This window comes from Hyla sarda, chromosome 7 (assembly GCF_029499605.1).
Source record: "Hyla sarda isolate aHylSar1 chromosome 7, aHylSar1.hap1, whole genome shotgun sequence".
In the NCBI taxonomy this organism is placed as follows: Eukaryota; Metazoa; Chordata; class Amphibia; order Anura; family Hylidae; genus Hyla; species Hyla sarda.
Window position 1 is genome coordinate 179341748 of NC_079195.1, and position 144179 is coordinate 179485926.

At 43.5% G+C, this 144179-nt stretch overlaps 4 protein-coding genes and 1 non-coding gene across 15 annotated transcripts in view; 2 read left to right on the forward strand and 3 right to left on the reverse strand.

Annotated features, from left to right (window-relative positions):
• Window positions 1-14117: 14117 nt before the first annotated feature.
• Window positions 14118-22305, reverse strand: TMEM69 (transmembrane protein 69). Of its 3 annotated transcripts, none has more exons than XM_056531697.1 (3): window positions 18083-18977; window positions 17776-17838; window positions 14118-15332 (listed from the first exon to the last, which is right to left on the reverse strand). In XM_056531697.1, the coding sequence occupies exons 2-3, from the start codon at window positions 17821-17823 to the stop codon at window positions 14634-14636; spliced, it is 747 nt and encodes a 248-aa protein (XP_056387672.1). In that variant the 5' UTR covers window positions 17824-17838; window positions 18083-18977; the 3' UTR covers window positions 14118-14633. The 3 variants fall into 3 exon arrangements, with proteins under 3 accessions (XP_056387672.1, XP_056387671.1, XP_056387670.1); XM_056531696.1 differs by lacking the exon at window positions 18083-18977 and adding an exon at window positions 22258-22305 and having other exon boundaries at window positions 14119-15332; XM_056531695.1 differs by having other exon boundaries at window positions 14119-15332; window positions 18115-18976.
• A 54-nt stretch (window positions 22306-22359) lies between these two features.
• Window positions 22360-93733, forward strand: LOC130283196 (uncharacterized). Its single transcript, XM_056532401.1, has 17 exons — window positions 22360-22412; window positions 30105-30216; window positions 32538-32699; window positions 36640-36754; window positions 36871-36968; window positions 41747-41858; window positions 43147-43209; window positions 44934-45743; window positions 52261-52764; window positions 54164-54786; window positions 78284-78445; window positions 81915-82038; window positions 82269-82327; window positions 82499-82586; window positions 85858-86514; window positions 90384-90599; window positions 92407-93733. The coding sequence occupies exons 2-17, from the start codon at window positions 30139-30141 to the stop codon at window positions 93237-93239; spliced, it is 4704 nt and encodes a 1567-aa protein (XP_056388376.1). The 5' UTR covers window positions 22360-22412; window positions 30105-30138; the 3' UTR covers window positions 93240-93733.
• A 14099-nt stretch (window positions 93734-107832) lies between these two features.
• On the reverse strand, window positions 107833-126441 carry LOC130282803 (gastrula zinc finger protein XlCGF57.1-like). Of its 6 annotated transcripts, none has more exons than XM_056531567.1 (8): window positions 126388-126441; window positions 124682-124781; window positions 122290-122397; window positions 121228-121389; window positions 119439-119562; window positions 112583-112680; window positions 112211-112319; window positions 107833-109069 (listed from the first exon to the last, which is right to left on the reverse strand). In XM_056531567.1, exons 3-8 carry the CDS (start codon window positions 122365-122367, stop codon window positions 107886-107888), a joined length of 1755 nt encoding a protein of 584 aa, XP_056387542.1. In that variant the 5' UTR covers window positions 122368-122397; window positions 124682-124781; window positions 126388-126441; the 3' UTR covers window positions 107833-107885. The 6 variants fall into 6 exon arrangements, with proteins under 6 accessions (XP_056387542.1, XP_056387544.1, XP_056387545.1 ...); XM_056531569.1 differs by having other exon boundaries at window positions 126401-126422; XM_056531570.1 differs by lacking the exon at window positions 124682-124781 and having other exon boundaries at window positions 126388-126435.
• LOC130283713 (U6atac minor spliceosomal RNA) lies at window positions 114177-114305 on the forward strand. Its single transcript, XR_008846824.1, has one exon. It is a non-coding gene; the product is annotated as a U6atac minor spliceosomal RNA (small nuclear RNA).
• Window positions 126442-134085: 7644 nt separating the features above from the next.
• The window catches only part of LOC130282792 (uncharacterized), an 83058-nt gene continuing 72964 nt past the window's right edge, over window positions 134086-144179 (reverse strand). For 2 of the 4 annotated variants that reach the window (XM_056531530.1, XM_056531529.1), the window contains exons 11-13: window positions 140957-141179; window positions 140710-140869; window positions 137947-139285 (exon numbers count right to left, since the gene is read on the reverse strand). In XM_056531530.1, coding sequence (XP_056387505.1) covers window positions 138571-139285; window positions 140710-140869; window positions 140957-141179 — 1098 coding nt within the window. In that variant the 3' untranslated portion in view covers window positions 137947-138570. Of the gene's footprint in view, window positions 135485-137945; window positions 139286-140709; window positions 140870-140956; window positions 141180-144179 lie in introns of those variants that run through there. The other 2 variants (XM_056531532.1, XM_056531533.1) reach the window with 2 other exon arrangements.

Below are 144179 nucleotides of genomic sequence, written 5' to 3' on the forward strand. Positions count from 1 at the left end.
GAACATGCAATATATTCTGTGCAGAGTCTGCAGAAAGAATAGACATGACACCGGAATATGAATCTCCGCACCAGATCATTCTGGTGTGGAAATTCTGCTATGTGAGCAGCGCAACAGAATCCCGTTGAAATGGGAAGCATGGGAATTCTGCCATGTGAACATAGCCCCAGTCACATGACCAGGGTGCCTTCAGCTGTTGCAAAACTACAACTCCCAGCATGCCTGGACAGCCTTGGCTGTGATATTGTCAATGACATAAGACATTCTTCATAATATGCTCTTTAGTACAGGAAACATGCTGCACTTCAAGGTGTTCTCAGCAATGCTTTTGATTTTATAACATTTTTCCTTTCCAATTCCTATAGAAAAAATTCAAAAACACTGTGTGGAAATTTGCTTTAAATAGGCTTTAAAGGGGTACTCCGGTGAAAACCTTTTCTTTTTTTTTTTTTTTTTAAATCAACTGGTGCCAGAAAGTTAAACAGATTTGTAAATTAGACAAAGCAAAGGTGTGATATTCGGCACTGCTATGACTGGCTAAACCGGACTATTGGACGAACACTTAAAGGGGTATTCCAGGCAAAAACTTTTTTTTATATATCAACTGGCTCCGGAAAGTTAAACAGATTTGTAAATTACTTCTATTAAAAAATCTTAATCCTTCCAATAGTTATTAGCTTCTGAAGTTTTCTGTCTAACTGCTCAATGATGATGTCACGTCCCGGGAGCTGTGCATGATGGGAAAATATCCCCATAGGAACTGCACAGCTCCTGGGACGTGAGTCATTAGAAAGCAGTTAGACAGAAAACAGCAACTCAACTTCAGAAGCTAATAACTATTGGAAGGATTAAGATTTTTTAATAGAAGTAATTTACAAATCTGCTTAACTTTCCGGAGCCAGTTGATATATAAAAAAAAGTTTTGGCCTGGAATACCCCTTTAACTAGGAAAATCCATAGCGATGTGGTGGTGCTCTGATAGAACAACAAAGTTCAAATCTTCAGTGCAATGAAGGAATAGAAATAATCGTCACTCACCGGTCTTCTCTAAAATCAGCTTCTTTATTGAAAAATACTCACAACATGAAATGCAGTCAGGGAGAGGGATCGGTGCAGGGGGGGGTAAGTAGTTGGCGGTAGTTGCCAACTACTTACCCCCCCTGCACCAATCCCTCTCCCTGACTGGATTTCATGTTGTGAGTATTTTTCAATAAAGAAGCTGATTTTAGAGAAGACCGGTGAGTGACGATTATTTCTATTCCTTCATTGCACTGAAGATTTGTAAATTACTTCTATTAAAAAATCTTAGTCCTTCCTGTACTTATTAGCTGCTGAATACTACAGAGGAAATTCTTTTCTTTTTGGAACACAGAGCTGTCTGCTGACATCACGAGCACAGTGCTCTCTGCTGACATCTCTGTCCATTTTATGAACTGTCCAGAACAGCATATGTTTGCTATGGGGATGTCAGCAGAGAGCACTGTGCTCATGATGTCAGCAGACAGCTCTGTGTTTCAAACGGAAAAGAATTTCCACTGTAGTATTCAGCGGCTAATAAGTACAGGAAGGATTAAGATTTTTTAATAGAAGTAATTTACAAATCTGTTTAACTTTCTGGCACCAGTTGATTTAAAAAAAATAAAGTTTTTCACCGGAGTACCCCTTTAACTATCCCGCTTTCCTTTGCTATCCGGAGTTCTCCTTTAATTGCAACTTAATTGCTATTTTTTATAAGAACAAATAAATGACACACAAATATATTTTTTATATGTATTTGTAGGAAAATGTTTGATTTAGTTGCGATTAAGTTAAAAAGCATGTGATCAAATATTTAAAGGGGTTCTCCACTGCCCTGTCTTCCCGAGCTCAGCTCGCAGCGTCCGGAAGTCTATTACTTCCGTGTTCGAGGCCACCCCTTGTGATGTCACGCCTGCTCCCTCAACGAAAGTCTATGGGAAGGGGGCACGACCGCATAGACTTTCGTTGAGGGGGCAGGCGTGACGTCACGAGGGGGTGGCCTCGAACACGGAAGCCCGCACACAGCGTCCGGAGTAATAAACTTCCGGACGCTGCGAGCTGAGCTCCGGAAGACAGGGCAGTGGAGAACCCCTTTAAATACAGCACAGTGGAGAACCCCTTTAAATAGAGTGACAGCCTTAATATATATAAATACAAACACACAAACACTGTAATTTTCCTAGTATTTCTATAGAATTAACTATGAATCCCTTTATACAACTCTGTGTGTGGAGATATATATATATATATATATATATATATTTCTTAGCAAGTGAATATTTCAACATTTGTAGCTTCTTTATACATCAAAAAGTGAGCAGTTCATCTTCCGTAACTTCTTTTTGCAATTTAGTACCAAGAACACAAAAGCAACACATTTTGGTTTGCAAGAGAGTCATTTCCCTTGCATGGGTGTTAAAAGTGTACTGACACCTGGTGGTAGTGGTAAGCATTGCAGCCCATCATCCCAATATGCAGTAGAGAGTAAACATACATACAAAACAGAGAATATACATATAAAAACAATATACACGGTACAATAGGGACCAAGGAAAAATGAGGGGCGGGACTTGGCTGCCATGGGTAACTACTCCACTTCTCAGCTGCATCAGTTTTGATCTAGTCTCCCCTATAGGGTTAATGCCAGAAGTCAGACAAGTATAAAGCGTTGAGCCACTTTTTCAGCCACAATATGCATCATAATAGGCAAATCCTCCCCGAGAATCCCAGCACATTATAACAATGAACACAAGACACACATACCCTGCCCAATAACTCTGCAGATGTTTCTGTAGGACCTTTGATGATGTCACAAGCACGTGATCAATCCCATTCCATGTAATGGCTCACATGACCATGACGTAATCAAAGGTCCTCAACCCCTTGATACTGCGGAATAATTCTACATTATTGCAGTTTCCCAACCAGGGTGCCTCCAGCTGTTGCAAAACTACAACTCCCAGCATGCCCGGACAGCCTTTGGCAGTCCGGGGATGCTGGGAGTTGTAGTTTTGCAACAGCTGGAGACACCCTGGTTGGGAAACACTGCACTATTGAATGTTCACCATTCTGTCTGGTGTATTATAAAAGAAAATCACCCTCTATGTGTTTTGAGTAGATTTCCCATGGATTTTTTTTTTTTAAAGGGAAGACTTTCCCTCTCTGTCATATATATTTATAAGTAACATTTTTGATTGTTTACTTATAATCATGGAAATATATAGGAAAAATGTGATTTTTAACATTTGTAATAGTTTTAATATAAAGGTATCTTTTCATACATGGCTTGATTAACTCCTTTAAAGGGGTACTCCCCTGGAAAACTGATTTTTATTTTATTTTATTTTTTATCAACTGGTGCCAGAAAGTTAAACAGATTTGTAAATGAGAAAAAAGTGGGTGGTGCAGCTCACAATTATATACTGACCGAGGTGAAGTAGGCTAGAAAACACCTATGCCCTAGGTGTGGGAGTGAAATAAAATATTTGATACAAAAATTGCCTACACCTCAAGGGCAGTATTCGGGGTGCTTAAAGGACAACTGCAGCGCAATATACACTTGTCCCCTATCTACAAGATAGGGGACAAGTGTTTGATCGCGGGAGGTCCGACCGCTGGGACCCCCCCGCGCGCGATCTCTCTAACGGGGCACCGCCATTAGTGCTCTTAGTGAGCACTAAGGCGTGTAGCGTCGACCTAGAGGTCGACGGTGACGCCCCGTCTCCTCCCCGTCCCAATACAGTTCTATTGGGGGAGGCACGAACGCTGCCTCCCCACCTCTTCCATAGAGATGTATGGAGGAGGCGTGCCAGCTGCAACGTCATGCTGCGGCTGGCACGCCCCCTGCACGGGACAGCCGCGGCCCCGTACAGGAGATCACAGGGGGTCCCAGCGGTCGGACCCCCCCGCGATCAAACACTTATCCCCTATCCTGTGGGGATAAGCTATTTAGGAAGGGGTCATTTACTTTGCTCTTAAGCACCCCGAAACGCGTTTAGCCTTTGTGTAGAGTGACCGCTCTATGGACTTTTATACCAACTAGCACTAAAGATTGTTTTTAATCAAAAAACCGTCTGCCACCGGTATTTCTCACCATTATCGAGGTCCGCCTGCTATGGGAGAGCTGCTGATCCTGTGATCTGTTTCCGTCCACTGCTGACGTCACACGCTATCACCACGAGATAACCCAGCAGGAACCATCTACATCGGATACCTCCGATTTACCGCAGACGAGCACGTCATACACCGGGTTCGAGTGCCATCAGAACCAGACGTGCCGGCGAATGCAAGCGCTCACAAAGCAGCCCACCAGAGCGGGACCTCCAATTATCCGGTAATATTAATTTCATGTTACATTAATCCACCATCTGGAAATACTATTCTTATTTTCTGGACTATTCCATCTTCTTATTTTCTGGTCTATTCCATCTTCTTATTTGCTGGACTATTCCATCTGGTTTTCCGGACTATCAGATTTTCCAAATTGCCGGACTATTGGTCACAACACAATTTTACTGTCTATTAATTTTTGTTTTATGCTCTCCACACTTATTCTTATTGCAACTGTTATTTTCCCCACAAGGGCCCTGTGTGGGAAATATTTTATGCACTATATTTTATGCAACATAAGCTGTACTTTTAATAAAATTTGGTTCATAATTGAAGCACGGTCTCAGTCAACCACTTTATTAATGTGAATACTGCCCTTGAGGTGTAGGCAATTTTTGTATCAAAGATTTGTAAATGACTTCTATTTAAAAATCTTAATCCTTCTAGTACTTATCAGCTTCTATTTGCTCCACAGGAAGTTGTTTTTTTTAATTTCCTTTTCAGTATGACCACAGTGCTCTCTGCTGACACCTCTGTCCATTTTAGGAACTGTCTGGAGCAGGAGAGGTTTTCTATGGGAATTTGCTCCTACTCTGGACAGTTCCTAAAATGATCAGACTTGTCAGCAGAGAGCAAGAACTTCCTGTGGAGCAAATAGAAGCTGATAAGTACTAGAAGGATTAATATTTTTAAATAGAAGTCATTTACAAATCTGTTTAACTTTCCGGCACCAGTTGATTAAAAAATTTTTTTTCCAGGGGAGTACCCTTTTAACCCCTTAAGGACGGACCCAATTTTTACCTCAATGACCAGGCTCTTTTTTTTTATTTGACATGTATCTCTTTAAATGGTAATAACTTTAGAACGCTTTTTCTGAGCAGAGCGATTCTGAGATTGTATTTTCGTGACATATACTTTAGTGGTGCATTTTTGTTGACACATGCAGCATTTTTTGTGAAAAACATCAAAATATTTTGAAAAACTGGAAAATTTGTGGTTTAAAAAAAAAAAAAATTATGATTCACACTGTGCGGTAAAAGTGATGTTATATTTATTCTGTGGGTCAGTACGATTATGGCGATACCCATTTTATATAGCTTTCTATGTTCTTTTTCATTTTCTGAGCAAAATTTTTTTTGCGGGATGAGCTGTACTTTTTATTAGTATCATTTTTGTGCTACGTGCTACCTTTTGATTTTTATTCTGCTATTTGTACCATAATTGGTGAATTTTGCGCTTTTTTGATGTTTTTTTATGGCGTTGACCGTGCGGGATAATTTACATTATAGTTTTTTGATCTTTTTTGGTGATAATAAAGGGCTTTTATTGGGAAAGGGGCATTTTATTTTATTTTACACTTCATACTTTTATTGAAGAACTTTTTATTTAATTTTTTACACTTTTTACAGGTTATACTATGCTGCAATACATTTGTACTGCAGCACAGTATGACCTGATGAGCTGCACACACTACAGCATGTGCGATCCAGCCTCTGGCTGGATCTCACAGGCTTCCGTAGCAGGCAGACAGGAGGTCATGACCTGACCTCCTGCTGCCATAGCAACCAACAGCGACCCACGATCGTATCGCAGCGTCCCCCCTGTCAACACCATAGATGCCGTGATCAGGATTGATAACGGCATCTAGGGGGTTAATGCTGCCGGGACCGGCGCGATCACGGCTCAGACAGCTGCGGCGGGACTGGAGATCGCTAGGACGTATGCATATGTCCAAATGCGCGAACGTGTCGGATGCTCGGACGTATCCATACGTCCTATAGCGGGAAGGGGTTAAGGACATAAGGGCTTGTTTTGCAACACCAATTAGTGATGTCTTGTACTCTGTAATGACATCACTAATTTTACTGCATATTCTACGGAGAAACCAAAACAAGAGCTTCCATTTCTAGTGCACTTTTCTGTAAAAATGAAACATTGGCCCTCATTTACTATTCTAAACCCGACTTGTTTTGTCGGGTTTTCTTGGCGCATCTTTGTCTGCGCCATGTCGCAGACATTGTGCGCCAGTCTGCGACATGATGCGACATTTTTTCCCAACGGACCCGATGTGGATTCTCCCAAACCCGAAACAGGGGCGTAACCCGACATTTCTGAGCTTTCCCACGTATTTATAAAGGTTTCCAACCCGAATTTGTTGAATTGTTGTGGATTTTTCCCGACAACTCAGAGGATGCGACATAATAATAAATATCAGGGGAAAAAAGCAGTTGGGTAAGAAAGCAACATAGACTTACAACCCGATTTTCTAAGTAAATGAGGGCCATTATCTTTATTCTGTAGGTCCATACGATCAAAAGGTTACCCATATAGCTCTTATTGGCAGAAAAGAGGGTTCCCTGTCTTTTCAGCCTTTGGCTGTCTTGGAATGTTGGGGGCAGTGGCGTATTAAGGGGGGGGGGGGGCGGCCCGTCCCGGGTGCCGCTCACAAGGGGGGTGCCAGGGGCGGACTGACCCGCCGCCGCTGCTGAGGTCCGGGACACTCATCCCAGATCCCCAGCAGACAGCGGTACATTCTCCTGTATGCGCGATACACGCACATACAGGAGAAGGCATCTCCTCTGTGTGAGCCGCATCTGCAGCTACACAGAGGAGACGTGACCTCCGCCCCCACGCAGTACAGGCGCCGGTGACATCACTCATCGGCGCCTGTACTGTGAAGGGGAGAAGACGCGGGCCCTGCAGCTGAGGAGGTCGCCGCGTGGGATATCAGGTGAGCATCCTTTTTTTATTTTTTTTCTCAACTCTGCATAAACCTATGGGGAAAGGGGAGGGGGTTACTCTACATATACCTATGGGGAAGGGGGGTTACTCTACATATACCTATGGGGAAGGGGGGTTACTCTACATATACCTATGGGGAAGGGGGGGTTACTCTACACATACCTATGGGAAAGGGGAGGGGGGGGTTACTCTACATATACCTATGGGGAAGGGGGGTTACTCTACACATACCTATGGGAAAGGGGAGGGGGGGGTTACTCTACATATACCTATGGGGAAGGGGAGGGGGGGTACTCTATATATACATATGGGGAAGGGGGGGGTTACTCTACATATACCTATGGGGAGGGGGGGGGGTTACTCTACATATACCTATGGGGAAGGGGAGGGGGGTTACGCTACATATACCTATGGGGAAGGGGAGGGGTTACTCTACATATACCTATGGGGAAGGGGGGGGGTTGTTACTCTACATATACCTATGGGGAAGGGGAGGGGTTACTCTACATATACCTATGGGGAAGGGGAGGGGGGGTTGTTACTCTACATATACCTATGGGGAAGGGGAGGAGTTACTCTACATATACCTATGGGGAGGGGGGGTTACTCTACATATACCTATGGGGAAGAGGGGGGTGTAGCTGCATATACCTATGGGAAAGGGGGGGGGGTGTAACTGCATATACCTATGGGAAAGGGGGGGGAGTGTAACTGCATATACCTATGGGAAAGAGGGGGGTGCAACTGCATATACCGATGATAAAAGGGGTCTACCCACCAAAATGTAGGTCAAGCTCCGTGCAAGTGAATGATAATACAATGGGGGGGGGGGGGGGGTTGAAATAAGATAAAAGTAAAATTACACATAGAGTGAATGAGATGCAGGAAACACTGATGGTGGTTCCCTGCCAAAGCAAACTACATCACAAATACAGTAGAATAAGATGCTTAGAAGCACTCTGCACCATACAAGCGACACTATCTGTCACACCAATACCTCTCCTGGCACTACGCGTTTCTGACACTTTGCAGCCGGCAGTATAGCACGGTTCCCCCGCGACTGCGGGTTGCACCCAGAAGATCTTCTAGACGCTGTAACTGACTTAAAGGTGTATTCCAGGAAAAAAACTTTTTTATATTTATCAACTGGCTCTAGAAATTAAACAGATTTGTAAATTACTTCTATTAAAAAATCTTAATCCTTTCAGTACTTATGTTCTTTTCTGTCTAAATCCTCTCTGATGACACCTGTCTCGGGAAGCGCCCAGTTTAGAAGAGGTTTGCTATGGGGATTTGCTTCTAAACTGGGCGTTTCCCGAGACAGGTGTCATCAGAGAGGATTTAGTCAGAAAAGAACAACCTTAACTTCAGAAGCTCATAAATACTGAAAGGATTAAGATTTTTTTAATAGAAGTAATTTACAAATCTGTTTAACTTTCTGGAGCCAGCTGATATATAAAAAAAAGTTTTTCCCTGGAATACCCCTTTAACATGGTCGGAATGGTGATCTACTCTGTATTATGAAATGTCTGTTCTAGGCTCCCGCTCCCTATCAGGTGTAGCCTAGGTGGCATGTTGGCCACATCATATGTTTGGGGGCTGGGTCTGTATCGGCAGCCCTCTACATATTATTTACATTATCTGATGCCTTCATAATAGAACTGTATTGTGACTAACAGCCCTCTGTATACTGGCTCATGTTATACTATCTGATACCTGTCTATACACACCCTATCTAGCCCCTGATGAGGTCACAGACACTTGTGTTCAGAAACGCGTAGGGCCAGGAGAGGTATTGGTGTGACAGATAGTGTCCCTTGTATGGTGCAGAGTGCTTCTAAGCATCTTATTCTATTTGTATTTAACTGTGAGTGATGTGGTTTGCGTTTACTTTGGCAGGGAACCACCATCAGTGTTTCCTGCATCTCATTCACTCTTTATGTGTGATTTTACTTTTATCTGACTAGAATAAAAGTTACGTTTTATTTCACTTCCCCCATTGTATTAGCATCCCTTCTTCCCTCTGATGCTGAACATATGGGGTTTCGATTATAAAAATGCCATAGTCTCTGCAAAACGCTAGGGTCAGGGAAAAAATGGCAAAACCAAAAACGCAAAGTGGGTTTGGCATTTTTTATTTTTCTACTGAATCCCTGCTAACATCCTAGCTGCTGTGTTTTTCCAGAGGTAACAAAATGCAGTCATTTGGGCATTTTTTTTTGGGGGGGGGGGGCAAAACGCCCAAAAAATCCTAGTGGAAACTTAGCCTAATGTCTTAGGTATCGTGGAAGGAGCTATATTCCTGTTAGTCAATATTTTGCACAGCCAGTTGTTAAAGGGAAACTGACAGCAGGGTCACCCGCACTAACCTGAATACCCAGGTAGATTTAAATTAGGCTGGGTGAAAATTGGTTCAGTTGTTCAGGAGATATTTATCTTGTTGTAGTACAGTGGTCCCTCAACATACGATGATAATCCGTTCCAAATGAACCATCGTTTGTTGAAACCATCGCATGTTGAGGGATTCGTGCAATGTAAAGTATAGGACAGTGGCCTACAACCTGCGGACCTCCAGATGTTGCAAAACTACAACACCCAGCATGCCCGGACAGCTGTCTGGGCATGCTGGGAGTTGTAGTTTTGCAACATCTGGAGGTCCACAGGTTGAAGACCACTGGTATTGAAGGTTATACTCACATGTCCCCGCCGCTCCGGACCGTCACCGCTGCCCTGGATGTCGCCTTCCATCAATGTCGCTGCGTCCCCGACGCTCCGGCAAGGCCTCTGCTTCCCCGGCATCCTCGCTCTCCGTTGCCGCCATCATGTCGCTACGCACGCCGCTCCTATTGGATGACGGGACGGCGTGCGCAGCGACGTGATGACGATGATGGAGAGCGCCGACTATGCAGGGATCCAGAAGAGGACGCACCGGAGCCCCAAGGACAGGTAAGTGATCGTCAGCGGACCACACGGGGGACCGTAAACGGCTATCCGGTGGCAGCTGAAGCAGTCTGCGCTGCCGGATAGCCGTTTATGCGATTGCCCCGACATACAAAAGCATCGTATGTTGATGCTGCCTTCAACATGCGATGGCCTCTGAGAGGCCATCGTATGCTGAAATGATGGTATGTCGTGGCCATCGTAGGTCGGGGGGGGGGGGGGTCACTGTATTAAGTTACTTTATTAAAACAAATATATACCCCCAGGGTGCGGATGGCTAAGTAGTGATTGATTTTTATCAGCAGCCGCTAGTGCCAGAACATACATGTCACTGTGCATCTTGAATCAAGAGAAATTCAATATATCTATGGTGGGATTTGGGGGTCAACCCTAAAGTTGTTGACTATAAAGTTTTGATTGGTCTGAGTTGGGGTGTTCAGACTCCGACTGATCATTTGAAGCCAGGAACACAACTTGTCTAAGAAGACACAGCAACAGAAGGGATTGTTTTTTGCGGGACTAATTGTATTTTCAATTAATGTACAGCAAGACTGAATTTTTTAAATATATTTGCGGAATAAAAATGAAAGAAAAAAAAAAATGCAATTTTTTTCCCTTACATTTTTTGTATATATTTTCTTCTATCTTTTCATGTGACAGCACTGAAGAAATGTCCCTCTGCTACAATGTAGAGTAGTGCACAGCCTGTATGAGGGTTTCATTTTTTGTTCCCTCAAAATAACACAGTCATTAATGTCTAAAACTTCGAACAAAAGGGATTACCCCCTTAGTAAAAATGTCCAAAATTGGGCCCAAAGTGTCAATATTTTATGTAGTCACCATTATTTTCCAGCACTGCCTTAAGCCTCTTGGGCATGGAGTACACCAGAGCTTTACAGGTTGTCACTGGAGTTCTCCTCCTCGATGACATCACGGAGCTGGTGGATGTTAGAGACCTTGTGCTCCCCCACATTCTATTTGAGGATGCCCCACAGATGCTCAATAGGGTTCAGGTCTGGAGGTATGATTGACCAGTCCATCATCTTTCCCCTCAACTTCTTTAGCTAGGCAGTGGTTGTCTTGGAGATGTGTTTGGGGTCAGGTTGGAATACTGCCCTGCGGCCCAGTCTCTGAAGGGAGGGGATCATGCTCTGCTTCAGTATGTCACAGTACATGTTGGCATTCATGGTTCCCTCAATGAACTGTAGCTCCCAGTGCCAGCAGCACTCATGCAGGCTCAGACATGATATCCCCACCACCATGCTTGACTGTATACAACAAATACTTGTGTTTGTCCTCCTCACCTGGTTGCCGCCACACACACTTGACACCAAAAAAGTTTATCTTGGTGTCATCAGACCACAGAACATGGAGCCAGTAACCCATGTCCTTAGTCTGCTTGTCTTTAGCAAACTGTTTGCAGGCTTTCTTGTGAATCAACTTTTTCCTTCTGGGGCGACAGCCATGCAGACCAGATGATTGCAGTGTGCGGAGTATGGTCAGAGCACTAACAGGCTGACCCCTTGCACAACTGCAGCAATGCTAGCAGCACTCATACATCTATTTTCCAAAGAAAACCTAAGGATATGGCGCTGAGCATGGGGACACAGCTTCTTTGGTCAAACATAGCAAGGCCTGCTCTGAGTGGAACCTGAACCTGTCCTATGAAACCGCTTTATGGTCCTGCAGCTTATTTTTAGGGTCCTGGCAATCTTCTGCTCTTTTATGCTTAGTTCATCTTTATGTAGAGCAACCACTTTTTTTCTAGATCCGAACAGTTCTTTGCCATGAGATGCAATGCTGAACTTACAGTGACCAGTAGAGAGTGTGAGAGCGATAACACCAAATTTAGGACATCTGCTCCCCATTCACACCTGAGATTTTGTAACACTAACAACTCACATGACACGGAGGAAAAAGGCTAATTAGGCCCAATTTGAACATTTCGACTTCGGAAAATCCTTATATTTGTTCCCAAGTTTTAGACATTAAGGGGAAGATTCATCAAAACCTGCACAAAGGGAAAGTTACCCAGTTGCCCATAGCAACCAATCAGATCGCTTCTTTAATTTTGCAGAGGCCTTGTTAAATATGAAAGAAGCAAGATGATTGGTTGTTATGGGCAACTGGGCAACTTTTCCTCTGCACAGGTTTTGATAAATCTCCCCCTTATGGCTGTGTGTTCAGTTATTTTGAGGAGACACAACATTAAACACTGTTATACAGGTTGTGCACTCACTACTTTACATTGCAGCAGAGGGTCATTTCTTCAGTGCTGGAACATGAAAAGTTAGCATAAAATATATACAAAAAATGTGAGGGGTGTAGTCACTAATGTGCGATACTCTATGTACACAGTAACCCAACTAGAATAGTCAGTGCAGCTCTAGAGTATAATTCAGGATGTGACTCAGGATCAATAAAACAAAATTTTACAGCAAAATCTTACAATTTGTGGAGTAAAGGGGTATTCCGCCTATAGACATCTCACCCCTTTAATTAGACATAAGATGCAGTACCCGGAATTCTGTGCTGATCCAGTATAAAAAACGCTGGATTTCCAGAACTGGAGACACGACGTCATGCGATGCCCCCTTGTGATGTCACGCCACACCCCTCCATTCATGTCTATGGGAGGGGGCGTGACAGCCTTTGGATAGGGGATAAGATGTCTATGGGTGGAATTCCCCTTTAAATCTGTAGTTAATTCTGACCATTAGAAGTTAATTTATTCTACCCTCAGTATCAGAGCTGCCCTGATAAGGCCAGGTTCAAATGGCATTCTGCACATTTGACTAATCCAGCGGGCGCTAGGAACACTTGGAAATGCAGCATCTCCTAGACGGCAGTGTATTTCTTTGCAGAATCTGCAGAAAGAACAGACATGTCTATTCATTCTACAGATGACAGAATCGGAATTTCTGCGGCAGAAACATCTGGATTGGAAATTCTACTGTGTGAATAGTGTAGCAAAATCCTATTGAAAGAAATGGGACTATGCAGAAGAATTCTGCATGGAAATTCCACCATGTTAACGTATCCTAAAAGGTATCAGAATAACGTGTAGTTGCCCAGCACTGCTGTACCAGCTCCTATGCTAAACCTGTTCAGGTTGCTGTAGTCTTGGTTTGCCGGACAGTCAAATACATGTCTAAAGTGATGAGGCCAATATTTCCTTACATTGCAGATGTATTTTCTGTGGTAAACAAACATACACTGAATCTTTTGTTAGGTGTTAAAAAATTGCTTCCGCAAAAATCTATTTCAGTGTTTATAGTAGTAATAGTATATAGTCACATGTCCACTTCTGTCTAATAATTGTTCTGCTTTACCCTCTATCCCCAGAATATAAGGTGGAAACCTTTTTCTCTACTTTATGATATGGCTAGACCAGAGTATAGTGAGCGCATATTCTCTGCAGTTATGAGGTGTTTTGCACAGCGAGCGTGAGGTGTAGCTAGAGTCAGGAACACTTCTTAGGCTATGTTCACATGACAGAATTTCCGAGGCAGATGTTTCAGCCGCAGAAATCCCTATTCCAATGTCTGCAAAAAGAACAGAAGTCTATTCTTTCTGCTGATTCCGCTCGGAAATGCACATTTCAGAGCAGACTTGGTGCCCGCCAGAACGTTAAAAGGTGTGGAACGTCCACCTGTGTTTTCCTGGGCGAACATTCCACACATTTTCGGCTGTATGATCATAGCCTTACAAGTATTCTACCTAGTCCTGTCTACAGTTGGGTACATCTGCCCAAACATCGTCCCACTGCACGGAGGTCTCTACAAAAAGGAGGAGTAACAGGTCAAGGATAGCATGAAAGAAAATCTGTCATCAGTGTCACCTGCACTAACCTGTTGGTACAGACAGGTAGTGCAGGTGACACTGATGACAATGGTACTAACCTTGTCCCGTTCCGCGCTGCCGTTCTCACACTATCCTCTTCGGTATCTTCCAGCTGCGGGCCCGATTTGGAGCATGGGCGGAGCTTAGTGACATCACCGTTGCTGTTCTCTCCTGGGTCCTGCTACTGGAGAACAGCAGCGGAAACATCCCTAAGCTCCGCCCATGCTCCAAGTCGGGCCCTGAGCTGAAGATACCGAAGAGGATTACCAGAGAACGACTGCACGGAATGGGACAAGGTAAGTACCGTTATAATCAGTGTCACCTGACAGGTTAGTGCAGGTGACAGGGATGACAGATTTCCTTTAGGAACAAATGTGGAGCCAAAGTGCACAAGACAACTAGCAAGCGCTTAGTCTGGTAGTTCCTTCTGGATACGCCAAAGGAGTTGTGTCTCAGCAAAGCCCATAGAAGTGTTGGGGAATTCTGCACATTAACCCCAGTCCAACCCTGTAAAAATCCTTGTCAGTTAATTCACTTAAATAGAACACAATCTAGGAACATTCTCAAGTCATGTGATATATCAGGGACTACTACCCTCATCATCAACCCACTACAGTCACTAATAAATTCTATAACCACTACACGCTTTTTCTGGTGTCACAACCTTAACCATTAGATCACCACAAATGTCATCCTTAGAACATGGACACAGCTGATCTGAGCTAATTGTTCAGCATGATGATCCCTCCTATAAATAGTTTTTATTTGGGACTTTGATTTTTCAATGATTTTTCTGGATAAACAACTGAAAGATACAAAGTGATCGCAATGGAACACAAAGTCACCAAGAAAGATATCGCTCTGAGAAAACTGAGCCAGAAAGGAAAAGGATGGAGCATCCCAACCCCTCCAAACACCCCCAGGACCATCCCACTGATCACGGTAAGAGCTGAAACCAAAATATCATCTGAGGTGAGTAATGCAGTCCATGCAACAAATGGAAGAAGTGCACCCAGCAGGAAGTTCAGCGAGTCGGGTCCCCATGGGCTGTTTTCAGGAACTGAAATCCCCCAACGGATCCCACCATAAAACGACAGCAGGCAGCTGGCGGTGGCGATCTGGAGATATGCCATTTCTGGGTAATAATAACCCCCAATACTCATGGTGAGAGGAGCCACAACCATGGGGGCCAGTCCGGCCAGGCTCAGATACACGGCCGACCGCGGCGTCTTCTTCAGCTCCTGGCGGTGATTCTCCAGCATCTGGTTAAACTCGTCATCTTGTTCGTTTCGTCTTCTCTTGTGCAAAGAGGAGGAGGAGTGAAATCCACGGCTGAGAGGAGGAGGTGGGCACCGCAGGGTAGTGAGGGCGGCCATCGCTGGGAATTGTGTCATATAGGACTTCCAAGTAATCACTGCATGTGACTTCTGTCTGCAAACTGGGGCGGCCATCTTACAAAGCTGAAAAGAAAAACATCAGTATTATGTCCGGCTTGGTTACAGCAGAGCTATACTGGCGCCCAGCTTGTCAGGCATAGTGCAACTTATGTTCAGCCAGGTGTAATATGGTCACATTTTTGTCTCCACATTTCACCCACAAGTCCCAACCCAACTACTTTACCTCTTAAGCTGGCAGCTTCAAAGGTCCCTACAGATCCCTATGATAAATCACTAACTTAAGGTCACGGTGCAAAAAAATTAGCCCTCCCAAAATGAGTGGAAAAATAAAAAATAGGCGTCAGAAGATGACAATTTTAAAGGGGTACTCCGGTTGGATTTTTTTTTAAATCAACTGGTGCCAGAAAGTTAAACAGATTTGTAAATTACTTCTATTTAAAATCTTAATCCTTCCAGTACTTTTCAGCAGCTGTATGCTACAGAGGAAATTTCTTTTTTGTCTTGTTCACAGTGCTCTCTGCTGACACCTCTGTCCATGTCAGGAACTGTCTACAGCAGCAGAGGTTTGCAATGGGGATTTTCTCCTGCTCTGGACAGTTCCTGATACGGCATTAGGTGTCAGCAGAGAGCACTGTGGACAAGACAAAAAAGAAATTTAAAAAGAAAAGAATTTCCTCTGTAGCATACAGCTGCTAAAAAGTAGTGGAAGGATTAAGATTTTTTAATAGAAGTCATTTACAAATCTGTTTAACTTTCTGGCACCAGTTGATTTAAAAAAAAATGGTTTTCCACCGGAGTACCCCTTTAAGAGTGGTCAAGTCTCCCTTGCATTGACACATTTACTATCATTCACTTCAGATAACTGGTGTAAATTATAGCAAAAATCTTGGCACTGGTGTCGCTTGTGGTGCACGGAAAGTCAAAGGGTCACCAAATACCAACACCGATACACTGTGACAAACCTTTAGCAGTGTGAGAAGCATTAGAAGTGTCTCAGTGCACATATACTCAGATCATTCAATGTAAATCTTCACTCTGCCACAGTTCTGGACACTGATTCGCCCCACACACTGGGCGTCCTGCCGACCCAATATGGTTTTCAGGTCAATACGTGATTTTCACTGAAGATACCGGAATGCGAGCAGGAGAGGGAATGGAAAACACACACACCAAGAGGTGGGTAACCATAGAGGTAGTCATTACAGCTGTTGCTTTGGGTAACCACAATGCTTCATAAAGGGTTGCCACCTTTCTTGCAAAAAAAATATACCGGCAATGCTAACATCACAGGATACACACGTAACATCACAGGATACACACGTAACATCACGGGATACACACGAAACATCACGGGATACACACGTAACATCACGGGATACACACGTAACATCACGGGATACACACGTAACATCACGGGATACACACGAAACATCACAGGATACACACGAAACATCACAGGATACACACGTAACATCACGGGATACACACGAAACATCACGGGATACACACGAAACATCACGGGATACACACGTAACATCACGGGATACACACGTAACATCACGGGATACACACGTAACATCACGGGATACACACGTAACATCACGGGATACACACGTAACATCACGGGATACACACGTAACATCACAGGATACACACGAAACATCACAGGATACACACGAAACATCACAGGATACACACGAAACATCACAGGATACACACGTAACATCACAGGATACACACGTAACATCACAGGATACACACGTAACATCACAGGATACACACGTAACATCACAGGATACACACGTAACATCACAGGATACACACGTAACATCACAGGATACACACGTAACATCACAGGATACACACGTAACATCACAGGATACACACGTAACATCACAGGATACACACGTAACATCACAGGATACACATGTGGGGGTAATATTGTCCTATTCTGACCCCTATAACCTTTTTTAATCTCTCCTTATATGGGCCTGTATGAGGGCTCTTTTTTTGCACCCTGATCTGTAGTTTTGAACAGTAGAATTTTTGTTTTTATGTGACTTTTTGATCTTTTTTTATTTTTATTTTTAAATAAATTAGGGAGTTGCAGTTAGTTACTAACTACAAACACCCAGCATGCCCTGATACAGTGCTCAGCAGCTGCCCCAAAGGAAAACTGCAACTCCCAGCATGTTGGAATATATAGTAGTATATGCCAATGTTTCCCAACCAGAGAGCTTTCAGCTGTTGCAAAACTACAACTCCCAGCATGCCCGGACAGCCGTTGGCTGTCCGGGCATGCTGGGAGTTGTAGTTTTGCAACAGCTGGAGGCTCGCTGGTTGGGAAATACTGGTATGGTATGGTGCAACATTCCAGGAGCTGGAGGATTGGTTGGATAATTACCAGCCTTTGCATTGCCAGTATGTTTAATATAAAAATACTGGCAGGGTGGCCAAAATACCAGCCAGGTGGCAACCCTACCCCCTCCCCTGTGCTCCACTATACCTGCAGGGCTGATGGCCAACACTTTCCACCCAGACGCAGCAGCAGCATCCTGGAGACTGGCACCTGAGGAGACAAGAGGTAGATAGTCAGCTCCAGCTCTAATGCACAGATGTCATCTTCTTATAATCTACTGGAGCCCCTCACTATACAGAGGTATACAACCTAAGGCAGAACTACAACTCCCAGCATCCCCTGACTGCTTTCAGCTGTCAGGGGATGCTGGGAGTTTTGGTTTTGTAACAGCTGGTGAGACCCAGGTTGTGTGACATTGCTAGGGCTTAAATGCACAGAGAAGCCCCTGCCCTACACTGTGGGGGGTCTCTTCTACGTCGCAATCACCTCCTCCGCCTGCTGTGCAGCTCTAGGTCACTGACAGGAAGTCACCGGGTTCACTTCCGGTTTTGGCAAAGAAGCCTAAACGAGTGTGGGCAAACGGAGCTGAGCATGCGCACAATAAGCCTTGCGACCCCGGAGCTAAGGAGTCACTAGAAGTTATGTTGAGTCTTATGTAGTGTGTTATAATCTCTTGTATCGTTCAGGGATCCCAGCTTTGTATCTAAACCTGTCATCTGTGATACTGCCCGCAGAGCTGTGTATCTAAGCCTATTCTCTGATGCTGTCTACTAAACCACTGTATCTCAGCCTGTTCTGTCTAAAACTGCCTACTAATTGTATATCTAAGCCTATCCTGTGTGATACTTTCTACTAAGATGTGTATTTAAGCCTATTGTGTGAGACTGACTGCTTAACCACAGTATCTAAACCTATTGTGTGATACTCTCTGCTGAGCTGTGTATAAAATACTATCAAGTGTGATTCTTTTATGCTGACATGTGTATCTAAGCCTATCATGTGATACTAGCCACTGTACCAAAAACTATGTAGCTTGATATTGTCCGCTGTGCTTATCATGTGTGATACTGCCTGCTCAGCTGCAGTATCTAATTTTTCAATGTGTCTGTTGAACCACTGTATCTAAGTCTGTGTGTTAGTATAGTTGTTACTGTCAGTATAAGGCTATCTTCACATGGCAGAAATTCAGCATTTATATTCCACATAGACATTCCGCAGCAGCAGAGTCTCTTTGATTTCAATGGGATTCTGCTGCTCTGTTTACACAGCAGAAATCCAAAAACATTGAACCTGTTCAGTGTTTTTGTGGATTCTGCTCGGATATGCATTTCCAAGCAGTCCCAGCGCTGGCATGTTCTGCCGACACTGTGTGCAAATAGCCTTAACCCCTTAAGGACGCAGGACGTAAATGTACGTCCTGGTGAGGTGGTACTTAACGCACCAGGACGTACATTTACGTCCTAAGCATAACCGCGGGCATCGGAGCGATGCCCGTGTCATGCGCGGCTGATCCCGGCTGCTAATCGCAGCCAGGGACCCACCGGCAATGGCCGACGCCCGCGATCTCGCGGGCGTCCGCCATTAACCCCTCAGGTGCCGGGATCAATACAGATCCCGGCATCTGCGGCGGTTCGCGATTTAAATGAACGATCGGATCGCCCGCAGCGCTGCTGCGGGGATCCGATCATTCATAACGCCGCACGGAGGTCCCCTCTCCTTCCTCCGTGCGGCTCCCGGCGTCTCCTGCTCTGGTCTGTGATCGAGCAGACCAGAGCAGGAGATGACCGATAATACTGATCTGTTCTATGTCCTATACATAGAACAGATCAGTATTAGCAATCATGGTATTGCTATGAATAGTCCCCTATGGGGACTATTCAAGTGTAAAAAAAAAATGTAAAAAAATGTAAAAGTAAAAAAAAAGTGAAAAATCCCCTCCCCCAATAAAAAAGTAAAACGTCCGTATTTTCCTATTTTACCCCCAAAAAGCGTAAAAAACATTTTTTATAGACATATTTGGTATCGCCGCATGCGTAAATGTCCGAACTATTAAAATAAAATGTTAATGATCCCGTATGGTGAACGGCGTGAACGAAAAAAAATAAAAAAAGTCCCAAATTCCTACTTTTTTAATACATTTTATTAAAAAATTTTTTATAAAAAATGTATTAAAAGTTTTTTATATGCAAATGTGGTATCAAAAAAAAGTACAGATCATGGCGCAAAAAATGAGCCCCCATACCGCCACTTATACGGAAAAATAAAAAAGTTAGAGGTCATCAAAATAAAGGGATTATAAACGTACTAATTTGGTTAAAAAGTTTGTGATTTTTTTTAAGCGCAACAATAATATAAAAGTATGTAATAATGGGTATCATTTTAATCGTATTGACCCTCAGAATAAAGAACACACGTCACTTTTACCATAAATTGTACGGCGTGAAAACAAAACCTTCCAAAATTAGCAAAATTGCGTTTTTCGTTTTAATTTCCCCACAAAAATAGTGTTTTTTGGTTGCGCCATACATTTTATGATATAATGAGTGATGTCATTACAAAGGACAACTGGTCGCGCAAAAAACAAGCCCTCAAACTAGTCTGTGGATGAAAATATAAAAGAGTTATGATTTTTAGAAGGCGAGGAGGAAAAAATGAAAACGTAAAAATTAAATTGTCTGAGTCCTTAAGGCCAAAATGGGCTGAGTCCTTAAGGGGTTAAAGGGGTACTCCTGTGGAAAACTTTTTATTTTTTTTTATCAACTGGTGACAGAAAGTTAAACAGATTTGTAAATCACTTCTATTAAAAAATCTTAATCATTCCAGTACTTTTTAGGGGCTGTATACTAAAGAGAAATTAAAAAAAGAAATGCATTTCCTCTGATGTCATGACCACAGTGCTCTCTGCTGACCTCTGCTGTCCATTTTAGGAACTGTCCAGAGCAGCATATGTTTGCTATGGGGATTTCCTCCAGCTCTGGACAGTTCCTAAAATGGACAGCAGAGGTCAGCAGAGAGCACTGTGGTCATGACATCAGAGGAAATGCATTTCTTTTTTGGATTTCTCTTTAGTATACAGCCCCTAAAAAGTACTGGAAGGATTAAGATTTTTTAATAGAAGTGATTTACAAAGAACATCTGCAGCAGAAAACACTTATCCCCTATTCACAGGATAGGGGATAAGTGTTTGATCGTGGGTGGTCTGAATGCTGGGGCTCTGCAGCAGCTCTCCCGTGCAGGGGGCGTGCCGACCACAGCGTGATGTCACGGCCGACACGTCTCCTCCATGTAACTCTATGGGAGAGTCAGGGAGGCAGCGTTCGTGCTTCCCCACCTCTCCCATAGAACTGTATGGGGACGGGACAGGGAGGGGGCGTAACCGTCGACCTCTCAGGTCGACGCTAAGCACATTAGCACTCACACTCAGCGCTAATGCCGGCGCATGTGATATTGTTAGTTTAAGTGGTGTATCTAATCCTATGCGTAGTACTGTCAGTATAACTGGTGTATCTAATCCTATGTGTGATTCTGTCAGTATAGCTGGTTTATCTACTCCTATCATGTGGGATAATGTCAGTATAACTGGTGTATCTAATTCTATTGTGTGATATTGTTAGTTTAAGTGGTGTATCTAATCCTATGCGTAGTACTGTCAGTATAACTGGTGTATCTAATCCTATGTGTGATTCTGTCAGTTTTGCTGGTGTATCTACTCCTATCATGTGGGATACTGTCAGTATAACAGGTGTATCTAATTCTATCGTGATACTGTCAGTATAGCTGGTGTATCTAATCCCATCATACATGGTACTGTCGGTATTGCTGGGGTATCTAATCCTATTATGTGTGGTACTGTCAGTATAGTTTGGATATTTCATTCTATCATTTATGGTACTCTTGATTATAGCTGGGGTATTTAATTTTATCATGTGTGATACTGTTAGGATTAGATACAACAGCTATACTAACAGTATCACCCATGATAGGATTAGATACCCCAGCTATACCTATAGTACCACACGAGATAGGATTAGATACACCAGCTATACTATCTTGTGTGGTACTATCGGTATAGCTGGGATATCTAATCCTATCATGTGTGATACTGTTAGTATAGCTGTTGTATCTAATCCTATCCTGTTTGGTACTGTCTAAAGCTGGGGTATCTAATCCTATCTTGTATGGTACTGTCTACAGCTGGGGTATCTATTCCTATCTTGTGTGGTACTATCGGTATAGCTGAGATATCCAATCCTATCATGTGGGATACTGTTAGTATAGCTGTTGTATCTAATCCTATCCTGTTTGGTACTGTCTAAAGCTGGGGTATCTAATCCTATCTTGTATGGTACTGTCTACAGCTGGGGTATCTATTCCTATCTTGTGTGGTACTATCGGTATAGCTGAGATATCCAATCCTATCATGTGGGATACTGTTAGTATAGCTGTTGTATCTAATCCTATTCTGTTTGGTACTGTCTACAGCTGGGGTATCTAATCCTATTCTGTTTGGTACTGTCTACAGCTGGGGTATCTAATCCTATCTTGTGTGTTTCTGTCAGTATAGCTGGAGTATCTAATCCTATTACGTGTGATACTCTCAGCTAGCTATGGTATCTAAGCACACGTTACAGTTGCGTGAATGTTACGTCCCAAACGGTTAAAGGACCTTTCGTGATGTCACAGTCACGTGATCTATCACATTCTTATGCATGTTACTGATCACATGACCATTACATACCCGCCCATAGTAAAAGGTCCTTTCCCTTCTGGAAGCGAACATTAGGGTATTTGATTTGTATTCTTATTTTTGTGCCTTAGTAGAAGTAGATGCAGTAGTGCTCGTGTATGTGTGTATAGTATATATTGTATAGTGTACTAGTTGTCTATAAAGTTAGTATTTCATATAGATGTGTATCTACAGAATTGCATTATGGTTGTCTATACCTAGATTATTGATTAGATACAGTGAATATCTATAGTGTATGTGTGGATCAGGGTTGTATATACAGTTAGTATTATATGTATATGATAAATGTTTTGTGTGTACAGTGGTCCCTCAAGTTACAATATTAATTGGTTCCAGGACGACCATTGTATGTTGAGACCATTGTATGTTGAGACCAGAACTCTATGGAAATCTGGTAATTGGTTCTAAAGGCACCAAAATGTCATCCAAAAATAGGAAAAAGTGAGGATTAAAGATAAATAAGTAGATAACTAATATAGATAAAGCAAGTCCTTACATATATAAGTAGTAAAGATCTGCTGGGGGCTATAAATCACTGTCTATGTCAGTGTTTCCCAAGCAGGGTGCCTCCAGCTGTTGCAAAACTACAACTCCCAGCATGCCCGGACAGCCAAAGGCTGTCCGGGCATGCTGGGAGTTGTAGTTTTGCAACAGCTGGGGCCACCCTGCTTGGGAAACACTGGTCTATGTAGAAGACAGGAGCTTCTTCAGGGTCCTGTAAGTAAAAAAGTAATGGAGTCGCCCTCACCTGGAGCAGCTAACCCTGGTACAGGTAAAGTGTACAGAACATGTAATACCTCCCTGTACTGTAGGGGGCACTACCAGACACCAGTCAGTGCATACGCTTCAGTAATACAGGTAAAGAGTACAGAACGTGTAATACCTCCCTGTACTGTAGGGGGCGCTACCAGACACCAGTCAGTAAATACACTTCAGTAATACAGGTAAAGAGTACAGAACATGTAATACCTCCCTGTACTGTAGGGGGCGCTACCAGACACCAGTCAGTGCATACACTTCAGTAATACAGGGGTTTTACCAGTGAAATGTCCATTCTGATTGGTCAGTTCTTCCAGCCATTGACATGTTTCGCAGATCTGGACTGTCCGTACATTGTATGTTGAGTCTGGTTTCAACTTACGATGGTCCAGAAAAGACCATTGTATGTTGAAACTAATGTATGTTGAGGCCATTGTAAGTTGAGTGATCACTGTATTTATATTATATACATGAGCAGTGATAACATGTAGATTGTTTGTTTATAATATTAGTATGTTTTATCAGAGTGTTTTTACAATCTTCCTTTGTTCTGCCAGTTGTATTTCTAGACCTTTTAACCCCATTAATACTATTACATCATGGCGGCGTATAGAAAGTATGGCGCAGGGTCAGGAGGTATCCCTGCTCAATAGCCAGCGTCTACCAACAGCTATCGTCAGTCTTTATTGGCGCCAAACCAGAGATCAGTTATTATAGCAGCCAGGAGCTTCGTCAGGATGTAATAGAAGATCAGTAATAGCAAAGTTAGAGATGAGCGAACTTACAGTAAATTTGATTCGTCACGAACCTCTCGGCTCGGCAGTTGATGTCTTATCCTGCATAAATTAGTTCAGCTTTCAGGTGCTCCGGTTGGCTGGAAAAGCTGGATACAGTCCTAGAAGACTTTCCTAGGACTGTGTCCACCTTTTCCAGCCCACCGGAACACCTGAAAGCTGAACTAATTTACGCAGGATAAGTCATCAACTGCCGAGCCGAGAAGTTCGTGACGAATCAAATTTACTGTAAGTTCGCTCATCTCTAAGCAAAGTATACATGTACCCCTTTTTACGCTGCGTATTGTGTTTACATTTTATATTTTTTTGTATACAAAAAAAAATTATATATACGTTGCAATTAGAGATGAGCGAACTTACAGTAAATTCGATTCGTCACGAACTTCTCCGCTCAGCAGTTGATGACTTTTCCTGCATAAATTAGTTCAGCTTTCCGGTGCTCCAGTGGGCTGGAAAAGGTGGATACAGTCCTAGGAGACTTTTTTCCTAGGAATGTATCCACCTTTTCCAGCCCACGGGAGCACCTGAAGGCTGAACTAATTTACGCAGGAAAAGTCATCAACTGCCGAGCCGAGAAGTTCGTGACGCATCGTATTTACTGTAAGTTCGCTCATCTCTAGTTGCAATGCTTTTTTTTTATTTTTATTCAGTTAAACGTATTTTATTTATCCTTTTTTCTATATGTTATTTTATGTTTATTTCTTTTTTCTATATGCAAACAACAACGCAGTCTAAACCCAGCCTTAAAAATAAATAAAAAATAGTTGGTATTTCCACATGCAGAAATTGCTTTACTACAGTGGTCTCAAACTGTGGCCCTCCAGATGTTGCAAAACTTCAACTCCCAGCATGCCCGGACAGCCAACGGCTGTCCGGGCATGCTGGGAGTTGAAGTTTTGCAATATCTGGAGGGCCACAGTTTGAGACCACTGCTTTACAATGAAGATAAGAGTTTCTATTGTGTTCAACAGGGATTCCCCTGCGTAGTGCACACTGTAGCATTTCCGCTAACTTGCCGGTAAAAATTAAATGTTACGGGGTCACGTCACATCCCCAAAAAATGGTTATAAGAATTATCCAAACAGTTCCATCTACCCCAAAATGCTAGCAATAAAAACTACGGATCACCCCACAAAAACTGACCCCTCCTACAGCTTCATAGATAGAAAAGGTATATGGGTCAATAGGGTAATGTAAATAATTAAAAGGTTTAATCCCCTTAAAGGGGTACTCCGCTGGAAATCATATTTTTTTTTAAATCAAGTGGTGCCAGAAAGTTAATCAGATTTGTAAATGACTTCTATTTAAAAATCTTAATCCTTCCAGTACTTATCATCTGCTGTATGATCCACAGGAAGTTATTTTCTTTTTGAATTTCCTCTCTGTCTGACCACAGTGCTCTCTGCTGACACCTCTGTCCATTTTAGGAACTGTCCAGAGTAGGAGCAAATCCCCATAGCAAACCTATCCTGCTCTGGACAGTTCCTAAAATGGACAGAGGTGTGAGCAGAGAGCACTGTGGTCAGACAGAGAGGAAATTCAAAAAGAAAAGAACTTCCTGTGGAACATACAGCAGCTGATAAGTAATGGAAGGATTAAGATTTTTTTTTTTTAATAGAAGTAATTTACATATCTGTGTAACTTTCTGGCACCAGTTGATTTAAAAAAAAAAAAAAAAAAATTTCGGTGGAGTACCCCTTTAAGGAAAGGGCAAGTTTTTGTTCTTGTGCTTTGTTTTTTTTTCCTCCTCAGCTTTTTTTATTTTTAATTTTTCATCCACAGACTCATATCGGGGCTTGTTTTTTTTTTTTTTTTTTTTTTTTTTTTTTTTCAGGGTCAATTGTACTTTGTAATGAATTCCTTCATTTTTCCATAACGTGAGGTAAAATTGAAAAAAGAAAAAAAAAAGCAACTTTGCAAATTTTGGTGGAAGGGGAGAGTGGTCTTTAGAGATGAGCGAACTTACAGTAAATTCGATTCGTCACAAACTTCTCGGCTCGGCAGTTGATGACTTTTCCTGCATAAATTAGTTCAGCTTTTAGGTGCTCCCGTGGGCTGGAAAAGGTGGATACAGTCCTAGGAAAGAGTCTCCTAGGACTGTATCCACCTTTTCCAGCCCACCGGAGCACCGGAAATCTGAACTAATTTATGCAGGAAAAGTCATCAACTGCCGAGCCGAGAAGTTCGTGACGAATCGAATTTACTGTAAGTTCGCTCATCTCTAGTGGTCTTCTTTTTTACGCCGTTCACCTTGCAGGTAAACTGACATGTTATCTTTATTCTTTAGGTCGGTCTGATTCCAACAATATCCAATTTGTATAGTTCCCTCCTATAGTTTCAAAAAATTCTGAACAGCCATTTCTGACCCCTCTAACTTTTTTTTTTATTTTTCCATATACGGGGCTGTTTGGGGGCTCATTTTGTGGCGTTGATACCATATTGGTATTGATCAGAATTGATTTTTTTTTTTTATTGATTATTTTCTTCTGGGATTTATTCCCAGAATTTTTTTTCCTTTTTTCTGGGATGTGTTGTGATAAAAATGTGCAATTCTGGTATTTGGTATATTTTTGCATTCATGCCATTCAGTGCGGGGGTTTTCGATAATGTAAAATATAAATAGTTCGGACATTTCTGCACATGGCGATATCAAATATGTTTTATTATGGAAAAGGTTAATTTATATTAGGGTTAGGCTAGGTTCACACTGCTGCTATGCTCTGTCCCGTTAAAGGGGTACTCCTCCCCTAGACATCTTATCCCCTATCCAAAGGATAGGGGATAAGATGTCAGATCGCCGCGGTCCCGCTGCTGGGGAGCCCCGGGATCCCCACTGCGGCACTGCGCTATCATTACAGCACAGAGCGAGTTCGCTCTTCACGTAATGACGCGCAATACAGGGGCCGGAGCATTGTTACGTCATGGCTCCGCCCCTCGTGACGTCACGGCCCGCCCCTTTCAATACAAGTCTATGGGAGGGGGGCGCGGCGGTCGCCACGCCCCCTGCCATAGACTTGCATTAAGGGGACGGGCCGTGATGTCACGAGGGGCGGAGCCATGACATCACGCGGCTCCGGCCCCTGTATTGCCCGTCATTACGCACAGAGCGATCTCGCTCTGTGCTGTAATGATAGCGCGGTGCCGCAGCGGGGGTCCCCAGCAGCGGCACCGCGGCGATCTGACAACTTATCCCCTATCCTTTGGATAGGGGATAAGATGTCTAGGGGCGGAGTACCCCTTTAAGGGTCTGGTAGACTCTTTTTTTTTATTAAAAAGTTTTTGTGTGTTTGCTTAACAGACCCTGAACAGGTTGAAGCACAGCAGGCACTAACAGGTCCTGACGGATCCCATTGACTTTGCATGGGATCCATTGGGTGTCTGTTATTTTGGGGGAGTTTAGCGGAGAAAAATACCGGTCATGCAGTAATTTTTCTCACGCTAAACCCCCGTCATTTAACAACAGAACTACCTCTGATGGTGCCCAGCGGTAGTGTGAGAGAAGCCTTAACATTATTAGTTCTTTTTTTTTTTTTTTTACACTTTACAAGTCCCCATAGAAGACTTTTATAAGGCCCCTTCACACTACAGGTATCATCCTGTAAAAGCCCTGAAAAAAGTCCTGAAAACGGCCGTCAAAAAATCCCATTCATGTCAATGGGATTTTTTGTAATGGCAGGTATAGTAGAAAAATTGGACTAATTTTGGCGCTGGAACTCTGGATATTAAGAAGATCAGGAACACATCTGCATTCCTTAAAAAGGCTTTATTTGTGAATACATAGGCTACGCGTTTCTGGTCCGAAACGGACCCTTCATCAGGCAAAGTATATGTGACAGGCGTATAACACAGTGTGGTTAAAATACACTCAGTACGTACCGTATTTTTCGCCCTATAGGACGCACCGGCGTATAAGACGCACCCAATTTACAGGTGCAAAATCTAAAAAAATAAAGATTTTGAACCCAATAGTGGTCTTCAACCTGCGGACGTCCAGATGTTGCAAAACTACAACTCCCAGCATGCCCGGATAGCCGTTGGCTGTCCGGGCATGCTGGGAGTTGTAGTTTTGCAACATCTGGAGGTCCGCAGATAGAAGACCACTGCATAGGAGGTAATACTCACGTGTCCCCGCCGCTCCGGACCCGTCACCGCTGCCCTGGATGTCGCTCCATCGCTGTCGCCGTGTCCCCGTCGCTCCGGAACGTCTCTGCTGCCGGCCGGGTATCCTCGCTCTCCATCGCCGCCATCACGTCATTACGCACGCCGACGCACTTGCGCGACAACGTGATGACGAGGAAGGAGAGCGCCGGCCATACAGGGGATCCCTGAACGGAGAAGACACCGAGGAGGCAGGTAAGGTCCCTCCCGGTGTCCTGTAAGCAGTAACCCGGCTATTCAATTGGGCTGTTCGGGACCACCGCGGTGAAATCGTGGCGGTCCCGAACAGCCCGACTGAACAGCCGGGTTAGTGTCACTTTCCCTTCAGACGCGGCGGTCAGCTTTGATCGCCGCGTCTGAAGGGTTAATACAGGTCATCACCGCGATCGGTGATGTCCTGTATTAGCCGCTGGTCCCGGCTGTTGATGGCCGCAGGGACCGCCAAGATAGGGGAGTATTCGCCGTATAAGACGCACCGACTTTTTTTGGGGAAGAAAAAGTGCGTCTTATACGGCGAAAAATACGGTAGTTAGAAAGATTACGTTAATTAGGACATTCTGCAATACTCAACGTAACCACCGCAATCAGACCGGTTCTCAAGCTGTCCCACCGGAACCAGTACGGACAGGTTAAAATCAAAGGCACAGAGTTTTTTTTAATAAAAACGCGCTTATTTACATTCATATAAGAGAGAAGAGGCCCCCGTATTATAGAAGGCAACTGGGGCTAGAACGATAATAAAAGTGAAAGCTTCATATCATGTGCAATGTTTTTGATACAATGTAGACGCTGTATTTTTGACCCAATATAGACATCTCTGTTACTATGAACAATGATCTGAAACATTGTTTCGCAGTTTGATAGCTGTATTATGCAATGCAGACTATTTGACACGGCTTATCAAAACGCTACGGAGCGTTGCTCAGAGCGCTATACAGCAGTAACGGTGTTTGGATGGAGCGCAGCTGTTTCCAAAGCTCAGTTCTTTTTTTTGTGAATGTGCGCTTGTAATCCGACGCTACTCAGAGCGCTATACAGTGGTAGCAATATTAAAGGGGGCGGAGCTATTTCCAAAGCTCAGTTCCTCTTTATGAATATTGCTTGTAGCCCAGCCAAACAGTTTTCCCAGAGCGGGTCCCTGTATCAGGTTGGTGGTTTTCCTTAGAGCGCTACATGGCCGTAGCGGTGTTTGATGTGGGCGGAGCTAGTTCCTGAATGAACTAGCAATGTTAGCCCAAAGTCTATACGACAGTCATGATATTAGGAGGAACGAGGCCAGTTGCCAAGTGAGATTAGTAATATTAGTGATGTAATTCTGAGGCGCTACGTGATAGAAGCGGTATTTTAAGTGGGCGGACTTACATGCTCCCTACGTCTCGGGCGCTACATAGCAGTAGCGGTGTTTAGAGTAGGCGGAGCTATTTGTTAGGCTCACAAGTGTTCTTGCTCCAAAGTCTGTAGGGCAATTTTGAAATTTGGGAGATGCGGAGGTAGGAAGTTTATACCATAGGCCGACTAGTAGGTTACGTACTATCCAAAGGGTAGTTAAAGGGGTACTCTGGTGCTTACACATCTTAGCCCCTCTCCAAAGGAATAAAAAGGGTTAGAAACCTGGTTAAAAGGGTTAAAAATAAAAAGGGTCCAAAAAAAAAGGGTTAAAAACCTGATAAAAAAAAAAAATATAAAAACAAATGTAATTGATGAACAACATCAGGTTTTTTAATAAAGAAAACCATTAAAAATAACGGATGATGGTCGTCAGTTATCATCCGCTATTACCAGTTATTGCATCCGTTTTTTTGTTTTGTTTTTTTTTCCATCCGTTATTGAAAAATAATGGCAGTAAAAAAGCAGGATGATACCTGTAGTGTGAAAGGGGCCTAAGCCATCATTAGGGGCTAATACAGATAAATGCAGAAAACTGGGGAAGTAGAGGCTTTATCAGAGAAAATATAGAAACTCTGTAGAGTCCTTGAAGATTGTAAGGTCAGATGTTTTTTGTTTTTTCTCCCCTCTAGGTTGTCGAAATAGAGGATCCTAACATAACCAAGTATGGACAAGGACAGGAAACGCATGGCTGAGAGGATATTAAACATCACCTTAGATATAATCTACCTGCTGACCGGAGAGGTGAGAGGCGTAGTGTGCCTTCTTTTCCCTCTTTTTCACAAGCAGACAGTAAGAATGCTGGTGCTGGCTCTTTTTGTTTTATATTTCCCAAAATAATAATATCAACAATGTTAAAGGGGTTATCCAGGAAAAAACTTTCTTTTTTGTATATCAACTGGCTCCAGAATTAAACAGATTTGTAAATTAGCAAAATGGAAAGTAGTCAGCTCACCCGGCCACCGCACGGCAAAATAGTCCTCCAATTATATGAAGAAAGCAGGTAGATGCCAGCGATTAAGAAACTTCACCTTTATTAGAACCATGTTAAGATCATCGACATGCAGAGACTTCAATAAGACAAACTATTAAAATTCCAGGAATCAGCACCAAGCATGACGCGTTTCAGGTCATGTGACCTTTCATCAGATGCAGATTTGTAAATTACTTCTATTAAAAATCTCAATCCTTTCAGTACTTATGAGCTGCTGAAGTTAAGTTGTTCTTTTCTGTCTCTCTGATGCTCTCTGATGATACCTGTCTTGGGAACTGTCCAGAGTAGAAGCAAATCCCCATAGTAGAAGGCAAGGATGGTCAGCTCTCAGGATTCCCAACATGGCTGTGCACTCCAATAGTTTAAGACAACAAGACAGAAAGGGTAGCCAGTGGTATCGATGAATTCTGTTTATTCGGGTCCCATAAAAACCGCATACAAGCGGGACATGAGCCAGCAAACAATAATCAGTAGGTGTGGACGCGTTTCGGGTATACACCCTTCGTTTTAGCACGAAGTGCTAAGACGAAGGGTGTATACCCGAAACGCGTTCACGCCTACTGATTGTTGTTTGCTGGCTGATGTCCCGCTTGTATGCGGTTTTTATGGGATCCGAATAAACAGAATTCATCGATACCACTGGCTACCCTTTCTGTCTTCAAATCCCCATAGTAAACCTCTTCTACTCTGTGCAGTTGCAGAGATGTCAGCAGATTGCACTGTGGTCAGATAGAAAAGAACAACTCAACTTCAGCAGCTGATAATTATTGGAAGGATTAAGATTTTTTTAATAGAAGTAATTTACAAATCTGTTTAACTTTCTGGAGCCAGTTGATATATAAAAAGAACATTTTTCATGGAATACCCCTTTAACTAATCTGAGATACAAATCTTGGGAAAAAGGCCTTCGATGTGCCCAAAGAATAATGCAGTCATGAAAAAATCTGATTTGAAAAACCTTTATTAATAAGTTTTTTTATTTTTTTTATTTAAAATCACCCTGACCCTCTTCTGAATCCCAACTTTTCATTATTATGATCATTATTGCAAGTTGTGGAGTCCGCTTCACATTGAACATCCAAATGGCTCACCTGTGCCACGGACCGGCCGGTTCCGCCCTCGGCCCACAATCCAATTGAGAAAAGAAGAAGGTCCGGCACTTCAGGTGAAGGATTAAAACCAGCTTTCTTTTATTCAAACCTTGACACAGTTCACATACAGAACAACATCTGACGCGTTTCGCCCGCGTTGGGGCTTAATCGTTAAATGTTTGTTAGTCTACGATTAAGCCCCAACGTGGGCGAAACGCGTCAGATGTTGTTCTGTATGAGAACTGTGTCAAGGTTTGAATAAAAGAAAGCTGGTTTTAATCCTTCACCGGAAGTGCCGGACCTTCTTCTTTTCTCAATATGATCATTATTATGACCATTCGCGCATAAAGGCGCTTCCCCTGGCTCGTACGGGCCAGAGGGAGTGCCTTTGTGCACGAAACTTGTTGCCGCCCCTTTGTATGCCCCCTGCCTCACCTGTCCATCGCTGCTCGTACGGACCAGAGAAAGCGCCATTGTGTGCGAAACTTGTTGCCGCCCCTTTGTATGCCCCCTGCCTCACCTGTCCATCGCTGCTCTTACGGACCAGAGAAAGCGCCATTGTGCGCGAAACTTGTTGCCGCCCCTGCCTCACCTGTCCATCGCTGCTCCCTGTGTGTCTGTCCCTTTGGATGTGTATCTATGTTCATGTTGCATAAAGCCTGGATTTTCTACTGACAAGGGGTGGTGAGTGCATTATCCTTATACTGTGCCTGCAATTCTAGTGATTAGTTAAGGTCTGAACACCCAGACCCTGACTGATCAAAACTTTTGACATGTCTCAGGGACATGCCACATGCTAAGTGTCTGGAAATGGTCCGGAGAGAGACAGGGGTGTGTATTGAAGGTAGAAAAGGAAACTTTAAGCTGCTTGTGCACCCAACCCTTCGTGAAAATGATGACAGGTTCCTGTTTAAAGGAAAGCGAACCTGACAAATGGGACGTGCAAAGATAAATGACTGTGTCTCATTCTCCATCTTTAGGATTACATAGCGGTGAAGACAGTATCCGATGAGGAAGAAGGATGGAGCAGCACCCAGATTCCCATCACAAAGACCACATCTCACTCACTGAGAAAAGAGAGAATCAATGAGAAAAAGATCCTAGAACTCACCAACAAGATCATAGAGTTGTTAACTGGAGAGGTACCTTATATAGTAATAACAAGGGAGGTGTCTGCTTAGTGACTGAATCATTGTATGTCTGCTCAAAAAGTTAAAGGGGTTATCCACCATTAGGTGATTTTAACACCTACTTGTCAGACAGTAATGGACATACTGCGCTTGTTTTTGGATTAAATGGCTATGTTGTGAGATTACCATACAAATGTAGCTAGCTTTTTTTTTTTTTGCTTTCCTGTTGAAGTTTTCTTTTTTACTACAAATCCCAGAATTCCACTTTCCTCCCTCCCACACATCAGCCATCCCACCCAACAACAACAAAAAACAAGCTAGATTCAATGAAAAAGGTCAGTGCTTTCTAATCAGGGTGCTTCCAGCTGTTGCTAATTCCCTGTGGTCATTCCACCCATTGAAGCAGAAAAGGCTCCCTGTCATCACTTGACTAGTGATGTCAGGTCTCGGCCGCACTGCATCCTGGGAAATACCTGAGACAGGATTAATTTCGTATGCTGTTAAAAATGAACATCCAGAGCAAAGATCACATAAGAATGCAAGACCAGCCATCAGAGACCGGTACGGACACTATATTATGAACTACACTAACTTTACAGCCCCTGTAGCATAGTCAGATAAAAAAATTCCTGGAATACCCCTTTAAGTAAGTTCTTAGACACTGGTGCCAGTCAAAAGGTGAATCTCTACCTTTATCAACATAGTTTAAACTTATTTTTTTTGTGATATATGGCTTTAAATCTATTAAATAATTATGCATTTTTAAAGATACAAAACTTGTTGGGGGGAATTTATCAAGGGATTTAAATGGTTTTATTTGCAGTGTTTGGCGCAAAAAAGGTACACGCACGTTGCGTGCGGGTATTTGTGCCTTTTTGCCGCACAGCCAATTTGCTATTGACGTGTGTGGAAATGTCCGAAGTACTAAAATAAAATGTTGTTGGTCCCGTGTGGTTAACGTTGTAAATTTAAAATAATACCAAAGTACTAAATTGCAGATATTTGGTCACCTGACATGCCAAAAAGACACAAAAAATGTGAGCTAAATGTCATATATATGCAAAAGTGGTACCGCTAAAAAATAAGCCCTCATACAGCCTCGTATATTGAAAAATAAGAAAGTTAAAAGGGTTCAGCAGAGGATTAGCGATGCAATACAGCAACACACAGCACTTATCACAGACACTTTTTCTTACAGTGTAAAATTGACGGTGCTGAGGAAATTTCTCCTAGCTGTCTATTGCTCAGACAAATTTATCATAATGTCTGCACTATTTTGTTAATTTGACGTACGTCAGCACTTTCACAGCTTAAAATTAAATTTTTGACTGTTAAACACGTCTACCACAGACCATTATGGGAACCCCGCCGCCCCCTTTTTACAGAGCTTTACTGTGTTTTTATCGTATTGTAGTAATATAGGTGGCTGTAAATACTGAGTGTGTTCTTTTTTTTAACCTAGGTTAGTGCAGAAACTTTGGAGATCTTTTTCCAAAAACAAAACTCAGATTGCTATAAGGCAGGGTTTAACAAATTTGTTATAATTCTAGGAGACAGCAAAAAAAGTTGAGAGCCAGGATGCTGTTGTTTGTCACAAAATGTTTCATAACGCAACATGACGTTATGTGACATCATATCATCTGTCATTAGTGTGTCCTCATCTCCACTGTGTCACATTTATTAGTGTGAATTCGGGTAGAAAACAGACATGGTGCACATCTACAATATTGTATAATGATCTGATTACTTCTCAGCATAATATCAAAAACTAACAGGTTGTTAGTAAACATTTTTGATCAAAAAGTACAAGCCCACTCGCCACGTCAAGGCCACCTATTCAGAGTGGGTCCCTAACGTCCCTAGCATAAAATGGCGTAGCACTGGGCGGCGACCACCACCACCAGTGCCCACGGGGGGGAAACGACCCACTGGCAAAGCGGCCCCAATGCCACTCAAACCAGTCTATGGGTCGCACCTCCCCGCAGACACGGCGCCACGGCAGCAACGGACCCAGCACAGCACCACACCAGTGTGAACAGGGTGCTACAGCTCACTTACCATGCTCTCCCAGTCAGACTGGGCGGCTGCTAGGAAAGAAATGGCCCTTGTGTAGCTAACTACTACTTATATAGGGTTGGGCTGAGGGGGTGGGGAAGAGTGCAGCACATGTTCAAACAAAAAAAAGGAGGGGATAGAAAACACAGTGTGAATTCGGGTAGAAAAACAGACATGGTGCACATCTACAATCTTGTATAATGATCTGATTGCTGACTGGGAGAGCATGGTAAGTGAGCTATTACACCTTGTTCACACTGGTGTGGTGCTGTGCGGCGTCCGTTGCTGCCGTGGCGCCGTGTCTGCAGGGAGGTGCGACCCATAGACTGCTTTGAGTGGCATTGGGGCCGCCATGCCAGTGGGTCGTTTCCATCACCAGCGAACCCCCCCCCCCCCGTGGGCACTGGTGTCGCGGCGGTGGTGGTCGCCGCCCAGTGCTACGCCATTTTATGCTAGGGACGTTAGGGACCCACTCTAAATAGGTGGCCTTGACGTGGCGAGTGGGCTTGTACTTTTTGATCAAAAATGTATACTAACAACCTGTTAGTTTTTGATATTATGCTGAGAAGCAATCGGATCATTGTGCAAGATTGTAGCTGTGCACCATGTCTGTTTTCTACCCGAATTCACATTTATTAGTGCCCCCTCGTCTCTTCTTGTGTCACAGTCATTAGTGTCCCCTCATCTCCCCTATGTCACAGCTATTAGTGTCCCCTCGTCTCTTCCTGTGTCACAGTCATTAGTGTCCCCTCATCTCTTCCTGTGTCAGTCATTAGTGTCCCCTCATCCCTTCCTGTGTCACAGTCATTAGTGTCCCCTCATCTTTCTGTGTCACAGTAATTAGTGTCCCCTCATCTCTTCCTGTGTCAGTCATTAGTGTCCCTTCATCTCTTTCTGTGTCACAGTCATTAGTGTCCCCTCATCTCTTCCTGTGTCACAGCTATTAGTGTCCCCTCATCTCTCGCTGTGTCACAGTCATTAGTATCCCCTCATCTCTTCCTGTGTCACAGTCATTAGTGTCCCCTCATCTCTTCCTGTGTCACAGTCATTAGTGTCCCCTCATCTCTCGCTGTGTCAGTCATTAGTGTCCCCTCATCTCTTCCTGTGTCACAGCTATTAGTGTCCCCTCATCTCTCGCTGTGTCACAGTCATTAGTATCCCCTCATCTCTTCCTGTGTCACAGTCATTAGTATCCCCTCATCTCTTCCTGTGTCACAGTCATTAGTGTCCCCTCATCTCTTTCTGTGTCACAGTCATTAGTGTTCCTCTCATGGGGCATTTTCGCATGCGGTGATACTAGTTATGTTTTCTTAGTTTTTTTTTGGTTTTTTGTAAATACATTTTATCAGACTTTTCCAACAAAGAAAACAAGAAACACAAATGAAACAAAACCGTCATGCTAGGCACAGCACAGCACGTTGTGGGCTAAATGTGCATTTGTACGTGATAAACTGTGGCAAAGTAGAGAGAAAATAAATAATTGTCCATAGAAAATCTGCTTGAGAAAAGAAATCCGAAAACGGTAACACCCTAAAATCCTCATAGTTTGTTTCTTTAATAAAAAAAGTTGGAAAAGGGTGTGATTTAAATAGGCACTGTCCCACATCTGGGGTAATGCCATGAAGTTACATACCGTACCTATACCATTAACTACAAAATACATGTGTTATAAAATATACATATATCTATTAAAAAGAGGCAAATTGGTCTGAAAACACAGTGGCCACATTTGCCTCTTTTTATTGGAAATCTGTACTTTATATGATCTATGTTATGACTAAGTCGGAGGTACTACTCTATAAGCAATTCTACCATTCTTTCAGTTTTTGTGCCTTCTTTGAACTTTTATATTAAATGTGATTTTAGCTTTTTTCACTGAATCTTTTGTGTGTATCAGGTTCCTATAAGGTGTCAGGATGTCGCTGTCTATTTCTCCATGGAGGAGTGGGAGTATTTAGAAGATCACAAGGATCTGTACGAGGATGTCATGGTGGAGACCCACAGATCACTGTGTAAGCATAACCTTTTATTGACTGGATGGAGTAGATCACTTTTGAAATATCCATAATCTGATAATCTAATTTTAGAGAAACAATGTTTTTCTCCATTGGCCTTGCTTCTTTTATAGATGAACCCAGTATAAGGAACAACCCCGATGGGTTCTCCAGTCCTCTTCATGCACACAACTGTCCAGAGGAAAATGACAATGTCCTACAGGATTGTAAGGTAGATGAGAGATCACAGGAAATGCTGGATATGATCTTATTCAGTCTTATTTTATTGTTTACATTTATATATATATATATATATATATATTTTTTTTTTGTAATTAATACAGTAGCTGTAAATGTTTCTAAATTCATAAAATGTCTGTTAAAGTCAATGAACAACTATTATGTATGGGGGGAAAATGGTTAATTTAGGTTTAAAGGGGTTGTCCCCATTCTGCAGAGGTTTGTGACAAGAACATAATTTTTCCTCTGTATAAATCATAAGTCAGACTGCACATGGAGTATTGTGTCCAATTTTGGGCACCTGTATATAAGAAGGACATGGTTGAATTGGAAAAGGTGTAGAGGAGGGCGACAAAGGTAATTAACGTTTCACCATTATCACAGATGGGGATTCTTTACTGTAGGAGCAGTGAGACTATGGAACTCTCTGCCACATGATGTTGTGATGTCTGACTCAATAAACAAGTTCAATGGGGGTCTGGATGTTTTTTGGGAAAAATATAATATTACATATTATAGCTACTAGATTTATGCTGATAGAACGTTGATCCGGGGATATATTCTGATTGCCATATAGGAAAGGAATTTTTTCTTCGTTATGGCAATTGGCATCAGCCTCATAAGGAGTTTTGCCTTCCTCTGGATCAACACAGTAGAGTTATATATTACTCTTGTCTTTTTTTGAGACCACTAAAAATATTTTGCATTTAGGAAGGAAATAAACAATTAAATAAAAGCAGTGCAAAGATGTCCTAAACCCTTAACGACATCTGACGTAAATGTACGTCATGGTACAGATCATGGTATCTGCTGCAGTTAAAATGGATGATCGTATCGCCTGCGTCACTGCTGCGGGAATCGGATCATCTGGAATGGCGGATGGAGGTCCCCTCACCTGCCTCCGTCCATCTCCTGGGGTCTTCTGCTCTGGTCTGAGATCAAGCAGACCAGAGCAGAAGATGACCGATTACACTGATCAGTGGTATGCCCTATGTATAGCACTGAACAGTATTAGAAATCAAATGATTGCTATATATAGTCCCCTATGGGGACATAAAGGCTGCATAAAAAAATTAGAAAAATCCCCTCCCCCCAAAAAGATGTAAATCGTCCCATTTTACCCCCAAAAAGTGTAAAAAAAATAAATAAAATTAATAAACATATTTCATATCGCCGCATGCGTAAATGTCCGAACTATCAAAATATAATGTTAATCATCCCGTATGGTGAATGGCGTAAACGTAAAGAAGAAGAAAAAGAAAGTCCAAAATTGCTGATTTTTTTTCTCACATTTTATTCCAAAAAAAATTTATACAAAAATGATTAAAAAGTAAAATATAAGCAAAAGTGGTACTGATAAAAACTAAAGATTACGGCACAAAAAAATAAGCCCTCATACCAACCCATATACAGAAAAAATAGGTGGTGAAAATAGGACAATTTCAAACATACTAATTTTATTAAAATAGTTTGAGATTTTTTTTAAACGGTAAAATTATATAAACGCATATAACATGGGTATCATTTTAATCATATTGACCCACAGAATAAAGAAACCATGTAAATTTTACCGTAAAGTGTACAGCGTGAAAACATAACTTTCCCAAATTTACTAAATTGCTGTTTTCTTTTCAATACCCCCACATAAATAATATATTTTTTTTTTGCTAAGCTGTACATTTTATGGTAAAATAAGTGATGTCATTACAAAGTAAAATTGGTGATGCAAAAAAGAAGTCCTCATATGGGTCTGTGAATGGAAATATAAAAGAGTTATGATTTTTAGAAGGTGAGGAGGGAAAAACGAAAATGCAAAAATTAAATTGGCCTGGTCCTTAACTCCTTGGCGACGGAGGGCGTATGCATACGCCCTCGCGTCCCGTCACTTAAGGACGGAGGGCGTATCCATATGCCCTCCGTATTTCCGATCACTGCCGCTTGCCGGGCGGTGATCGGACCGGGATGACTGCTGATATCTATCAGCAGGCATCCCGTGGCAATGCCTAGGGGGGGTCCTGAGACCCCCCCATGTCGGCGATCACAGCAAATCGCAGGTCAATTCAGACCCGATCTCCCGGAAAATAAGCGTGATCGGAGCTGTCAGAGACAGCTCCGACCAGCCTAAAGGATAGGAGCGAGGTGGCAGTTTTGCCACCCCCTCCTATCCCCTGCCATTGGTCGGTCAGGCTGACCATCAATGGCAGGAGGGGGGCGGGGGGGTTAGAGTTAATTTCCCCCTGCTCTGCCCACCGATCGAAGTCGGTACAGAGCGGGGGGAACATGGCCCGGCTTACCCGGACCTGCGGCGGCATCCCGGAGTAGCGGCGTCATCATCTGAGCGGCGGCCGGAAAGTGTGTTGGAGAAGGCTGCAGTGAAGATCGCGATAAGTGATCTTCACTGTGGCCTTCTAAAAGCTGCAAAACTACAACTCCCAGCAAGCCCACACAGCCAAAGGCCCAGTGTAGTTCTGCAATATCTGGCCCTTCAGATGTTGCAGAACTACAACTCCCAGCATGCCTGGACAATATAGGCATGCTTGGAGTTGTAGTTTTGCAACATCTGGAGGGCTACAGTTTGGAGGCCACTACTCAGTGGTCTCCAAACTGTTCTTCCCCAGTTGTTGCATAACTACAACTCCTAGCATGCCCAGACTGTCCAGGCATGCTGGGAATTGTAGTTCTGCAACATCTGAAGGGCCAGATATTGCAGAACTACATGCCCAGCATCCCTGACTGTCTGGCCATGCTGGGAATTGTAGTTTTGCAACAGCTGTAGGCACACTGGTTGGGAAACACTGAGCTAACACTGAGTTTCCTAACACTGAGTTTCCTAACTCAGTGATTCCAATCCGTGTGCCTCCAGCTGTTGCAAAACTACAACTCCCAGAGTGATCTGACAGACCGTTCATACTGGGAGTTGTAGTCTTGCAACAGCTGGAGGCACATGGGTTGGAATCACTGAGCCAGAGTCTGTTTTCTAACTCAGTGGTTCCCCACCAGTGTGCCTACAGCTGTTGTAAAACTACAACTCCCAGCATGTACGGTCTGTCAGTGCATTCTGGGAGTTGTCATTTTGCCACAGCTGAAGGTTTGGGGCGCCCCCCCCCCCCCCCCCATGTGATTGTACAGGGTACATTCACACAGGCGGGTTTACAGTGGGTTTCCTTCAAGGATACTGCCTGTGTGAGTGTACCCTAAAAACACTACACTACACTAACAAATAATAAAAAGTAAAACACTACACATACACCCCCTTACACGTCGCCCCCCCCCCCCCCAATAAATATGAAAAACGTCTCATACGGCAGTGTTTCCTAAACGGTGCCTCCAGCTGTTGCAAAACCACAACTCCTAGTGTTGCCGGACAGCCATAGACTGTCCTGGCAGGCTGGGAGTCCTGCAACAGCTGGTGGCACCCTGTTTCGGAAACACTGCTGTAGGGTTTTGGAGGAGACAAGCCCCATCCTTGTAACCGGGTCCACCCCTACTGCAAATTCCTTATTCAGGCCTCAAATGCGCATGGCGCTCTCTCACTTCAGAGCCCTGTCGTATTTCAAGGCAACAGTTTAGGGCCACATATGGGGTATCTCCGTACTCGGGAGAAATTGCGTTACAAATTTTGGGGGGATTTTTCTCCCATTACCCTTTGTAGAAATGGTACATTTTGGAAAAAAACTGCACTTTAGTGAAAAATTTTTCTTTTAATTTACACATCCGAATTTAACGAAAAGTCGTCAAACACCTGTGGGGTGTTAAGGCTCACTGCACCCCTTGTTAAGTGCCTTGAGGGGTGTAGTTTCTAAAATAGTATGCCATGGTGTTTTGTTTTTTTTTTGCTGTTCTGGCACCATAGGGGCTTCCTAAATGTGACATGCCCCCAAAAACCATTTCAGCAAAATTCACTCTCCAAAATCCTGTTGTCGCTCCTTCCCTTCTGAGCCCTCTACTGCGCCCGCCGAACACTTGACATACACATATGAGGTATTTTCTTACTCGAGAGAAATTGGGTTACAAATTTTGGGGGGCTTTTTCTCCTAATACCCCTTGTAAAGTTTCAAAAACTGGGTCTACAAGAACATGCGAGTGTAAAAAATGAAGATTTTGAATTTTCTCCTTCACTTTGCTGCTATTCCTGTGAAACACCTAAAGGGTTAACAAACTTTTTGAATGTCATTTTGAATACTTTGAGGGGTGCAGTTTTTATAATGGGGTCATTTATGGGGTATTTCTAATGTGAAGGCCCTTCAAATCCACTTCAAACCTGAACTGGTCCCTGAAAAATTCTGATTTTGGAAATTTTGTGAAAAATGGAAAATTGCTTCTGAACTTTTAAGCCCTCTGGTGTCTTCCAAAAGTAAAAACCTGTCAACTTTATGATGCAAACATAAAGTAGACATATTGTATTTGTGAATCCGTATATAATTTATTTGGAATGTCTGTTTTCCTTACAAGCAGAGAGCTACAAAGTTAGAAAAATGCTAAATTTTCTATTTTTTCATCAAATTTTGGAATTTTTCACCAAGAAATGATGCAAGTATCGACAAAAATTAGCATAAAGTAGAATATGTCACGAAAAAACTGTCTCGGAATCAGAATGAAAATTAAAAGCATCCCAGAGTTATTAATGCTTAAAGTGACAGTGGTCATAATTGCAAAAAATGCTCCCGTCCTTAGGGTTATAATGGGCTCCGTCCCCAAGGAGTTAAGGGGTTAATCTTCACATGCTGTCTTCTTATTTGATCTTTATTTGTTCTTTTTATGGAGAATTAGATTGAAGAACTGGCTGATATTAAATGTGAAGTAATTTCTGAAGATGAAGAGATGTATGTAGAAGATAGCCGACAATGTAAGCTAGAGGATGTTCCCACATATATCAGCACTGGTGAGTGATAACTATTAAAGGGGTACTCCGGTGGAAAACTTTTTATTTATTTATTTATTTATTTTTTAAACCAACTGGTGCCAGAAAGTTAAACAGATTTGTAAATTATATAAGAAGAAAATATATAACCAATCCTTTTAGGATTTTACCCCAAAGGGTACACAATGAATGCAAATGTAGTATAGAGAATTTCAATTGATATAGATTTTATTAAACATGTATAAAACAATTAATAAAATTGTATAAAATTAATCTAATCCAGCGCAGCCGGCGTATGGTGGACGGAGACAACATCAAGCGCCAGGAGCAGTAACACAGACCAGCAGGTCTGTACTAGTCAATAGACTGATAAAATCAATTGTATAAGTGGACACACTATTGGTCCATCTATTCATCACTAAGATAATATAACAGCTGCACCAGAGAAGGACTTAAACCCCTTTTTTAGACCGGTATATTTTTTTCCAATAATTTTTAATATTTTTTATACTAATTTTTTCATCATGTATGATTGTTAGAATCAAGTCTTCCCATTTTGGTGATCAATACCACTAGGGCCCAGTGGATTGTTCACCTTCATATATCTGTGCCAGGATTAGATTCATTTTATAGATTTTATTAAACATGTATAAAACAATTAATAAAATTGTATACCAATTGAAATTCTCTATACTACATTTGCATTCATTGTGTACCCTTTGGGGTAAAATCCTAGAAGGATTGGTTATATATTTTCTTCTTATATTATTTATTTCTGGCCGTTGGGGTTTCGGCATATAACCAACTATATCCTCGGATTGTAGATTTGTGAGCTGCACACGTTTTTTCCTTTTTACAGATTTGTAAATTACTTCTATTAAAAATTCTTAATCTTTTCAGTACTTCTTAGCGCCTGTATAATACAGAGGAAATTCTTTTCTTTTGGGATTTCTTTTCTGTCTGACCACAGCGCTCTCTGCTGACACCTCTGTCCAGAGCAGCATATGTTTGCTATGGGGGTTTTCTCCTGATCTGGACAGTTCCAGACATGGACAGAGGTGTCAGCAGAGAGCACTGTGGTCAGACAAAAAAGAAATCCAAAAAGAAAAGCATTTCCTCTGTAGTACAGAGCCGCTTATAAGTACTGGAAGGATTAAGATTTTTAATAGAAGTAATTTACAAATCTGTTAAACTTCCTGGCATCAGTGATAAAAAAAATAAAAAATAAAAAGTTTTCCACCGGAGTACCCCTTTAAATCCTGAAAAGATTATTGTATTGCCTATTACACTCTTGCCTTGTTTATTACAGATGGAATAGAAGAAGACATCTATCCTGAGAGATATGTGGAATTTCCTGAGTCCCATAACAAAAGTAAGTGTTCTATGTATAGAGCACCCAAATTTCCTCCAGCTACTCCTTTTTTTACAACTGAATAATCCATCAGATGAGCAGAAGGGCATTTATTTTATTACATTTTACCTCTGACCATGATCTAGGAGACAGATTCTTTTTAACAGAGGTAGTGGGCTCCCTTTGTAAGCCCATCTGTGATCCTGATAAATAAATGTTAATAATAGTTTTATGTACCCCAAAATGCTAAAAAAACAAAACAAAAACAAAAACAGTACTTTTCTGGCAAGAAACAAGCTTTCATAAAGCTACGTCTATGGGGGGGGGGGGGAAGGGTGGGGCGAATAATTTAGTTTGGCATACACAATATCCAAGTGAACACATATGAAAAACGTACATATCTACCTAAGATTAACCTGTAGTTGTGCAGCAGAGGACAGGTGACAAGCTTGTCACCTGCCCCCGCCACACAACTACAACTCCCAGCATGTCCTTACTGTAAGGACATGCTGGGAGTTGTAGTTGTGCAAGCCAGGTAAACGGGTGGTAATGTGCTCCGCTCCCTGGCCGGCGGTGATCAGAAAATCACTGTAGCTTCATGTTTCCCGCCAGGTCCCGGGCCAAATTTGAAATGACAGTAAACTCTGTGGTGCCGTAACAAAGGGAGCCCGGGCTGACATAACACTGCAGCCTTTAAGAATACAACAGCCGGGCCGGGGGATGTGCAGGAGCCGTCCCTGCCATCGCTCAGCGTGTACTCCCATCCCGTCTGCAGGAGTCCCGGCGGCTGCAGAGTGATGCCACCCCGGGCCCCTTTCAATATAACGGAGCCGCTGAGTTTTAGTCCCTGCTGTAAGATCAAATTTCCTGCCGGGTTCCGTGATTGGCTGCTCGGGCCAGGCCAATCACGGGACCCAGCGGGAAACTTGAAATTACATTGGGGACTCCATAAACTCTGTGGCACTGAGATATATTAAAGGAGCCCAGGCTGGCATCACTCTGCAGCCACCCAGGCTCCATCTGATTCTATCCCCGCTACACCAACTTAATGACGGGGACCCAATTTACATCCCCCCGTTGTCTCCCACCCGCCTGCGCTTCTCCCGCCCGCTACCTGCTACAAGACTACAACTCCCAGCATGCCCTCACTGTAAGGGCATACTGGGAGTTGTAGTCTTGCAACAGGTAGCACACAGATGGGAGATGGAGATATGTGGCACGGGCGGGTGGGAGACATGGGGGGATGTAAATCAGTGTCCCCGTCATTAAGTTAGGGAAGCGGGGATAGAATCAGAAGGAGCCCGGGTGGCTGCAGAGTGATTCCAGCCCGGGTTTCTTTGTACAGTTGTTATATCATATTTCCCGCTAAAGCCGAGATCACGGCTGCCAGCGGCAAATATAAAACTTTTCTCTCCAAAGCCATTTGTAAGCCATTTCTGCTGTTTTGGAGGGCTTGCGACTTTTTGTGCGACTTTTGCACTTGATAAATCCCTGACCACTGCAAAGTGAAAAATAAAATTTTCTTTCGTACACTCTTTTGTAGCTTTTTGCTAACAGCCAAAAGTCACACAAAAATTTGCTTAGGTGCTAATGCGACTATTTGTGCGACTTTTGTAAGCAAAAAAAGATCTCTAAATCCCTTGATAAACGTCTCCCATAGTTTGTAAAAGTCTTTCAGTTTTATAAATCTTATTAATTGTGTTTTCCAAAGACAAAAATAATAACATTTGTTTTATTTCCAACAGATCATTTTGCGGAAAACTTAGGGGAAGATGTTTTATCTCCAGATTATAAAGAAGATATTGATGATTACAATGATATTGGACAAGATAACTCTATGAAATCATTAATCTCTGGCCATCACAACAGAGATTTATCTACTCATCCTACTAATAACAAAGAACTATCCTTTGATCAGTCACTGAATGAATTACAAGATAACGTTCCTCCAGGGGGTAAAATATTTACCTGTTTTGAATGTGGAAAGACTTTTAAAACTAAATGTAGTCTATGTAGACATATTCGAATTCACAAAAATGAGAGACCATTTTTATGTTCAGAATGTGGAAAATGTTTTATTCAGAGATCACATCTTGTTCAACATCAGAAAAATCATAGAGGAGAGAAACCTTTTTCATGCCCTGAATGTGGTAAATGTTTTACTCAGAAATCAAGTCTTTGTGGTCATCGTAGAATTCACACTGGAGAAAAGCCATTCTCATGTTTGGAATGTAGCAAATGTTTTAACCACAAATCAGATCTTGTTCGACACCAGAGAATTCACACAGGGGAGAAGCCTTATTCATGTTTACAATGTGGGAAATGTTTTACTGTGAAATCACATCTTGTTGAACATAACAAAAATCATACAGGGGATAAACCTTTTTCATGTTCAGAATGCGGGAAATGTTTTACCCAGAAAGCCTATCTTGCGAAACATGAGATAATTCACACAAGAAATAATGTATTTCCATGTACAGAATGTGAGAAATGTTTTACCCTAAAATCAGCTCTTGTGGCACATAAGAAACAACACACAATAATGAAACCAAGTTAATGTTCATCATGCAACAAATGCTCTACTGCAGGTATTAGAGTGTATTCACATTTATTGGTAGTGTGCCACACAGTTAATAACTACATAACAAAACCAACTGCAATTTTATAAATTGATGCAGTTTATGGATGCTCAGTCTCTACATTTAAAACATCTTTTACACTTGTAAAAAAAAGAAAAACCTGCAAGTCAAGTATTTCATTTTTTCAAACAGTAAATAAAAACAAAAGTGGTATTCCAGCCCTTAACTATTTTCATATTGTGTAGGGGGAGGGGGGGGGGGGTCAAAATTATATACACATATATACACACACATGTTTATTAATATTATTATTATTATTAATAAAAATTAAAAAAAAGTGTGAGATGGTTAGATTCCTACTTCTTCCTGCTTTACCAAAAATTGAGGCAGGACATGGCGTCGGCCAGTCATGGGTGTCAAGTGGGGGACTGGATGACGTCACTAGGACTGGGGGAGCGAGTATGCCATTTTTACTGCACCCCCAACAAAATATGAAAAAATGTAAGGACCCAAAACCCTCTAACAAATATATTGGGTACTGAACTTGATTAAAAGAAATCTGTCATCAGTTTCACCTGCACTAACCTGTTGGTACAGACATGTAGTGCAGGTGACACTGATGACAACAATACTTACCTGGTCCGGTTCTGTGCTGTGGTTCTGCCGCAATCTTCCGTTACAAGGCCAAATTGGAGCATGGGCGGGGCTTCTTGAAGTCACTGCTGTTGTTCTCTACTGGGTGCCGCTGCTAGCAAACAGCAGTGGTTAACATCACAAAGCTCTGCCCATGCTCCAAGTCAGCCCCAGAACAGAAGATATGGTGGGAGAACCACAGCACGGAATGGGACCAGGTAAGTATCATTGTCATCAGTGTCACCTGCACTGTCTGTACCGACAGGTTAAAGGGGTACTCCGGTGAAAACCTTTTTTCTTTTTAAATCAACTGGTGGCAGAAAGTTAAACATATTTGTAAATGACTTCTATTAAAAAATCTTAATCCTTCCAGCACTTATTAGCTGCTGAATGCTACAGAGGAAATTCCTTTCTTTTTGGAACACTGATGACATCACGAGCACAGTGCTCTCTGCTGACATCTCTGTCCATTTTAGCAACCATGCATAGCAGATGTATGCTAAGGGCAGCATGGTGGCTCAGTGGTTAGCACTGCTGCCTTGCAGTGCTGGGGACTTGGGTTCAAATCCAACTAAGGACAACAATAAATAAAGTGTTATTATTATTATAATAACATCAGCAGAGAGAACTGTGCTCGTGATGTCATCAGAGAGCATTCCAAAAAGAAAAGAATTTCCTCTGTAGTATTCAGCAGCTAATAAGTACAGGAAGGATTAAGATTTTTTAATTGAATTAATTTACAAATATGTTTAACTTTTTGCCACCAGTTGATTTAAAAGAAAAAAGGTTTTCACCGGAGTACCCCTTTAGACAGATATTTGGTTCCTTGACAGAAGGGGTTACATCTATAAATCTAAATGTGGTGGCACCTGTATTATTTTATGGAGTGAAAGTATTGCCTTATTGTTATTTAGTATTTCTGAAATTGGTAGATAGAAGATACATTATCATGACAAATTGCCATGATGTTATACTGTATGTGTGTGTATATGTATGTATGTATATATATTAAAAGTTTGAAATTAAAGTGAATATGTCACCTGGATTTCTTTTTACTGATTAGATTCAGATACTGAAACATGTTCCTGTTTTTCCATTCTGTTTATATTTTCTGATTGAATATTTTTATTTCATTTTTTTGAACATTATTATGGGAGCATTTATCTTGCCTGATCTGCTTTTAACAGCATTTATAAATATGCTTTACAGTAAGCCCCATGGACATACACACATAATACTGAAGCAGATCCTATTCATTTCTGTGAAAGCATTTTCTAGGCATGCTCTGTGACCTCTGCAGGGAGAGGAGAGGCTGAGCACTGACCATCATCAATTGTAAATGGTCTGATCGTCTCTTACCTATATACTGGTGTCATCTATTACTTTAATCCTCCCTGTGATGATAGAGAGAAGACTGCTGCAAAGTGATATTTACAGAATAGGAAGTGTCCAACAGAAATTAAATTCCGGCCTCTGCGGAAAGAATTGACATGTCAATTATTTCAACAGAATCAGCTTGGAAATGTATTGCCGTCTATGGAGACGACCGCTACCGTATAAACAGGATCCTATATGCTAAGATACCAGTTTTGTTTTCTTTTATAACTATTTCCTAGAGCCACTAATCTTTCCAGTATTCTGTACTTTCTAAAGGGGTATTCCGGTATCAAATAATTTGTACTTAAAGGGGTTATCCAGGAAAAAACTTTTTTTTACATATCACCTGGCTCCAGAAAGTTAAACAGATTTGTAAATTACTTCTATTAAAAAATCTTAATCATTTCAGTACTTATGAGCTTCTGAAGTTGAGTTGCTCTTTTCTGTCTAAGTGCTCTCTGATGACACGTGTCTCGGGAACCGCCCAGTTTAGAAGAAAATCCCCATAGCAAACCTCTTCTAAACTGGTCGGTTCCCGAGACACGTGTCATCAGAGAGCACTTAGACAGAAAAGAGCAACTCAACTTCAGAAGCTCATAAGTACTGAAAGGATTAAGATTGTTTAATAGAAGTAATTTACAAATCTGTTTAACTTTCTGGAGCCAGTTGATATATATAAAAAGTTTTTTCCTAGATAACCCCTTTAAATAGTCTAATTCAAATACAATTTTTATTAATACAATCTCATAGACTAATGACCCTAAGATATATAACCTACTAATATCGTGTTATCACAAATTGTACTGGCTTCAGCTTGTTTTTGTGTGATTAACACCTGACAGGAAGTTGTGTAGTTCTTACATTTTGGTGTTTCCTCCCTCTCTCCTAAGACAACGCATCATTATCTGCTGTCTCAGGAGGTGTGGCTAGATCTTGATTCTCAGCACTAGCCCCATCCCCTGAGTGATGTCACCACCTATGACCAGCCCCTACAGCAGCGTTTCCCATCCAATGTGCCTCCAGCTGTTGCAAAACTACAATTCCCAGCATGCCCGGACAGCCTTCGGCTGTCCTGGCATGCTTGGAGTTGTAGTTTTGCAACAGTTGGAGGCACCCTGGTTGGGAAACACTGCCCTACAGACTACATTACAATCTCCCTTTCATATACACATGGCATACTTTCTACAAGGTGCTGGAAACATTCCTCAGAGATTGTGATCCATATTGACAGGATGACATCACGTAGTTGCTACAGCTTTGTCAGCTGCATATCCATGATGCAAATCTCCCCTTTCCACGACATCCTAGAGGTGCTCTATTGGATTGAGATCTGGTGATTGTGGAAGTCGTTGGAGTACAGTGAACTCATGTTGTCATGTTCAAGTACACTGTGGTCAAGGGATAGACATGGCCTGCAACAATACTCAGGAAGGCTTTTACATTTCAACTGTGCTCAATTTATTCTAAAGGTTCCAAAGTGTCCCAAAAAAATGTCCCTCCCACCATTACAACACCATCACCACCAGCCTGAACCATTGATACAAGGCAGTATGGATCCATACTTTCATGTAGTTTATGCCAAATTCTGACCCATCCTTCTGAATGTCGCAGCTGAAATCGAGACTCATTGGACAAAGAAACGTTCTTCCAGTCTTCCATTGTCCAATTTTGGTGACCTGTGCAAATTGTAGCTTCACTTTCCTGTTCTTAGCTGACATGATGTGGTCTTCGCTGCTGTAGCCAATCCGCTTCAAGGTTGGACATGTTGTGCGTTCAGAGATGTTATTCTACTACCTTGGTTGTAATGAGTAGTTATTTAAGTTACAGTTTCCTGTCATCTGAAACCAGTTTGCCCATTCTGCACGGCCATAGCTCTATTTATTCTCTATGGGGCCACCAAACATTTCCGGGTTATGCTCTTGGAAATTTTTAGTGACCCCATAGACAACAAATAGAGAGACCACAGTGCTCTCTGCTGACACCTCTGTCCATGTCAGGAACTGTCCAGAGCAGGAGAGGTTTTCTATGGGGATTTGCTCCTACTCTGGAAAGTTCCTAAAATAGACAGAGGTGTCAGCAGAGAGCACTGTGTTCTGGCAGAAAGGAAATTCAAAAGGAAAATAACTTCCTGTGGATCATACAGCATCCGATAAGTACTGGAAAGATTAAGATTTTTTTTATAGTAATTTACAAATCTGTTTAACTTTCTGGCACCGGTTGATTTAAAAAAAAAAAAAAGTTTTCCAGTGGAATACCCCTTTAATGACTGGTCCCCATGTTACCTACTTCCCACATTGTGAGGGGTCACTGGTGTGGGCAGGGATTGGCTGGGTCGGCAAGTCCTATGTGTCTGGAAAGAAAAATGGAAGTGCTGGGAGTTGGAATCTCTTAGCACCGGTGGGGGGTTAGTAAGTATGTTTTTTTGACACGGAGCAGTTTCAAATGAAGGCATATTTCTAAATACCCCTTTAAGTAAAAACGTGGCTCATCTTTTAGATTTATTACTTCAAGCAACTGAGAAATTACTTTGATCAGGGCTGTGAAATTCTTCATAAATGGCTCATGTATATCAACTAGTAATAATTTACTGTAGTAAAATCAGGCTTTTCATCTCCTACGAAAATAAATATTTAAAAAGCCAATTTATATTTAAAGGTGGAAAACATTATAATTTTTTTTAAACCAACAGGTGCCAGAAAGTTAAACAGATATGTAAATTACTTCTATTTAAAAATCTTAATCCTTCCAGTACTTATCAGCTGTATGCTCCACAGGAAGTTCTTTTATTTTTTAATTTATTTTCTGTCTGACCACAGTGCTCTCTACTGACACCTCTGTCCATGTCAGGAACTGTCCAGAGTAGGAGCAAATCCCCATAGAAAACCTATCCTGTTCTGAACAGTTCCTGACATGGACAGAGGTGTCAGCAGAGAGCACTGTGGTCAGATAGAAAAGAACTTCAGAAAGAAAAGAGCTTCCTCTGTATTATACAACAGTTGATAAGTACTGGAAGGATTAAGATTTTTAAATAGAGGTAATTTATAGTGACCCCCCCGACCTACGATCATTTCAACATACGATGGCCTCTCAGAGGCCATCGCATGTTGAAGGCATCATCAACATACAATGCTTTTGTATGTTGGGGCCATCGCATAAACGGCTATCCGGCAGCGCAGACTGCTTCAGCTGCCACCGGATAGCCGTTTACGGTGCCCCGTGTGGTCCGCTGACGATCACTTACCTGTCCTCGGGGCTCTGGCTCGTCCTCTTTGGGATCCCCTGCATCGCCGGAGCTCTCCATCGTCGTCCTCACGTCGCTGCACACGCCGTCCCGTCATCCAATAGGAGAGGCGTGCGTAACGACGTGATGGCGACGACGGAGAGCGAGGATGCCGGGAAAGCAGAGGCCTTGCCGGAGCGTCGGGGACACCACAGGGATGCGGCGACAGCGATGGAAGGCAACATCCAGGGCAGCGGTGACGGTCCGGAGCGGCGGGGACGCGTGAGTATAACCTCCAATACCAGTGGTCTTCAACCTGCGGACCTCCAGATGTTGCAAAACTACAACTCCCAGCATGCCCGGACAGCCAACGGCTGTACGGGCATGCTGGGTGTTGTAGTTTTGCAACATCTGGAGGTCCGCAGGTTGTAGACCACTATCCTATACTTTACATTGGAAGGATCCCTCAACATACAATGGTTTCAACAAACGATGGTTCATTTGGAACGGATTACCATCGTATGTTGAGGGACCACTGTACATATCTGTTTAACTTTCTGGCACCAGTTGATTTAAAAAAAGAAATATTCCGGGGGCGGAGCCTGACCGCTGAGCTGGATGGCAGCTTGAAAGAGCAGCTCTCCACAGCCGGACCCATTCCTGCCTAATTTTACCTGTCCACTCACATAAAAATGGGCAACAAAGACAAGCAAAAGGCAGGGGAACTTGCAGGTCAAGGGAAAACTCCCAAAAGCCAGACCGACATGGCGCAATACTTCGGCCGAAAGAACGTTCAGAGCCCGGCGCGCGCTCCCAAGATGGCGCCGGCCGACAGAGAAGAAGACTCAGACGTGGAGAGTTTGCTTAGATGCCGCGTGGACTCGGGAGGCGAGGAGACCCGGGGCATCTTCTCCCGCTCCATGATAAAGAAAACGATCCAGCAGGCAGTAACGAAAGCCCTCCAGGGGGCCCTGACCCCAGTGTTGCAAGAACTAGCTGAGATCAAGGCAGATGTCCGGCAGAGTGGACACCGCACAGAATTCCTGGAAGGCGCCATATCGTAGACAGTGTTGTTCTGCGGTGCCACGGCCCAACAGATGAGACAACATGAGGATCATCTGAGCAAAGCTTTCCTCCTCCTGGAGGACCAGGAGAACCGCAGTAGGGGGAAGAATGTGCGCATCTGAGGCCTACCTGAGTCCTATGCACACGAGGCCCTCCGGTCTGTGACGCAGCAGCTCTTCGCTTCACTTCTGGGTGCAGACAGAGCAGCCTCCATTGTTGTTGAACGGGTACACCGGGCACTGCGGCCAAAGCCATCTCCTACAGAACCTCCGAGAGACGTGATCTGTGGCCTCCTCAGCTATGTGGACACTGCCGCAATCATGGCCGCGAACAGAACTGCCGATGAGGTGAGCTTCGAGGGCCATGCCCTGCGCCTATTTCAAGACCTCTCCCCTGCAACCCTGGCCAAACGGAGAATCCTGAACCCATTGCTGCAGCTAAGAGAGATGAAAGTGCAATACACCTGGCTATACCCTTTTGGAATTACAGTGGCGAAGGAGGGCAAGCGCCTGGCTGTTAGATCTCCGGAGGACCTCGGGAAGCTGTGTGCTCTATTGGGCATCCCGTCCTGGACATCCCGTCCGATGGACATCCCGTCCTGGCTGCCGGTGCAACTGGGCTTCCTACCCCCGCTGCCCACTCCATCACCATGGTCCACGGTGGACAAGCAGAAGTCACCTAAAGCCCGCAAGAAGACCCAGGGTCACCCGGCGAGGGACCCGACATGAGGTGACTTGTTGCTTTCTATCCCTGTTACACTGGAGCCCCTGAGCTCCCCTTGACCATTCATTTCTGGTTCCTATCTCCCTCATCAGTTTTATGGACTTTGTCTTGCCCATTAAGCCCACTCACATGGACTGCCCTAGCCGTTACCCAAACCCTTCCCCCCCCTCCCCTTTTTTCCCTGTCCCTGACCATCTCCTCACATCGCTCTCCCCATCCCGGGATCCCAAGTGGCATACTATACCGCCCCCCCCCCCCTCTCCTGGATGGTGGTGGTTCTTCGTGGACCCACGCTGTTGCTTGGTCCCCCCCCCCCCCCCCCGCAGTCACGAGTGAACAGTGACTAAGGTGGAGAATTGCACGCTGAAGGGACTACGTACTTGTCTGTGACGATCCCCGAGGAGACTGTCTGCGACCTGGCGGGTGCTTGTACCCTCGATCAGGTGCCTCCAGAGGGCTGTGTACCCCTTGGTTTCTCTAGAGTCAATTTGTTATTACTATTCTACTTAGATAAGTGGAGTAGAGAGGAAGAAGTGTTGATCTAGAGATCATAGTTTTCAATCGTTTACTGTTATTGTCTTTTTTTCTTACATGATGACCCCCCCTCCTCCCTTGACCCCTCCTGCTCCCCCCCTTTTTCACCCCCTCCCCCCTACTCCTCCCTTCATCCTCCCCTTCTTCACCCCCCCTTTCCCTCCTCCTTACCCCCCACCCTCCTCCCCTTTTGCAACTCTAACCTTTTTTTCCTCACTCCCCCCCCCCCCTACTCCAATCGCCTGTTTTCCCTTCCATGTGAATATTTTATACTAGTGAGCCCTCCGGGCTCCTTTAATTGTGGCAGGTTCGGGGTTACTGTCGGTTCGGGACTACAGCCGTACCCCGCTGAGTGCATCCTTTCCTAGCCCTCTTCAGGTTACCTGTATACCTCTCTGTTTGCCTGCTTGGGAACCTAGCCGCAGGTTGCTCTCTTTTCCTTCCTTCGTCTCTCTTCTCCCCCTCCTTTTCCATGTTTCTGATTCTTTTCCTACCTGTCACCCTCTTTTTCCTTACCCCTCCCCCCCTCTTACCTAACTTCCTTTGTGCTCTTCCTTGCTTTTCATTTAGCTCTTCTCGCTTCCTTCTGAATCGGCCTGGCCTCCCTCACCCGTTTTCTTTCTCCTTGGGAGTCCTCCCTTGTTCTACCCATTTAAGTATCCTATGGCCTCCTTGAAACTATTGACATATAATGTAAAAGGCCTTAATTCTCCAGCCAAACGGCACAGTGTACTTTCCTTGTTGCCAAGAGATGGGGTATTAGTGGTCTTCCTGCAGGAAACACATTTTAAAGTTGGTCGCATACCTAAATTACCTACTAATTATTTTCTCTTTGGTATCATAGTGGCAGCGGTAACTCCTCTTCTAGAGGTGTCTCGATCGCCTTCCACAGAGATGTCCCGTTCCGCCTCCTATCCCAACACAACTCAGGAGATGGTAGGGCCCTATTCCTACACCTCTGCTTCACTATACCCTCCCAATAAGCACACTGTTCGCTGGCTGCTGGTGACCTTGGAGGAACTGAGAGCCTTTGCTGAGGGTCCCATCCTTCTGGGAGCTGATCTCAACATGGTGCTCAATCTCAAATGGGATACATCCACTAGGCGCTCGGGTATTTCCTCGGTGGCCCTCAGCACCCTAAGAAACAAACTCCATACCCTGGGCTTGGTTGACACCTGGTGTTGTCTGCACCCAGGTGACCGCATCTATACGTTTTATTCTGCTCCCCATGGATCGGAACAGAGCCTGGATTTTCTCCTTTGCCATGATAGCCTGCTATCGACGGTTATGTCAGCTGACATTGGCCATCGCACTCTGTCAGACCATGCCCCGGTTCAGGCCACCTTCTCCTTTTCGCAGCTCCCTGTTAGAGACTGGACGTGGAGACTTAATGACTCTTTGTTAGATGACGCAAAAGCACTAGCTGACCAACTTAAAACTTTCTTCGATGTTAATACCACACCAGATGTACCTTTGTTTTGGAGATGCATAAATGCTACATTGGGGGACTCTTGATAGCTCTGGGGACTAGGGTTAAAAAAGATCGAACCAAGGCCATTGACGGCCTTCTGTCACGTATAGCGTCCTTAGATTCAGGGTCACAGTCCGTTGGCGATGCGGGGAAGGAGGAGACCCTGGCGCTGCTGAGGGAGGAGTTGTGGCAGTTGCTACACTCCAAATACGCCGCACAGGTCACTCGCTTTAAACAAAAACTCTTTCTACACGGGGACAAAGGGGGCAGGTTGATGTCTGCGATGATTAAAAAGAGGAGGGACCAGATGTTCATACACTCATTGAGATGTGGGGAGGGTCGTGAGTACACTGATACCCAGTCCATTGCGGCGGCCTTCTCACAATACTATGCCTCATTGTACAACATTGACCCGACTGCCACGGCTCCACCAGATAGGTCACAGGCTATCCAATCTTTCCTGACCGGTTTGGACCTGCCCGGTCTCTTGGTGGAGGAGGGGACTAATCTACTTCGCCCTTGTACGGAGGAAGAGGTTGGGAAAGTTCTCACTTCCTTCCCGGTGGGGAAGATCCCGGGTGCAGACGGTCTAAGCCTTCAATATTTCAAAATAATTCCGGACTACCCTCCTCCCCCGGATGACCGAGTGGTGTAACGCCCTGCTACGGGGGATGCCCCTGCCGACCCAGGCCCTGTAAGCTCATATCACGGTTCTCCCCAAGGAAGGCAAGGACCCGACGGTGTGCTGCAATTATCTCCCCATATCATTGCTTAACTTGGACGTAAAAGTGTGGGCCAAACTTCTCTCTCTTTGTATTGGGCTGCTTTTGCCCCGGCTCATTCATGAAGATCAGACAGGTTTCGTGAAGGGGATGGAGGGTAGAGATAATGCACATAGGGTCTTCCACCTCATTCATCATGCTCGCCACTCAAACACCCCATTACTGCTGCTAGGGACTGATGCCGAGAAGGCTTTCGACAGAGTGGCCTGGGACTTTCTCCGGCACACCCTGTTGAAATTTGGTTTTCCCCCTGTGTTTATTGAGGCAGTGCTGTCACTTTACTCAGACCCCAGGGCGCAAGTTAGGGTTAACGGCACCCTGTCCCCTCCCTTCCGGATTAGGAATGGGACAAGACAGGGTTGCCCCTTGTCTCCGACCCTCTACATCCTACCTACGGAGACGCTCCTCCAGGCCCTTAAACAGGACAACGACATAGAGGGACTGACAGTGGGGGGGCGCACTCACTTACTAGCGACCTATTGATCATGACATCCAACCCTTGCACCTCCCTCCCTAGAATACAATCGCTTTTAGAACTCTACTGCAGCTTGTACAATTTTAAAGTGAACTACACAAAGTCTGAGATACTGAACATTTTGGTCCCTAGGCAAGTGGCAGACTCACTGAGTGCAACATCTCCCTCTTGCTGGCCACAGTCTGGGATCAAATACCTGGGGGTCACAGTTCCTAGTTCATTAGATGACCTCTTTAAGGTTAACTATCTTCCTCTTCTTGCCAAGTTGCGGGCACAGATGGAACAATATGTTACCTTATCTCTCCTGGATAGGCAGGAGGAACATGCTACAAACATACATACTTCCGACAATGTCATATACTTTATGGATGGTCCCGATAGCTCTTCCCCAGGGGTACCTTCTTCAGTGGAAACACTTGTTCACTACATTCTTGTGGTCGGGTAAAAAGCCACGCCTGCCTTATTCCCTCCTTCTTAGAGGCAGGGGTGAGGGCGGCCTGGGGGTCCCGGACATCTCTCAACTGCACAGTGAGGTGCAGAGGTGGGCAGAACTGATAGCGCAATCGAGGTCCCCAGAGGGCACGGGGTCACTGGAACTGCACTTACTGACGCAGATGGTTGGACTCGCTTTGCGAGCTCTCTGGCTTCCTTCCAAACACTGGACACAGATGGTGACGAACCCACTGACGAACGCCGCACTCACTCTCAAACGGTCCTTTGACAGACAAGGGGAGAAGGTCTCGCACGGACGTAGGCCTGTTTCACCGGCGATGCCGAGTTCCTTGTTCCCTTTCTCACCCACCCACAGGCAACGGAAGTTGACGACGTCTGGGTGCGCCTAGACCGAATCCCGCTTAGGGACTTGTGTCCAAATGATACCCCTCCCTCAAGTGGACATATCCAGGCTCTGTTCCCATCCGCCCCACCAAATTTCTTCCACTGCTTCATGATTAGGAGAGCGTGCGCTTCAATGCTCAAGGTGTGTGTCCTGGCTGCTGATCTACATTGGTTAGAGAGACTGGCCCTAGTGGCCCCCTCTCCGAATCTTACCTTACGCCTCATCCGTAGGACTATGTCGAAAGAGGAGGTCTCTTTAACTCCACTATTCCTGCTCTCCTGGGAAAAGGAATTGTGAATCTCCCTGACAGCAGAGGAACAAGAGGAGGTGTTAAGACACTCTCGTGGTTTCTCTAGATGCATTCGGCTGCAGGAGGGCCACTAAAAGCTCCTCTCTAGGTGGTATCACACACCTGAATTATTATGTCACAGGGGTCTGTCGACCAATGATATATGTTGGAGGTGCAATACAGCAGTTGGCTCGTACCTCCATATCTGGTGGTCTTGCCCGGTCTTAGCGCCATTTTGGTCGGAGGTAGGCAACACTTTATCTCTCATCATGGGTGCGACCATTACACTATCGCCTGTTCTGGTGCTGCTTGGGCACTGCACTTCTAGCTGTAATATGCACAAGAACTCTCTGATTGCACAACTGCTTTCTGTAGCAAGGCCTTGATCCCACTACACTGGTTGTAGGGGGTTGCCCCCACACTGCCGCAGTGACACCAGAAAGCAAGCGAACTATGTAGGATGGAGGAGTTGGCGAGTTGGAGCACTGGCTCCCATGCCAGCTTTCTGAAAATATGGTCGCCTTGGATGAAGTATCAAGAAACCCTGATGAGAGGTTCTAGCCCTAGTGAGTGACTCTGCCCACGGGGGACCCTCCCCTCCCCTTACCTAACTTCTTCTCACCCTCTCCCCCCCCCCTTCCTTTTCCCCACCATCTGCTCTGGCCGATTCTCTCTGTTCCTCTTCTTCTTCTGCCCCTTCCCCCTCTCCTTCTTCTGCCCCTTCCCCCCTCCTTCTTCTGCCCCTTCCCCCCCTCATTCTTCTGCCCCTTCCCCCCCTCCTCTCCTTCCCCCTCTCCTCCCCCACATCCACTTACCCCCCTTCCTCTTCCCCCTCTACTGACCTTCACCTCTTCCATACTTCTAACTCTTCTTTTTCTTTTACCTGATATTTTCTCTCTCTTTTCCTCCTTGCCCCTCACAGCCTTTTTCTCTTGTCCGACTTCTTTCCTCCTTCCCCTCTTGCTTTCTACTCTCTTACCCCTCTTTGGACCCTTTCCTTTTCTAGCAGTTCGATAGCTTGACCGGTATATATACCACAGCCGACCCCTGTTCTGCTGGGAAGGCAGGGGTGGCTAGTTCACTGTGCTTAGGAGTTCTCGTGTACGCTTTACTTTTCCTTAACTGCCTAAAACAAAAAAAATCCCATCTACTGATTTGGCGGTCCGTTCTCTGACACCATTTGAGTTTGATAATACCTCTCACCTTATCTTTTGGCTGACTGCTGAATACTTCCTATGCCATTCATTGTTAAGCGGGCTCTCCTGTATATCATATGGCGTGCATGACTCTCCTAATGTATATTGCTTATTGTTGTGCATTGCTTGTTGATTTGCACTGTTTTAACCCCTTAAGGACCGGGGTTTTTTCCGTTTTTGCATTTTCGTTTTTTGCTCCTTGCCTTTAAAAAATCATAACTCTTTCAATTTTGCACCTAAAAATCCATATGATGGCTTATTTTTTGCGCCACCAATTCTACTTTGTAATGACGTCAGTCATTTTGCCCAAACATCTACGGTGAAACGGAAAAAAAAATCATTGTGCGACAAAATTGAAAAAAAAAAACGCAGTTTTGTAACTTTTGGGGGCTTCCGTTTCTACGTAGTACATTTTTCGGTGAAAATGACACCTTATCTTTATTCTGTAGGTCCATACGATTAAAATGATACCCTACTTATATAGGTTTGATTTTGTCGTAATTCTGAAAAAATCATAACTACATGCAGGAAAATTAATACGTTTAAAATTGTCATCTTCTGACCCCTATAACTTTTTTATTTTTCCGTGTATGGGGCGGTATGAGTGCTCATTTTTTGCGCTGTGATCTGAAGTTTTTAACGGTACCATTTTTGCATTGATAGGACTTATTGATCGCTTCTTATTCATTTTTAAATTATATAAAAAGTGACCAAAAATGCACTATTTTGGACTTTGGAATTTTTTTGCGCGCACGCCATTGACCGAGCGGTTTAATTAATGATATATTTTTATAATTCGGACATTTCCGCACGCGGTGATACCACATATGTTTATTTTTATTTACACTGTGTTTTTTTTTTAGGGGAAAAGGGGGGTGATTCAAACTTTTAATAGAGGAGGGGTTAAATGATATTCATTCACTTTTTTTCCCACTTTTTTTTGCAGTGTTATAGGTCCCATAGGGACCTATAACACTGCACACACTGATCTTCATCATTGATCACTGGTTTCTCATAGGAAACCAGTGATCGACGATTCTGCCGCATGACTGCTTATGCCTGGATCTCAGGCACTGAGCAGTCATTCAGCGATCGGACAGCGAGGAGGCAGGTAGGGGCCCTCCCGCTATCCTGTAAGCTGTTCGGGATGCCGCGATTTCGCCGTGGCTATCCCGAACAGCCCACTGAGTTAACCGGCAGCTTTCACTTTCGGTTTTAGCGCTATTAGCGGCGGATCCCGGCTTCACTATGACGCCGGGCCCGCCGTGATATGATGCGGGGTTACCGTGTAACCCCGCGTTATATCAGGGGAGCAGGACCAAGGACGTACCAGTATGTCCTTGGTCCTTAAGGGGTTAAACTTGAAAATAAAGAATTGATAAAAAAAAATAATAATAATAATTTCGACCGGAGTACCCGTTTAATGTATTATACAATATTAGTAATTAGTATTTCTCTATCGGCTCCATTGGGGGACACAGACCATGGTATATGCTGCTGTCACTAGGAGGCTTGACACTATGGCAACAAGAAAAGTCAGCTCCTCCCAGCAGGGTATACCCGCCCACAGGCATCTGAGGTAATCAGTTTTAGATTAGTGTCTCAGGAACTTCGGCTCACTGTTTCCCCATTGCGATTGAGGGGGCAGGTATCTTGGATGTACTGTTAACCCCCTCTCGCCAATGGTCAGCGCCTGGGGTTGTAGCTCATGGGTCCGGGTCCCCCTACCTCCCTGCTCGCCTCGCTATTACAAAAAGCTCGGCATGATGCAGGTGACAAAGCTGGCTGAAGACTTCATTGGGAAGACTTCATGAGGTAAGTTCTTCTGACTAAGGTGAGTATCTCCCCTTTTTTTTTATATCTGGGGCTGAGCAGTGTGTGGTATTTCACAGTATTTACAGGTGTGTGTGTGGTGTTTCACAGTATTCACATGTGTGTGTGGTGTTTGACTGTTTTACCGCGGCTGCAAAAGGCAGCCGCGGCGCTTGTCTTTCATTGCAGGAGCTGAGCGCCCGTTCTTACTTTAATTTCGGCAGCGCGGCTGCCGACAGTGTCTCGCCTGCTCCCTCCCTTCCCCCACAGGCGCATATGCATTTGCATATGCGCTCGGGGCTGGGAGCGGGCGCCATTAGGGACCGGGCTGTATTTTACCGCCCACCCAGAGCCGCCGAAGCCTGAATAAGGGCTCAAACTAAGCCCCAATCAGCACTGTCCGCGCGCATAGGGGGTTATTGCAGGGCCAATCCCAGCACCCTTCTGTTTAGAACAGCCCCCTCTGGCAATTGGTTCAGAGGTTTTCTCATCTCAGCCGCAGTTCTCATGGACATTGCAAAATGCTACTCACAGCTGCCTTAGGGACACAGCTTGGGTGTGACAGTTCAGTTTTTGCTATAGTCTGTGCACAGTACTGTTCCTCCTTCCACACAGATAACTAGCTCCTTAGTTATCTATTACATTTGTAAAGCTGTAACTCAAAAATGTCCGGTTCTGCTAAACCACTTGTTCTGCCTGCACCACTGCTCCCCCAGACCCCCCTGCTATTTCTACCCCAGTTACTCTTCAGACTCGGTGGGTTCGGCCGCCCCTTCAACCTGGGTTTCCTCCCTCTCCCAGTCTATATCTGACTTGGATCAGGTCTCCTGTTATGTGGTGACTGCCTTGGAGAGGCCCTCCCTGCACCGGCCCTCCGGAGTGACCCGCTCTCCCCATATACTGAGGCTCTCGCAGCGTCATAGGGGTGTTTCATCTGACTCATCCCCCGAGTCTTTGTGCAGGCACGGGCGCTCCCCTCACAGGCATCGCCCCGTTGCTCTAACTTGTAGCAAGCGTCGCTCCCTAGAGGACGCTCCCATGGTCACCGCTCTGACTCTCCAGACCCGCGTACCGGGTCAGTCTCTCCCTCTTCCAGGGCCGCCACACACGTTCACATTCACGTGGATAAAGTTTCTGATTCGGCCTCTGATTCAGAGGACCGCACGGATATGTCGAACATGGTGCACTCATTGGTTTCGGCCATAAGAGACACCTTCCATCTAGAGGAATCAGGAACTTCGGACCTGGCTCCAGAAGTTCCCTTCATCGTGCCTGACCTCTTCCAGGGCTGCCTCACCTCGTTCCCATTCACCTGGAGAACTTGTGCATGAGGTTTCTGATTCAGCCTCCGACTCAGAGGACCGCACGGATATGCCTCCTGATGTCGTAAACTCATTGGTTTTGGCCATAAGAGACACCTTCCATCTAAAGGACCCAGAAACTTCGGACGTGGCTCCAGAAGTCTCCTTTCTTTGTGCCCGGCCAGCACCCAAGACTTTCAGATCTCACGCTGAATTTGACGCCTTGCTGGAATCCGCCTGGAGGCACCCTGACAAGAAGTTTCAGGAAACGAAGAAGGTTCAAGCGTGGTCCCTTCGCCAAGGACCTCATTGCTCGGTGGACTTCCCCTCCAACTGTGAATCCACCGGTCTCCCGCCTCTCTAAGGCGACTACCCTGCCGTTGGTTGATGTGGCTGCCTTCAAGGATCCGGTGGACAAGAAGGTGGAGACTTTGGAAAAATTTGCCTTTGAGACAGCAGGTTCCTCCTTTCTTCCTGCTTTTGCTTCTGCCTGGGTGTCAAAAGCCCTGTCAGTATGGTCTTCCAACTCCGCCAGGGTAGTAATCAGGATTCCTCCGGAGGATTTATCTAAACTAGCTCTCCGATAATTCTCAGCTGGAGATTTTCTGTGTTCTGCTTACATGCACAGCCGCTGTAATGCCTTTGCCACAGGCTACCTGGTAGCCCTCCGTCGCTCCATGTGGCTTAAACCTGGAATGCGGACACCGCCTTCAAGAAGTGAGGTGACGGGCGGAAAGAATTCCTTATACCTCTGGATAAGGTTCGCAGAACCACTTTCCATCGGAAGTCCTCTTCCTTCCGGTCCTGCGGACCTTTGGTACCAACAATGGGTCCAGCCAGGCGCCTTCACGGAAAGACGGCTCCCTCCTTCCTGACCCGTCCCTCCCGGAGGTCAGCTAATCGTTCCGGACGTTTTGCGGCCCCATCAGGCACCCGTAGGCCCACCTCGGCCTAAAGGGTCGCCCCCTCCCCACGACTTTTCTCGGGTGGTTGCTCATCTCTTCCAGGATGCCTGGACCACGCGCAAATTTGCCTCCCTTCATGGGATTGCTTTTTTCTTTTCCGGACACCCCGTTCCCCCTCTCTAGCGAAGGCAGTTCGGGGCACACTCCAGTTCCTTTTCATCCAGGGAGTAATTGTCCCGGTTCCTTCAGGGGAACACTTTCGAGGTTTTCATTCCAACCTCTTTGTGGTCCCCAAGACAGGCGTTTCTTTTCGCCCAATCTTGGTTCTCGAGCATCTCAACCAGCATCTTCTGCTTCCCATTCCGAATGGAGTCTCTCCATTCGGTGCTGGCGTCCATGGTTCAAGGGGAGTTTTCTTTCCTCGGTAGACATCAAGGATGCCTACCTCCACATTTCAATATTCCTGGTCATCAGCAGTACCTCCGCTTTGCAATTCCAGATGGCCATTTTCTATTGTGGCTCTCCCTTTCAGTCTGGCCACTACTCTGCGGGTCCTTACCAAGGACCTGGCACCTGTGATAGCCCTTATATGGACAAGAGTTGTTTCAGTGATTCCTTACTTGGATGACCTCCTGATCAGAGCTTCAACCAGGGCCCAGAATCTGGGGAGTCTTAGTCTCAACCTCCAACCCTTGTCTCTCTTCGGTTGGATGGATAATCGGGACAAGTCCAACCTCTCTCCTGGGGCTCCAGTTTGACGCGGCCTCTGCCCGCTTTCGACTCTGCCGGACATTCGGCTGACTCTCTTGTCAGGAGTCCGATAACTTTGGCATCCTGCTCCAGTTTCCCTTCGCTTTTGCATGAATGTCCTGGGTTGGTTGGTGGCGGCCGTGCCATTCGCCCAGTTTCATCACCGACCTCTTCAACTGGTGATTCTCTTCCGGTGGGACAGGTCTCCATTGTCTCTCGACCGCAAGATCGTTCTCTCTCGACAGTCTTGTTGGTCCCTTCTATGGTGGCTTTGTTTCGCCCTGCTTTTCAGGGGCGCACCTTCCTGCCTCTTCCTGCCAGTCTGTCGAGGTGTTTTGAAGGACCGGCCGGTCTGGGGCCTTGGTCCCCCGAGAAGCCCTTCTCCCCATCAACATGTTGGGACTAGGGCAATTCCCTTCTGGGCAGAACTCAGGTTTCCGGCCATCTCAGCAATCTTCATTTGGACATACTCAACTGGGAAGTGGTCTATCTCAGCTGGTCCTCAGCTGTCCAAGGCGAGTCGTCCCTACATCCGGAGGTGTTTGCAGTGACCTGCACCCTCTAGGGTGCTCCATGCGTGGACCTCTGCATGTCCCGCCACAACCGAAGTGTTCCTCTCTTTTGGTCGGGCTTTGCCCTACCTTATCTGTTTCTTGGTTGGGCCTGGCTCTACCTTATCTGTTTTCTCCCCTTCCTCTCATTCCAGAGTCCTGAGGAAATTCACAGCAGAAGGCGTTCCCGCCATTCTCGTGGCCCAGACTGGCCCCGGCGGGCGTGGTATGTCGTCATGGTCAGTCTCCTAACGACTTACTGCTGCGCCTTCCCTCTCGCCCAGACCTCCTATCTCAGGTCCCTGTGCCACCCCTATTTACAGTCTCTGCTTTTGACGGCGTGGCGGTTGAGACCGCGGTTCTAAGGACCCGTGTTTTCTCTTCCCAAGTGGTTCGCACCATGCTGAGGGCTCGCAAGCCTTCCTCTGCGAAGATTTACCACCATACTGGTGGTCTTATTTTCGTTGGTGTGAATCTCAGTCTTTTTCTCCGGTCGTGGTTTTCCTTTCCCCGACCCCTTCTCCCTTTCCGGTTGGGGCTGGCCTAAGGGTTGGCTCTCAGCTCCCTTTAGGGTCAAAGTTCAGCCCTTTCCATTCTTTTTCAACGTCCTCTGGCGTCAATTCTCATGTCCAGACCTGCTTCAGGGAGTGGGACACGCTGCCCCTCCTTCTCGGTCCCCTTCTCCCCCTTGGGACTTACACTTGGTCTTAGGTGCCCTGCAAAGCGCTCCTTTTGAACCTCTCAGGGACATTCCTCTTCGCCTCTTTCCCTGGAAGGTGGCGTTCCTTATTGCTCTTACCTCTGTTAGGTGGGTGTCAGAGCTGGCAGCTTTCTCCTGCCGTTCTCCCTTCCTGGTTGTATACCAGAACAAGTTGTTTTCCGTCCAGGTCCGTCCTTCTTGCCTGAGATGGTTTCGACTTTTTCATCTCAATGAGGACATTGTCCTGCCGTCTTTTTGTCCGGCCCCTTCTCATCCCAGGGAGTGTTTGCTCCACAAACTGGCTGTGGAGAGGGCTGTTCGGACTTATCTGTCAGTCACTTTTTCCTTTCGGCAGTGTGACTCCTTTTTTTGTTTTTCTGGAAGGTCGTCGTACAGGCCGACCTACTTCTACGGTCACCATTTTTTGGTGGATCCAGTCTGCTTACCTCTGCTAGGGGAAGATCCACCCTTCAGGGTTTTGGCTCATTCCACCCGTTTTTCGGGGCATCCTGGGCCGTCCGCTTCGTGGCTTCGGCCTCGCAGTTCTGTAAAGCGGCCACGTGGTCCTCTTTGCACTCTTTCACAAGGTTCTACCAGATTCATACTTTTGCATCAGCTGATGCTACTCTGGGCCGTAAGGCGTTGCAGACGGCGGTGGTCCAGCCTTCCACCTGACTGATTCCTTACCCACCCAAGGGACGGCTTTGGTACATCCCATGGTCTGTGTCCCCCAATGGAGCCGATAGAGAAAAAGGAGATTTCTATGCTTACTGTAAAATCTCTTTCTCGAAGGATCCATTGGGGGACACAGCTCCCACCCTTTTTCTGGTGTTCCTATTTCAGTTGTCTGTCCGAGGGTGTGTTCAGTTACCTTTTCTTCTTGTTGCTTGGACAGTTTGTGGTTTTTCTCTTGACCTGTCGGTCTTCTCCTATTGCTCTGGGACTAAAACTGATTACCTCAGTGGCCTGGAGGCGGGTATACCCTGCTGGGAGGAGACCGACTTTTCTTGTTGTCATAATGTCAAGCCTCCTAGTGACAGCAGCATATACCATGGTCTGTGTCCCCCAATGGATCCTTCGAGAAAGAGATTTTACGGTAAGCATAAAAATCTCCTTTTGTCTAAAGTAAAATATGAAGATAACAAAACACATACTCATCTACCTCACTCCTTCTAGGATCACTTGTGAAGTCTTCCAGCTCCCCGCTTTTCTTCCTACTTCCGTGATGGACCAGTGAAGGTCGGATCAGTCAATAACTGAGGCTAAACACTGCAGCAGTCAGTTATTGGTTCAGCAGGCTGTCACTAATGAGAAGTATCTGTCTAGGAAGTAGCAGGCAAAGCGACCAGAGGGGACCTGGAAGACGTCACAGGAGATCAGTTTTTTTTATTTTTATATTTAGCCAAGCAACATTAAAGGAGACATATCATGCATAAAAACGGCTCTGTGCACGACCACCATAGAGACACCCCTCCATGCAGCTCTATGGGAGCGCTGAAGCTACATGAGCGCTGTAACTCTGGCTCTCCCATAGAGATGCATGGAGGGGGCATGTCGACCAACACTCCGTGCGGTGGTCGACACAGCATCGTGCATGGGGAGAGCCGGGTGGCAGGGCAGGAGGTCCCAGCTGTCGGATCCCCTGCAATCAGACACTTATCCCCTATCCCAGGGGGCCTTTGGCTGCTGGGCGCCGCTGCCCGTTCTCTCCCCCTGACTATCGGTGCCGGTGCCCCATTGCCGGCGCCGATAGCCAGGGGGAGAGAAGCAGCGCCGATAGCCAGGGGGAGAGAAGGGGCAGCGGCACCCATTGCCGGCGCTGCTGCCCCTTTGCCTCCCCCCATCTCCGGTTGTATAATTACCTGTTCCGGGGTGAGGTCCGCGCTGCTTCAGGCCTCCAGCGTGCGTCCCCTGCGTCGTTGCTATGCGCTGCACGGCGCATGACGTCAGTGCGCCGCGCAGTGCATAGCAACGACGAAGGGAACGCACGCCGGAGGCCTGAAGCAGCGCGGACCCGACCCCGGCAACAGGTAATTATGCCACTGGGGATGGGGGGAGGCAACGGGGCAGCGGCGCCGGCAATGGGTGCCGCTGCCCCTTCTCTCCCCCTGGCTATCGGCGCCGCTTCTCTCCCCCTGCCTGCCCTGGGGTCTAGAGCCCTGCTGCCGGCGCCCCTGCCCGTTCTCTCCCCCTGACTATCGGTGCCGGCGCCCCATTGCCGGCGCCGATAGCCAGGGGGAGAGAAGCGGCGCCGATAGCCAGGGGGAGAGAAGGGGCAGCGGCACCCATTGCCGGCGCTGCTGCCCCGTTGCCTCCCCCTATCCCCGGTTGTATAATTACCTGTTGCTGGGGTCGGGTCCGCGCTGCTTCAGGCCTCCAGCGTGCATCCCCTGCGTCGTTGCTATGCGCTGCACGGCGCATGACGTCAGTGCGCCGCGCAGTGCATAGCAACGACGAAGGGAACGCACGCCGGAGGCCTGAAGCAGCGCGGACCCGACCCCGGCAACAGGTAATTATGCCACTGGGGATTGGGGGGAGGCAACGGGGCAGCGGCGCCGGCAATGGGTGCCGCTGCCCCTTCTCTCCCCCTGGCTATCGGCGCCGGCAATGGGGTGCCGGCACCGATAGTCAGGGGGACAGAACGGGCAGCGGCGCCGATAGCCAGGGGGAGAGAAGGGCCGTCAGCAGGGCTCTAGACCCCAGGAAAGGCAGGGGGAGAGAAGCGGGCAGCGACGGCCTCTCTCCCCCTGCCTTTCCTGGGGGTATACATGCGCACACACGCACCCTCATTTTACCATGGATATTTGGGTAAAAAACTTTTTTTACACAAATATCCTTGGTAAAATGAGGGTGCGTGTTATAGGCCGGTGCGTGGTATACCCCGATAAATACGGTATATACAGTATAGGGGTGGCATAGGAGCCTACAACTATATGGAGGCAGTATGTGGGGGTGCAACTATATACAGTATAGGGGTGGCATAGGAGCCTACAACTATATGAAGGCAGTATGTGGGGGGTACAACTACATACAGTATAAGGGTGGTATAGGAGCCTACAACTGTATGGAGGCAGTATGTGGGGGTACAACTATATACAGTATAGGGGTGGTATAGGAGCCTACAACTATATGGAGGCAGTATGTTGTGGTAGAATTATATACAGTATAGGGGTGGTATAGGAGCCTACAACTGTATGGAGGCAGTATGTGGGGGTACAACTATATGGAGGCAGTATATGGGGGTACAACTATATGGGGGGGGGCAGTATGTGGGGGTACAACTATATACAGTATAGGGGTGGTATAGGAGCTTACAACTATATGGAGGCAGTATGTGGGGGTACAACTATATACAGTATAGAGGTGGTATAGGAGCCTACAACTATATGGAGGCAGTATGTGGGGGTACAACTATATGGAGGCAGTATATGGGGGTACAACTATATGGGGGGGCAGTATGTGGGGGTACAACTATATACAGTATAGGGGTGGTATAGGAGCTTACAACTATATGGGGGCAGTATGTGGGGGTACAACTATATACAGTATAGGAGTGGCATAGGAGCCTACAACTATATGGGGGCAGTATGTGGGGGTACAACTATATACAGTATAGGGGTGGTATAGGAGCTTACAACTATATGGGGGCAGTATGTGGGGGTACAACTATATACAGTATAGGGGTGGTATAGGAGCCTACAACTATATGGGGGCAGTATGTGGGGGTACAACTATATACAGTATAGGGGTGGTATAGGAGCCTACAACTATATGGGGGCAGTATGTGGGGGTACAACTATATTCAGTATAGGAGTGGCATAGGAGCCTACAACTATATGGGGGCAGTATGTGGGGGTACAACTATATACAGTATAGGGGTGGTATAGGAGCCTACAACTATATGGGGGCAGTATGTGGGGGTACAACTATATACAGTATAGGGGTGGTATAGGAGCCTACAACTATATGGGGGCAGTATGTGGGGGTACAACTATATACAGTATAGGGGTGGCATATGAGCCTACAACTATATAGTGGGACAGATATATATATATATATATATATATATATATAATGTATGTATGTATATATATATATATATATATATATATATATATGTGTGTGTGTGTGTGTGTGTGTATGGGGCCTACACCTATATATGGGGAAATAGAGGAGAGAAGGCCTTCAACTATATATAGCGCTGTCCTATTTTTGTCTCAAGGATATATGGCCAGTCTATCCCACCATCATACACTCATCCTTACTCCCATTATGTTTTCTTATAACAGGAGCAAACAGTCCTCTGTACATAAGGAACATATCAGTTAGCGGCGGGCCTGTGGGTGTCCGGTCTCCTATGTTGTAGTCTCTGCTTGCCCTCCCTGCACCTCAGCTGCAGCTTCTACCTCTGTCCTCTCGCCACTACAGACAAGAGCATTAGGTGTAAGCCCCTCCCCTTTTAGTTCAGTCATGTGACCTGCTGCTTCTACATCGTACTGAGGAGACAGAAGGGAAGAGCTCAGAGCATCACATGACCACTGACTGACAGTGTTAACATCTTCAGACATACCAGGAGCGTCACATGACCACTGAGGACCACGTGAACGGGATCAGACATACCAGGAGCATCACATGACCACTGAGGACCACGTGAACGTCATCATCCCTAGCAGGAGTAACTGTTCACGATCCTAACCTCAGGGTATGTGGGATTTGTCTTCTCTCTCACTGTGTCCTGGGATCATTTTGCGTCATAATATAAGTGTTAACAGTGTGTATGTATAGACTTTACAGTGCGTATGTATAGACTTTACAGTGCGTATGTATAGACTTTACAGTGCGTATGTATAGACTTTACAGTGCGTATGTATAGACTTTACAGTGCGTATGTATAGACTTTACAGTGCGTATGTATAGACTTTACAGTGTGTATGTATAGACTTTATAGTGTGTATGTATAGACTTTACACTGTGTATGTATAGACTTTACACTGTGTATGTATAGACTTTACACTGTGTATGTATAGACTTTACAGTGCGTATGTATAGACTTTACAGTGCGTATGTATAGACTTTACAGTGCGTATGTATAGACTTTACAGTGCGTATGTATAGACTTTACAGTGTGTATGTATAGACTTTATAGTGTGTATGTATAGACTTTACACTGTGTATGTATAGACTTTACACTGTGTATGTATAGACTTTACACTGTGTATGTATAGACTGTACAGTGTGTATGTATAGACTTTACACTGTGTATGTTGAGACTTTACACTGTGTATGTTGAGACTTTACAGTGCGTATGTATAGACTGTACAGTGCGTATGTATAGACTGTACAGTGCGTATGTATAGACTTTACACTGTGTATGTATAGACTTTACACTGTGTATGTATAGACTTTACAGTGCGTATGTATAGACTGTACAGTGCGTATGTATAGACTTTACAGTGTGTATGTATAGACTTTACAGTGCGTATGTATAGACTTTACAGTGCGTATGTATAGACTGTACAGTGCGTATGTATAGACTGTACAGTGCGTATGTATAGACTTTACACTGTGTATGTATAGACTTTACACTGTGTATGTATAGACTTTACAGTGCGTATGTATAGACTGTACAGTGCGTATGTATAGACTTTACAGTGCGTATGTATAGACTTTACACTGTGTATGTATAGACTTTACACTGTGTATGTATAGACTTTACACTGTGTATGTATAGACTTTACAGTGTGTATGTATAGACTTTACAGTGTGTATGTATAGACTTTACACTGTGTATGTATAGACTTTATAGTGTGTATGTATAGACTTTATAGTGTGTATGTATAGACTTTACACTGTGTATGTATAGACTTTACACTGTGTATGTATAGACTTTACACTGTGTATGTATAGACTTTACACTCTGTATGTATAGACTTTACACTGTGTATGTATAGACTTTACACTGTGTATGTATAGACTTTACAGTGTGTATGTATAGACTTTACAGTGTGTATGTATAGACTTTACACTGTGTATGTATAGACTTTATAGTGTGTATGTATAGACTTTATAGTGTGTATGTATAGACTTTATAGTGTGTATGTATAGACTTTACACTGTGTATGTATAGACTTTACACTGTGTATGTATAGACTTTACACTGTGTATGTATAGACTTTACACTGTGTATGTATAGACTTTACACTGTGTATGTATAGACTTTACACTGTGTATGTATAGACTTTACAGCGCGTATGTATAGACTTTACAGCGCGTATGTATAGACTTTACAGCGCGTATGTATAGACTTTACAGCGCGTATGTATAGACTTTACAGCGCGTATGTATAGACTTTACAGCGCGTATGTATAGACTGTACAGTGGGTATGTATAGACTTTACAGTGTGTATGTATAGACTGTACAGTGTGTATGTATAGACTTTACAGTGCGTATGTATAGACTTTACAGTGCGTATGTATAGACTTTACAGTGCGTATGTATAGACTGTACAGTGTGTATGTATAGACTGTACAGTGTGTATGTATAGACTGTACAGTGTGTATGTATAGACTTTACAGTGCGTATGTATAGACTTTACAGTGCGTATGTATAGACTTTACAGTGCGTATGTATAGACTTTACAGTGCGTATGAATAGACTTTACAGTGCGTATGAATAGACTTTACAGTGCGTATGAATAGACTTTACAGTGCGTATGAATAGACTTTACAGTGCGTATGTATAGACTTTACAGTGCGTATGTATAGACTTTACAGTGTGTATGGATAGACTTTAAAGTGTGTATGGATAGACTTTACAGTGTGTATGTATAGACTTTACAGTGTGTATGTATAGACTTTACACTGTGTATGTATAGACTTTACACTGTGTATGTATAGACTTTACACTGTGTATGTATAGACTTTACACTGTGTATGTATAGACTTTACACTGTGTATGTATAGACTTTACAGTGCGTATGAATAGACTTTACACTGTGTATGTATAGACTGTACAGTGTGTATGTATAGACTTTACAGTGCGTATGGATAGACTTTACAGTGCGTATGGATAGACTTTACAGTGCGTATGTATAGACTGTACAGTGCGTATGTATAGACTGTACAGTGCGTATGTATAGACTTTACAGTGCGTATGTATAGACTTTACACTGCGTATGTATAGACTTTACACTGCGTATGTATAGACTTTACACTGCGTATGTATAGACTTTACAGTGCGTATGGATAGACTTTACAGTGTGTATGGATAGACTTTACAGTGTGTATGGATAGACTTTACAGTGTGTATGGATAGACTTTACAGTGTGTATGGATAGACTTTACAGTGCGTATGGATAGACTTTACAGTGTGTATGGATAGACTTTACAGTGCGTATGGATAGACTTTACACTCTGTATGGATAGACTTTACACTCTTTATGTATAGACTTTACACTCTTTATGTATAGACTTTACACTCTGTATGTATAGACTTTACACTCTGTATGTATAGACTTTACAGCGCGTATGTATAGATTTTACAGCGCGTATGTATAGACTTTACAGCGCGTATGTATAGACTTTACAGCGCGTATGTATAGACTGTACAGCGGGTATGTATAGAATTTACAGTGTGTATGTATAGACTTTACAGTGTGTATGTATAGACTTTACAGTGTGTATGTATAGACTTTACAGTGTGTATGTATAGACTTTACAGTGTGTATGTATAGACTTTACAGTGCGTATGTATAGACTTTACAGTGCGTATGAATAGACTTTACAGTGCGTATGTATAGACTTTACACTGTGTATGTATAGACTCGGATTGCAGGTATTACTATTTAATACTTCATTATATGGATGAGTAACTACAGTGTTTGTTATATACAGTGTATCTGTAGAGTGTGTATACGTAGTATTAGGATGTGTAAAATACTATTTATATAGCTGGGCATCTTTAAATATGTTCTATGAAAATAAGTAGTGTGCATTTATTATGTCAGGTGTATATCTGCTGTATATGTTGTATGTATACAATACTAATTCATATACCTGCTCAGGAATACATCAGTTAAATGTGTGCACTGTATTAATAACATACATAACCCTTGGAGGGGAGGAAGGTCTCGGTATGATTAGAACGAGGGGGAGAAGAGCATGGTGGCATGCTTCACTCCCCAGCTTGCAGTGATCTCCATCCTGTGGCCTCTTTACAAGTCTATGGGGCCATCCAGTAAAGGACAGATCTCTGACCGCCACAGAGTGAAATGCACTACTGTACTCTTCTCCCCACTAGTTGTAATGATCAGTGGGGATTTTAGTACTGAGTCTGTAAGTGTCCTGAGTAAAAAGAAGAAAGAGGCATACACAAAAAGCTCAATAGCCTATGCTGCACTATATAGGCAAAGAAAATACATTTTCCAGAATGCTTCTTTAACATTACTTCCTGAGTGCTCATTGCACCCTTAGGCTATGCTCACACGTCGGAATTCTGCTGTAGCAGAGTCCTGTTGAATTTAAAGGAAAACTGTCACTTGTTTTCTCCTGCACTATCCACAGGTACTGGTGGATAGTGTGGGAGACGCTGATTAAAATGAGCCCTACCTTGTCCGGATCTGCGCCGCCGTTCTCCCACAATTGTAGTTTTATTATCTGTTGAAATCTTCCTGTAACTGGCACGGGCAGGGCTTCGGCGCTTAACTGGCACTGACATCAGCGCCGCTTATGAATATTCATCCCCCCCCAGTTAGAAGCGGCAAAGAGAGGGAGAACTGGGGGGAGGGGGGACGAATATTCATAAGCGGCGCTGACGTCGGTGCCAGTTAAGCCAGCTGCTGCGATCACCGCATGCTGGCTATTAGCGGCGGCCCCTGGCTACTGAAATCATCTGGGGGCTGTAGAGTATGGAGCGGGCAGGATTCGGGAGCCTGCTACATACAGACTGCTGAGCGCCGCCGCACTTGTCAGGTCCTGCCCTGCTTGCCCGAAGCAGGGCTAAGGGCCGTCAAAATTCACCTGCCCGACGTGCGGAACTGCGTCAGGCGATAGGAATTCCACATCCCTGCTAATAGCTGTCTATGAGACTGCGCATTCCTGTGCGGTCCTAGCGTTGGCTATTATTCCAGCATCAGCAGTCTCCAGATTTTCCATGCAGACATTCCGTAGTGTGAACATAGCCTTAGAGAGGTAGTATCAGTCAGACATTTCTTATGTTCGGATGATGCAGTGTTTCCCAACCAGAGTGCCTCCAGCTGTGACAAAACTACAACTCCCAGCATGCCCGGACAGCCTTCGGCTGTCCGGGCATGCTGGGAGTTGTAGTTTTGCCACAGCTGGAGGCACCCTGGTTGGGAAACACTGGGATGATATCTAGTACAATAGAAAACTGTGTTACAGGGGTTACAAATATTAGTATTGTCTCTCCTTAGTGAGTTAGGAGTTATCCTATCTGATGACAATCTGATTGGGGTCCCATTGCTGGGACACCTGTCAACTACAACAAAAGTAGCTAGAGAAAGGTGCAGCAGCGAGCACATCGCTCTATTCATTCTCTATGGGCCTTCCAGATGTTGGCGAGTTCAGCGCTCATCAGTGTTCAGAAGCCCCACAGAGAATGAAATGCTGGCTGCTTGTGCTCACGGCTGCTCCATATATTCGGGGGACCAATGACCTCCGTTCTTGCGATCTTCCCATATCCTGTGGCTAGAGGAGCTTGTAATTGACTATACTGCCGCGTGAAACTGCGGTTACGGCAGCTCTGTCACTGGTCAGCTGCCTGTCCTTTCCTACTACTACTGCTGCTAAGACTCCTGGGGTGGGAGGGACATTATCTCCCCTGCCATAAACTACAAACATTTTGATTCCACAGTGGTCTCCAAACTGTAGACCTCCAGATGTTGCAACACTACAATTCCTAGCATGCCCCTACAGCCAAACACCGTCCGGGCATGCTGAAAGTTGTAGTTTTGCAACATCTGGAGGTCCTCAGTTAAAAAAAAATCATCGCCCTATAATATATGTTGCAGTCTGGGTACAGTATATTATTGAATGTTATGTTGCAGTCTGGGGTATAGTATAAGCTGTATAACACCCTTTAATATACTGTACCTTGACTATATAATTCTCCATAATATACTGTACCCAGAATTAGGGATCGACCGATATCGGCTTTTTAGGGCCGATACCGATAATCGGTGGAGGTTAGGGCCGATAGCCGATAACTTATACCGATATTCCGGTATAAGTTATCGGCTATTTATCCCCCCGCGACACCGCTGCAGATTATTGATTTAAAGCGGGCGCTTTAAATCAATGCACTGCAGTGGCTTTTGCGGTGCCATAGACCGCCGCTGCCACCCACTACTCTCCCCCTGCCTGTCCGGGGGTCCTGAGTCCTATCACCGCCACCCCCGCACCGCTTCACCCACCGCCGCACCGCTCCGCGCCCCCCTACCGCCGCGCCGCACCCCCCCCACCGCCCCGGCCCGGCCCCATTGCCTCCCCCATCCCCGGTTTTATAATTACCTGGGCCCGGAGTCCACTCTACATCTGGCTCCGGTGGTGTCCTCCTGAGCTGTCACTGTGCGCACTGATGGTGACGTCACGTCGCGCACGTCACGTCACTCAAAGGGGTACTCCACTGGAAAAGATTATTATTTTTTTTTTAATCAACTGGTGCCAGAAAGTTAAACAGATTTGTAAATTACTTCTATTAAAAAATCTTAATCCTTCCAGTATTTATCAGCTGCTGTTATGATCCACAGGAAGTTCTTTTCTTTTTGAATTTCCTTTCTGTCTGACCACAGTGCTCTCTGCTGACACCTCTGTCCATGTCAGGAACTGTCCAGAGTAGGAGCAAATCCCCATAGAAAACCTATCCTGCTCTGGACAGAGGTGTCAGCAGAGAGCACTGTGGTCAGACAGAAAGGAAATTCAAAAAGAAAAGAACTTCTGTGGATCATAACCGCAGCTGATAAATACTGGAAGGATTAAGATTTTTTAATAAAAGTAATTTACAAATCTCTTACATTTTCTGATACCAGTTGATTAAAAAAGGGAGTACCCCTTTAACATCCTATAATATTAAGTGACCCTCCAGCCACGAATGTGGTGATAGCAAGTTGAGGCTAAACAGTTGCCCTGATTTCCATCCCCCGAAAAAATAATCGTACAACTAATCAGTTTTGGGGGGGGGGGGGGGGTTATGTTACTTGCAGTCTAGATCTCTGTGCAGTGTATTATAGGGTACTATATGTGTTTATGCTGGAGAAACTATACTTACAATAGTATGTCTTGTATAATAGTCGTCTGGTGTGTTTGCTTCTCTTTTTACCCTCTAGATTAATAAAATAGAGGAAGTTAGATGATTTTTTTCGGATGGACAAGGACAGTAAACATATGGCTGAGAGAATATTAAACCTCACCCTAGAGATCATCTACCTGCTGACCGGAGAGGTGAGGGATTCTGGGAAAATTCACTATCTTATGTCTTCAAATTATGTCACGTGATGTCACACTTACCTTAATAAATACATACATATATATATATAATTTAGTGACAACTAATGGGCGAGAGCCTAGTCCTACTATCCAGTACCTCAAACAAACTATTACATCTTCATACGTTCAACATAGTCTTGGTACAGTCCCAGACAGGAAGAATTGCTTGAGACGCTCGCATTTCTCCTAAGGAGCTCTCTCAGGTGACTCCTAGAGATGAGCGAACTTACAGTAAATTCGATTCGTCACGAACTTCTCAGCTCGGCGGTTGCTGACTTTTCCTGCATAAATTGGTTCAGCTTTCCGGTGCTCCCGTGGGCTGGAAAAGGTGGATACAGTCCTAGGAAAGAGTCTCCTAGGACTGTATCCACCTTTTCCAGCCCACGGGAGCACTGGAAAGCCGAACTAATTTATGCAGGAAAAGTCATCAACTGCCGAGCCGAGAAGTTCGTGACAAATCGAATTTACTGTAAGTTCGCTCATCTCTAGTGACTCCTAATGGGTCCAATAAGCTCAAGATACGGCTATTCTGCATGGACCAAACTGTGTAACATCAAAGTCACACGGTAGAGTACTTAGTACTTATTCTTAGTCCTAGTGGACATAATAATGTCTTTTTTTTTTTTTTTTAAATCAACTGGTGCCAGAAAGTTAAACAGATTTGTAAATTACTTCTATTAAAAAATCTCAATCCTTCCAGTACTTATTATCTGCTGAATACTACAGAGGAAATTCTTTTCTTTTTGGAACACAGAGCTCTCTGCTGACACCTCTGTGCATTTTAAGAACTGTACAGAGTACGAGAAAATCCCCATAACATATGCTGCTCTGGACAGTTCCTAAAATGGACAGAGATGTCAGCAGAGAGCACTGTGGTCATGATGTCAGCAGAGAGCACTATGTTCCAAAAAGAAAAGAATTTCCTCTGTAGTATTCAGCAGCTAGTAAGTACTGAAAGGATTAAGATTTTTTAATAGAAGTAATTTACAAATCTGTTCAGATTTCTGGCACCAGTTGATTTAAAGAAAAAAAGTTTTCCACCAGAGTACCCCTTTAATATGAATGGTGATAACTATTATTTGAGTTGTCCTAGATGACGAATTTGTATTTTGACAGTATAAAGAAAGTCCGGCACCGCACAGTCAGCTATGCGTCCAGCTGGCTGGAGAGGCAGAGGCACATATGGAGGAGCATATACGGGGGTGCTATTCAGCGGACAAAGTCCTTACAGAAATGGCAGTTCATAAAAAGGAATAATGAATGCACTCGCCCGTTCTGATAAATTGCTAGAAGAACTTTATTGTAAAATGAAATGAGCGTACTGTGGGTAGGATCAGGGAGCAACCTTGCGGCAACAGACTGTTTCCTGCGCTTGGGCACAGGAAACAAACTGTTGCCACGAGGTTGCTCCCTGATCCTACCCGCTGTACGCTCATTTCATTTTACAATAAAGTGCGTCTAGCAAGTTATCGAAACTGTGGAACATCTTGTTTCCTACTTTTAACCAGGTCTTCCTTCAGGCTTTCAACCCGCTCACCCTGGAAACACCTCTTTCCGTGCACACACTTTAGGAGCCACTAGCACCGCCTGGTAACCAATATGTGCAGGCTGCACCTGGACTTGCCACTGCTCAACATGAAAAGTTCAAGTGCCACAGTGAAGCTGTCCCAATAATGTTTCTGAGCAAAGGATTGAGAAAAAAAATGTATAAATAAATTAGGGATCAACCGATGTCGTTTTTTTAGGGCCGATACCGATACTCTGTGGAGGTTAGGGCCGATATCCGATAACTTATACCGGAATATCGGTATAAGTTATCGGCTGTTCCCAGGGTCCGCGGTCCGCGCTACTTCTGGGTCCGGTGCGGTCCTCCTGAGCTGTCACTGTGCGCACCGACGGTGACGTTGTGTTGAGGACGTCACTTATCATTGCGCTGCGCAGCGCACAGCGTCACACAGGACGCCGCAGGAGCCAGAAATAGTGCGGACCCCGGGCCCTGGGAACAGGTAATTATTAAACCGGGGATGGGGGAGGCAATGGGGCAGCAGCGGTCTCTGGCCAGGGCGGTGGGGGTGCTGCGGGGTGCGGTGCGTTGGATTATCGGCAAGGTAATTGCCGATAACGTCCAAAATCGTTAATATCGGCCAAACCGATAATCGGTCGATCCCTAAAATAAATCTGAGATATGTATTTGGCCACGTTTATTTATTAATTTTTTTTATACATGTTTTGCAGATATGTTCACTGTTTATTTAATGCAATTTGTTTTCTCTTTCTTTTCATTTTTGAAGCGGCGCATGCCATTATCTTCCTTGCATTAAATAAAATGGGAGGTGCCCAGATAGATGAAAGGAGTATGTGAAGTCAAATCAGTATTTCTCTCCATGTATAGGATTACATAGTAGTGAAAACCATATCTGATGAGGAGGAAGGATGGAGCAGAGCCCAGATCCCCATTACAAAGTCCTCGCCTCACTTATTAAAGAATGAAAGAATGGATGAACAGAAAATCCTAGAACTCACCAACAAGATCATTGAGCTGCTGACTGGAGAGGTGAGTTGTGAATACTTGGACATTATACAGTGACGGGTAATACTGCACGTCATCTTGTATGTTTAAGGTTCAAATTTTTATGCCTATTTGTTTCTTTATATATCTTTTGTATTCTACACTTTAATCCCTTGTATAGTCATATACTTTATAAATAAATCACTGGCTTCCTTCAGCCATAACTAGAACATATACATTAATACATATAACATTTTACATGGGCATAAGTATAGTCCCATATGCCACAATCACTTGGGGCAGGGGGCAAATCTTTCATGGTAAGTGCAAACTGAGGTGGGGTGATGGATGTTGACTATTAAGGCTAGGTTCACACTGTGGAATTTCTGGCCAGAATTTCTGCCGGAGACCGGGCCGACGGCTCTAGGACCGCGCGGACTGCATTACCGTCTCCATAGATGGCAATGCATTTCTGGGTGGATCTTTTGGGAGATCTGCTCAGAAATGCATTTACATCTATGGCGGCGGCAGACCGCTTGGTCCTAGTGCCGCCGGCTCGATCTCTGGCAGAAATTCTGCTGAGAGATTATACAGTGTGAACCCAGCCTTAGTCATAAAAAAAAAACATAAAATTATTTTAACCCCTATATAAATTAACCACTTCCATAAAAAAAGTTTAAATAGGCACTGAACAAACTTTGCGTAAATCAATAATCAAAGCGAATGTAAGAAGTTTTGTATTATCTTTTTAGCCAGAATGCTTCTTTTTCCTATTATCAAACTTGCTACCCTCAAAAGGTGCAAAGTTATGTCGGGGTTTTCAATACTGTTTTGTTGTTTTACTGTGGATTTTGTGGTAATATGAGTGTATTTACAAAGTACAATTGGTCCCGCATAAAACAAGCCCTCATCTGGGTCTGTACATGGAAAATTGAAATAGTTATGAATTATGCAGAAATTAATACAGTGGTCCCTCAACATACGATGGTAATTCATTCCAAACGACCCATCGTTTGTCGAATCCATCGTATGTTGAGGGATCCGTGCAATGTAAAGTATAGGAAGCTGTACTTACCTGTCCCCGCCGCTCCGCACCAGGTCCTCACCGCTCCCGATGCTGTCCCAGGGGCTCCCCGATGCTGTCCCGCTGCTCCGGTGTCTTCGCGATCCTCCGGTGTCTTGCGCATCTTCTGCAGGGTCCGGGCCTCGTTTTCTGGTGATGTTATTACGCTGCTGCGCCGGCGCGGCGTGCGTAGTGACGTAATAATGACGCCGGAAAGCGAGGCCCGGACCCTGGAGAAGATGCGCAAGACACCGGAGGATCGCGAAGGTGACCCGGAGCAGCGGGAATAGGTAAGCGAACCTGCCAGGGATGCTTAAACTGCTATCCGACAGCAGCTTAAGCATTTTGCGCTGTCGGATAGCAGTTAATGCGATGGCCCCGACATATAAAAGCATCGTATGTGGATGCTGACATCGATATGCGATGGCCTCTGAGAGGCCATCGTATGTCGATTTTATCATATGTTGGGGCCATCGTAGGTCGGGGGGTTACTGTATTCACTATTTAGGGGTTAACAGTTCCACATGTTTGCTCATATACATTGGTCCCTCAAGTTACAATATTAGTTACAGGACGACCATTGTATGTTGAAACCATTGTATGTTGAGACCATGACTATGGAAACCTGGTAATTGGTTCTGAAGCCCCAAAATGTCATCCAAAAATAGGAAAATGTGAGGATTAAAGAAAAATAAGTAGATAACTAATACAGATAAAGCAAATCCTTACATATAAAAGTAAGAAAGGTCTGCTGGGAGCTGTAATCACTGTCTATGTAGAGGACAGGAGCTTCTTCAGGGTACTGTACAGTACACACAGTGTCCCAAAAAAAGTAAAATGGAGCTGCCCTCACCTGGTGTCCAAAGGAGCAGCTAACTGTGGTACAGGTTAAAGGGGTACTCCATTGGAAAACATTTTTTTTTTTTAAATCAACTGGTGCCAGAAAGTTAAACAGATTTGTAAATTACTTCTATTTAAAAATCTTAATCCTTCTGGTACTTATCAGCTGTTTGCTCCACAGGAAATTATTTTCTTTTTGAATTTCCTTTCTGTCTGACCACAGTGCTCTCTGCTGACACCTCTGTCCATTTTAGAAACTGTCCAGAGCAGCATATGTTTGCTATGGGGATTTGCTCCTACTCTGGACAGTTCCTGACATGAACAGAGGTGTCAGCAGAGAGCACTGTGGTCAGACAGAAAGGAAATTCAAAAAGAAAAGAACTTCCTCTGTAGTATACAGCAGCTGATAAGAACTGGAAGAATTAAGATTTTTTAAATAGAAGTCATTTACAAATCTGTTTTAACTTTCTGGCACCAGTTGATTTAAAAAAAAAAAAAAATTATATATATATATATATATACATATATATATATATATATATATATATATATATATATATATATATGTTTTCCAGCGGAGTGCCCCTTTAAGAGTAGTACAGAATATCTAGTACCTCCCTGTACTGTAGGGAGGCGCTACCAGACAGAAATTCAGTGCATACACTTCAGTAATACAGGGGTTTTACCAGTGAATGCCCATTTTGCTTCTTCCAGCCATTGACACATTTCACAGATCTGGACTTATCTGTAGTATTGTACAGTGAGTTTGGTTACAATGGTCCAGAAAAGACCATTCATTGTATGTTGAATCTATTGCATGTTGAGGCCATTGTAAGTTGAGGGATCACTGTAATGTGCATTGCCAGATGTAGTCTATTATTTCAAGGGTTGAGCTGCACACATATACAATAGGCTTGTGTTTTTTATCTAATATGGTCATTAATCAATAAATAAATTGCGAATTGTAGCCTGTTATACTGATATTTTGTGAACACAAAATACCAATGAAAGAGAACAATCCTTAAAGGGGTACTCCGCCCCTAGACATCTTATCCCCTATCCAAAGGATACAGGATTAGATGTCAGATCCCAGGGGTCTCGTTGCTGGGGACCCCGGGGATCGCTGCTGCAGCACCCCGCTATCATTACTGCGCAGAGCGAGATCGCTCTGCATGTAATGACGGGCAATACAGGGGCCGGAGCATCGTTACGTCACGACTCCGCCCCTCGTGATGTCACGGCCCGCCCCCGTCAATACAAGTCTATGGGAGGGGGCGTGGCGGTCGTCACGCCCCCTGCCATAGAGTTGCATTAAGGGGAAGGGCCGTGATGTCATGAGGGGCGGAGCCATGACGTCACGCAGCTCCGGCCCCTGTATCGCCCATCATTACACACAGAGCGAACTCGCTCTGCACAGTAATGATAGTGCAGTGCCGCAGTGGCGATCCCAGGGGTCCCCAGCAGCGGGACCGCGGCGATCTAACATCTTATCCCCTATCCTTTGGATAGGGGATAAGATGCCAGGGGCAGAGTACCCCTTTAACAGAATGCTATGACTGGTCATTACAGTGGTCCAGAAATAATCTGGATCTCTTTCTTTTTGTGTGTCAGGTTTTTATAAGGTATCAGGATGTTGCTGTTTATTTCTCTCTTGAGGAGTGGGAGTATATGGAAGACCACAGCCATCTGTACAATGATTTCATGGCGGAGGAGCACCAGTCCCTCAAGTCTATGTGTAAGTAGAAACATTTGGTAGAGGAAGAGTGGTGCAGTTACCCATAGCAACCTATTAGATCACTTCTTTTATTTTTAAAAAGGCCTTTGTAAAATAAAAGAAGCAATCTGATTGGTTGCTATGGGCAACTGCACCACTTTTCCTCTACACAGGTTTGGATAAAAGCTGTTTTGAACTTCCTTTAAAAATAGCATAAACAAGCAATTCAGCATAGGTTTTTATTCCTACAGATGGATTGAATATCAAGAACATGCCAGATGGATTCTCCAGCCTTCCTACACACAAAAGGGTAGATGAAAGATCACAATACATAAATATATGATCTTGCTGAGATTTTGCTCATTGTTTACTATTTAGTTTCTCAAGATAAAGTATGTTATATGGGTTATTATTGTTTTATAAAATGATCCAGTGAACTTCTCCTGCTGTCTTCTTATTTGTGCATTATTTCTTTTATTAGACTGAAGAATGGGCTGATTTTAAATGTGACGTAATCGCCGAAGATAAAGAGTGTAAAGAAGAGGAAATTCCTTCCTATATTAGCACAGGTAAGGGATAACTATTAGGTACTGCAACTAGTCACATATGCTAGGCCCCTTTTGATGTCAGACACATAAGCCGACATTTAACATTGCCTTTAGACAGTTTGTTTGTGTCTAGAAAAGGTGCAAAAAAGGCGCAAGCAGGGTTTATTTGCGCCTTTAGGTTTACACATTTCTGCTGATTTTGAGTTACAGTCCACTGATTTTGGCAATACACATGATATGGAAGATATGGATGATATGGTTTTATCAACTGCGCCTTTTTGAGAAAAGGTGCAAAAAAAATAAAAATAAAAAAAGGCGCAAATCCATTGAAAAGTCTCTAAAACGACACCATCCCAGACTTAGCTTAGCTTTTTAGTGTATGTGAAAATGTGACCTGCACAAAATATATCAAAGTCTCTGTGACCATTTAATAAAGGTAGTGCTCCTACACATTACCAGCACACAAAAAAGGTGTAGAAAAATGCTTCGCTTACACCTACAATGATAAATGCTTCGCTTACACCAACAATGATAAATGCTTCGCTTACACCTACAATGATAAATGCTTCACTTACTCCTACAATGATAAATGCTTCACTTACACTACAATGATAAATGCTTCACTTACACCTACAATGACAAATGCTTCACTTACTCCTACAATGATAAATGCTTCACTTACACTACAATGATAAATGCTTCACTTACACCTACAATGATAAATGCTTCACTTACACCTATAATGATAAATGCTTCACTTACACCTACAATGGTAAATGCTTCACTTACTCCTACAATGATAAATGCTTCGCTTACACCTACAATGATAAATGCTTCGCTTACTCCTACAATGATAAATGCTTCGCTTACACCTACAATGATAAATGCTTCGCTTACACCTACAATGATAAATGCTTCGCTTACACCTACAATGATAAATGCTCCGCTTACACCTACAATGATAAATGCTTCACTTACTCCTACAATGATAAATGCTTCACTTACTCCTACAATGATAAATGCCAGCCCTGAAGCCTGTAACATTCTGACCCATTTTATTTTTTTTTTACTTCAAAACTATTACACTTTTTAGTACAGAGATAAGCCACAAGGAAAGGTTTATAGCACTATACATTAGTGCTCAGGCAGGCTAAAAAAAAAAATAGACTTATAGTTACCTTCCCCACTCTCCCATCAACACCTATTTTATGAAGCCCCACTTCCTGATGTGTGGCACTTTAAGAACCGTGGGTGGATACAGTAGAAATAAAACATTTCTGCAAGTAGGAGTCAGCCATAATTTCTTAGCGATGTAAAAGACTCCTCACAAATGATTAAAAAGTTTCCCCCCATCGATCTGCACCCATTACCCCATAATAGGAATGTAATAATAGAATTTCTAAAAAAAAATTCAAATTTTATTAAAAAGGAAAACCTAAAATGTTGTATAAACATAAGTATTCAGACCCTTTGCTATGACACTTGAAATTTACCTATGGGGCCTCCCGTTTCTATTGATCATCTCTGAGATGTTTCTACACCTTGATTGGAGTCCAAAACCAAAAATGAGAAGAAAAGAACTGCCTGCAGAGCTCAGAGCCAGGAATGTGTGGAGTTGCATATGTAGAGAAGGATACAAAACATTTCTGTTGCACTAAAAGTTCCCAAAAGCACAGTGGCTGCCATAATTCTTAAATGGAAGATGCTTGGAATAACCTGGACTCTTTCTAAAGCTGCCCACCCCACCAAACTAAGTAATTGGGGAAGAAGGGTCTTGGCAAGAGAGATGACCAAGAATTCAATGGTCACTCTTGTTGTTTTCCAAAGATCCTGTGTGCAGATGAAAGAAAGTTCCAGAAGGGCAACCTTAACTACAGCACCACCAATCTGAGCTTTATATAAGAGAGGACAGAAAGAAGCCTTTTCTCGATAAAACACACATGAAAGCTGCCTGGAGTTTACCAAAAATTTTGACTGTGAAAAACAGAATTCTCTGGTCTGATGAAACCAAAATTGAACATTTTGACCTTAAAGGGGTTATCCATAAAGTAATTTTAGTAGTACACACTTGCCAGAACTGGGTATTTCCTGTTGAATTTCGTTCTTTAAACTACACATCCCATAGTTCCATAGTTTGTAAGTATGAGGTCACTTTCCTCCCTCCCACACATCAGCCACCCCACCCGTGCTCCCTTCAATGCAATACACCAGTGTTTCCAACTCTCTCCCACCCAGTGGTCGCTCCATACATTGGAACAGGACAGACTTCCTCTGATCACCTGACTAGTAATGTCGGGTCTCGACACGCTGCAACCTGGGAAATCCCGAGACATGAGTAATTTTGTATGCTGTTAAAATTAAATATTGGAGCGATAATCACAGAATTGTGAGAAAACCATCACACACAGGTACAGACACTAGATTCTGAACTACACTAACTTTACAGCCCATGTCGCATAGTCAAATAAAAAAAATCCTGGAATACTCCTTTAATTCTAAGCGTCATGTTTGAAGAAAACCAGACACTGCTTATCACCTGACCAATACCATCCCTACAGAGAAACACAGTGGTGGCAACATCATGCTGTGAGGTTGTGGGTTTTTTTTTAGCGACTGGGACAGGGAGACTGGTCTGGATAAAGGGAAAGCTTCATGGAGCAAAGTACTATGAGATTTAAAAAAAAAAAAAAAAAACCTGAACCAAAGTGCTCTTGATCTCGTACTGGGCCAACAGTTTACCTGTCATCAAGACATGGCAAAAATCCCCAAATCCAGGTTTGAAACCTTGTGGTATCATTCCCAAGAACACTGGAGGCTTTAATCACTGCCTTGTCCTGAGTACAGGGTCTGAATACTTATGTCAATGCAATATTTACATTTTTCCTTTTCAAAATATTTGCAAAGATTTTTGACATTCAGTTTTCACTTGGTCATTATGGGATATTGAGTGCCAAATGATGAGTGAAAACATGTTTTTTTTTTTATTTTAGCACAAGGCTGCCTTACAACAAAACTAGAAAATGTCTAAAGACTTAGGAATGCATTGTATATAATTATAATTTTTTATTTTTTATTTGAAACAATTAAATGTGACAAAGAAGGGAAAAAAACCAGTATTGTATGTATTTTACTAGTACTTCCACCACCACACCACATAGCTAGTGCAGAAGACACTTTTACCACTAAAAACTTAGAGCTGCTGCATCTCCCACAGAACCTGTGTTGTAAATAACCTAATAAAAGGTCAGCTTTGCAAATGTAGATCATAAAAATGAGTTTTTCTTTCCAACAGATGACTTTCCCAAAAACTTGGAGAAACATATCATTTTATCTCCAGATTATAAAGTGGAATATAATATACAAGATAATTCTGAAGAACATTGCATTACTTCAGCATTTACCTCTGTCTTTTGCCGCAGAGATTTAGCTACTGATCCCACTAACCACAAGAAATCTTCATCTGATCAGTCACAGAATGATCAGCAAGTTACAGGTCGTGAAGGTGGGAAAATATTCATGTGTTCTGAATGTGGAAAGAGCTTTAAGACTAAATGCAGTCTTTATAGACATAAGAGAATTCATGGAAATGAGAGACCGTTTTCATGTTCTGAATGTGGGAAATGTTTTATTCAGAAATCACACCTTGTTCAGCATCAGAAAAATCACAGAGGGGAGAAGCCATTTTCATGCACCGAATGTGGGAAATGTTTTACTCAGAAATCAACTCTCGGTGACCATCAGAGAATTCATACAGGAGAGAGGCCATTTTTATGCTTGGAATGTGGGAAATGTTTTGCCTATAAATCAAGTCTTGTAGATCATCGACGGACTCACACAGGAGAGAAGCCATATTCATGTACGGAATGTGGGAAAAGTTTTACAAGGAAAACAAATCTTGTTGAACATCAGAAAAGTCACACAGAGGGGAAGCCCTTTTCTTGCTCAGAATGTAAGAAGTTAACCCATAAATTCTATCTTTGCAGATAATTCTATCTGATCAGATAATTCTTTACAACACGTAAGTCATGGTACTGTTTAATCTACAAAAAAAATATTTACATGTTTCCATAACTTTCAAAACAGTAAATCAAGACCACAAATAATAAAGAAGAAATATACACCCTGAGACAGCACAGCTGCTACTTCCTGGTGACGCGTCATCCCTGTAGGAATGTCCGTATGGTCTCGCCAATGTCCTCCCCCAGCGATTGGCTGAGTGGGCACTTCTTGTGGGGGCGACGCATCATCAGGAACCAGGAAGGAGTGGCAATGAGCAGGGACAAGGAACATCTGCAAAGCAACTATGGGGGCTTGGGGTAGGTGAGTATTCTGTATTATATTTACACCACACAAAATAAAGCACTCTGCGAAAATTATGTAATCAACAATACATAAATGTCTTTATTGGACAATGTACATAGAAAATCAATTCAAGACAAAGGCAGTAAAAAAATGACCAATAAAATGCTGCTCTTAGTGAGTATACCTGATAAGCATACACATAATGCAATCAATAAGTGGTTGGGAAACAACCAACAGGGTAAAAATAGTAGCATTGGGGTATGAGGATCATACACATAGGAAACTAGTATACATGAGAGTCAATAGTCCATGTGCCACAACAGGCTACAAATAACAAACCCTATACCAGTAAACTTACACCAAGCAGTTTTGCCACACAGGCTACGTCAGGGGGTGCATGTTGTCACATGATTTTAGCAGTGTGCGTTACTTGGTGTTTAGGTCCTTTTTGTAGGAGGTTAATATTTTTACACTACCCCAAGTTAGGGCTGGGCAGTATACCGGTTCATACCGAATACCGAAATTTTTGTGCTGCACGATATGAATTTTCCCATACCGCAATACCGGTTTGGCCCCTCCCCCTTGGGAATGAATGAATCAGCCCAGCGCTGCGCTGTCCCCACTAATCATATGTGACCTGCGAGCGCTGTTCTGCTTCTCCCCCAAATCATGTTACCTGCCAGTGCTGTTCTGCTCCCCCCCCCCAAATCATGTTACCCGCCAGCGCTGTTCTGCTCCCCCCCAATAAATTATCAGCCCAGCGGGGTACTACTCACATATGTCACCCGCAAGCACTGCCCTCCTCCTCTTTGTTGGGGGCCGTCGGTGCTGTAACTCTATACTGTACGTCAGTGGTCTCCAACCTGCGGACTTCTAGATGTTGCAAAACTACAACTCCCAGCATGCCCGGACAGCCAACGCTGTCTGGGCATGCTGGGAGTTGTAATTTTGCAACAGCTGGAGGTCCGCAGGTTTGAGACCACTGCTGTACGCTGTATCCCTATGCCCGGGCTGCAAAAGATGAAGAAAATAAACTTTAACTTACCTACGTCGGCCTCACATTGTGTCCCGCCCTGGCCTGTGATAGGCTGAGCCCACTGTCATCTAAGAAGTCGGCCAGAGCTCCTTACATGGCAGTGGGCTCAGCCTATCACTGGTCGGGGTGGGACATCGCTGCGGCCGGTGATAGGCTGATGGCTGTCCGACGTTCACGCCCCCTGCGTAAGGCCGAGGTAGGTAAGTTAAAGTTTATTTTCTTTATCTTTTGCAGCCCGGGCATAGGGATACAGAGTACAGCAGTGGTCTCAAACCTGCGGACCTCCAGCTGTTGCAAAACAGCCGTTGGCTGTCCGGGCATGCTGGGAGTTGTAGTTTTGCAACATCTGGAGGTCCGCAGGTTAGAGACCACTGGCGTACAGTATAGAGTTCCAGCGCTGGCGGCCCCCAACAAAGAGGAGGAGAGCAGTGCTTGCAGGTGACATATGTGAGCAGTACCCCGTTGGGCTGATAATCTATTGGGGGGGGGAGCAGAACAGCGCTGACGGATAACATCATTTGGGGGAGGGGGTGAAAGAAATACCGTTATATACCGATGAACCGCCATAAGTTACAAAAATACCGTGATACACATATTTGTTCTTACCGCCCAGCTCTACCCCAAGTCATCTATCATTTTTATTTGATCCCAGGACAACCCCTATAACAAGGTCTCGTCTGAGATGAATGCTCTCAAGGCTGAGCATAGTTTATGCAAAAAGACAAAAGCATCATACATGGACATACAAGGGAAAAAAATATTGTACTCAAGAACTGTAGCAATTTTACCCTTTTTTTCTTTTTCAGGAAAGAGGTTCTCCAGCCAAAAGCTATGGGTAGGACATCAATAGTTAATTTGCAGGGGCACCAGTAACCCCTACCAATCAGCTGATAGACACTCCAGTGATACTGGAAATAAATGCTGTGCAGTCTCTGCTCCATACACTGTTTGTAGTGGTGGCACTGGGTAACTGTAGAGCGGTTTACCATTGAAGTGAATGGGAGCTGCTCTGCATTTCCCAGCACCATCATTACAGTGTATGGAGCTTATATAGCAGTGCTGATCATCACTGATCAGTGGTGGTGCTGGGTGATTGTTACCTGCCGATTAATCGCTTATGGCCATAAAACCCCTTTAAGGTTAAAGTCACACTCTTACTTACATTTTTAGGAAAATATGCAGCAGCAAAATACGGCACGTGTGACCATATCCTAAACAGTCACTGTCGTTTTAAACAAATTCCTTCCTATGTGATTTGTAAAGTATTTGTAAATCTCTATATTAAAGGGGTACTCCGCCCCTAGACATCTTATCCACTATCCAAAGGATAGGGGAAAAGATGTCTGATCGCTGGGGTCCCCCGCAATCTCTCATGCAGCACCCCCTATCATCAGCCTCACGGAGCGAAGATCGCTCCATGTCTGATGACTCACGATCACGCCCCCTCCCATAGGCTTGTATTGAGGGGGTGGGGTGTGACATCACAAGGGGCGGAGCCATGACATCACGATACTCCGGTCCTGTGATCGTGAATCATCAGACACGGAGTGATCTTCGCTCCGTGAGGCTGATGATAGGGGGTGCTGCATGAGAGATTTTGGGGGTCCCCAGTGGCGGGACCCCCACGATCGGACATCTTATACTTTGCATAGGGGATAAGATGTCTAGGGCCGGAGTACCCCTTTAACTAAAAATGACTTCTTAGTCCAGAAAAAATGCTCTGAAATCTTGATTACTAGATATGACAGGCTCAGTCCGTCTCTAGTAACAGAGCGATCACAACGGAACGCAGGAAATGGAGGTTGGACTTAGCTAATTCTATATGCAGGAGAGAGAGAGAAAGCAAGCCTGGGCTGTGTCTATGCCATCTGTGAGCCTGTCTCATATATGTCCCCGAAAGGTAAATCAAGGGTTCCCTTTTAATCTCAGCAGCTGCTTTAGTATAAGCACTTTTTTTTTGTCTGAAGCCACTGTTACTTTAATTTCTGTTCACATAGCACCTTTGCAAAGCCATTTTATCAGTAACCCCTTCTCCCTTCATTTTCTGTCTACTGGAATGTAAAATAAATCCTTCTCCAGCACAGTCAGTCCGTTGCATATTCACCAGCACTATTTCATAGAGTGGGTGCTGTGATTGGCCAGACAACTAAAAGAAATGGAATGAGAAATAATTGTGCGTCATGGACCCTTAGGGGCTCAATAACAGCAGAAAGAGTGAGCACTAAAATCACCTTGTCACCACTCTAAAGTGTTAATCTAACAAAACCATGCAGATTTTTTACAATATTTTTGATAATCTTTTCATTTCTTTCTTTCACCGTTACCAATGACACTGTAAACGTCTGCAGCTTACAAAGGTACTGTCTAAAATAAAGTCTAATAAATAGTCTAACAAATAGTTTCCACTTTATCTTGTTTATTGTACTTTGCAATAGAATAAAATTTATAAAAATGCGTTTGTTTTGTTGTTGTTTTTTCAGATGACTTTGCCAGAAACATAGAAGAACGTGTCCTTTTATCTCCAGGTTTTAAAGGAGAAGATAATGATCTTCCTGAACATAATTCTAAAGAAGATTCCATTACCTCAACATTAACCTCGGGCCTTCACAGCAGAGATTTATCTGCTGATTCCACTAACCACAAGGAATCGTCATCTGATCAGTCACCGGACGATCAACAAGATTCAGCCCGAGAGGGTAAAATATGTGCAAGTTTTCATTGTGTCAATTGCAAAGTTTGGTGGATGAGTAATAATGCTATGGGGGTGTTGTTTCAGGAGTTGGCTTGGGTCACAAAATTCCAGTGAGAGGAAATCTTAAAGGGGTTTTCCATCTTTTGGGAAAAATAATAGGCTGGGGAAAAATAATAGAAAAAAAAAAAGATATACTTCCCTATCCCCGTTTCCCCCACAGTTCCTGGTGGTTTCCTTCTGGTCACCCAATCTCCTGTCTTTTTCTGCTTCTGAGATGAACGCTTAGTGTAGGACTAATCACTGGCCGCAGAGGCGTCCTGTCTCGGCTAGTGATTGGCCAAGCGGACAGGTCAGTTGTATGATACCAACTTTGTGATGCCTCCGTACACAAGGCAATTTCCAGAAAGGCATGGTTGGGTGAGTTTGGTGTGGAGGGGCTTGACTGTCCCAGAAAGAGCCCTGAACTTAAAGGGGTACTCCGCTGGTCAGCGTTTGGAACAAACTGTTCGTAACGCTGGAGCCGGCGCCGGGAGCTCGTGACATCATAGCCCCGCCCCTCTTGATGTCACGCCCCGCCCCCTCAATGCAAGTCTGGGAGGGGGCGTGACGACTGTCACGCCCCCTCCCATAGACTTGCGTTGAGGGGGTGGGGCATGAAAGCAAGAGGGGGTAGGGCTATGACATCACAAGCTCCCGATGCTTGCTCCAGCGTTCGGAACAGTTTGTTCCAAACGCTGACCAGCGGAGTACCCCTTTAACCCCATCAAAAATGGGGTTAAATGACTGTCACGCCCCCTCCGATAGACTTGCGTTGAGGGGGTGGGGCGTGAAAGCAAGAGGGGGTAGGGCTATGACATCACAAGCTCCCGGTGCCGGCTCCAGCGTTCGGAACAGTTTGTTCCAAATGCTGACCAGTGGGGTACCCCTTTAACCCCATCAAAAATGTTTGGGATGAACTGGAATGAAAATTGTGACCCAGGTCCTCTAGCCCAGCATTAAAGAGATTATCCAGGAATCGAAAAACAGAGAGAAGTTTTTTTTTTTTCAAAGACCGCTCCCTGTCTGTCTCTTAGGTCTGTTTTTCGATTTCTGGATAACCTCTTTAATGTCTGACCTCACTAAAGCCCTACTGGATAAATAGACACAAATTCCCACAGCAACATTCCAAAATCTTGTAGAAAGAGCCTACAAAGGGGGACTAACTGCATACAGAATTAGAATGGGATTTTCTAAAAGCTCCTCTAGGCTTATTGTGTCCCAATAACTTTGTCCATATAATGTACGTGAAAAGAAAAAACTCAAATACATAGTTCACTACTACATTATCCCTGTTAATAATGACTAGAGATGAGCGAACTTACTGTAAATTCGATTCGTCACGAACTTCTCAGCTCGGCGGTTGCTGACTTTTCCTGCATAAATTAGTTCAGCTTTCCAGTGCTCCGGTGGGCTGGAAAAGGTGGATACAGTCCTAGGAAAGAGTCTCCTAGGACTGCATCCACCTTTTCCAGTCCACGGGAGCACCTGAAAGCTGAACTAATTTATGCAGGAAAAGTCAGCAACTGCCGAGCCGAGAAGTTTGTGACGAATCGAATTTACTGTAAGTTCGCTCATCTCTAATAATGATACTAAACTGCCAAACATACTGTTATGAATAGGCTAACATACTGTTACCTTGACAAAGACAGTAGTCTTCTACTATTCTCCACTCCAATAACAAATCTTGTTTATTGGGTATTTTTTGTAAAAAAAAAAATAAAAAAAAAGAGTGAATATGAAGTTTTTTTTTTTTTGTTTTTTTTTTTAAACAGATAACTTCACCAGAGACTTGGAGGGACCTGTACTTGCATCTCCTGGTTTTAAAGTAGAATATATTGATATTGCTCATGATAATTCGGAAGAACTTTCCTTTAGTTCAGCATTAACCTCTGTCCTTCAAAACAGAGAATTAGCTACCGATTCTATTTACCACACAGAATCTGTTTCTGATCAGTCACTGAATGGTCAACAAGCTTCAGCTCCTAGAAGGGGTAAAATATTTATGTGTTTTGAATGTGGAAAGAATTTCAAGACTAAATGTAGCCTTTGTAGACATAAGAGAATACACAAAAATGAGAGACCATTTTTATGTTCAGAATGTGGGAAATGTTTTATTCAGAAATCACATCTTGTTCAACATCAGAAAAATCACAGAGGGGAGAAGCCCTTTTCATGCACTGAATGTGGAAAATGTTTTACTCAGAAATCAAGTCTCAGCGACCACCAGAGAATTCACACTGGCGAGAAGCCCTTTTCATGTTTGGAATGTGGGAAATGTTTTACTTATAAATCAAGTCTTGCTGACCATCGAAGAATTCATACAGGGGAGAAGCCTTTTTCATGTTCAGAATGTGGAAAATGTTTCACCAGGAAATCCAATCTTGTTGAACATCAGAAGAATCACACAGGGGAAAAGCCGTTTTCATGTCCAGAATGTGAGAAATGTTTTACCCAAAAAGCATATCTTGTTAAACATCAAATAGTTCACTCAAGAGAGACTCTGTTTTCATGTTCAGAATGTGGGAAATGTTTTAACCAAAAATCAAGTCTTGTTACACATCAGAGAACTCACGCAGAAAAGAATCCTTTTGCATGTTCAGATTAAGGGAAGTGTTTAACTTTGATTTCAGATCGTGTTACACATTAAAGAAAAATATATTAACTATAGCAATGTTAACCCATTAATGACGCAGCAATTTTTCATTTTTGTGTTTTCATTTTTTTTTACTAATTTTATGTGGTGCCAATTGTAACGTGATGACATCACTCCTATTACCACAAACGCTAAATCCATTTTACAACTTTTGGAGCCTTATGTTTCTATCCAATGCATTTTACCATAACCGTTGCATGTTATCTTTATTCTGTAAGTCAATATAATTACCCAATTTATATAGGGTTTTATTTTATTATAATTAACATTTTGTAGGAAAATAATTATATTTAAAATTATCCTTATAACGTTTTTACTTTTCCATATGTATTAATAGTGCAGACAATTCTGCACGTGACAATACCAAAAATGTTTCATTTTGTTTTGTACATGCTGTTATTTATGGAATGGGAAAAGGGGGGATGATTAAAATTTTTAGTCTCAAACACAGCAGATTTATTGAGTACAAAATAGTAGATGTACAAACAGTGCGGAATAGTGCCCCCAAATCGCAGACACAGTAAAGGAGGAATATAAAAACAGAGCATCACAATAAACAATATAAAACAAGCAGTATCAATACAACCAAGGAAAAGGATTTACATTTTTATTAGGGGTGAGACTTTATATTTAACAAAAAAAAAAAAAAAATATTCATGGGGGACTAATAATATCAATAGCATAAAAAAATTATTTTCTTTGTCAAAATTCTACACAGAAAAAATTTCGGAGACCTTTTTTTCTGCTCCTATTCAGTTTTTTTGTGGATTTTCCTCTGACCTCCTAAATGATACTTAAAGGGGATACCCTGCTGCTCAGCGTTTGGAACAAACTGTTCCAAACACTGGAGCCGGGAGCTTGTTATGTCATAGCCCCCCCCCCCCCCCCTCAATGCAAGTCTATTGAAAAAAAAAAAAAACTGAAATACACTTGCCCATTTTAGTAACATAGTTCATAAGGTTGAAAAAAGACCAGAGTCCATCAAATTCAACCTATTTCCCTATTGAGTCCCTACTGATTTGATCCAGAGGAAGCCAAAAAACCCTAATACTAGAGGTAAAAATTCCTTCCCGACTCCAAATATGGCTTCAGAATAAATCCCTGGATCAACGTTCTGTCCCTATAGATCTAATATACATAACCAGCAATGTTGTTGTTCTCCAAAAATGCATCCAGACCCCTTTTTAAATTCTTTTAGAGAGTTCACCATGACCACCTCCTCAGGGAGAGAATTCCACAGTCTCACTGCTCTTACAGTAAAGAACCCCGTCTGTGCTGGTGTAGAAACCTTCTTTCCTCTAGACGGAGAGGATGCCCCCTTGTTATAGATACAGTCCTGGGTATAAATAGATCATGGGAGAGATCTCTGTACTAGGGATCGACCGATATCGATTTTTTAGGGCCAATACCGATACTGATAATCGGTGGAGGTTAGTGGGCGCTTTAAATCAATGAACTGCAGAGGCTTTAGCTGTGCCATAGGCCGCCGCCGCCACCCGCTTCTCTCCCCCTGCCTGTCCGGGGGTCCTATCACCGAAACCGCCCACCGCACCGCACCCCCCACTGCACCACCCCAGCCCCATTACCTCCCCCATCCCGTTTTATAATTACCTGTTCCCGGGGTCCACTCTACATCTGGCTCCGGTGGCGTCCTCCTGAGCTGTCACTCTGCGCACGGACGGTGACGTTGTGTCACGTCACTTGTCATTGCGGACAGCGTAACACAGGACGCAGCAGGAGCCAGAAGTAGCATGGACTCCGGCCCCCCGGGAAGAGGTAATTATAAAACCGGGGATGGGGGAGGCAATGGGGCCGGGGCGGTGCGGTGGGGGGGGGGGCTTGGGCGGGCGCGGTGGGGGAGGTGCAGGGGGTGGGGATTATCGGATTATTGGCAAGGTAATTGCCGATACCGATAACGCCCAAAATCGATAATATCGGCCAAACCGATGATCGGTCGATCCCTACTCTGTACGGTCCCCTGATATATTTATACATAGTTATTAGGTCTCCCCTAAGCCTTCCATTTTCTTCCAGTGCTGCAGCTTCAAGAATTGACTTCATGGTAAATATATAAGAGATGACATTGTTTCAAGATAATCACTGTTATACATTCCTCCTGTGGTTTCAGTGTTATGGTTTCTCAGGATATAGTAATTAGAGATGAGCGAACTTACAGTAAATTTGATTCGTCATGAACTTCTCCGCTCGGCAGTTGATGACTTTTCCTGCATAAATTAGTTCAGCTTTCAGGTGCTCCGGTGGGCTGGAAAAGGTGGATACAGTCCTAGGAAAGAGTCTCCTAGGAATGTATCCACCTTTTCCAGCCCACGGGAGCACCTGAAAGCTGAACTAACTTATGCAGGAAAAGGCATCAACTGCCGAGCCGAGAAGTTCGTGACGAATCAAATTTACTGTAAGTTCGCTCATCTCTAATAGTAAGGAATAGGATTTATGCTAACAAAATGGAAACATTAAGTACATAGTTATAAGCACTTCATTCCATCCTTCCACTGCCCCACCTGCTGGTGTGATGATCTGGGAGCCATTGCATATGACAGTCGGTCACCCCTAGCACAAGTTTATGGGACACAGCATGTAGGGGGTGATGAAGGGGACATGGACTGTACTTAATTTTAGCACTTGATCCTCATTTACATATTAACAAAAAGGATTATATCCCAGCGCGGGAAAGGACTATGGAGAGAAGAAAAAGGATATGCCCAGAATCCTAATGAGAAGGCTTGTCTAGTCTAGTAGTTGTACCCCTGGTTAGCTGCTGACAGGTCCGCTTTAAAGGGGATTTCTGGTGTGGCAACAGTGTTGGAATGGTGGCGAGTTCAGAGGTCAGTAATATTGAATTGTTGGTTTTTTTGTGCTTGTGCGTAATTGTTTCCATTTTCTGGTGCTGACACTTGAAGGTTTCCCCATTAAAGGGGTACTCCGGTGGAAATATATATTTTTTTTAAATCAACTGGTGCCAGATATTAAACAGATATGTAAATTCCTTCTATTTAAAAATCTTAATCCTTCCAGTACTTCTAAGCTGCTGTATGCCCCACTTTTCTTTTTACATTTCTTTTCTGTTTGATCACAGTGCTCTCTGCTGACACCTCTGTCAGTGTCAGGAACTGTCCAGAGCAGTAGAGGTTTGCTATGAGGGTTTGCTCATGCTCCGGACAATTCCTGACATGGACAGAGGTGTCAGCAGAGAGCACTGTGTCAGACAGAAAAAAGAAAATAACTTCCTGTGGAGCATACAGCAGCTGATAAGTACTGGAAGGATTAAGATTTTTAAATAGAAGTAATTTACAAATCTGCGTAACTTCATGGCACCATGAAAAAAAAAAAAAAGTTTTCCACCTTTTAAGGCATCAGAAGGAAGAAGTCTGCGAACAGCGACCAACAGCAGTAGGAGCTGAAGTTACATATTATGGATGAAAAAAGACATATCTATCAAATTCAAGCAAGGGGTATGGGTTTATCAATGAGAAGGTACGAGATTTAATATTACTGCAAACACAATCTTATTGTGCATTAACATTAGAGATCACCAGCAACTATTTGGGTCCAATAACCACTCATTTCAAACACACAGAATATTCTATTAACCTCTTAGGGACCAAGGACGTCCCCGGACGTCCTTGTGTTTCCCCGGTCTCTGCCGCCCGCCGGGCAAAGATCAGAACGGCATTCCTGCTGAAATCCTTCAGCAGGCATGCCGTGCAAATGCCGAGGGGGGTCATCAGCCCCCCCCCCCCCCCCCCCATGTCAGCGATCAGCGCAAATCGCGAGTGAATTTACACTTTCGATTTGCGCCGATACCGGGTCTATGGTGACCCGGAATAGAAGGGGGATCGTGGTTGTCCATGACACCCAGGATCCCCCTGTAGAGATAGGAGTGAGGTGGCAGGGGTGCCACCCCTCCTATCCCTGCTATTGGTGGTCTAGACGCGACCACCAATAGCAGATCGGGGGCGGGGGGCTTTACTTTCGGTTTCCCCGTTCTGACCACCCACAATAGGCGGGGCAGGACGGGGAAACCGACAGGCACCGGGCGCCAAAGTCCACTCACCCACCGGCGACGGCAGCGGGCGACGATCGGCGGAAGAAGAGGACGGCAACCCAGCTTCCTGGATCCTATGGAAGCCGGTGAGTTGCTTAGCAACATCTGGAGGGCTACAGTCTGAGACCACTATAGTGGTCTCTAAACTGTAACTCTCCAGATGTTGCAAAACTACAACTCCCAGCATTTCTGGACAGCCACTGACTGTCCAGGCATGCTGGGAGTTTAGCAACAGCTGGAGGCACGCTGTTTGGGAATCACTGGCATAAAATCCCTCTATGTCCACCCCTATGCAATCCCTATGAAGTCCTCAAATGCGCATGTGCTCTCTCACCTCAGAGCCCTGTCGTATTTCAAGGAAACAGTTTAGGGGCACATATGGGGTATTTCCGTACTCGGGAGAAATTGCGGGGGCTTTTTATCATTTCACCCCGTTATGAAAAGGAAAAGTTGGGGTCTATACCAGCCTGTTGGTATAAATTTTTTTTTTTTTTTACACTAACATGCTGGTGTTGCCCCATACTTTTTATTTTCACAAGAGGTAAAAGGAAAAAAAGCCTCCAAATTTGTAACACAATTTCTCCTGAGTACGGAAATACCCCATATGTGGGTGTAAATTGTTCTACGGATGCACAACAAGGCTCAGGAGTGAGAGCGCACCATGTACATTTGAAGCCTAAATTGGTGATTTGCACAGGGGTGGCTGATTTTACAGCGGTTCTGACATAAACGCAAAAAAAAAAATACCCACATGTGACCCCATTTTGGAAACTACACCCCTCACAGAATGTAACAAGGGGTATGGTGAGCCTTAACTCCTCACAGGTGTTTGACAGATTTTTGGAACAGTGATTCGTGAAAATGAAAAATTCAATTTTTCATTTGCACAGGCCACTGTTCCAAAGATCTGTCAAACGCCAGTGGGGTGTAAATGCTCACTGCACCCCTTATTAAATTCTGTGAGGGGTGTAGTTTCCAAATCAGGGTCACATGTGGGGGGGTCCACTGTTCTGGCACCACGGGGGGCTTTGTAAATGCACATGGCCCCTGACTACCATTCCAAACGAATTCTCTTTCCAAAAGCTCAATGGTGCTCCTCCTCTTCTGAGCATTGTAGTTCGCCCGTAGTGCACTTCAGGCCAACTTATTGGGTACCTCCATACTCAGAAGAGATGGGGTTACAAATTTTGGGGGGTATTTTCTGCTATTAACCCTTGCAAAAATGTGAAATTTTGGGGGAAACACACATTTTAGTGAAAAAAATTTTTTTTTTTACATATGCAAAAGTCGTGAAACACCTGTGGGGTATTAAGGCTCACTTAATTCCTTGTTACGTTCCTCAAGGGGTCTAGTTTCCAAAATGGTATGGCATGTGTTTTTTTTTTTGCTGTTCTGGCACCATAGGGGCTTCCTAAATGCCACATGCCCCACAAAAACCATTTCTGAAAAATGTACTCTCCAAAATCCCCTTGTCGCTCCTTCGCTTCTGAGCCCTCTACTGCGCCCGCCGAACACTTTACATAGACATATGAGGTATGTGCTTACTCAAGAGAAATTGGGCTACAAATATAAGTATAAATGTTCTCCTTTTACCCCTCGTAAAAATTCAAAAATTGGGTTTACAAGAACATGCGAGTGTAAAAAATGAAGATTGTGAATTTTCTCCTTCACTTTGCTGCTATTCCTGTGAAACACCTAAAGGGTTAAAATGCTGACTGAATGTCATTTTGAATACTTTGGGGGTGCAGCTTCTATAATGGGGTCATTTGTGGGGTATTTCTAATATGAAGAACCTTCAAATCCACTTCAAACCTGAACTGGTCCCTGAAAAAAAGTGAGTTTGAAAATGTTGTGAAAAATTGGAAAATTGCTGCTGAAATTTGAAGCCCTCTGATGTCTTCCAAAAGTAAAAACTCATCAATTTTATGATGCAAACATAAAGAAGACATATTGGAAATGTGAATAAAAATTTTTTTTGGGGGGGAATATCCATTTTCCTTACAAGCAGAGAGCTTCAAAGTTAGAAAAATGCTAAATTTTCAAATTTTTCATCAAATTTGGGGATTTTTCACCAAGAAAGGATGCAAGTTACCACAAAATTTTACCACTAAGTTAAAGGAGAATATGTCAAAAACAATCTCGGAATCAGAATGATAACTAAAAGCATCCCAGAGTTATTAATGTTTAAAGTCACAGTGGTCAGATGTGAAAAAAACGCTCTGGTCCTAAGGTGTAAAATGGCCTGGTGCTTAAGGGGTTAAAGGGGTACTCCAGTGGAAAACTTTTTTTTTTTTTTTTTTATCAACTGGTGCCAGAAAGTTAAACAGATTTGTAAATTACTTCTATTAATAAATCTTAATCCTTCCGGTACTTATTAGCTGCTGAATACTACATAGGAAATTCTTTTCTTTTTGGAACCCAGTGCTCTCTGCTGACATCATGACCACGGTGCTCTCTGCTGACATCTCTGTCCATTTTAGGAACTGTCCAGAGCAGCATATGTTTGCTATGGGGATTTTCTCCTACTCTGGACAGTTCTTAAAATGGAGAGAGATCTCAGCATAGAGCACTGTGGTCATGATGTCAGCAGAGAGCTCTGTGTTCCAAAAAGAAAATAATTTCCTATGTAGTATTCAGCAGCTGGAAGGATTAATATTTTTTAATAGAAGTAATTTACAAATCTGTTTAACTTTCTGGCACCAGTTGATTAAAAAAAAAAAAAAAAGGATAAGCCTCCAGCGCTTCATTCACCAATGCTGACCGCATCATGGAGATCCACAGCTTTACTTTATCCTGCCTCAGGCACAGGCTGCGGTGTGCCCTAGTGCAGGGGAATAGAAACGCTGCTGGCAGAGCCTAAGAAGAAGTCAGCGCAGATGTGTCTCAATGTAGCAATGCTGACTCATGGAGTACAACATTGAAGCCTCTAGTGTAGTGTTTCCTAACCAGGGTGCCTCCAGCTGTTGCAAAACTACAACTTCCAGCATGCCTGCGGGCATGCTGGGAGTTGTAGTTTTGCAACAGCTGGAGGCACCCTGGTTGGGAGACACTGCTCAAGTGACTACTGCTCCACCAGTCAGCATCCATTTCTTACTGTACAGGATAGGGAGGAGCAATGCTTTGTATCCTCCGTGTCTCTGCTGGGCACCCTGCCACATGCCCAAGGCCTCCAAAATAATAGTAAAAAAAATAAAGGCAGAGGAGGGGGTTTTAAAATAAAGACTAGATAAGACTTTGCTAAATTTTATGTGAGATTTTATGTCGAGTATCATACCAGAGATCTCATATATGGACCTTATAATTGACAGAACATTGACTAAGTAAGCCCAAAAGAATCCCTACTACTTCATCATAAGATAAATGTGTGTAATGTCTCTGTGACAGAAGTTTTTGCAAAGGACAGGGACACTTTAAAGGGGTACTCCGGTGCTTAGACATCTTATCCCCTATCCAAAGGATAGGGGATAAGATGCCTGACCGCGGGAGTCCCGCTGCTGGGGACCCCCGTGATCTTGCACGCGGCACCCCGTTTATAATCAGTCCCTGGAGCGTGTTCGCTCCGGGTCTGATTACGGACGACCACAGGGCGGGGGCCCCCTTGTGACGTCACGCTCCGCCCTTCAATGCATGCCTACTCGAGGGGGCGTGACAGCTATCACGCCCCCTCCCATAGGCTTGCATTGAGAGACAGAGCGTGACGTCACACGCCGCCCGCCCTGTGATCGCCCGTAATCAGACCCGGAGCGAACACGCTCCAGGGACTGATTATAAACGGGGTGCCACGTGCAAGATCACGGGGGTCCCCAGTGGCGGGACTCCCATGGTCAGGCATCTTATCCCCTATCCTTTGACCCTTTAAGCTACCACACACAGCGTATATGTGTTCTAGTGAGGCTGATATTAGAGTATTGATGTAAAGTGACTGTAATGTGTCACGCTCTCACTGCCCACCCTCATGATTCCCACCTCTAGATTCCCCCAAAAAGTAGGTATAGACCAGTCTTTCCTAAGCGCGGTCCTCAAGTTCCCCCAACATGTCAATTTTTCAGGATTTTCTTAGTCGTTCACAGGGTTTATAATAGTCATGTAAAGCAAGTATAATTACTTATCTGAGGAAACATGCTTATAACAAGGGAAGTAAAAAGTGTGCCCTAGAATGCAATGGTCCCCAATCTAGTCATCAATCTCAACCAATATTCCAGTTTTTTCCCAGTTACTTACAGTGAGGCAAAAAGTATATAGTCAGCCACCAATTGTGCAAGTTCTCCCACTTAAAAAGATGAGAGGCCTGTAATTTTCCTCATAGGTATACCTCAACTATGAGAGACAGTATGAGAAAAAAAATCCATAAAATCACATTGTCTGATTTTTAAAGAATTTATTAGCAAATTATGGTGGAAAATAAGTATTTACGGTAGTCAATAACAAAAGTTCATCTCAACACTTTGTTATATACCCTTTGTTGGTGATGACAGAGGTCAAACGTTTTCTGTAAGTCTTCACAAGGTTTTCACACACCTGGTATTTTGGCCCATTCCTCCATGCAGATCTAATCTAGAGCAGTGATGTTTTGGGGCTGTAGCTGGGCAACACGGACGTTCAACTCTCTCCAAAGGTTTTCTATGGGGTTCAGATCTGGAGATTGTCTAGGCCTCTCCAGGACCTTGAAATGCTTCTTACAAAGCCACTCCTTCGTTGACCGAGCGGTGTTTATAGAATCATTGTCATGCTGAAAGACCCGTCCACGTTTCATCTTCAATGCCTTTGCTGATGGAAGGAGGTTTTCACTCAAAATCTCAGGATACATGGCACCATTCATTCTTTCCTTTACACGGATCAGTCGTCCTGGTCCCTTAGCAGAAAAACAGCCCAAAAGCATGATGTTTACACCCCCATGCTTCACAATAGGTATGGTGTTGTTTGCAACTCAGCAATCTTTCCCCACAAAACACGACGAGTTGAGTTTTTACCAAAAAGTTCTACTTTGGTTTCAGCTGACCATATGGCATTCTCCCAATCATCTTCTGGCACTGTATGATTTGAGTCCCTGGCGGCGTAGTGTGTTACTGATGGTAGCCTTTGTTACCTTGGTCCCAGCTCTCTGCAGGTCATTCACTAGGTCCCCCCCGTGTAGTTCTGGGATTTTTGCTCACTGTTCTTGTGATCATTTTGACACCACAGGGTGAGATCTTGCGTGGAGCCCAAGATCGAGGGAGATTATCAGAGGTCTTGTATGTCTTCCATTTTCTAATAACTGCTCCCACAGTTGATTTCTTCACACCAAGCTGCTTGCCTATTGCTGATTCCATTTTCCCAGCCTGGTGCAGGTCTACAATTTTGTAGTTTTCTTTAAAAATAAGACAATGTGATTTTATGGATTTTTTTTCTCATTGTGTCTCTCATAGTTGAGGTATACTTACAGGCCTCTCTCATCATTTTAAGTGGTAGAACTTGCACAATTGGTGGCTGACTAAATACTTTTTTGCCCCACTGTAATTGGAATAGAACAGTGTAATATTATAATCCTGGACTGTTAGTGGGCCTTAATGACTAGGTTAAGGACCTCTGTTTTACAGCATTCACAGCAGTGCTCCCTCCTCCTTATGAACCAAGCTAGCAATTAGGAAATAATATAAGCAGGCTCATTTTGTTGTATTAGTAAACTACACTGCTCAAAAAAATAAAGGGAACACTAAGATAACACATCATAGATCTGAATGAATGAACTAATCGTGTGAAATACTTTAGTCTTTACATAGTTGAATGTGCTGACAAAAAAAAAATCACACACAAATTATCAATAGAAATCAAATTTATCAACCCATGGAGGTCTGGATATGGAGTCACACTCAAAATCAAAGTGGAAAATCCCACTACAGGCTGATCCAACTTTGATGCAATGTCCTTAAAACAAGTCAAAATGAGGCACAGTAGTGTGTGTGGCCTTCACGTGCCCGTATGACCTCCCTACAACGCCTGGGCATGCTCCTGATGAGGTGGTGGATGGTCTCCTGAGGGATGTCCTTCCAGACCTGGACTAAAGCATCCGCCAACTCCTGGACAGTCGGTGGTGCAACGTGACGTTGGTGGATGGAGCGAGACATGATGTCCCAGATGGGCTCAATCGGATTCAGGTCTGGGGAACGGGCGGGACAGTCCATGGCATCAATGCCTTCCTCTTGCAGGAACTGCTGACACACTCCAGCCACATGATGTCTAGCATTGTCTTGCATTAGGAGGAACCCAGGGCCAACCACACCAGCATATGGTCTCACAAGGGGTCTGAGGATCTCATCTCAGTACCTAATGGCAGTCAGGCTACTTCTGGTAAGCACATGTGTACCCCCCCCCCCCAATGGATGTTGCAGGATGTTGCAGGCATCAGAACGTTCTCCACAGCGTCTCCAAACTCTGTCACATCTATCACATGTACTCTGTGTGAACCTGCTATCATCTGTGAAGAGCACAGGTTGCCAGTGGCGAATTTTCCAATCTTGGTGTTCTCTGCAAATGCCAAACGTCCTGCATGGTGTTGGGCTGTAAGCACAACCCCCGCCTATGGACGTCGGGCCCTCATACCACCCTCATGGAGTCTGTTTCTGACCGCTTGAGTAGACACATGCACATTTGTGGCCTGCTGGAGGTCATTTTGCAGGGCTCTGGCAGTGCTCCTCCTTGCACAAAGGCGGAGGTAGCGGTCCTGCTGCTGGGTTGTTGCCCTCCTACAGACTCCTCCACGTCTCCTGATGTACTGGCCTGTTTAATGGTAGCGCCTTCATGCTCTGGACACTACGCTGACAGACACAGCAAACCTTCCTGCCACAGCTCGTATTGATGTGCCATCCTGGATGAGCTGCAGTACCTGAGCCACTTGTGTGGATTGTAGACTCCGTCTCATGTTACCACTAGAGTGAAAGCACAGGCAGCATTCAAAAGTGACCAAAACATCAGTCAGGAAGTATAGGAACTGAGAAGCGGGCTGTGGTCACCACCTACAGAACCACTTCTTTATTGGGGGTGTTTACTAATTGCCACCTGTTGTCTGTTCCATTTGCATAACAGTATGTGAAATTGATTGTCAGTCAGTGTTGCTTCCTGAGTGGACAGTGGGATTTCACAGAAGTGTCATTGACTTGGAGTTACATTGTGTTGTTTAAGTTTTCCCTTTATTTTTTTTTGAGCAGTGTATATCTAAGCTGCCCAAATTGTGTCAAATTTCAACACTTTTAGTTTTGATACGTTTTATACATCAGCACGTATTTATTTACAAGTTGGAGCCAGCAAGAAAGTGAGGAGGTATCAGTGTTTCCAATAGAGAACCTGTTATTTTCAAGTGCAGAATGAAAAGTGGTGGAAAAATATCTTGTCATAGTGACCAGGGACTATATAAGTGATGATAAGCAATAAACAAAAACAAAATGTCCAAGTCCCTGATTGCAAGCAGTCTGAGTCTGACCAGGGTACAATATACTCTATAAATCTAAATTGTAGGAGAAAATCTAAGGCACTAACCACAGTATAAAAATAGGACTGTTCAGCCTCCTTCTAGTCCTCTTGGGACAATTCAGAGATGTTCCTCGGCCACTTGAGCAAAGCCCTCGCAAAGGGAGTGGTACCATTGGTTTGGAATATGGCATAAGCCTGAATAAGGAGTTGTGGCAAGTCAGAGGTTCCTGATAACCAGAGGTTCCCATTTAGAGGAGTCAGTGGGTAAAAAAAAAAAAAAAAGCCAAATTGGCATGCCTCAGTCTTAGGTAGTGAAAGTAAGATAAGTGAGTGATCTGGTACTTGTCACATAGTTGATCAAAACTCAGAAATTCCTGTGACTCTGAAAGGAGATGCCCAAGGGATTTAAAGGGGGTACTCCGGCCCTGAGACATCTTATCCCCTATCCAAAGGACAATCAACTTATTCCAAATGATGTACCTCCCTTAATTTTTATGTCTTCCCTACTGCCCTAATGCTCCTACCCAAGAGTTTTTTTCAAGACTGTTGATGCTTTTAATGCTCCTTCTATTGGCAAGGTACGACTCCTAGGATGAGTCTTGCCCGACTCCGCCCCCATGTGACGTCACCCCCCCGCGGAGTCGTGACGTCACCATACTCCGGCCCCGTGGTCGCCACCCGGCTGTTTGTGAGCTGGCACCGCAGCGTGCAGCTCAAACAGGTGGGTGGCAAACACAAGATTGCGGGGGTCCCCAGCGGCAGGACCCCCGCAGTGAGACATCTTATCCCCTATCCTTTGGATAGGGGATAAGATGTCTCAGGGCCGGAGTACCCCTTTAATACTAAGACAGCCCCAAGAATGCAAGTCCTGCAAATGTGTAAAGGTAGTGAGATAAAGGTTAAGTCATGGTGGTTGTCTTGAGACAGTGAAGTTGGCAAGGAATCAGATTATGTGTAATAGACCAAACCTATGCCAGAGTTATAAGAGGGAGACTAAAAGGCTTTCATAGGATTCAAGTATCGGGAGAGCAATAGCCACATTGCTCGTATCCAGGTCAAGCCACCAGCGGGTATATACTAACTTGACGGCTAAATAATGATGATAGAGATTGGGAGCTGCCATACCCCCTTGGTTCTTAGAGGCCTGTAAGGAAGCAAGACTCATCCTAGGAGTCGTACCTTGCCAATAGAAGGAGCATTAAAAGCATCAACAGTCTTGAAAAAAAACTCTTGGGTAGGAGCATTAGGGCAGTAGGGAAGACATATAAAAATTAAGGGAGGTACATCATTTTGAATAAGTTGATTCTCCTGAAGAGAGAGAGGGGAAGGTTATGCCATGCTGACACATATAGCTCCACACTACCAACAAAGGGTCCAACAAAATGTTTATATTACCACTTGGACATTGAATGGTGTAGTACCGAACTCTGTAAAAGCATAAGGTGAAAGTAACCAAGAATGGGTTTTGTGACATTAGTATTTAACTCATAAACCCCAAAGTACAGAGCAGTGCACAACATGGTTTAAATTGGCACTTAAAGGGGTACTCCGCCCCTAGACACCTTATCCCCTATCCAATGGATAAGGGATAAGATGTCAGATCGCCGGGGTCCCGCTGCTGGGGACCCCCGGGATCTTGGCTCAGCACCCCGCTATCATTACTGTACAGAGCAGACTCGCTCTGTGCGTAATGACCAGCGATACAGGGGCCGGAGCATCGTGACATCACGGTCCGCCCGCTTAAAGGGGTTCTCCACTGCCCTGTCTTCCGGAGCTGTGTTCGAGGCCGCTCCCCCCCCCCCCCTGTGACGTCACGCCCGCCCCCTCAACGAAAGTCTATGGGAAGGGGGCGCGACCGCTGCAGGACCCCGGCGGCGGGACCCCTGCGATCTGACATCTTATCCCCTAGGATGGCATACAAGTGGCTGGCATACAAGGGGCAGTGTAAATGTCTGCCTAAATTAGCAGCCAAAAAATTAGCTAGACCACAAGCAATATACTACAAGAAATAGTATTAAATGAGAAGTAGAATAGTTTAGCTACAAATAGTCACAGAGCAATAGGCTGTATGTGTCTGCAATGGATGAGTGCCCCCCCACACGCTCTTCATTTTTTTTCTCTTTTCACAATAAATACATTGACTGGCTATTCAATACACAACACTATTTTTTTAATAGATATTTTTATCTTGTGTGTAAATGGCTGCAGTTCCTGGTTCAGATAATATATAATATAAGCTATATCAGCAACCAGGACTTGTGGCTAATGGCGGACATTGCCGATCGGGCTGATGTCCGGTATTAACCCTTTAGACGCAGAGATCAAAGTTGATTGCAGCATCTAAAATGAGATAAAAGTCATCCTAGCTCAGTGGGCTGTTCAGGACTGCAGTGATAAAATCGCGGCATCCCGAACAGCTGAGAGGACGGCGGGAAGGCCCTTACCTGCCTCCTCACCATCCAATCTGTCCCTCGCTGCTCCAGTCAGCCTCAGCAGGCTGGAGCAGTCAAGCACTGATAACACTGATCAATGCTATGCTATGGCACAGCATTGTTCAGTATATGCAATCTAAGGATTGCATGTAATAGTCCCCTGTGGACTATTATAGAGCTGCAGACGCACCTTGAATAGGAGCACCAAGTTAGTGTGGTATAGTAAGGAAGCTGGTACCTGGTGGGATAGTGCTAAGATGTAAACACTCCTTCTACAAGGTGAAGTTGGAAAATACAGACATATGTCACCTCTACAGGATAGAGGTTGGTTTCTTAGGCTATGGGGGAGATTTATCAAAACCTGTCCAGAGGAAAAGTTGCCCAGTTGCCCATAGCAACCAATGAGATCACTTCTTTCATTTTTAACAAGGCCTCTGAAAAATAAAAGAAGGAATCTGATTGGTTGCTATGGGCAACTGGGCAACTTTTCCTTTGCACAGGTTTTGATAACTCTCCCTCTATGTTCTCACAGCAGAATACATACACAGGGGTACAAATACTCAGCAATTGTGATGAAGACATGAATTAACAAATATGCATAAAATCAATTGATAAAGTTCTTTAATTTTTTTCAATAATTTCCCTGAAGCACTACATTTAAGGTAAACCATTCAAAACATTCTGAACATTAAAATGGCATCGCTTCTTATGCTGAGCGAGAGCTGACCTATGGTTATAACACTTTCCACATTCTGAACATGAAAAAGGCTTCTCTCCAGTATGGATTAACTGATGATTAATAAGATCAGATTTCTGACAAAAAGATTTTCCACATTCTGAACATGAAAATGGCTTCTCTCCTGTGTGTATTCTCTGATGTGTCATAAGACCCGATTTCTGTCTAAAAGATTTCCCACATTCTAAACATGAATATGGTTTCTCCCCTGTGTGAGTTCTCTGGTGTTTAACAAGATCAGACTTTTGACTAAAACATTTACGACATTCAGGACATGAAAATGGCTTCTCTCCAGTGTGAGTCCTTAGATGTCCAATAACACTTGATTTTCTTGTAAAGCATTTCCCACACTCAGAACATGAAAATGGCTTTTCCCTTGTGTGAGTTTTTAAATGTTTAGCAAGATTTGACTTTTGGCTAAAACATTTTCCACATTCTGAACATGAATATGGCTTCTCTCCAGTGTGACATTTCTGATGCTTAACAGCATCTGATTTCTGGATAAAACACTTCCCACATTCTGAACATGAAAATGGCTTCTCTCCTGTGTGAATTCTCTGATGTTCAATAAGATTTGCTTTTCTGGTGAAACACTTTCCACATTCTGTACATAAAAATGGCTTCTCTCCTGTGTGTGACCGTTGATGTACAATAAGATGTGATTTATGGTAGAAACTTTTGTCACATTCTGGACATGAAAAAGGCTTTTCCCCTCTGTGTCTTTTTAGATGTTTCAAAACATCTAGTTTCTGGTAAAAACATTTCCCACATTCTGGACATAAAAATAAATTCTCATTGCTGTGAATTCTTTCAGCAATAGAAAGGAACGATTTTTTTCTTAATTGTTTTCCGTATTCAAAACATGGAAATATGTTACCGTCTGTACCTCCTGTACATTGTTTAACAATTTGTGACTGACCAGATGAAGGTTCTATGTGATCAATGGGATCGGTAAAAAAATCTCTGTGGTGAAACGCTGAGGGTATATCTGTGGAAAAAAGTATTATGGAATGTTCTCTGTGATCGTATTTTGTGCTATCGTTATTGTTTACTTCATATTCTGGAGATAAAAGCTGATTTTCTGCAAAGTTTTTTATGCAATTATCTGTTGAAAAAAAAATGTTATACTTTAAAAATCAGTAGATATTTTAAAACATTCTTGTGTGTGTATTCATGCAATGACTAAAACAAATGCAAAAAAAATAAAATTGGAAACCATAAGAAGTGGCAACAATTTACACCTAATAAATTAACATAGGCCATCAAATCATCTTCCATCCACACCACAGTGTTTGCTTATTTACCATCTCCATTTTAGGATCAATATTCAGGTTTATAAGATGTCAAACTATAGATCAGGATAAAAAAAAAAGAGTTAATTTCTTTGAAAAACAGCACCACGCCTGTTTGCAGGTTGTCTGTGGTATTACAACTTGACCCCATTTACTTCAGTGGAACTGAGCTGTAATACCCCACACAACCTGAGGACAGGTATGGCACTGTTTTTGGAAGAAATCAGCTCTGTTTTTCTAATCCTGGATTTTTTTTTAATTCATTTCCTATCTTTATGCGGTACTGAGAGGGAATGGCTGTGTGAGTGTTGTGATGGGCTTTTGGCTTTTCATATCGGCTGCTTTTTCATAAAATTCTACTTTCATCTTTTGGTTGGGCCAGTTATTGCAGAACACTAAAAAAAACTAATTTCCAGCTCAGGAAGAGGTCTAAATTTTGTTTAGTTACTCAATAAAGTAAGTATGTACACTGTATATCCTCTCTATGGGCTGAGCTTCAGGAAGAGCTTTTCTCTGCATTAAAGAGGTACTCCGGCGCTAAACATCTTATCCTTTATCAAAAGGATAGGTGATAAGATGTTAGATAGCGGGGATCCCGCCGCTGGGGACCCCGCGATCTCTCCTGCAGCACCCCCGTTTTTCAGCTACTGTGGCTGATGACGGGCGGTGCAGGGGACGGAGTATTGTGACGTCACGGCTCCACCCGTCGTGATGTCACGCCCCGCCCCCTCAATGCAAGCCTATGGGAGGGGGCATGGCGGTCGTCACGCCCCCTCCAATAGACTTGCATTGAGGGGGCGGGGCATGATGTAATGAGGGGACAGAGTCGTGACATCACAAAACTCCGTCCTCTGCACCGCCCGTCATCAGCCACAGAGCGATCCTCGCTCTGTGTAGCTGAAAAACGGGAGTGCTGCAGGAGAGATCACGGGGGTCCCCAGCGGCGGGATCCCTGCTATCTAACATCTTATCGCCTATCCTTTTGATAGGGGATAAGATGTTTAGCGCCGGAGTACCTCTTTTTTTCTCTTTTTTCCTGTTGTCTTTAAAAAGTTCCTTTTACTATGATCCGGTGGCGGGATTCGGGTGAACCGTCCGGCATTGTGGTATCTTGAGATTTGGCCGACATGACGTGATCACAAAACAAAATTCTGGAAGTCCCATAGACTTTGCATGGAACTTCTGGCATTTTGAATCGTAATCGTATCATGTCAGGCCAAGTCTCCGGCTACGAGTATGCGGCTGGTTTACACATATCCCGCCGCCGGATCATTGTGAGAGGTACCTTTTAACTACTATTATTTTATTCCGAAATCTACAACCTAAAAGATGTAAGAAATCCTAAGGAATGAGGTTCTCCTCCAAGAGTTGATTCATCACTTGTAGAGCGGTGGTCTCAAACTGTGGCCCTGAAGACGTTGCAAAACTTCAACTCCCAGCATGCCCGGACAGCCAACGGCTGTCCGGGCATGCTGGGAGTTGAAGTTTTGGTGGGAAGGGAGTTGACCTAAGTTGTTGACCTTGCTGCTATCCTTGCGTATTGGTTACTGCCCAAGGCACCTTGGGTCCTGCGTTACCCGCCTCTGCCTACTATGTTTGCAGCATTTTGATATGCTAATTGTTTTGTCATTTCTTATTATATAATTGTAAAATTACTAAACAAAGTTATGAAAAAAAACAAAAAACACTATTATTTGTGAGGTGAAATTGGGGTGCTTTTACCCAATGCACTTTACGGTAAAACTGATATGTTTTCTTTATTTTGGGGGTCAGTACGATTAAACGATACCCATGTTTACAAAACTTTTGTGAAAATAAGTGTGCTTAAAGCTGCCCTATTCTGAACTCTATAACTTTTTTATTTTTCTGTATACACGTCTGTTTTAGGGCTGAATTTTTTTGCACCATTTTTTTGCTCAGGTTTCCACAGAAATTGTGGTGGAATTGAGCTGAGGAAAACCAGACAGATCAGAGCATGTGTACAAAAAGCAAAATGTAGGGAAAAAGGCAAAATGTAGGGAAAAGTGCAAAATGTAGGGAAACCTTAGTAAATACCGTGGAAAAATACCTGTTGGGGGGGGGGGGAACACAAATAAAACAACACTCCACTCTTAAATTAGGGCCATTATGTTTTAACAATTCTGACATTTTAGCACGCAGCGATACACTATGTGTTTTTTTGTGTTTGTTTTTTTTTATTGGGTAAAGGGGAATGATTTTAATTTTTGTAAGGGGAGAGGGCTTTTTTTTATTTTAAAAACCTTTTTTTATTATTAGTACACTTTTTATGCCCCCATAGGGGACTTTAAAAGAGAAGTCTAATGACTGGAAGTACATAAAAACTTATCCCCTATCCGTAGCATAGGAGATAAGTTTTAGATTGCGGGGGGGGGGGGGGGGTCCAACCGTCAGGGCCCCCTGCAATCTCCTGTACGGAGCCCTGGCTCTCCCCCAGAGCTGCGCGTCACGACATGAAGCGGGCTCCCCACACCCCCTCCATATCTATCTATCGGAAAGCCAGATTGACGACCAGCTCTCCCATAAAGATATATGGAGGGGGCGTAGCGGCTCCTGCTTAATGAGGGGGTCATAGGGGATATGTTTTTCTGTACTTCCAGGTATGAGACTTCTCCTTTAATATGCAATCATTAGATAGCTAACAGTGAATAGCCTGTTCCTTTGAGATGACCGAATAAAACGGTGTTGGATGGTGAGTGCTGTCTTATTTTTTTTTCTTGCATTTCAGCAATATTAGTCCGAGCGTGGACATTGCACCTCCGGTACCAACTTTAGTTCAGGAGACCCCGGTCCTTTCCCCCTGCTTGCAACTGTTATGTGCTAGTCCTGCTGGTGCTGGGCCACCACCCTTCCAATTGATTTACTGATTGAGTTTGCCTCACCATGAACACCAGGTCATTTTCTCGTGATGCCACATTGCCTTGGTTATCACTCACCTGTGCTGACATCTGTAGGAATTTCCTTCTCCTGACACAGATGGGTTACATCAACAAAAGTCTCTTCTTTATCAATTTCTTCAATTTTTATGCAATGCAGATCTGTAACCTAATTTACCACATACGTAACAAATAATGTACAATTAAAAAGACAGCTATAGAAGTATAAAAACAGAACAAAAAGATTTACAGCTAAGCACCATTATAATGAAATATTCTATAATGACAGTATATGTTTATTCCAAGTAGAAACGTAATAAACCCCTCATTTCCGTTCACCTCTCTAGTTATATGAAGAAAAATAGGCTTTAGTTGAAATGATTGACCTGAGATCAAACACTATGATATCCAGCAAATGTTCTATTTATCTACCTGATCATCCTGCAGGACATTATAAGTTTCATCACGATAATCCATGGAATAGAGAGGACTGGGATATCTCTTTGATGTTTCTTTCGTACTGGATTCATCTGTAGAAGACACAGTACACTGAGACTCAATATATTGGGGGACATTCATCATGGTATTTACCCTTTTTTTGTGTGTAAAATTGGCCCTTAAAAAATCACAGCAAGCTCTGCTGCGACTTTCGCACAGCACAATTTTTACACATTACTGCATTTGTGTGTACCGTAAAAGTTTCTTTTCCATTGGTCATCAATTTATCATTTGCAACTTTTGTAAAAAAAAATTAATAAAAATAGAAAATCACTATTTATGCGCAATGGACCACATTAAAGGGGTTATCCAGGAAATTTTTTTATATATATATATATATATATATATATATATATATATATCAACTGGCTCCAGAAAGTTAAACAGATTTGTAAATAACTTCTATTAAAAAATCTTAATCCTTTCAGTACTTATGAGCTGCTGAAGTTGAGCTATTTAAGTGCTTTCTGATGACACGTGTCTCGGGAACCGCCCAGTTTAGAAGCAAATCCCCATAGCAAGCCTCTTCTACTCTGCTCTCTGCTGACATCTCTGCTTGTCTCGGGAACTGCACACTGTTGCCAGACAGAAAACAACAACTTCAGCAGTTGATAATTATTGAAAGGATTAAGATTTTTTCATAGAAGTAATTTACAAATCTGTTTAACTTTCTGGAGCCAGTTGATATATAAAAAAAGTTTTTTCATGGAATACCCCTTTAAGTCACATTGACCACATGGTAATGAGTGTCTATACCGCATAATGATCACTGATGATTCTGCACACAATTCATGAAAGGCCATGTGGCTTATTGATAAATTAGTTCCAGCCATGTGAAATATACCGTAAGGAAAACCAGGATAAAAAAAACCATCACACACCATGATAAATTCCCGCCATTGTCTATATGTGATCATCAGATGATGCTTATTCTTGGTAATCCTCTAAACTATTCTTGCTTTTACAGTGCAGTTTTCTTTCAGCCAAAGAAGATCATAAAAACATGAGACTGTCAGCAGAACAACACCACCCTGTCCATCTAGCGGGCATCTACTACTGTTTCAGTAAAATAATATATTTTCATTGTAATAAAAACACTTCCCTCTTGAACATTATTTAACTCATGAATAATGTTAACAGTTTTTACCATGTCCCTCCTTTCCCTTTAGATTTAGGGGAGAGTGGGGGATTTATTAAGCATATTAAAGTGGTATTCCAGGAAAAAACTTTTTTTTATATATCAACTGGCTCCAGAAAGTTTAACAGATTTGTAAATTACTTCTATTAAAAAATCTTAATCCTTTCAATAATTATCAGCTGCTGAAGTTGAGTTGTTGTTTTCTGTCTGGCAACAGTGCTCTCTGCTGACACCTCTGCTTGTCTCTGGAACTGCACGGAGTAGAAGAGGTTTGCTATGGGGATTTGCTTCTAAACTGGGCGGTTCCCGAAACATGTGTCATCAGAGAGCACTTAGACAGAAAAGAACAACTCAACATCAGCAGCTAATAAGTACTGAAAGGATTAAGATTTGTTGTATGAAAGGAGAGAAGGTTATCACTCCCCTTGACAAGGATGGAAGAGGCCCCTGTGGCCTTACAACACATATACGGTTAAGGCATTGCCACCTACTTCGTGGCATCTCTAACCATGTTTTTTAAGATGATGCTATTGCCCAAATTGCTCTACTTGTTTAGGACTCTCCCCATAGCTATCCTTCTATCCTTTTAAAACTGCCAATAAAATGGTTGACGACTTCATTTGGCAACACAAGCGCCCCCGGGTACCCAGGAGGGTCATGACACACAACAGAGGTTTGGGTGGATTGGGCAGACCTGACCTAGAAGACAACTATAAGGCTGCTATTTTGGACCAGATGTCTCATTGGTGGTCGGGGAATTCACACAAATTGTGGGTATCCTTGGAAGAGACGTATAGCAGTGACTGTCCCCAGAAGTCTAGGATCCTGGCACCTCTGTCCAATAAGAAGTTAAATCCTACTCCTCTGTCTGCACTTAACGTTACGGATAAAATCTGGCGATCTAGTCTTCCCAAGTTCTCCAATCTCCAACAATGCCCTGCTGGACAAATACCCTTAGAACAGGTGCTACTCCATATTCCCGACCTAGATCTTTCTAAATGTAAAGCAGCTGGCATACACACTATCAAAGATATCTTGGACGACTCGGGCAACCTTCATTTTTCGACTGTTAGAGACCGCTTTAACCTCCCACATAGTGAGCTCTACAAAAGCCTTCAAATCAGGAGCCTTCTTAATACACGTTGGTTAGAGTCCTTCAGGTTGCCTCCGCGAATGCTAGGCTCCCTGAACTGCTGGACACCTTTGAGGGGGGGAATCACTCTTTTCTATGACCTTTTGAATGACAAGACGACTGTCAAACCTTTTCCTTACATATCTAGGTGGGAGAGGGATCTGAATGTCACCACCATCACACCAGAACAATGGCAGGCATCACTACAGGGAATCCGAGAAATTTTCAAATGTGCGAATCACTAGGAGGTGCTGTTCAAAACTGTCCATAGGTGGTACTACACGCCCTATAGGCTGCATAAAATAGATGATTCCTGCTCTGATCTCTGTTGGCGAGATTGTGGCCGGGTGCGTTCCCTGATACATGTCCTTTGGGAATGCCCTGCACTGCGAAGGCTCTGGAAGGGGATCGAATTGGTAATTTCTAGGCTAATGGGACTGCCCTTTGCTTTAACACCGCAACTAGCACTTCTGTTGATAGACTTGGATAACATCCCCTTTGACTTCTGGACAGTAGTGGCCCATCTACTCATGACTACCAAACTGATTATTACAAGACAGTGGAAATCCCCAGAGGCACCTACCTTGTCAGCGATATTAGCGAATCACAATGACCTTACATTTCTGAAGAGATGGGGGGTATGGATACACAGTGCCCATTATGTCTCTTTAGGTATGGTCGATTATTGATCCCTCCTCCTTTCCCTCCTTTTTCTCCCTCATCTTTACTCCTCTCCCGAGGGGGGTGCGCCACCTATGTTCCTCTTACTACTTTTTTTTATTTTTTTTTACATCTATGACCTCTCTTTCTGTCAATACTCAGAGCTACGGGCTCTACTACGTGATATTCCACAGTCCTCTTTCACATATTTTTCCCTTTGTAAATTGTCCTACCCTTGTATGTATGTCCCTTGTCAGTTTTTTCTATATTCGGCTGTTTGGTTTACATTCCTGACACACATGCCGAGTATTGTGCAGGATGAACTGTACTTCTCTCTCTCAGAGGCCTTTAATGTTGAGACTCTCTATACTCTAGCTGTAGGCGATCTTCTTATGAGCCTTGCCTTTAGCTGAAATGTTATACTACATGCATGGGTGGACGTACAGAGATTTGTTCGCATATTGATAGGTGATGCACACATGTCATCTTACCGTTTGTTGGTTTTTGTATTTCTTGTTTCCTCAGTATTTCATTGTATAATTCTGTACCCCCTGTGCGACGTTGATAAGCGTTGTTTTTGTATTGTCATCTCTGTACCTGTTGGTACTCACTTATGTATAAAATTTGAATAAAACGTTCAAAATGAAGATTTTTTTAATTAAAAGTAATTTACAAATCTCTTTAACTTTCTGGAGTCAGTTGATATACAAAAAAAAGTTTTTCCTGGATATCCCCTTTAAATTGCTTAGTTAAGCAAACATTTTCAAGTCTTTGGCAGATTACCGAGTCTTTAGTGAATGTAAAAGGGTTGTGGCCATGGCAGACTGTCGAATTTATTATGCTTGATGTCTGTTAGCTCCCATAAAACAGTAGATTTCACCGAAAGTCATTGAGCTGAAGAAGCAGGAAGAAGACCTGTACCGGAGGACCGAGACGTCAATATCGGCGCAACGGGGGAATGTAGGATGGTGAGTTAAATAATTTTTTTTGTTTTGTTTTTGCAGCCCGGGCACAGGGGAAATAAAAAGTGTTGTGCCACAGTTCTCTTTTAAGGGTTCGGCGCCTCTAAATAAATCTGACTAAACAAACGTCAGTCTTAATTAATTCTCCCCTTTAATTTATGTCTTTTTATGATAGCTTTTAAGCTTGAGAACTTCCTCCATATTTGTAGCCTGTATTTGGACCCATTCTATTATATCAATGTCTTTTTGTCAATGAGGTGGACATAGTATTCCAGATGAGATGTCACTAGAGCTCCATACAGCAGTCACCATTTCCTTCTTCCTACTGATTTGACTTACTTTCTCTACAGCACTGTTGATTCATTTTGATTATGTCAGAAGTCACTACCCCTCAATCCTTCTCTTCTGAAGTCTTTACTAACACAGAACAGCTGATAGACACTAGATTCTCCCCAAATGCATCATTTCTCTTTTTAAAACATTGAACTGCAGTTTCCTTTGTTCTGAACTATTGCAGAAAGTGATTAAGCTTTACTAGATATTACATGCACCAGAAATATCAGCCATATTGCACACTTGTGTAATATGGAAACAGGAAAACCTTACCTACCAAACCTTCTCCTATGTCACTTACATACATATTAAAAATAATAAGAACCAGAATAGACTCTTGTGGTACACAGCTGTGACAAGTCTCTGCTCAGAATACACACCACTAACAACACCTTAATATCTATCCTCCATACAACCCCAAATAATCTCACTAAACAATCCAGGGATTAATTCCAAATTTTAGGTATTTATCTATCTGCTCTTCATGTTTAACTGTATCCAAGGCTTTGCTGAAGTCCAGGGGCGATATCTACAGTACCACCTATTGCCTTATTTAACCTTAAAGAGTACCTGTCATCAAACTTTCTAAACTAGTAACATAGTTCATAAGGTTGAAAAAAGATCAGAGTCCATCAAGTTCAACCTATATCCCTAATGAGTCCCTACTGAGTCCCTACCGACTCCAAATATGGCAGTCAGAATAAATCCCTGGATCAACGTTCTGTCCCTATAAATCTGTTATACATAACCAGCGATGTTATTATTCTCCAAAAAAGCATCCAGACCCCTTTTGAACTTTTTTACAGAGTTCAACATGACCACCTCCTCCGGGAGAGAATTCCACAGTTACTGCTCTTACAATAAAGAACTCCCGTCTGTGCTGGTGTAGAAACCTTCTTTCATCTAGACGTAGAGGATGCCCCCATGTTTCCACATCTGTCATCCCAAGTGTTCTTCCATTTAATACATAATCCCAGCCCGCATTTTTCTTCCCCATGTGCATTACCTTACATTTATCAGTGTTGAACCTCATCTGCCCAAACCAATCCAGATCCATTTGTAACAGTTAGTATCATCTGCAAAGATTGCTACTTTACTATTCAACCCCTCTACAATGTCATTTATAAATACATTAAATAGAACAGGACCCAAGACCGACCCCTGTGATACCCCACTAGTAACAGTCACCCAATCAGAATAAGTACCATTAATAACCACCCTCTGTTTCCTATCACTGAGCCAGTTACTTACCCACTTACACAAATTCTCCCCCAGCCCCATCCTTCTCATTTTATGCACCAACCTTTTATGTGGAACCGTATCAAATGCTTTGGAAAAATCCAGATATACGACATCCAGCGATTCCCCCTGGTCCAGTCTAGAGCTCACCTCCTCATAAAAGCTGATCAGGTTAGTTTGACAGGACCGATCCCTCATAAAGCCATGCTGATATGGGGTCATACATTTATTTTTATCAAGATATTCCAAAATAGCATCTCTTAGAAAACCCTCAAACAATTTACATACAACAGAGGTTAAACTAACAGGTCTATAATTCCCGGGGTCACCTTTTGATCCCTTTTTATATATTGGCACCACATTTGCCATGTACCAGTCCTGGGGAACAGTCCCTGTCACTAAAGAGTCCCTGAATATTAAAAATAGGAGTCTGTCTATTACATTACTAATTCCTTTAGAACACGGGGGTGAATGCCATCTAGACCTGGCAATTTGTCTATTTAGATTTTTTGTAGGTGGCACTGTACTTCTTCCTGGGTTAGACAGGTGACCTGTATTGGGGAGTTTACCTTATCTCGCTGTATTTCCCCTGGCATTTAATTTTCATCGGTGAATACAGTGGAGAAGAATTTGTTTAATATATTTGCTTTTTCCTGATCCCCGTCAATAATTTCTTCCTAACTAACTCAGATTATATTCCTTAACTACTCCTAACACCCCTCCTGCCCTTAAATTTTTTTACCAAGCTTTAAAAAGCTCTGTATCATACTTTTTCCTCTTGCTCACATTGTGTGAGCTCCCAGCCGGAGAAAGTGGGCGTCCCCCAGCAGGCACAACGTCACTGAAGCCTGCGTGAACTGTGCCTCCCCATGCCCCTCACGCACTTCCTGAGTTTGGACTCCTGCCAGGCCGGGAGGAGTCCAAACTAACTTTTTAACTTTTTCAGGGAACAGAACACAGCCACCTAGTAGCCGTTTATTCAATCACATTAAAAACATATAAAGGTCAAGAATTTTGACAGCAAGTAAATAGCAAAGTGTCTTATAATTACATAAGGAACAACATATTAAAAGTTTAGTTTGGTGACAGGTACTCTTTAAACAGGAAAGCCCCCCAAGATCTGGTTTCCAAAGTGAAGAGTAAAACTTTGTTATTGTATGTTTTAGTTACAGTATTTATTTTGCTAGAATATTTCAATGTAATTATTCTAAGAGGCACAACATTTGTGACAAAAAGGCAAACGTAACCTAAAAAAAACTAATTGCTCCAAAACTGCTATTTGTTTACATAATTTTGCAGTCCCCAATATTGAAAGTCTTTTCTTACCTGTTAATGTGAGAGTCTGATCATTTTTTATAATAATGTCCTCATACTGATCCTTGTGTCCTTCTATATAGTCCCACTCCTCCATGGAGAAATACACAGTGACATCCTCACACCTTACAGAAACCTGATGCATATACAAGATACAAGTAAGTCAATGGGCTTATAACTAAACATTCTGACACAGTCAATACTGATTGGATAGATTATGCAGAGACATGCCCAAGTGACAACAGGAATAGTAACACCCAGTAGTCACCTGATTCATACTGCATAACTCTTCTGATCTTCAGTGGAATTATAACAAACATATTACCGTATCTGCACTTGTCCAAGGTTTTAAAAGCATTATAACTGAATTCACAAAACAGACGCACATAAGGACAACACCAAAATGGTATCAGTGGAGGTGCCAAGTCCCACAAGTGAGAGAGTCAGAGTCAGATAGTGACCAGGTAGAGGTGACATGTGAATCCACCCAGAGATGTACGTGTCTCATGGATTTTAAGCATGTACACAATTTCTTGGAGTGTCTTTTTAGTGGTATTAAAGTGGACTCAGTTTTTTTCTGTTAAAGGGGAATTCCAGAGAGTAATTTTAATACATAATCCTGTTTAGGCAGGTGGAGAAAAAAACTATATTTACCCTCCTCACCGCTGCCGTTCTTATGAAGTCTGCACTCCCTGAGTTTGGTCTCCTGCCAGGCCGGGAGGAGTCCAAACTAACTTTTTGACTTGTTCAGGGAACAGAACACAGCCACCTAGTGGCCGTTTTTTCAATCACATTAAAAACATATAAAGGTCTGCACTCCCTGGGGTGTTGCCCACTCTAACACTAACAGTGGCCCCTGTGATGTCTCACCAGAGCCACTGACTGCCAAGTCCTCATACAAACTCCAACCCGCAGGAGGTGCTCCACGAGATCGGCTGCAGGAGAGCAAGAAAGGTCAGTATAGGTTTTTTTTTTAATCTAATTGAGCAGAATTATGCATTAGACTTACTCACTGGAATACCCTTTTGGGGTGTGCTTACATGTATAGTATCCTGTGCATATTTGAAGCTTCAGATTTTATGTTGCAGATTTCAATGTCAACTGAATGACTAAACACATCATTAAATCTGAAGCATCAAATCTGTGCAGAATACTGTATGTGTGAATACACCCTTAAGCAGATACTATAAATTATATGTTTGTACTAATCTAAGTAAAACACAAAATCATTATGTGAATAAAATAAAATTACAACCAACAAGCTGCATTGGACCGAACTGGTCTTTGGTTTCAAATGCATGGTCAGTGTTCGATATTATTTACTGTGATGACCGACAGAACAAAAGGGTCATATCTCGAAAATATTACCTCTTTTGAGTCACATAAAAAATATATATGCTCGCATTTATATCGAACATAGTTACTATTAGAATATGTTTGGCTTTAAAATTGATCAATCCAGCCAGAGTACAGTGTGGAATACATCGGCCATTCTGCTGGTTTTTCGATGTACATTATAAGCATAGGGTCGTTTTCTACTGTGAACTTAGCCTTAGACTGGTAGAGACAGAAAATACAGTGCTTGGCTGTCTCTATCAGTCCTAAGGACACTGAATGGAGCAGCAGGATGACTGCTCAACCACTTCTCCATCCAAACTCCTTTTGATTACAGTTGGGCAGGTTGGTACCTCTATTTTAGTGATTAGTAAGGGTCCCAGCGCCAGACATGTATCATTTATGACGACCTTCACACACAAGGCTACAGTTATCAGCCACAAACCACCTGCCCAGGAGCACTTACCTCTCCGGTCAGCAGCTCAGTGATCTTGTTGGTTAGGTCCAGGATCTCCTGAAAATTGTTTCTCTCATGTGTCATTGAGTGAGATGGAGACAACATGATATGAACATGTTCCCTCCTATATGCTTCATCCCCATCAGTTATCTTCTTCACTACTATATAATCCTGTGCATGGAGAAACACATAGGGGGGGGGGGGGGGGGTAAATAAAAATGTGTGCACCAGAATTTTGGATAAAAAACAACTAGAGTTTTGCACTCTGTCCGAGGGGGCGTGGCTTAGTACACAAGTGGGTGTTGTTTTAAATAAAATTGGGTGTGGGTTAAATGTTTCAGGAAATGTTTCAGTCTCAAGGTGCACCAGATTTTTAAACAGTCTGCTCTACTTGTAAAATATGGTGCTAAGATTTCTTATTTAATTCCTCATCGATTTTATTTTCATTTACTTTTTTATACATAAAATTGCAATATTAGCTTTTCATAAAAAAAATTAGAGATAATCCATATAAAAATGCAGAGTACGTATCTTAATTGCACAAGATAGCTGTCACGCCCCCTCCCGTAGGCTAGCATTGAGGGGCGGAGCGTGACGTCACACGGGGGGGGGGGGGGGGGGCGGCGTGACGTCATACGCCGCCGGCCCGGTGGTCGCCTGTAATCAGTAATCACGCGGCACCCTGTTTGTAATTAGTCCCCGGAGCGTGTTCGCTCCGGGGACTGATTACAAACAGGGTACCGCGTGCATGATCCCAGGGGTCCCCAACGGCGGGACCCCCGCGATCAGGCATCTTATCCCCTATCCTTTGGATAGGGGAAAAGATGTGTAAGCACCGGAGAACTCCTTTAAGCTATGGCATTTCACATTTATTGCTCTTTCTCTAGAAATATTTTTGGAGAAAAAAAATTACGTTTTCTTTGTCCCAGCATCAAAGTTTCAATGATTGTTGTGTGTTTCCTTTTTATCTTTATTACTTTAATTTCCTTTTGCCTCATCAGTTTTATTCTTTTTATTATAAGTTTTATTATAAAATACAAGACATGCATTATGTTTTTTCAGATTCCTCACTTCTCCGGTCAGCAGGTAGATGATCTGTAGGGTCAGGGTCAATATTCTCTCAGCAATTGGTTTTCTGTCCTTGTCCATACTTAAGAGCTATTTTTCTGTGTCTGAAACCTGACAAAGAAGGAAGGCAAATTAAATAACACTTGAAAGACCACAATGGCCCTCATTTACTATTCTAAACCCGACTTATTTTGTCGTTTTTTTTGGCCCATCTTTGTCTGCGACATGTCGCAGACATCGTGCGCCAGTCTGCAACATTTTTTCCCGACGGACCCGATGTGGATTCTCCCAAACCCAAAAAAGGGGCGTAACCCGACATTTCTGAGCTTTCCCACGTATTTATAAAGGTTTCCAACCCGAATTTGTTGAATTGTTGTGGATTTTTTCCCGACAACTAAGAGGAGTTGGAAACCAAAACCAACAAAACCCACGTGCGACAAACAGGATGCGACATAATAATAAATACCAGGGGAAAAAAGCAGTCGGGTAAGAAAGCAAGATAGACTTACAACCCGATTTTCTAAGTAAATGAGGGCCAATATGTATATAAAGTATACAACCTCACTAACTGGAAGAAATAAAGGTAGTTATATGTAAAAATGTACAAGAGGCAGAACCTACAATACCCCTGCTACACAATAAGAAAAATCTAAACACACCAAATGTTAAAACAACAAAGTTAATTGATCAAATTAATAATCCAAGTATTTAATTAAAAAAAAACATGTACACAAAAAGACAAGTTAAAGGGGTTATCCACCATAAGGTGATTTTAGTACGTACCTGGCAGACAGTAATGGACATGCTTAGGAACAATCTGCGCTTGTCTTGGGGCTAAATGGCTATGTTGTGAGATTACCATAACACTGTGGCTAGCTGTTTGTGAACTGGTATTTCCGGTTTGAGTTTTCTTTTTTGCCTACAAATCCCACAATTCCATTTTCCTCCCTCCCACACATCCGCCACCCCACTCATTGAAACATAAATAAACTGCATCCATTCAAAAGACCTGTGGTTTTCAATCAGGGTGCATACAGCTGTTGCATTAGTTGCATATTGATCCCTCCACCCATTAAAGCAGACAGGCTCCCTGTCATCAGCTGACTAGTGAGTCAGGTCTCGGCCGCATTGCAAACAGGGAAAAATCTGAGACAACAGTCATTTTGTATGCTGCTAAAAATAAATATTGGGGTGAAAATCACAGAAGAATTGTGAGAAAACCGTCACACACAGGTACAGACACTATATTATGAACTACACTAACTTTACAGCCCCGGTAGCATAGTCAAATAAAAAAATTTCCTGGAATACCCCTTTAAAGCACACCTGTCATATCACAGAAAACAAATAATGCTTATTACATATATTACTCACTAGTCATGCAGATGCTTTACATGTCTTTTATGTGTCTAGCTTCTGGCTCACAAATCCCTCTGTACTGCTGCTCATTCATTCTGACATCCCCTGCTCAGGAAAGGGCGTGCCTGAGAAAAGCACAGAGCCCGCCCTCACTTACATCTATTCACTTCCTCTCTATAGTCTGCTGTGCTGTGTCTCTTCATCCAATCACTGCAGGCTGCTCTGTAACCCTCTCCTCTCTGTTTGTAGACAGAAGACAGACAGACTGGACTGAGAACAGAGGAGTCCTAGTCTCACTCTCAATTCTGCACTTTGTCCCTGTCTGTACTTCAGCTGGGACAAAAATGATACTACTAGATACAACTAGAGGACTGAATACAGCTTTAAATCTGCAGCATCAAATCCTGCACAGTATACTATATACGTGTGAATAGACCCTAAAAGGGGGAACTCTGCCCATACTTAAAATTACAAGAGTGGATACTAAATTAATAGTGGCCTATTATTGGATATGATAAAGAAAGATGGGAAAAAGAAAGGATGATATGTCTGTGTTGTGAAATTATGAAGAATATATAAATAAAATAATAATTAGGTGACTAAGGCCATGCTCAGAAGAATTTCCAAAATTCCACACAAATTCTGTTCCACAAAGGTTGCTGAGCAGAATTGCGGAATTCTGCCGACATTGCAGCAGAATTCTGTGTTCTCAACATTCAAGTGGAAACTGGTATTTAAATTTTGCGAATGTGGATTTTCTGCTGGGTGAATGGGACAGCGAAATCCCATTGGGCAGGCAGCATGGAAATTCTACTGTGTGAGCATGGCCTTAGAATTAAAAAAAGAAAATACAAATACCTGTTATTTTTTAGCGGGCATATTTTGAAAAGACACAAAATGAAAACCTTTTTAGTGGACAACTCCTTTAAACCTCTGGTGACATCCAGAATTGGCCCACAATGGTCAGAAAATTCCATTGCGAGGGTTCACACACCAAAAGAATGAACATGTTAATTCTTTCCGAGGAATTACGTACAATGGTGACGGCGCAGGTCCACATGGTCCTAGGGCTGAAGCATTAAGGCGGCGGCCGCTCAGATGGAATCTCCAACCTGGAATATCTTTGGGCAGAGATTCTGCAGTGTGAACATACACTTAGGCTATAAGAACTGGAGAGATTTAAAGGTGTAGTGCAGTGAAACATATCACCTATCCTTTGTCTAGGGGATAAAGTGTACCCATCAGATCCAACAAAAATTATTTTTTTTTATATATCACTCAGCAGCTAATCCTGACCATGTACATCAAATTTTTATGTGTCTAGCACCTTTATTTATTTATTTTATTACACTTTAAATTTAGCTCACTAGTCTGAATTCCTCTCAAAGGGAAGGGGCGTGGCCTCACTGTGCAGGTCTCCGCCCCCTCCCTCAGTATGCTGTCTGCTCACATCTCCCCTAGCATTACCAAAACTACAACTCCCAGCTTGTCCTCACTGACAGTAGCAGGACACAAGCTGATAGTGGGAGGATATTTCCTCCAGCTCTGAGCCCTGCGCTCACAGCTGTCAATCAAGGAAGTGTGTCCATGACATAGGTGATGACGCATGGACACAGCAGGACTAGTATGTGTCCAAGCAGGCAGGGGGGGGCAGTTGTTTGACTGGCTTTTTCAGTATGAAATACTGAAAATTTTCTAATGAAAGCAAGCAATTGCAAAACCTACTGGTTATACATGCTTTACAACATATCAAAAGTATTTGTATTTGACAGTGCCCATATAAGTTATAGATTGCGGGGGGGGGGGGGGGGGGGTCCGACCTGAACGGGGCCCTGGCAGTCTGCCGGAAGCAGCCGTTCTGACTCACGCAGGGGCCGTAAAGCCCCCTCCATGTATCTCTATGCAGACTGCCGGGGCCATGTTCAGAAGGTCGTGGGGGTCCCAGCAGTCGGACTCCCTGCTATCTATAACTTATTCATTATCTTTTGGATAGGGGATAAGTTATGTTTCACTACAACACTTCTTTATTATCTACCTATCCCCCCTCCCCCTCTGTATAGACTCAATATATGATACAGACACTATATAATATATATATATATATATATATATATATATATATACACACACACATATATACATATTTCTAAATAAACAGATAATCAAAATACTAACATTATAGATCAGTGGTTTCCCACCCAGTGTTCCTCAAGCTGTTGCAAAACTACAACTCACAGCATGTCCGGGCATGCTGGGAGTTGTAGTTTTGCAACAGCTGAAGGCACACTGAAGGCACAAGCCTCTAATGTAGTGTTTCCCAGCCAGGGTGCCTCCAGCTGTTGCAAAACTAAAACTTCCAGCATGCCCGGACAGCCAAAGGCTGTCCGGGCATGCTGGGAGTTGTAGTTTTGAAACAACTGAAGGCACACTGGTTGTGTAACACTGCTATATACACACTCACACACACACACACACACACACACACACTATGTACAAATATCTATAGGTGATATAAATATTGTAACATTGTAACTATACAGATTATGGATGTATACTGTGCATAATATACAACTGCAGATATACACAATCATGTAAAACAAACATGCACATTTATATTATGTATGAAGAAACAGAATACTAACAGTATCTACACACTACATATATATATATATATATATATATATATATATATATGTATACACACACATACTATTTAACCCAATGATCCCATATCACACATACCCTAATCACTAACTTATCTGCAGATGTTTCATCCTAGCAGCTGCAGGACCTTTGATGATGTCACAGTCATGTGATCAGTTATGGGAGGAGTCAGGCACAGTGGATTGTAGCTGTAGTTGGTGTGATTGATGTGAACTGTCACCACTGCTGCTCACATATGCAGCCGTACGTGTAATGTAAAAATAAATAAAAATAATAATAATAATTTGGTCATCACATCGAAAAGAACTGTTATAATGTGCAGTAAATGGGGGCTGCTGCTGCATACGGAGGACTGCAACAATTTACTGGGGACTGCAACTATCTACAGGAGGATCTACCTATAGGGAGTAACCCTTTACTTACAGCGGGCTGCTACTGCCTATAGGCAGTAAGGCTATACGCCAGAATTTCCGGATGGATTTCCGTCCGCATGGAAATTCTGCATGTGTTTATAGCCTTATTTTTTTTTCCTTTATCTTTTTATTGAAAAATGTTTCATTTACATTTTTATATATAACAATTGCACAGCACGTATAAAAGATTTTCCCTCCCTCCCCTCCCCCCCCTAATAATAATAGCCTTATTAACTTCAATGGGATACTGCAGTCTCAATTACACGGCAGAAATTCTGCATTCCGCGTAAGCCACAAAATGCAGAATTGATGCAAATTTGGTGCAGAATTTGTACGGTGTCAGCCCAAAATTTAACAAAAGCAATTAGAGATGAGCGAACTTACAGTAAATTCGATTCGTCACGAACTTCTTGGCTCGGCAGTTGATGACTTATCCTACATAAATTAGTTCAGCCTTCAGGTGCTCCGGTGGGCTGGAAAAGGTGGATACAGTCCTAGGAAAGAGTCTCCTAGGACTGTATCCACCTTTTCCAGCCCACCGGAGCACCTGAAAGCTGAACTAATTTATGCAGGATAAGTCATCAACTGCCGAGCCGAGAAGTTCGTGACAAATCAAATTTACTGTAAGTTCGCTCATCTCTAAAAGCAATGAATGAAAAGCAGCCTATCCATGCTTGGCAATTCCGCACAAATTATCATAGATGCGGAATTCCGCATCCGCTTTAATTTGGCCAGAATTCCACATCTTGAAGTGGAAATTCTGGCGTGTGAACATAGCCTATCTATCTACAGAGGGCAGCTATCTACAGGGGGACCTACCTACAGGTGGCTCCTACCTACTCAGGGCACCTGCATAATGGGGGAAGCTACGTGATGGACTGGAGCGACCTAACTGGAGTGGAGCCCCTCTACTGTGAGACACCAAGGGAGTTGTTATTACTCTATGGAGCACTAGAGGTGCTGGAAAAGTGCAGAGTCTAAAATGTTTGTCTGGAAGGTTCTGTGGAGATGAGTTGTGGTTGGAAGTAATCATCATGACGGTCTGGGCTGGATGAAGAAGAAAAAGTAAAGTGAACAACTCCAGTTAGAGAAAATGTTACCTGTGAGTCCCTTGATGTAAGTGTATGTAATCACTTATATGGTCTGCAGAGCCTAGCCTATGTAGAGTTGATATCTACCACCTTATGGGGAAAATATTTCCTCCTTGAATACTGGTATTATTGGTAATAACGATCTCAGTATACAGGATTTGGTCAGTAACAGTAAGATGGTAATATGTATGGTGATAATATTCCTCCTTGTAACCTGGTATTATTACATAGTTACATAGTTACATAGTTAGTACGGTCAAAAAAAGACATATGTCCATCAAGTTCAACCAGGGAATTAAGGGGTAGGGGTGTGGCGCGATATTGGGGAAGGGATGGGATTTTATATTTCTTCATAAGCATTAATGTTATTTTGTTCCAGGAATGTATCTAATCCTGTTTTAAAGCTGTTAATTTTTCCTGCTGTGACCAGTTCCTGAGGTAGACTGTTCCATAAGTTCACAGTTCTCATGGTAAAGAAGGCGTGTCGCCCCTTGAGACTAAACTTTTTCTTCTCCAGACGGAGGGAGTGCCCCCTCGTCCTTTGGGGGGGTTTAACCTGGAACAGTTTTTCTCCATATTTTTTGTATGGGCCATTTATATACTTATATACGTTTATAATATCCCCCTTAAACGTCTCTTCTCAAGACTAAACAATTGTAACTCCTTTAATCGCTCCTCATAGCTAAGATGTTCTATGCCCCATATTAGTTTAGTCGCACGTCTCTGCACCCTTTCCAACTCCGCAGTGTCCCTTTTATGGACAGGTGCCCAAAACTGAACAGCATATTCCAGGTGAGGCCGTACCAATGCTTTATAAAGGGGGAGTATTATGTCCCTGTCCCTTGAGTCCATACCTCTTTTGATACATGACAATATCCTGCTGGCTTTGGAAGCAGCAGCCTGACATTGCATGCTATTCTGTAGTCTGTGATCTACAAGTACACCCAGATCCTTCTCTACCAGTGACTCTGCCAGTTTAATCCCCCCTAAGACATACGATGCATGCAGGTTATTAGTACCCAGATGCATAACTTTACATTTATCCACATTGAACCTCATTTGCCAAGTGGAGGCCCAGACACTTAGTCTATCCAAGTCATCTTGTAACTTATACACATCCTCTATAGACTGTACCGTGCTACAAAGCTTGGTGTCATCTGCAAAGATAGAAACAGAGCTGTTAATACCATCCTCTATATCATTGATAAATAAATTAAACAACAGCGGTCCCAGTACTGAACCTTGGGGTACACCACTAATAACCGGGGACCAATCAGAGTACGAATCATTGACCACCACTCTCTGGGTACGATCCATGAGCCAGTGTTCAATCCAGTTACAAACTAAAATTTCCAAACCCAAAGACCTTAACTTACCTGTCAGACATCTATGAGGGACAGTATCAAACGCTTTGGCAAAATCCAGAAACACTATATCCACAGCCATTCCTCTATATACAGAGCCCCCCTCTATATCCACAGCCCCTCTATATACACAGCCCCCCCTCTATATACACAGCCCCCCTCTATATCCACAGCCATTCCTCTGTCAAGGCTTCTACTCACCTCTTCATAAAAGCAAATTAGATTGGTTTGACAACTTCTATCCTTAGTAAACCCATGCTGGTTATCACTTATAATACAATTATCCCCTATGTATTCCTGTATGTAATCCCTTATAAGTCCTTCAAACAATTTACCCACAATGCACGTTAAACTTACCGGTCTATAGTTTCCTGGGGAAGACCTAGAGCCCTTTTTGAAGATTGCCACCACATTCGCCTTGCGCCAGTCCCTTGGCACAATACCAGACACCAGAGAATCTCTAAATATCATGAACAGGGGTACAGATATTACTGAACTTACCTCTCTAAGAACTCTTGGGTGCAATCCATCTGGCCCTGGAGATTTGCTTACATTTATATCACTTAACTTACCTTGTACCATCTCTACATTAAGCCAGTTCAGTACATTACATGATGTGTTACCAGCACTGACCTGGCCAATGTCAGCTCCTTCTTCCTTAGTATATACAGAACTAAAGAACCCATTCAGTAGCTCCGCCTTCTCTTGATCGCCTGTGACAACCTCCCCATTATCATTATTAAGGGGTCCTACATGCTCTGTCCTTGGTTTTTTTGCATTTATATATCTAAAAAAATATTTAGGATTAGTTTTGCTTTCTTTGGCCACCTGTCTCTCATTTTGAATTTTTGCTGTTTTTATTACATTTTTACAGATTTTATTAAGCTCTTTGTACTGTTTAAATGTTATCGCCGACCCATCAGATTTGTATTTTTTGAAGGCTATTTTTTTGTTGTTTATTGCTCTTTTAACATCATGTGTCAGCCATGTAGGATTTAGTTTTAATCGTTTATATTTGTTCCCCTTTGGTATATATTTAGCTGTATAGTTATTTAGAGTTGATTTAAAGATGTCCCATTTACCTTCTGTAACAGTATTTGACAACACCTCCCCCCAGTCTATGTCCTGTAGTGCAGCCCTCAGCCCAGGGAAGTTTGCCTTTTTAAAGTTATATGTTTTTGCCTTCCCCGCCTGTCTTTGTTTTCTACATTTTAAGTCAAAAGTAACTATATTGTGGTCGCTATTACCAAGGTTTTCCCGCACAGTTACATTACCAACCAGCTCTGCGTTGTTGGAAATGATCAGATCCAACAAGGCATCACTTCTTGTTGGGTCCTCCACAAACTGGCCCATAAAATTATCCTGCAATAAATTTAGGAATTGTCACCCCTTTGTAGTTTTAGCCACCCCCGGACCCCAATCTATATCTGGATAGTTAAAATCTCCCATTATTACCACTGTACCTGCCCGGGCGGCCCTCTCTATTTGTTTATGCAGCCTACCTTCTGTCTCTTCAGTGATATTAGGGGGTCTGTAGATTACCCCAAATATTATTTTTTCAGTATTTCCCTCCTTTTGTAATTCTACCCACAATGATTCCACATCCTCAGAATCATTACACACTATGGCATCGTTCACACTGACTTTCATACCACTTCTTACATACAGACTCCACCACCTTTTCTGTTCATTCTATCCTTGCGAAACAATGTAAACCCCTGCAGATTGACAGCCCAGTCATGCGAGGAGTCCAGCCATGTCTCAGTGACCCCAACTATATCAATATGTTCCTCCAGTATCAAGGCCTCAAGCTCCCCAATTTTATTTGCTAGGCTTCTGGCATTTGTGAACATACACTTTACATTTCCATCCTTTATGTTATTGGGGTTAATGGGATTCAAGGGTGTAAGTTTTATTTTCCTATGAAGCCTATTCCTATTAACTATTCTAACCCCTCCCTCCGCTCCACCCCCAGGTACATTTATAATTCCCATCTCTCTATCTACATTATCTTCCCCCTCTTTGCTGTAGATTCCCTCCCCCCAAGTCCCTAGTATTGGTAATATTGGTCTTGGTATACAGGATTTGGTCAGTAACAGTATGATGGTAATATGTATGGTGATAATATTGCTTAATGTATTATGGTATTATTGATCTCAGTATACAGGATTTGGTCAGTAACTGTACAATTATAATATTAATGGTGATAATATTTCCTCCTTGTATACTTGTGTTATTGGTCTCAGTATACAGGATTTGGTCAGTAATAGTAGGTTGGTAATATGTATGGTAATAATATTCCTCCTTGTATACTGGTATCATTGGTAATATTGGTCTCAGTATACAGGTTTTGGTCAGTCACAGTATGATGGTAATATGTATGGTGATAATATTCCTTAATGTATTATGGTATTATAGATCTCAGTATACAGGATTTGGTAAGTATCTGTACAATTATAATATTAATGGTGATAATATTTCCTGCTTGTATACTTGTGTTATTGGTCTCAGTATACAGAATTTGGTCAGTAATAGTAGGTTGGTAATATGTATGGTGATATTTCTTTCTTCTATCTATAAATCTCTATTTTTTCCCCAGTTATGTATTCTATTTTACCCAGCTATGATTCCCAAGTTTAGATGTGGCGAACTTGATGTGCTGTGGATTCGTGGGTCCAATAAAGTCGGCTGTGTTAATTTTTTACTTTCGCACAACTCTCATTAAAAGGGTTGTCCAGCAAAAATGATTTTTTCTAAAAAATATGCCCGACTGCTTCCTTAAAGGGGTATTCCAGGAAAAAAAATTTTTTTTATATATCAACTGGCTCCAGATTTTTAAATTACTTATATAAAAAAATCTTAATCCTTCCAATAATTATCAGCTGCTGAAAATGAGTTGCTCTCTTCTGTCTGGCAACAGTGCTCTCTGCTTGTCTTGGGAACTGCACGGAGTAGAAGAGGTTTGCTATGGGGATTTGCTTCTACTCTGGACAGTTCCCGAGACAGGTGTCATCAGAGAGCACTTAGACAGAAAAGAACAACTCAATTTCAGCTCATAAGTACTGAAAGGATTAAGATTTTTTTTATAGAAGTAATTTACAAATCTGTTACTTTCTGGAGCCAGTTGATTATATATATATATATATATATATATATATATATATATATATATATATATATATATATGTGTATATATGAGGATACATCTGTTTATTTTAACCGGTTTCAGATCCCAGTAAAAGAGGAACTTATACAGTGATCCCTCAACTTACAATAGTTTCAACATACATTGGTCTTTTCTGGACCATTGTAACTTGAAACCAGACTCAACATACAATGCTACGGAATCTGCGAAACGTGTCAATGGCTGGAAGAACCGACCAATCAGAATGGACATTCACTGGTAAAACCCTGTATTAATGAAGAGCATACACTCACTGGTGTCTGGTAGCGCCCCCTACAGTACAGGGAGGTATTACATGTTCTGTACTCTTTACCTGTGCCAGGGTTAGTTGCTCCTTTGGACACCAGGTGAGGGCGGCTCCATTTTACTTTTTTTTTTAGGACATTGCGTGTTCTGTACAGGACCCTGAAGAAGCTTCTGTCCTCTACATAAACCAGTGTTTCCCAAAGAGGGTGCCTTCAGCTGTTGCAAAACTACAATTCCGGGCATGCTGGGAGTTGTAGTTTTGCAACAGCTAGATGCACCCTTATTGGGAAAACAATGAAATAGACAGTGATTACAGCTCCCAGCAGATCTTTCTTACTGTTATATGTAAGGATTTGCTTTATCTGTATTAGTTATCTACTTATTTTTCTTTAATCCTCACTTTTTCCTATTTTTGGACGACATTTTGGTGGCTTCAGAACCAATTACCAGGTTTCCATAGAGTTATGGTCTCAACATACAATGGTTTCAACATACAATGGTCGTCCTGGAACCAATTAATATTGTAACTTGAGGGACCACTGTAGTTATTTTTCTGGAGTCTGTAGGAGGCTGAAGATTTGTGGGTGAAGGGAAAGGCCCTTGTCCAGTCCTCTAGGTCTGTTACACCTAATTCTCTTTCCCATGTATTAGTGACTGGTTGGTACAACCTATCTATCTCCCTCCCAGAACTGTGAGAAGTAAAATACAAAGACCGTGTACTAGCACCTTGTGTTTTACCCAAGGATTAACTGGAGAAAACAACCAATAGAGATTGATGTCTCTGTAGATTGTCCGTTCACCTTGTGTGAGTAAGAAGAGCGATTATCGCCTTAAATCCAAGAGAAGGGTACCATGATGGGAGGCAGCTGCCATGCCTGGAGGGTTGCAGGAAACAGGGCAACCTGTCCTGAGAGAAATCTGTAGTAGAATCAAAGCAACCCCTTGAACCTGGTGCTGCTGCCACAATGGTGAATTATGTGATCTAGAGATCAAACGAATGCGTCTTGAACAGCGTTTATTGAAGGAGTTTAAGAAAAAAAAAGAAAAAGAAAAAAAAATTGCGTAATTGCATTTTTTATTTTATCCCTTTAATAAATGCTATTGATTTATAGCATATAACTTGAACCTGGCAGCCAGTACAGGACAGGATAACAATCTCTTGTGTGTGGATGACGAAGGCTGGACAACACCTGAGATAATTATCAATTTTGGCCAACCATAATCTGTAAATTACTTATGTATGACCACCAGCAACAGTTAAGTCTGGCATGTTTTTGTCACAATAGTTCCTACTTTGTAAATAGATACAAGGACGGGCACCACCTGACACCATATAGGTATGTACTGGGTGCAAACAGTTGCTAAAACATGATACAAAAGGAACTGAAGAAAAAAGCTAGCAACCAAACAGATGCACACCATGAGTAAAAAATGTGTGAATGTACAAATAACTTTATTGATGACACATATTGCCGCTACCAAAAAAGGAGAGTATACAACCAATTAAAAACATTTAAAAACACATCATACTGGCAGAGGGATGTAGTCACACACAAAGGGAAACAAATAACCCCTGACGACAAATGGAAGCAGTCCCAAACCACAATACACAAAAGAAATAATCAAATTCCAAAATATGGGTCACTATAGCAAATAAATAGTAATATAATTCAGACTAGAAAAATGTCCACAATAACAAAGAATAAATACCCCCTATAAATGATGCCAAATCTAGACCAATAGTGTAAAAAGTGCAAAGGTGTAAATAAATATAAGTACTGAATAATACTAGTCTGTGTCTGTAAAGTAGTTACCGCTCAGGAACCCAAATATGTAACTGTGAATGTCGGGACTGCCTACATCTCTGTGTGGTTGAGAAAAGACCCCTGTGTTGTTGAGAAAAGACCCCACGTGTTTCGGCTCCAGCAATGGAGGCTTCATCAGGAGTTCCTACTTTGTGGCCAAGTCCTATGCATATGGCTAGTCTTACTGTAAACTACAGGATGGTATCAACATCACTTAAATACCTCTTGACAGCTCCTAAATCCCTCCATCATCACTTCCTTCCTGACAGCTGTCAGATACTTCCCCTCACCACCCAGCTACACCCTCCTTGTTCCTCCTTGCACCCCAAATACACAAAGATCTGCTGAGGATATCATTTCTGCCTTAAAGAGTACCTCTCATGATCTTGTTACATTTTTTAATCCTTCCAGTTTACTGAACCTATCCTGATAAACCACCCCCTACCTTTGTTTAAATTATTTGTTAGTTTTCTGCTCAATGTCAGTCAGATTCACAGACTGGGAAGGGGCGTTACCCAGCAAGCGTGACATCATCTGAAGCCATACAGGGGAGAACTTCCCTCCTCACTCTGCTACACACACCCCAGAGCAGTTCAGTGTGTGAGATGAGCTATGATTGGATAAGGCTGCACACCTCCCCTCAGAATTTCCTGTTTTTGGACTTCTGCCATGCCAGCAGGAGTCCAAAGTCTGTGAAAAAGATGGGGGAAAATGTGTTCTGGACAAGTAGGGAGACACCTAGTGGCAGCTTTTTTTAAACACAAATAATACATAATACAAACTTCATTTTTATTTTTTTTAAACAAAGTACATTTTTTTATGCGAGTGCCCATTTAACTATTTTATCACTGAACTCCAGGTCCATTAGAGGAGTCCTTACAATGAATAACTACACAGTTATAACACTTCCCTGACACACACGGGACCATCAACGAAGGTATGCTTCAAGAAAGGATGATCTAGAGACATCATGGGAAATGTAAGCTGCATTAGGAGAGCCATATCAGAGCAGAAGGTCTTTTTCACCCTTTTCAGCAAATTGGTCAAATGTTCAATACTTGGCAATGTGTAACTAAAAAACAAACAAACAATCTTGAAGGTAAATTTAAATAGATAGATTTTTTATTTCTAGAACTATTTTATAATAATATAAAGTATCTACAGGTTGTTTGTAACTCAGAATTAGTACAATATAATTGTATGTACACAGTATATAAACCAGCAGAACAGTGATGGAAACTGAATAGTACTGGATAAATAATGTAAGGTATTTACACGGTGTGTGCAGCTCACAATTCTATAGGTTTTAACCTTGGTTCAGTACACGATATGTATTGTTCTGTATGCACATTCTGGCCACACCAGAAAACAAGAGAAGCCAATTCTGGATCAGCACATTGGGGGTCATTTACAAAGAGTGGTGTGAATTCTTAACTATTTTAGAGAACAAAATTGGCTGTAATAGTTGCAGACGTGCCAACTTTATCCAACGGCACATGGACTTTGATAAATTTTGCTGATGCAATTTCTAAAAAAAAGTTGCAGATTTTGTGCAGACATTGGACTTTTGTGTGAAAAGTCGCATATACCCCGACTCAAAAGTAACACAGAATATGTAGGGCAGGGCTGAATTGATCTGAGAAATCGTCTACAGTGACCCCCCCCCGACCTACGATGGCCCCGACATACGATCATTTCAACATACGATGGCCTCTCATCGTTATGTTAAAGGCAGCATCAACATACGGTGCTTTTGTATGTCGGGGCCATCGCATAAACGGATAGCCGTTTACGGTGCCCCGTGTGGTCCGCTGACGATCACTTACCTGTCCTCAGGGATCCAGCGCTTCCTCTTCGGGATCCCCTGCATCGTCGGCGCTCTCCATCGTCGTCATCACGTCGCTGCGCACGCCGTCCCGTCATTCAATAGGAGCATCGTGCGTAACTACGTGATGGCGGCGACGGAGAGCGAGGATGCCGGGGAAGCAGAGGGCTTGCCGGAGCGTTAGGGACACCCCGGGGAAGCGGTGACAGCGATGGAAGGCGACATCCAGGGCAGCGGTGACGGTCTGGAGAGGCGGGGACATGCGAGTATAACCTCCCATACCAGTGGTCTTCAACCTGCGGACCTCCAGATGTTGCAAAACTACAACTCCCAGCATGCCCTGACAGCCAACGGCTGTCCGGGCATGCTGGGTGTTGTAGATTTGCAACATCTGGAGGTATGCAGGTTGTAGACCACTGTCCTATACTTTACATTGCACGGATCCCTCAACATACGATGGTTTCAACAAACGATGGTCCATTTGGAACGGATTATCATCGTATGTTGAGGGACCACTGTATTTCTGGGATCATGCGACAATTTTGCGACATTGGCATTTAATGATTACCTATCTGAACAAGCCCAAGCTACATAGGAAAATGTATGGTCTAGTGGTATATAGATATGCAAATACAGAACCAAACAAGAAAAAAAAACACTGATTAAGACCAGAGTATAAATATAGTATTTCTTTATTTTCAAAATAACATACAGTTCAATAAAATCACAAAATTACATATATATGACACGGGGGGGCATAGAAGAAATGGGTACCGGGGGAAGGGTGATACTGATTGGGCTAATACCCATGTAAAAAATGCATGCAAAAGAAAGGGATAGATAACCCAATAAAGAAAAAAGGAAAATGTATATAGAACAATGGTGGGCCTACATGAGCGGACCTACATTAATAAATCACAAATGGGAGAACAGTCCCATAGATTGCTATAATTGCCGGGTCATGTTTCCAAAATAACCACCACAGATATACTGTATAAAGTGACAGAGTGTAGCAGCAAATGTGCTCACAATTAATCACTGGGAAAAAGCATGCAGAGTATCGTATTTATCGGCGTATAACGTCGTCATTGCGCAGTGCCATGCAGCACATCGCAACGACGCAGGGGAAGCACACCGGAGGCCTGAAGCAGCGCGGACCCGACCCCGGCAACAGGTAATTATGCAACCGGGGATGGGGAAGGCAACGGGGCAGCGGCGCCGGCAATGGGTGCCGCTGCCCCTTCTCTCCCCTTGGCTATCGGCGCCGCTGCCCCATTGTCGGCACCGATAGTCAGGGGGAGAGAACGGGCTGCGGCGCCGATAGCCAGCGGGAGAGAAGCGGCGGCAGCAGGGCTCTAGACCCCAGGAAAGGCAGGGGGAGAGAAGCAGGCAGCGACGGCCTCTCTCCCCCTGCCTTTCCTGGGGGTGTATCGGGGTATACGCATGCACACACACGCACCCTCATTTTACCAAGGATATTTGGGTAAAAAACTTTTTTTACCCAAATATCCTTGGTAAAATAAGGGTGCGTGTTATAGGCCGGTGCGTGGTATACCCCGATAAATACGGTATACAACACAAGGTAGTGTCCCCCAACCCCAGTTACCCACCACACCACAGCTCCAGCACGTTTTGTTGTACAGGCTTTGTCCAGGAGTCCCTCCCCCAGTACCCATTCCTTCTATGCCCCCTGTGTCATATATATGTGATTTTGTGATTTTATTGAACTATTTGTTATTTTGAAAATAAAGAAATATATTTTATATTTATACTCTGGTCTTAAAATCTGTTTTTTTTTTCCTTGTTTGACATTCGCATTTAGTAAATCAGTGACCACTGTACAAAGTGCTTTAAATGGGTAAAAATCATGGAAACGTTTCTAAAGCAATTGTGCAACATTTTGCACGACAAACATACAGAAAAAAGCCATTTAAAAATCTTTCTAAATGTCTTGATTAATTCCCCCCCCCCCCATTATACCTATTGTCCTGTATGTATATAGTGGCTATACCAGCAGGACAGTGTTTTCATGGAGTATGACATAAGATGTAATATTAAATCACTACAGGATAAGTGTACATAGGGGCCGCAACTGAAGAAGAGAAGTCATTTCTCGAATAGAATACTGGTAACTCTGTATCAGTACAAGATACCTGATGCCCTGTATGGACATTGTGGCCACATCAGCAGAACAGCTTGGGAACATAACACAGAATGTAACATTGAATCAGACCATAATAAGCAATGTCCTGTATGTACAAAGGGCAACACCAGCAGAATAATTTAGGATGGAGACTTTAGTTGCATACAGAAGGCGTTAAATATTGTCTCATCTATAGGGGCCTAAAAACAGGCGAAGAGGAAGATTTTTGCCACGTGTCACTCTCTTTATCTGCATGTAATAAAGGAGTGAGAGAATCTCGTGGCCAGAAATATTCCACAGGAGTAGGAACATGACGGGAAAAGGGCTGTGAGTGGGGACGGGAATGAGAGGAGGGTTGTGAAGAATGAGAAGAAAGAGGTTTTGATGGGGGAAAGGAAGTGGATGGGGAATGGGAATATGTGTGGGGAAATAAAGTAGATAGAGGGGGGTACAGAATATCTTTTATCACAGAAGTTACTCTTTCCCTGCAAAGAAACCTCTGTTCCAGGGTCATTTTTTCCATCAATGGAACAAGTGAGAGGAAGAAGTTTCTACATTCATTGAGAGTTTCCAGCAACTCTTTGCCATCCAATCGCTCGAATCTTAAATTCACCTCAGTCCTAAATCCTGTGAAATTATCTTCCAGTCTCTGAAAACCATCCCCAATGACAGCTTTCAGAGTATCGTGTTCATTCTGATTCCTACGACAAGCTCTATTCCTCCGTAACACCCGGGTGACAGCGCTGCTTACACGACGGCATGGAGCGTTAAATGTTGAGGCTGAAGGAGGTGCTGGCTGGGGAATGTCACTGACCCCTTCGGCAGCTTTTGTGGCACATGGCTCCCTGGAAGTCTCTTCTTCTGTCACCACTTCAGGAAGAGCCCTTGTGCTGCCATGTGCGGTTCTGAAAAAACATTGAATATAGTGGGTAAATAGAGGCTAATAAATACAAAACAAGTTCGTACAGTATCTCATATAAGTGAGTGCATCCCTCACATCTTTTCCTGTGATAAAGAAATGACACACTCTGCTACAACGTAAAGTAGTGAGTGCACGGCCTGTAAAACCGTGTTTAATGTTGTGTCAAATTACTTAAAGGGCTACTCCACTGCTCAGCGTTTGGAACAAAATGTTCCAAACGCTTAGAATCGGCGCTGGGAGCTCGTGACGTCATAGCCCCACCCCCTCATGATGTCCCGCCCTGCCCTCTAAATGCAAGTCTATGGAAGGGGGCGTGACGGCTGTCATGCCCCCTCCCATAGAATTTCATTGAGGGGGTGGGGCGTGACGACATAATGGGCGGGGCTATGAAGTCACAAGCTCCCGGTGCCGGCTCTAAGCGTTCGGAACATTTTGTTCCAAATGATGAGCAGCGGAGTAACCCTTTAACACACATCCATTAATGTCTAAACCTTGTCAACAAAAGTGAGTGAAAATGTCCAAATTGGGCCCAATGTGTCAATATTTTGTAGGGCCATTAGATTTTACCATATATAACACGTAGGAAACCAGTTATATTTCTCTTTCCTCTACACTTTGGTTTGTTGAGTAACTTATTCCCTGTCACTGCTGCTAACACAGAGGATGTAGATAGGAAAAAAGCTCTTTGGTTTTCAGTTTATCTTCCTGCATTCATAAGTGAGCAGGAGCAAAAACTACCATAGTTATCATTTATTCCCTCAACATTTGGCCAGTGTGTAAGCTTTTTTTTTTACTGAGCACCAATCTATTTTTACTGCCCTTAAAATCTAGTGAAACCCCTTGGTTTATTCATGAACAATAGACATTTTCCCAACTACACGATAGGTAATGCATGTGTGATGACTTGGTCACGACAACGTGGTAAGTGAATTATACTTCATCCAATGATCGTCACTACAATCTCATTGATCATGGAGTATGAACAGAGCAGCAGGTTATTTAATGCACAGATACTCTAACTGTATCTGACAGTATATGTACAAAGGTGAGCACTGCTGTCAGCAATCTGCATTTTTTCCACAGAAATAAAACATGATGGAATACTCCTGCATGTAATTCCTGTGGATATGTGTATAACATTATTAGTCATAATACGTCATTTTAGTTTAAAGGCCCATTCACACTACGTACTTTCCGATTAGAACCCCAATTTGGTGCAGCATCCTCCCATTGTTTTCTACAAAATTTCTGTGGCGGAAATTCCGGATCCCAGAATGAACGTTTATTCTTTCAGCCAAATCCGCTTGGAAATTCATTGCATTGCCATCTATGAAACACTGGCTACTGAAGGAAATCTCCAGAGATTCCGTAGTGTGAATGAGCCCTAATAATACAAGATATACTTACTGTCGTTGCTCAAAGCACTTCCTCAGGAATTGCAGTCTTTTAGCAAATTTGTATTCTGTCCGTCTAATAGGCTCTGAGCCATTTTGCACATTAGAATCCATCCGGAGATCCCGAATGAAGCGGTCACGGAAGGACCGCCACCTCCTCTGTATAAATAAGCCTATTCAAATAGAAAGCAATTAGATTTTTATTGAAAGGAAAAAAAAATATTTTTACAAAACCCCACAACATTCTTATTAGGACCTACCAATATTCGATTGCTTCTGGGATGACATTTCAATGAAGTCTGGAAGTAAAGCAACAAAAATTTCCAGCCAAAGACCCCGAGTCACAGATAAGTCAGAGTGTTGGGGGTCTTCCTTGTCCCACAGTGGTGGCCGATGCTCCACCATAGTAATAAGATGTTCATTATTAATGTATGGCATGGATTCATCGCCTTCCTCTCCTTCTTCTGAGGGCCTTAAATGAACCTATAAAGCGAAAAAAAATTGTACATGCTTTAGAGGAAATCTGTGCAACCACTGAAAATGTATCCTTTATTTTTTAACCATTAAAGTTTCCATCAAGGTAAAAAGGACCACCAAGACAGAGTTTTTCATACCTTTAAGGCTGGGTTCACACCACGTTTTTGCTATTCAGTTCCCGTATCAGGTTTTTGATAAAAAAAAAAAAGGATTCCTCAAAACTGTATCAAAACGAGTGTACAAATTTTAATCCGTATATGGTTGAAAAATGATGTCCGATTGCATCCGTTTTTTTAAGAAGAAAAAAAGTATATGTTTTTAACTTTCCCTCCATTATGAATAAAGTTTCACTTCTTTGATTGAAATTCCAAAAAAACTGTGCAAAGTCAAAAACCGTATAGTGAAAACTGGATGGAACCGTACGCATATACGGTTCTATACAGTTCCCATTGACTCCAATGTTTAAAAAAAAAAACGTATGTTTCAATACGGTTTTTCACCAAAAAAGGAGATTTTTTACACATACCGTAAAATCTTTTTCTCAGAAGCTCCATTGGGGGAAACAGGAACCATGGGTATATCTTGCTGCCACTAGGAGGCTGCCACTAGGCATACAAAAAAAGAATTCGGCCCCTCCCAGCAAGGTATACCCCACCTACTGCCTTAGAGACACTCAGTTTTAGTCCCAAAGCAATAGGAGGAACCTAAAAATACATAGTCCAGAGGGCGCCCAGTCAAAACTACAAACCAACAGACTGACAGGCGACCAAAACTCAGATCACAACTAACAACACAGGGTGGGAGCTGTGTCCCCCAATGGAGCTTCTGAGAAAAAGATTTTACGGTAAGTGTAAATTCAGCTCCATTGGGGGACGCAGGAACCGTGGGACATACCAAAGCAGTCCCCGGGAGTGGGAAAACCATGTAATCCAGAATCAAGCGGACGGCAGAGCCACCGCTGCCTGCAAAACTTTACGCCCTAAAGAGGCGTCGGCGGATGCAGAAGTGTGCACTTGGTAAAACTTGGTGAACATGTGCACCGAAGACCAAGTAGCCGCCTTACACACCTGTAGGGCTGAAGCCCTGTTAAAGACCGCCCAAGAGGCCCCTACAGAGCGAGTGGAGTGAGCCGTAACCCGGAAGGGAGGATCCTTCCCCTTGGAACGGTATGTTTCAGAAATGGCAGACTGGATCCATCTGGAGTTGGTGGCCTTAGAAGCTGGCAAACCCTTGCGTCGGCCCTCCGGAAGGACAAACAGCGATTCTGACCGTCGGAAAGAAGAGGTGGCTTTGAGGTAAACTCGTAGGGCTCGTACCACATCCAGATTGTGGAAAGAACGCTCCGAAGGATGAGACGGAGCAGGGCAGAAGGAAGGGAGAACGATATCCTCGTCCAGATGAAAAGACGAAACCACCTTCGGATTAAAAGAAGGAACCGGTTGACGTACTGCCTTGTCTTGATGAAGAATGAGGAAGGGAGGTTGACAAGAAAGAGCTGCCAATTCCGTCACCTGACGGATCAAGGTCACAGCTACCAAAAAGGGGACCTTCCAGGAAAGGAAACAGAGAGAAATATCGCGGATAGGCTCCAACGGAACGGATTGCAAGGCACTCAGAACCAAATTCAAGTCCCAAGGGGGAGTAGGAGAGCTGTAGCGAGGAATCTCGTGAGCAACTCCTTGGAGGAAGGTGCGAACCGATGAGTCAGAAGCCAGAGTCCGCTGAAAAAGAATAGACAGCGCCGATACTTGACCCTTAAGGGAACTAAGAGCCAGGCGCGTCTCAAGACCTGACTGCAGAAACGCCAGAAAGTTCGGCAGAGAAAAACGAACCGGGGAAAGAGAGCGGGCCTCACACCACCGAAAATAAGCCCGCCAAGTCCTATGGTAGATCCTTGCCGAGGATGGCTTACGTGCCCTGAGCATAGGGCGAATAACCGCAGATGAGAAACCGCGAGCCTTCAATACTGCGGTTTCAACCACCATGCCGTCAAACGCAGTGACTGTGAATTGGGGTGGCAAAGAGGACCTGAGACAGAAGATCGAGGCGATCTGGCAGTCGGAAGGGAACGTCCGCCACAAGCCGAACCACGTCGGCGTACAAGATCGGCACGGCCAATCCGGGGCCACTAGAATGGCCGGAACGCCTTCCGCCTTGAGTTTCCTGAGGACTTGGGGAAGGAGGAGAATTGGAGGATCTCTGGACTTTGCCACGAAGCTTGGAACCTGCCGGTTTAAGCGGGACGCAAATAGGTCCACGTCCGGAATCCCCCAATGACGGCAAATGGACTCGAACACCTCCGGGTGAAGGGACCACTCCCCGGGATCGGGAGATGAGCGACTTAGAAAGTCCGCCTCCCAATTTTCCTCCCCCGGAATGTGGATCGCTGATATGGAGGGAATCATGCGTTCCGCCCAGGTCAAAATCTTGGACACCTCGGTCATGGCGGCACTGCTGCGTGTGCCCCATTGAGACACGCCACGGCCGTGGCGTTGTCGGACTGAATGCGAACCGGGCGACCGCGGAGAAGAGACTCCCAGTGTCTGAGACAAAGGAATATCACCCGGATCTCCAGGACATTGATAGGAAGCCTGGCTTCCCGAGGTGACCACCGGCCCTGGACCGTCCAGTCCAGGAGAACACCCCCCCAACCGAGGAGGCTTGCATCCGTGGTAAGAACCAGCCAGTTCAACAGTAGGAACGAGCGGCCGCTCTGAAGGAGGGGGGAGTGTAGCCACCAAAGAAGAGACTGGCGAGTCGAGGTGGGCAGACGGATCCGGTGGTCCAAGGACAGGGGGGATCCGTCCAACAGAGACAGAATAGCCCACTGAAGCGGACGGCAACGGAACTGTGCAAACGGGACCGCAGTTATAGCTGCCACCATCCTGCCCAGCAATGCCATGCAAGTACGAATGGACACTGGATGCGGGCATCTCAAGTGACGAACGCCTGATAGCAGCGCACTCCGCTTGTCCGGAGGGAGGAAGATTCGGGCACTCCCGGTAT

Bases quoted from the DNA above. Each gene is read 5' to 3' on its own strand.
- TMEM69 (XM_056531697.1), bottom strand. From the start codon at position 17,823: ATGCTGCTGCTGCGTCTGGGTGGAAAGTGTTGGCCATCAGCCCTGCAG. The intron at 15,333-17,775 runs GTATAGTGGAGC...TTTTCTTTTCAG, and splicing joins GTTGGCCATCAGCCCTGCAG to CTTTGTAAGATGGCCGCCCC.
- LOC130283196 (XM_056532401.1), top strand. From the start codon at position 30,139: ATGGACAAGGACAGGAAACGCATGGCTGAGAGGATATTAAACATCACC. The intron at 43,210-44,933 runs GTAAGTGTTCTA...TATTTCCAACAG, and splicing joins TCCTGAGTCCCATAACAAAA to ATCATTTTGCGGAAAACTTA. The intron at 54,787-78,283 runs GTACCTTTGTTT...CTCCATGTATAG, and splicing joins ATGTTAATACCACACCAGAT to GATTACATAGTAGTGAAAAC.
- LOC130282803 (XM_056531567.1), bottom strand. From the start codon at position 122,367: ATGGACAAGGACAGAAAACCAATTGCTGAGAGAATATTGACCCTGACC. The intron at 119,563-121,227 runs GTAAGTGCTCCT...TATATGCATCAG, and splicing joins CTGAGCTGCTGACCGGAGAG to GTTTCTGTAAGGTGTGAGGA. The intron at 112,320-112,582 runs GTAGATAAATAG...GTGGTAAATTAG, and splicing joins ATGTCCTGCAGGATGATCAG to GTTACAGATCTGCATTGCAT.